Source organism: Galendromus occidentalis, unplaced genomic scaffold (assembly GCF_000255335.2).
Source record: "Galendromus occidentalis unplaced genomic scaffold, Mocc_1.1 scf7180000077404, whole genome shotgun sequence".
NCBI lineage: Eukaryota > Metazoa > Arthropoda > Arachnida > Mesostigmata > Phytoseiidae > Galendromus > Galendromus occidentalis.
The window spans coordinates 104,992-240,543 of record NW_003805392.1 but is presented as its reverse complement, the minus strand read 5'-3'; the positions used below and the strand labels follow the sequence as shown (position 1 = coordinate 240,543).

The window sequence follows — 135,552 nt, the reverse complement described above, 5'->3', positions numbered from 1 at the left end:
GTTGAGGGGGATATCGTCGCAACACCGCGGAGGAAGTATGGAGGCTGGGGGGTGCCGCGGGTGAGATATTCGGGTAGGGAGGAACGAAGAAGATCCCATCGCTCGGAGCCAGTCGTATCACAACGTTTACCCTTTTGAGTATTTCAACAGTCGAAGCGAAGAATTACCGCTCCTGGTGGGCTCGGTCTCTCCGGTAAAAATACATTTTCAGCACCACCACGCGGATACATCTGAGCTTAGATACCCAGCAATGCGGGGCGCATTCGGGAACTCCAGAGTGTATCAAGAGTTGAGCGGAACCTTTCAGAGAATTTTTCCCTACGTTCCCGCGGAAGCTGGACGCATACTCTACTAGTTTCTTGCACTTGTACCGACGCGGATCGTTTCTGCTGCCGTTCAACGAATATCGACCTGATCGTTCTCCAATCTCCTCTCTTTCCCGTCTAGCACCCAACTGTTGTCTCTTCCACGCGGCTCTGAGGTTTCCTTCATGACGAGTTTGCCCGGCGGCGTCCGAATATCGAATTTGAACAGAACAGGAAACGATTCTCCATCCTCGCACAGGCAACACAGATACAGACGAGAGACATTCGATTTTCCTCGCTAAAACAAGAAAATATCGGTCAGGAGCCGACCCAGCGAGACAGACGCTTCGTGTTCGATAGGCTCGATTCGGTTACGGATACCAGCGCAATCAAACCCCGTTTCTATTATTCGCGACTGTCCACCTCGTGCCGGCTCTCTGATCCAGGTGAGTACGAGATACGCTGCACAGTGGGGCCAAAGCGAATTTTAGGTGGACAAAAGTCCATGGAATCGATCCCGGAATTTCGATCGGTTATGGGTTTGAAAATGTTCTTAGGACTCTGAAAGTCGCGGGGGAACCATAATTATCGCATTTTCCGCATCCCCCAGCCACCCTGGCACCTGCGAGGATAAAATTGATTCTTTTATTTTTACGACGATTTTCATGAATTTCTCGCCCCAATCGGTGATGATCGGAAGTGAACATACTTCGTGCCCTCGCATTGGGGGAAAATTATTTCCTGCGCTCAGTTCCCACCCTGATCTCGCAATCCCACATGATTCCGGTCAAGTCAGCCGATTCTGGACTTGCTGGGAAAACTTTTTCGCCGAGACGAAAAAGTTCGGAAATTCGTTAAATTCTCGATGTCAGAAATGCGGTGTCCCCACGTGTACCCCCCTCTGTTTTCTTTTCTTTTGGGGAGATTCGGACCTTTACTGGCCGCAGGAAAAAAACTGAGGCGCGAAACCCAGCGGTTCTCGAATACTGTCCAGCCAAAGTTGGGAGCTGATCTCGTGGATCGGGACCATTCTCATGTAGCTTTTCGAGTCCAAATCAGCACCAAGAGATTGACGTCCATATGTCGGAGGCGATTGACGTTTTTTCCGTTCCGAAACGTAAGCGTCGCGTCTTGGCGCGGCGTTGACTCGTTCCCAGAGTTAAGTGGAGAGCGAAAAGAGAGCGACAATGTTTTCCAAAGTGTTCCTGCTGGTGCTGATTTGGATACGAAAAACTACATGAGAATGGTCCCGATCCACGAGATCAGGTCCCAACTTTGGCTGGACAGTATTCGAGAACCGCTGGGTTTCGCGCCTCAGTTTTTCTCCTGCGGCCAGTAGAGGTCCGAAACTCCCCAAAAGAGAAGAAAACAGAGGACGAATTTCCGAACTTTTTCGTCTCGGCGAAAAAGTCTTCCCAGCAAGTCCAGAATCGGCTGACTCGACCGGAATCATGCGGGATTGCGAGATCAGGATGAGAACTGAGCGCACAAAAATAATTTTCCCCCAATTCGAGGGCTTACGAACATTTTCAAACCCATAACCGATCAAAATTCCGGAATCGATTTCCGTGGACTTTTGTCCACCTAAAATCCGATTTGGCCCCGGTGTGCGCTGCTTCAAGCACAATGACGCTAATCTCATCTCCATTAAGCCAGCTGACAATAAGTTTCACTTCTATTCGTTGAAACTTTCACTCGATGTTTCTCGTCCGTCGTGTGTGTCGCATCCAGCAGTCGCACCGGGGGGAATCGTACAGTCAACGAAGCCGTCACGAGACAGTGCTGGTTCGGGGAGCAGGACAAGCTACAGATATGTCCGGCGGCATCGATGGCTAGATAAATTAAAAATGTTCAGAGAGCGTCCGTCGTTCCCCTTACGCAGGAGAATACCAATTACACGATCAGTTCACTCGTGAAATGAATCTGTTCCGCTGCTTTCTGAGTCGCCGACGGTGCTATCGGTCCGGTGGACTTTTGTAGATGTGTTAAGAGAGATCTTAGGACGAGAAGAAAATTCGGTAATTCCGAGAGGAGAAAAACTGCTCACCCTGACGAAGTTGTAAGCGGGGAGATTTGCGGCTTCCGCCGATCGAACCTTGAGGCGTTGTCGGCTACCTCGACTGGACCGTCTTAGCCGATTTCCCCGCCCTCCGGATCTCGAATCTATCCGGAACATTCGTTCAAGAAAGCTCAGTTTCATCAGTCAGGCCTAGGCGATTCGTTGAGTCTGATTCCCTCTGCGGTATACGGAATCCCCTTACGATTACGAAACCTTCAGGAATGGAAGATTTTCGTAGCAATTTGGGTCTTTGACAAAATGTTTACTTGAGCCTGAGTATCGATCGGGGACCTGAGGGCCCGAAGGCGACAGGGATTCGAAAGCAGAATAGCCCAATGTGTTCGAGAGCCTCTTCTTGAATTCCGTTTCAGTTGGAATCGCGAGATTGATATACCTAGTCTGCGGAGCTTTACCCAAAGCGACGACAGACGATCCGAAAAAAGGAGACCCGGAAGATGAGCTGGTGCGCTCCGAGGATCAAAGCAATCCACTGATAACCCGAGTCTGACATTCTATTCCTCGATGGATTATCGTAAGTTTGGACCGAATGAAGGTCATCCAGATAGGCTTACACATCTCTCAAGCGGCGAAGCCGACGGGGCTCGTCGACACCTGCAACCGCTACAGGAGGATTCGTCTATCGGGCGAATTCATTCAACAGGGATTCGAAATCAATATTTGACCTGAAGAAGAGAAATTTGCTCGATTTCGCGAAACATTATCCCCCGATCCAGCTGTATAAGGTCCTAGCACAGAGACCCAGGTCCACCCTAGGAATTCCACACGGAATATTAAGATTCATCGAGATTTCTTTCGGAAAAGCATTTTCTGCGAGAGTCACCCGAACTTCAGATCGGCAGTCCTCCGAAGTTTGAGCCTCCGGGAGCCCGGTGAGCGTTTGTCGAAACTCCAGCCCACAGTCAGTGGAAGTCCCCACTCCCGACGGCGCCCGCATTAGAAGTCGAGAAGTCTATAGACAGGCTACCAGGAATTTCTCATCAGGACGCGGAAAGGGTGAGATCATTTCCGAAAGTGAAATCCTCTCAAACACCCATTACTCAGAGCTTCGCTGAGCACTCAAGGAGCTGCATTGCCCACTATGACTTTTCCGGATCGTACGATGGGGTACGTTATCATCTGAAATTGAATCAGTCTCAAGTTCAGGTCGATTTTCTCGGTAAATGTACGCGCTGCATCTGAATTGTAAGTTCCGCCAAAACCAAGTTTCCGTCGTATTCCACCGATGGCAGCACCAGTCGGAGATTTAGCTTCCTCCGAAGCTTTTTCTCTCTCATGGTCGCTCCTGCCCACAATCCTTATTGAGAGTGTTCGCGGATGGGAATCAACGAAAGTGTTCCGAATACCGACTGAGAAAGATTCGCTAGTTTCTGGGAAAATTCGATATCGAGAGCTTCGTCCAGGTGACTCTCGCACAGGCATCGGATTCCGACGTTCATCTCCCTTCTAATCCTGGGATGGAGCTTTCAATTGTGTTGCTCGAGCACCGACCGACGATGTTTTCGATTGTTTCAAGTTCCTCTTTCGGAGAAGAATCACGTGTGCCGCTTGAAATAGATCTAGGGCTTGCAGGCTTGGGTTTTCGGTGCCGCTATCCATTGCTATGCTCCTGTGGAATCGCGCACTTCTATCCATCAGCCCCGTTTGTCGGACTCTCGAATCGTCATAGAGAATAATAATAATTTCTCGGTAACCTCGGCTCGAATTGAGGGACGAGAAGAAAGATTTTGAGACCGGACTGGACCGGAGTCATTGAACTTCCATCGACCAGCTTGCCCACGCCGCTCCGACGTAGTTCTCTTCTCTTGTAGATAAGCGAAATCGCTTGTTAGCTCTGAACTTGATCTAGAGTACCCGACGTGCAGGTGTGGAACACTCCGAGGTGGCCGGAGTTGACGCCATGCCCAAGGAGTCCTCGAGTAGGACCTTCAGTATGAGCAGGAGAGGACGAAGTTGATGAGAAAAAGAACATTCCAGTATCACATGCCTCGCACACCAAGACACACGCACCTGTTTAACCCGAACGCACTTCACCTCGAACTGTTTGTATTGGCGGCGGTTCTTCTCTTGGTCAGTCACTCGCTCGTTGTGGAACGCAGCTGAGGTATCAAAAACGATGCTCACGCAATTCCTGCTCCGAGTGAATGTAAAATCCTGGTCCTCCGATTCTCTCTTCGGGCCCGGACGATTGGGGAGCTCTCAGGCGTTTCCATGAATATTCCTTGGGAACATTATTTCCGCTTTCCCCGAGACGCCCGTCCCCTGCCTTGACCTCCCTATCGGGGTAGCGGCAATTGATTCAGCGGTGCAGCGATCGCGACCGTCTTCAATAACGCTCCCGATTGACTCGATATCATCGACCTCGACGCCCATCTCGGACCGATCGAGCCGAAGCTTCCCGGGAGAAGACATTGATATCCGCAGACGGCAAAGTACTGAAGTGTCGGAGGCAGTGTCAAAACCTGTGGGAAAAGTTACCGGATGACGCCGGTATTGAGAGGTTGTCGCTGATGATGACAACGTTGTATGGATAGTGGCCGAAAGTCGACAAGAGACTCTTGAGAATATTTTGAAGTCGCCGCCTTCTGAGGGCGTTGGTCATGAGCCGGGTGCTTTGTCTCATCTCTTCCTCGTCGTCACTTCGTTTGCGGAGACGTCTTCTGTTTTTGCCTCTGCTCTGCTTGTCGTCAGTCGGCCCGTCCGTCCATCCTGCCGTCCATCGGTGTGTCTGTATATCCACTCGTCAGACTGTTTGGTCGGCAGTTTGTCGAGGTGGATTCTGTGGTTGGTTATGGAGAGAGAGATAGGGAGCGAGAGGGAGAGAGAGAAGTGAACTACCATAAGCCAGCAGAAACGACGACTGGAGTTGAGCTGGTGAAGTGTCTTCAAACAGCGGCTGCTTGCTAGCCAGCTCTCTTCGACGATTCTTCTTCCCTTCAAACGTTGCAGGGTGGTCCACCGCCGCCGCCGCCGCCGCCACAACCACCAAGAGCATCGGTACCAGTAGCAGCGCGAAGATCAGCACTATTGCCGCCGCCGCCGCCCCATCCGCGCAGTGTTCATATTGCTCTCATCCAGAAGCAGCGGGTTGGTGTTAGAACGAAATGTTTGTCGAAGTGACGACGAATCACAAATGGCTGTCACCTGAACACTTAGCAGCGGTAGAGGAGCCGAACACAGGCAGGCTCGCCAAGATCAGAATCAGAGGCCACCGTCGAATGAGTCGATGGACGGACAAGCAGCTTTCGCAGACTCAAACCCGGCGGCTAGCCGCTTGACGACATGGAATAACAATCTCAGTCTTCGTCTTCCATGTAAACAACGATCACTCCTGGATAAGAATTTCTACCTGGCTTTTCTCTGTTTATCGTTGAGCAGGACAGAATAAGAATGAAAAGAATCACACTTGCTCGGAGTGACAACGAGTCGCGAGGCGGCTTACTGCTTCTGCCCCAATCGACTCGTCTGTATCGCAGAAACTACTTGAGTGTTCTTCCGAAGTAGATTTTCATTGACGCGGTCGTCCCCGGGAGATTCATTTCCGCAACATGATTCGATGGGTCTCCAAATCAATCATTGAGAAAATTCCAGATGGGAGGAGAGAGGGGATGGGTTCAAGCTCCCTCCCACTCGAATCGGCGCCCCGTGTGGAGCATTTCCGAATCGCGGCTGAATAAATCCGAACACTATCAATACGCTCTCGGTATCGCGCGAGACTCGGGAGTGGAGGTACACGTCGGTGGCTCCTTGCGATGTGTTCGCATGGCGTTTCACTCTTGATCGTTCAGTGATGTTTAACGGCGTGCGGTCGTCTCTCGAGTACTTCAAGTCTGGACAACGAGAGCTACAGCTGGGTTTGTGAAGCGAAGTGTCGGTCGCTCGCGTTCGCCGTCCTTCCGATCATCGACAGATCGCCCGCCCGTTCGAACGCCCGCCCGCTAGCTAGCTCGAGCGCTCGCCGGCCCGCCTGGCTCAACGACAAACTAAACGACTCAAAAGAGACAGCTAACCGAGCAATATATGGACGGTCGAATAGATAGATAGACTGAGGAAGCGACCTCGTTGATGCTCGTCACTCGATCTGAGTCAACAGTTCTTTCATTCTAGTCACTCTCCCACAGGACGCGCAGATGATGAACCGAAACTAACAAGCACCTAAAAGCTTCCTCCATTGACAAACAGCACAAGTCCCACTCTACCACGGAGGTCGATTCGACGTCTACAGCGAGCAAAAAAAAACGAAAAGAAAAACTTGAATCTACAAGAGCACTCGCACTCTTCCGTGCCGCCCTGAGCCACCGAACAATGGACCGGGAAGCGAGCCTGCCGTCGTCCGATGATTCTGAAATCATCCTCGATGAAACCTCGGAAATCGTTGCGAGAGACTGTCCGAATGAACGCAGGAGTCACCCAAGGGCTTCTGTCTCGGGCCGAGAGCGAGTCGGCGAGTGACAAGACGGCCGTTGGAGCTAGCGAGCAATGTGAGAAGATAATGCAGCTCACAGCGTAACGGCCGCGAGATGGCTTCGTACTTTCCTCTCCGCTCCTCCGGAAGCAACAAAGTGCGCGTTTAGGCTCGGAGACGCCCACGTTCGCGCCTCTGTAGGCTCCGGAGCAAGCGAAGAAAAAGAAGTGGGTATTTTCAATTCTCGCAGAAATCGGGGTAATGTCTAGCATTCGACTTTGCCCGCTCCAGGGAGAGCTCGGTCAAGCGAGGGACACTATTCTGTTCTCTCGTCACGATACGATAGGCTAAAATTTCATTCAGCTTCCCAGGCTCGATACAGCTTCTTCTGATAGCGTGGGAGGTAGCTCTCGGTTTTGCCCTCTTCCTCAGCGACGGAGGAGTCCGAGTGTCCGAAGCAAATTTCTTGAGGGAATAGGAACACTGAATAGGAGCAATGAAGCTACGCATGAGGTTGTGTCCACATATGGGAACATACTGGCGCGCTTACGAGCTATCGATGTCTCCGCTCTGTACAGGAAGGCTCCTAATTGAGGAGCCATCGACATATTACTCGCATACAGCGAAGACGAGTATGGCTCACTGCAATGGTTTCCCACCCCGATCGGAGCAAACGCTCTCTCCCATCTGCTCCATCTGCTTCTGAGGTAAACACTCGAGCTAAAAGGCTGTCCTTGTTAACATCCGTTCGACACTTGCATGAGCAGAGCTGGCTCGCCGGCGCGATGAAGAAAATGGAGAATACGAAAGTATACCACATATGCGCCACAATCAGTTGATATTGAGGTGTGTAGACATCCCCCCCTTGTGTGGCACCTTGACGTTCCACCGAGAGAAGCATGATGTTTATTTTGAGATTTTTTTCCTTCTCGCCAAGCTTCCCCTGGGGCATTGGGACCACAGCAAACAATGACTTGAGCCTGTGCGCTGAAAGAAGTTGGGGAACCACGCTCTGAGGAAATTTTGTTAGAAAAGTACACTGTGCCCGACCGCATATCTCGGTGTTCATCGAACGTGAGCTGCGTTCAGTCGCTTCGTCCGGGATGATCTCGGACGCTCGACGCTCATGTTGAATACTGCTCCTGTGTGGAGAACATCTCGAATAGAATGCGGGAATTCTAGAACGATCATCCGCGAAGCTGAGAAATCGTCCGTATTTGTAGATTCTTTGCGGCGGCGTACGATTTCTCCGGGCGCTCCGGAGCCTGAGACGGGAACCGTCTATTTCTGCATAGTCGCGAAAATTCCCTAAGACTTCGATCGATATGAATACTATTCATACATGTAGATGGAGGGGACGAAACACTTGTATCGAATATGCTTTAATTTCTCCATCTAGTCGCATCTGAGGCTTCCCGACATCCACTCTCCATCCTTCCGAGGACAAGATATATGGCGTCGTCTATCAATGTCGAATTCAGCCGTCAGTCATCGTATAATAGTGCGAGACGCTTTAACGTATCCCCGCCCGCGACTTTCATGAGTTCCAGGCGGATTCGTGCTGGTGTCCCGCACTCTAAAAGGATTCCATGGATTCGTCAATGATTATTCTCGAATCGGGAGATGCGTGTTGAGGACCCGGGTGCGGTGGGTCGTTAGTTCAGATCCATCTCAGAGCGTCCTTTCCGGGAACTTCCGCATAAATAATGAACTAGGAGAGGCCCGTGGGCACAGGAATCTTTGCTCATCCGCCGAGATCCGGGAACGCATGTTAAGATTTTCCGGCCTTGTTGCAGCAAAAATGGACTCACCTGTCTTGCGTGGATCGGCCGCGAACAATTTCACTATAGTCTTACGATCTGAGCTCTTTCCGTACGGATTATCGCAGTCGGGACCTGAACCGAGTTCGACATAGGCACCCTCGATGAGCCGGGGAACGTATAGTACGATGGAGTGTCTCTGGAATCGACAATTGTTGAGCGACTCGAGTTTTCGAGGGCACGGTGGAGAATACCTGAGTATTTTCTAGCCATTCTAGCCGATTGCAGCTGACATTTATGTAGTCAATCTCTGTCCTTATTAGCGAGCGTTGCCGGTAGGATAGGTCCTCAGCGAATGTGTACGGAATGATACGATGACGCCACGCGCCGACTGACCGACTCGAGACCTGCGCGCTGAAATAGAAAGCCGTAGCTTAGATCTTAGGCTTGAATGACACCGTGGAAGACGGGCAATGATACCCTCCGCGTGAATATCGTTACAAGGTGCACGACAATATCGCCGGCGTAGGATACGTGTGTGACTTCCTTCCATCCGAGCTCCTACTGAAAATTTACGGTCACTTCTCCTTCGCCCGGAGTTGTCTGAGGTCAACTACATACCTGGATTCCCCAACGAGAAAGGCGCTGAGGGAAATCACGAGGACGATGTCTGAGAAGAGACGTGGTCGGTTGGACATACTGCCGAACATTGTTGTCGACGAGTTTAAAATATCATAATTCGATTTTTTCTTGCGCTGCAATGAGCCCCGGCTATTTCATCATGGCTCGTCCAAGAGAACGCCAGAGAACCAACAGAAGCGAAAGTCTTTTCACTCTCGCTTCTCGATGTTAGGACGTCAGGTCAGAAGCTGTCGTCCTAACATCGCAGCTCGCGAACGCAGAAGCTCCGAATTATAATTATCTCATAAGCCTCGTATTCCCAAGGTTCACGTCATCGCGGCGGACAGGGCCCCCCCCGCTCAAGAATGGGATACGAAGAAACTTGGACAGCTCCCACGCTATCCGCCAGCTGAATTCCGCGCGGACAGCGCTAAAAGGAGACTTCAGAGCGAGCTGCGACCCACGCAGCGAATCCGCGCCCTTGAGGTGTTCGATCTCGGTGGCTCGCGAGAGCGCCATTATAGAAAACTTTTCGTCTTGGAATGAAGGGAAATTCAGCAACAGGCATTACGTCCCGGGGCTTGAACCTTATTCTCCCTCGATCCGTCCCAGGTATCATCGGTGCGGGCCTCGAAGTATGGTACACGCCCTCTGGCTATCCATGATGTGTCAGACGGGAGGCGGGGAGCACGGGGTCCGCAATATGCTCAACCGCGAGCTTTGTCATCAGCCGCATCCACATGTGCTGTCGAGCGTCAAGTCTCCCGCGGGAAGAAGTGTCAGGATAATTAGGTAAGTTCGAGTACCGACCGCTGAGTCTGAATGAGATTCTAAGGATTGTGATAGTCGAGGACTTTCGAGGGCAGTTACACCCGGGCGGTCTTCGATATGAATATGTCAATCTTTGGTCGTCTCCTGATCTGACTATCCAATAGGGTCGCTGGAATGATCCCGCCTACGTGATGCGGAATATAATCCCAACAGGAGAATCCGTCGAATCGAATGAGGATTCCAATCCGTAGGTCATGCCCAAGAGTAAAGTCTAATTCTAATCTACCATCGGAGCGGAAACTCAAAAACTCCTTAACGAAGCATTCGCAACATGGACAATGCGAAAATTACACTTATTCGTTCCCTGGCCCACAATCGTTACTCGAGAATCATCGGCCCGCGAGCATTCGAGTCCAATTTCCTGTGTAATTAGACGCTGTCGTTATCCTCGTTCACAAGCCCTCCGAAAAAATCGAAGAGGATCGGCACAGCACTTCTGTTCCGTGTGGCGAATCTGAACGAATCATTCGGACATTCTCCCAGCACTCTCAAGTAAGGGATTCTTTTATTCCGGAAAGCCGAGCGCATCCTCTTTTTCTGTAGAACTGGAGTTTCTCTTCCCGAACAGGAAGAGTCCGAGACAAATCGCTTCAGTGGACTGGACAGTGAAACGAACACTTGGAGCTCGAGTCGAATCGTGAGATGAAGATGTCAGTCAAGCGTCAAAATGGGAGCGCGTTCTTGTCTTGGAGAACCAGTTGAAATAACAAAATACTGACACCCCTTGAGCTTGTATCGAGGAGGGGTTGCTGGCTCCTCGAGATCCACTTCTTGAAGGTGTCTCAGAAAAGTGACGAGGAAGATTGTCACCGTTCCGCTTCTTTGTTTTTCGATCTGAGCCAACTCAGCTCGGAGCCCTCAATGAACTATCTATCAGTCATTCTCCCAAATACCATAAAGCACGGGGGACGGACGAGGTCTCCGATTCACTTCATTTGAATCTGTGGCGAGCCCAGCTGTACAACAAAATTCTCTCTCGTGACCTCACTCAGATTGGGGAAAGTCATTCCGAGCTCCGCGTTTCCTGCGGGAAGTTCCTCCGGTTGGGGAACTTTCTCCTCACTCGCCGCGGAAGCTCGAGAATCGGCAATCCCGCCAGAGTTGTATCGAATAAGAATTCGAGCTGTAGTCGCTTGATCCCCCCATTGTGCGAGCTCTTCGTTCCGTCAATGAGATTTCGGATGCTTGAGCACAGAACGGGCAGTCGGATGTTGTTTCCGGATGCACTCGTCCAATCTGTGTCTCCGTTCGCCAGTCCGACCGTCCGTCGATCAAACCAACCGACCGTTCGAAGCTGAGCGGATCTAGTTATCCCGATTATCAGAAAGAATCAACATCTTTTTTCTTCTCGGGTCCTCCGTCCGCGCATCGGACTGACCAAGGAAGGCTCAAATTTCGGTGCAGATTCTTATCGGAACGATGTCTGCGGGGGTGTTTGTTGTAAGCTGTAAGGGTGGCGAGCCAATCTCTCCGCGTGCTTCGTATGGCGCTAAGTCGCGCCCAATAAACAGCAGGAAACGACTTGCATATCCGACCAAACGATCGCACCGCTCGCCATCGCTGCCGCCTTAATCTAAGTTGGCTAATTGTGCCGACCTCACAATACGAGACTCTCAGTCTATCTCAATCTAGCCGGGTACAACGAGGTCGACGACAAAATGCCCGAAATGTCGACAAGCTTGATGACGGCTCGATGATGACAAAGCGAGGAATTGGGCCCGATTCTCGTCGCAGATCCCTGGCTGGGAGCAGCGAAGTATTGTGCAACAGATTAGGCCTGTAGCTGGCTGAGGTTTCTCTCAGCAGCAGAGGCGTCGCAGGGAAGAGGCTCCGCGCTCTGTCTCATTCGAGCTCAGAGTTCTATTTAGTATTGGACCCAATCTTTGAGGAATAATGCGCGGAGGGGACAGACCCGATTGACCTCTCTTGACCGAGCTCCAAAGACCTTTTGGAATCGAGCGATTGCCTGCGCGACGAATTGGGTTCACGTAACCGAAGATCAACTCCGAAACGTACTTGCTTCCAGTGATATTCCTGTCATCTTCGAAGGATGGGGTCGAACTTAAGATTAGCACGAAAGCGCTGATATTTGGAGGGCAATAATTATTATCGGGAAAATTTTGCGGCAAAGCCCCTGGGTGGGAGAGCTGAAACATCGAGCGAGTCGAAGAGGAAGATTCGACACTGGATATTGGTTTGCGGTCCCATCCGACGAACTTTTCGCTTCGACTCCGTGAAGGAGAAGCAACGCAGACCCCCAGGGGAGAATCTGGGAAGGAGCGAAGGGAGCGCCGAGGATAAGAAAAGCCTCCTCTCCCTCAGTCCCTCAGCGAAGAAGCCGAAAAGAATAATGAGATGTTGTATCCCGTGGACGGATGTAACCTCCCCTCGTTGCTACACTCGTGTCTTTCGGATTGGGGATTGGCTCGGCCGCTCGAAGCTCCGCCTGACTCGTTCAGACTCCGCCCAACCGAGAAGATGAAACACACAACATACTTTGAAACAGCCAATGCATCAGACTCACCGAACTCATCTGAACAACTGGTCAGTCCTGAGGAGCCATCGGACAGTTTGATCAGATCAGTTACTCGGCTTAGCAGTCAGTGACTCGCTCGTTGAGGTGCCGTCGAGAAGATCGACCCATCCAACTGTAGCAGAGTGTTGGAGACTGGTGCGTCCCGTTCGAAGCTACTTCGAGTCATACTTGGCGTGTCTGAGCTCTCTAAACAGAAAGGTATGATTTTCCGACTTCCCTACACGGGTTTCAGCTTCAGACGTGAACTCTTGCCGAGAGGGGTCGAAGGACTCAATATCTCCTGGAGAGAGGGATTGGGCGATCGGAATTCGGAATAGATTGCCGTGAGCTTCGTATGCATCAAGCATTCGATTCTCTATCCCTGAGGCTCGATCCGAGAATCACGCGCGCGGCTGCGTGGATCAAAAATTCAATACTAGGAGAGGACTTCTAGAGGAGCTCCCGCTGGAGCATTCGATTTCGCTGTGATTCCTCATCGATTGTCTTGGATACGATTGAGGCAGAGGATCCGAGATCTTACGCATTTAGCTCTCGGCTGCAGAGAAGCTCCATATTTCTCGTTTCTCCCGAGGGACGTCCGCATCGGGGCAAGAGACCACCTCCCCGGAACTTTGGCCGCGGTCAGACTCGACAGAGCAGGGCTGAGGCGTCAAATGATTCGAATCAGACGAGATATGAGATCCTTCCCGAAACGGTATTGGATTGGCCTCGGTGATTGCGATCAACCTCATTCAGAATCCTTACGGTCGACATTTTGGATCACTGGTGCGCGGTTTTCCATCGCTCCGAGTTACCACACCTCGGCTCCTTTGATTCCGGCGAAAGATTTCGACCCCAGAAAGCTTATTCTGTGACGTCCAAGGAATCCTCCCCATGGTTATCTCCACGATCTTCCGAGCAGCCGGCAGGTGGAAGTTCCTCCTTCGGATCTTCACCGGTCCGTCCGGGTACGGTGAATCAGCTTCCCCGATTCCATCGGGTATCTGTGCTTTGGTCTAGGGCGACCTCGTCGCAGAGTTTTCTCGGGTTCTTCCGACAAATCCTAAAATGGTCCCTCTGGGATTATCGGCTGTTCCATGTATTCCTCGCTGAAACTAAAACGGAGTTGACCCACAAGCTTCGTTCCTTGCTAGACTATCAGGCGGTCTCTCGGTGAGAGACCCGAAATTGAGAACCCGACACAGCCTCAGTTCCTTCGGGTCACGCTAATGCTGCGAATCGCTACTTGGCATAGGAAAGCAACGTCTCGAATCATCGAGGTCCAAAAGACCGAGCCATCGATAGAATTGATCATTTGACGGCTCAGAAGCTTCCGTCCGCTCCATAGTTCCCCGATGCGGGGGGATTGAACGCTCCAACCCTAGTTTCAAGCTAACTTTCGTTCATATCATACACACACATCTGGTTGATAGATCGTTTGGGATTCAGGATGAAAGATACCTTCGCGAAAATCCCTTTCGGATTTCTGTCTCCGTATCTCGATCTCTCCGAAGTCTCGGATCGGATCGGGACTCCCTTGATAGCTCCCACGTCTTACTCCGAATTCTGGATGACACCTCCTTACCAGAACGTTGGAGCGACTACGGATGTTCGCTAGCTGGAACTTGTCGTTTACGGTGCCTCGGGATTGTTTTGATGTTTCAATCGTGATTCCCCACAGAGGATGGCCGACGCAGACGCGATCCGATCTGGAGGAGCCACGACACCGCCTGGCGAGAAAGGGGTCCGACGTCCGAAGTGCGCCCGTTGCAGAAACCACGGAGTCATATCTTGGCTCAAGGGACATTCGCGGCATTGTCAATTCAGGGACTGCGCTTGTGCGAAGTGCAATCTCATAGCGGAGCGCCAGAGGATCATGGCTGCGCAAGTTGCTCTGAAAAGACAACAGGCCGCGGAAGACGCCATAGCTTTGGGTAAGAATATTGAAATGCGAAGATGCTATGCCGTAGCTTTGGGTAAGAATATTGAAATGCGAAGATGCTATGCCGTCGCGAGGCTCGAATCCAGAAGCCCAGCAGGCTGGACTCGGCCGGGATATTGCCTCGAGTTCCACAAGAGCAATTCATTCCCAGGTCTTCGTGCGGTCGCTACCGGCTCTAGCTTGGAATATCTCCCACCAGGACCCATATTCGGACTTCCGCTGGCGGCGAACGCAGTTTCTGCCAAGAAAGCTCAAATGCAGCAACAGAGAAGGAAAACGTTGGAGGGTGAAGACGGAGCGACGACGACGGCGGAATCTGTGAAGTCCGACACCGAATCAGGTAACTAATGCATGCGAAGGCTGAAAATTCCGTCGTTGTTCTCATGGGTAGTCCGGAAGCCCTCGAGCGAAGTGCCTTTGGAGGGTAAATTCACTGCGTCTGAGTCTGAACTCGAGTCGAGTGTCATTCGGTGCGACCTTGAACGCTTGTCGATGAGCAGCCGAGAGACGAAACGGATCACTCGATTCGGAATCAGGGAGCGTCAGTTCCCAGCGACATCGATTCCGGAGCTCTCGCTCACATATTTCACCCTTCGAGTTGCCATTGCGAAGGATGAGGGCTATGTGGCTTTTCTCACTCCCGGGACCGAACGCGGGTCGATTGGGCAAACATCTTGTCAGGAGCGGGGCCGGACCCGAATTCTTCCCGGCGAGGGAAGGAAAAACCGCAGCGAAAGGGCAGACGGCTCTCCGACTCTATGGGAGTATCTCCCTTCAGCTACTTGCTCTTAGCTCCTCCCCTCCATAGTTCCCGGGTGATATTCGTTGCTCCTCGCGGTCTGTCATCTCTCACTGAGCTCCCCGAACACTTGACATGAGCGTTCCTTTAAGGGAGATATCTCGGGTCTCGATTGGGAGCTCGATTCCTCCAGAATTAGTTGCGGGGAAACATTGATCGAGGATAAAACAAGGCCCGATGGCGCGACATGATGGCTCATTGCTCTTTCTCGAACTCTAGAGTGCACCGTATCCGACACCGAATCGAAGCGGGCGAGGCTGTCTGACACCCAGAGCCCACCGGTCGCCAGCTCGTCGTCGCCCCCACCTTCACTGCACGTAGATTCGACAACACCTCAGATCGGCGACCAACTAGCCATTCTGCAACGGCTGATCCCCCATCAGAAACCCACCTCCCTGCAGCTGCTCCTGCAGAGTTTCAACAACGATCTAGGGAAAGCACTGGAGTATATATGGAAATGTGAAAGTTCACTTCAAGTGCCACTGACTGAAGAAGTCCAGAACAGCACATCTTCATCACGGAGTGCTTTCCGGCCGCTGTGGAATCCTCTCCTGCCTCGACTAGAGCTCCAATCGTACCCAATTTTCCCCTCCGGACTGACGTATCTGAACTGTCCGCCCGGCTGTTCACAATGCCCCCCGCCATTTTTCCCCTTGCTAACACCCCCCGTTCCGAACATGGACGTCGATAAGTGGTCTTCGGCTGAGAACGCGGTCAAGAGAGACCCGTCGTCGGACTAATAATTGTTCTGGCAAGCAATTCTAGAGAAACGGCTTATCCTAGGTACGAGCAGTATCTTGTTTAAGTTTTCCCATGCCAGTGTTGAACAACGAGCAGTGTACATTGAATCGATAAACCAATTGCTAGCTGAACTCCTCCTTCAGAAACAAATGAAACCACAATGCTCGGTGGGCCTGCGTCATGCTGCACCTCGCACCGAGCGTGGCGGTCACAGAATAAAATAAATGGTGCCAATATTCAGACTTTTTCGGTGTCGTTTTTCGGCAACTCAAATAACAAGTGTGAATTCGTCAGCTCGATCGCTTCGATGTCTGTTTGCTCGCTCGTTGTCGCTGTCGGATCGACTAGGCGATGTGACGAGCGGAAAGAGTCAATATCGTTCATCAATGAGGTGTGAACTGATGTGAAACGTTTAGCGCTTTCGCAATGACGCAACCCGATGGCCCGAGGAAACTCTCAGTCAGGGAATTCTTTTCGCTCCTATCAAATTGGGCAGAGTCCACCGATAGGAAAGGGAGGGAAAGAATCCGAAGCATTATTCCCAGCGATAAATGAAATTCATCCGGGACTGATTTGCAGTCCAGGTTCCTCGTTCTCTGGAAGAAGACACTACAGGATCAGTTTCTTCCCATTTGCGCCGCCTATCTATCCGCAGCGTAATTTGCATTCGGAATCCTTGACGGAGGATTATTCTTCATCGAATCGATGAAGGCTGCAGAGAGTGAGACCATCGGCTTTCTGAATTCTGCATCCGTGATTCACAAAAGACCAGCGAAGATACCGTCGAAGTGGCGGGGAAATTCACGGTTTCCGCTCCCGAAGCATTTCCCCGCGCGATATCATTGATAGGTGTCGAATCGAGGGCGAATTTTATTCCTTGATTGCATTGATTCATGTGATTCTTCTCGATGCTTCATTGCACACCGATTCGAGAGCTCCGACGAGCTCTTGTCGTCCTGTGTCCAATGTTGCAGGGAACACTAATATGATTACAATGCCGATGTGGCATCTGCTCCTGTCAAGCGAACAATGCTTTTATTCGGATCGCTCTGCACCTGTCACTGAACAGGATTCGGATCAAGGACTACATAGCCAACAGCCGAAGCTCTAGGTGAGGAGTCTCTGGGGTAGCTCGGACAGGCGGGCAAGCCGGTCGGCCAGCCGAACGACCGACCGACAGAGGCATGAACGAGCGGGCGGGCGAACGGGAGTTCGGTTGGGGAGGCTAACTGGATCATGAAGAGGAGAAGAACGAACCACAGATCATTTACATCATTCCAAGGTAAACAGCCCTCGGCGACGAGAAGGCGAGCTCGAGAAGACGAAAGGGAAGGAAGCTAGGTGTCGAGTGGGCTATCCATAGCTCGCGCTCAATTGATGCCGACCCGACCGTAGACACTCACCCGGACTCACCAATCGGGCCGTTCAAGCATTGCTGTGCTCACCCATCCCGACAGTTCCCCTCCCCTTCCAGGTCTGCCCCCACTTCCGCAAACACGACGACAGCCGCACCTTGCGGCGGAGCCGACCGCGCTCTAATACAAGCTTAAAAGCCACGCTGTCCACGCTCTAGAAATTCGTAGAAGTCTCTATAAAAACTCGGCTTCCGACCTCTGTCTCGAATATGAAGCGTAAAATGCGACGCGAGTCTCGTGGAGGGCTTCGAACTCATAGAAGCGAAAGTCTATAGTTCCCGGAGCGTGACCGCCGATCTCAAATATCACGGTTGTGATCCAGGGGACGTCCTTACAGCGAATGACACTAGGAGCGTTTCCGATTTCGGAAAAACTCGTGACCACATCGAGCTGATTAGGTCGAAAAGTTCCGAGTCGGGGAAGTGGCCAGCAAGTTTGAGGAGGTAAGGCTCACAGAGGCTCAACCTGCTTATCCGCAGTGAATAACAGATGAAGAGATGATGAGCTCATTTCATATGACTGGACTTGCAGTCCCGAACGTCTTCACGTATCTTATCGTATGCCCCTGGGATATGAGCTCTGAGACACGGGAATCCTGTATGATTCCACCAGGCGTCGTGCGACTATACCCATGCAGACCATCTTTGGTATTGGTCCCTTCCTCGGTAAGCGGTGAGACTGAACAAATCGGACGCGAACGCGGAGAATCACTGAGTGCTGTGAACGTAGAGCTGATTCATTGCCAAATACCTGCGAAGCTGGGGGTACACATCAAAGCAGGAACCTGACTACCCAGAAGAACGTTGCGAATCGATAGCCTGGTATGGGCCTTATGTCGAACTCCAAAATGTACACGAAAAATTGATGACATCGGTGATTTTCTCGGAATCGCTTCCAAAGTGATCATTGTCAATACGTCCGGGTGAACATCTATTTCCATCTCGAACGCGACTCTCGCGCTAGTTTCGGTTCCTCTGACATCTCGGGAACTCTGGTAAAAAAACGCGCTTATGCAGTCGATTTCGCGTCTTTCTCTGCGGAGCCACCGAGATGCTGCGGAGGAAGCTCTTCGCTGCGATAGAGAAGTGAATGCTTTCACAGTATTCGACACGACGCCAACTCAACAAAGCCCGTCGTGAACTTCACGGCCCGGTTTCCCGACTTCCAGGAATCCGTGGACAGGGCAAGAGGATTAGTTGAAACACTCCAGGGATGGAAATTAGCTGAGTAACGACGGCACAGGCACTGGCAGGATTCGACTGACCGGTGGATTGCGATTCGGGCATGCTTCAATGTAGTCCGCAACATGACGGCTTCAGCATACAGGCCCGGATGCGCGTCAGGAACCGACGCGTCCCGTGGAGAGCGAGTCAGATGAGCGTGTATGCAAAATCTGGAAGCTTATCATCAATGTGAGGAACTTCCCCCAAGCTTGTGATGCTCCAGTTCTGTATAGAGAGATATACCACATCGATCGCAAGATCTTGGTCTATTCGGATGGCTCAGACATGTTTACTTCTTCCGAAGCTGAATTCCTGATTCGTTCAGGATATCGGCTGCTCGAACTCCCTTGTAGGTAAGATTCCCCGCTGAAGTTCTGAAATCGTTTCTCCTGAAGCGGCGCAGCCTTCTCTCCACAGCTACGAATTACGAAGAAGAATCTCTTGACTGACAAACCCCAACGCACATCCATAGGGGGCAAGACTGAGCAGAACCTCGCTTCTCGAAACGATCAAACACGGATGCACGTTCGAGATCGTTATGGCGTCATCGAGACGAAAGCGACGGACGAATAACCCAATGTGGCATCGACAATTGCGAGAACCCCGTCGAAGAAATACCCAAAGAGACTGTCTCAGATTAGGATGCGGCTTGTCGAGGGATTACGCGTCATGGATGCCTCGGCATCTATATTCCTCGATAGCTAGAGAAACGTCGACAGCTGAGCTGTTGTTTTCGTCCTACTAGGAGAATAATCAAGGACTCAGAGCTGCCGCGTAAGGTAGCTTTTTATTCCCGAGATTTCAGGGAGCTGAATGTGCGAAGTTGATGCTTTCCTGTCATCGCACCGAGGCTCCAAGAACAGAATACGATTCAGTAGGAAGTACTAAGAAGGTTAGAGTTCTGACCTCTACCGATTATTTACAAGGCCAGGGTGATTTTGAATATGAATCCCGTGACGTATTCTTCGTCGTACATCCCAACTTGGCTGCCTACATTCGTAGCGTGACGGAGCTGCTTCCTGCAAGGATGAAATCCGCAGCCAATGTCGTCGGCTGAAGAAGAGGGTCACTCTGTTTCGGATCTTCCGAGCCGGCGCTCAGTAAGATTGGGGTTATGATGCAAGGGTGAGTATATTTCCATTGGAAGCGATAATGTCAGGCGTTCGCGGAATCATTGGGATCCTAGGGTCCGAGGAGTTCCAATCAATGCAATGCTCAGGGATCAGATCCGTCCTCATTCCTGGGGCGTATCCATGGCAATTCCCCTGTATCAGCCATTGTCTCATCCCGACATGATCGGGGATGATATTGTGAACGCAAAAGACCTGAGAAGCAGCTCGGGCCCGGGAGGCACCAGTGATGAAGGAGTGAATAGACGGAGCGATGGGGAAAGATGAAGGCAATGATCACTATGCGCGTGAGTATCTAGGATGAAAGCGCGAAACCAAAGGGTTATTCCCGATGATGATGCAAATGCAGTTATCGATGCACTCAGGACGTCTCCACAAAATGCTCTGCCGCTATGCATGGGGATAAATCAGCATGTGGTTCTCGACCGATTCCTGGCTCCCGAGACTCAGCGAAGGTAGAAGCTTCTGACGGCTATAGCTTCGTCGTGGGATGTAGCCGTTCTGGTTCTTCTTGTGGACTTTCAAATGTTTTGTGAGGTGATCTGAGCGCGAGAATCGCTTCTCACAAATTGAGCATTCATACGGCTTGATTCCAGAATGAGACCTCCTGTGTCTCGCCAATTCGTCGGATCGGCTGAACCGCCAGCAGCAGCCGGGCCATTGACAAGCGAAGGGTTTTTCCCCCGTGTGTCGTCTAAGGTGTGCTTTGAGATGTGAACTCTTCGAATAGACTTTCATGCAACCTTCGTATGAGCAATAGAAAATCTTGTCCGCATCGTTGGGTTTCGGATGCCGCACGTACTTCCGCGGAACACGTGTGACCGGGGGCACTCGCTCTTCTCGGAGGAACTTCGTCTGCTGGATATAGATTGCTGTCTGGTCATCCACGACATTGGGCACCTCTTGTTTGACTTCCTGCGATAAACTTTGATCCAGATCCCCTCTAAAGCCGGACAACGTGTCCAGCCCTACACCGAGGACCACAAACCCTTCGCTGTCCATGTGTTGCTGTTGATCGAGCGGCTGGCAATAGTTTTGGTGTCCGATGGAATCTTCATTGAAAAACCCCGGCGATGTATCACTGAACGTTTCGGCGGTCGGTTCGCTTTTGACAAAGAACGTCGGGAACTCCGGCAGCGGGCCATTCTGTTGAATGCCCTGGTTCGGAAAGATGAAACCGAGGTACGAATCCGCGTCGAGGTCGTCCAGAGACACGCCACTGTCATGCGAAGGCTCCTCGTGTTCGCCTACACCGAAGACCTCGTTTCCGTTTTGCTCGGGCACCATCACGTTGGTAATGATGATCTTGTAACTGTGTACAGCTTAAAGGCTCATTATCGACTGCCAAAGCCGCCGACGACGACGGGAGAGAAAGCTACGTCTGGTCCACGGGCGCTCGTGCTAGGGAGTAATCCCCTCAGAAATTCGATCTCGATTCTCGAATCATCATCGATTAGCAACGTCGATGCCGGCTCAAATCAATGGCCGTGCTTGTTGCTGAAAAATCGACAGCCTGGTGTCTGAAGAGGTGGAACAGCTCACAGGCTCCGGGACTCCAACAAGTTCGGCGACATGGATTAAGAAACGATACGGCGCGGCGCTTCCTGTAGAGGGCAGCGGATCCGGTTACAGATCCTGTCTGGTCTCCTTAGGGATCAGTGTTCACCAAACTTCCCTCGGGTAGTCCCGCAGAACTGCCGCCCTCGTGCAATTGCCGAGCGAGGCTCCCCAAAAGTCGTAGCATTTGCCATGTCGATTTAGAATCGTCGAATAGAACTTGACCCAATTATACTTGAAGTACTCGAGGCCTCGAGACAACCCTTCAAAGCTTACTCGCGGGTGTTGAGACGCCAGCTCGAAAGCTGTTCGGCGACATGCTCTTTTACTTCTGCTTCCCGCAGAGGCCAGTCGTGCAGCATCTCGACTTGCAAGAGGGTATCTGCCGATATCCACCTACCAAAAGTCCCGGATGACCTCGTAGAGGTGCGTCGGGAATCAGCATGAGTATGAAGATCTTCACGTAGAGCAAGGCGGAAGTGAGAACGAGAGTTCTGTTGATGTTTGCCGTGACAAGTCGTAAGGCTCTTTTCCTCCTACCGATTTTGGGACGCGTCAGTATTTCAAGCGACGAGCCAAGACGGATGAGTTCCCTCCCCCCAGGACCGATTGACTGGTCAGGAAAATATTGACTCTCAGGTATACTGCCCCTGCTTGCGCTGAATACGGATACCTGTCCATGAAGAAATCGTCTGGATGGAATAGATGCTAGATTCGGGCTTCCTCGTACCCTCGCGAGCGTATTGAACATCCTTGGCTGTATAGAAAGGAGATGTGCGACCATTTTTTTCGAAACTTACACATTCCTTGCTCATAGGATCGCTTAGAAGCTCGCTCAAAGAGTCCTGATTTTTCCACGGACTCATCGATTGCAGGATCGTCATCGGATATACAAAGCCGAAGATGGTCCCAATCAGACCCGCAGAGCTTTCTATAAGGGCGATTTCCGCGCCCCGCCCGAAGAGGCAGACTCGGGTGGAATATCAGCATTTGGACGCAATAATATTCGGATTGCGAGAACGCCATATTTCCTCAAGGTGGTTAGGCAGCGGTTAGATAGAGTGGGGAACTCCTGGGGCCGAGGTTGATTTCTGGGAACAGAGAGACAAGTCTCGTAAGTGTCTGGATGAATCTGTCCACGAAGCCTGATGAGGGACCGTCCATCGCCTTGAGGAGCTCCGAGTCACGTCAGAAACTTCTTCAACTCTGCTCGACCTCTTGGGGGACCCTTGGAGCTCCGCAGTGAACACGAGGATCGATCAGGAGAGGCTTTGCCTGTGCGCTTCTTACGGTGGCAATCGATTGGAACTATTGTAGGTAGGAAGTAACTGTAGACAATATCCGAGAGGAGCTGAGAATTCCAAACACTGTCTGCGTGAATCGGATAGCCCGAAGAATAGCGTAAACACCGCTGCGATTGTGACCAAGGACATTGTGAGCAAGTTTTTTTGCGGCCGCCAGTGTGTTCGACCAAGGGTCAGACAATCGAGGACTTCGCAATCGATCTCAGATGAGCCGGCCGCCCACTTCTCGGATATCAAGTGAATTTAGCTGACCGCGATCTGTGCAGACTTTTATCGTCATCGATTTTCGCCAGGATCCGATAGTCGAATTGGAGAACAACGGCGATGCATGTAATGACTATGCCCATATAAGAGAAGAGTGTCTGCTTAGATACCGTGAAGCAATCCAAGACTTTGAGGGAGTCTTGAAGCTCGTCATACGTGAGCGTCGGGATCAGTCGGTTCCACGACGGATTTTCTGTGACGAGTCGGGAATTGAGCAGGAGGACTTTCGCGGCAGTCCGTCGACAGGTATGAATGATTTCGCCTCCCCAAGAAGCTAAGTCGTACAACATCAGCACTTGAGCGATGGGACCGATGGCGACGAAGAAGCTGACGCTCTCGAATCCCCGATTGAGGAGTATTTTCGTCAAGAAAAAGTACAGGAGCAAGATCACCTTCACATGAAGCAGGGCGAGAATCGTGGAAAATGTCCCATTTATATTCGCCGTGATGTGCCTGATTTTCTGTTTCATGTTGAGAGCCTCCGAATAAGTCAGCTCCAGGACCGTCGAGTGCAGTAGGTCAAGATATTCTCTGAGGACAGCTTGACTCTCGGAGAATATGATTAAAACAATGTATTGACACTGTTTGCAGTGGATCCCACTCCACTCTGGCAGGAGAAACCCGAAGTGATCGGAACCGGATTTTCCAAGTGCGTCCTCCTTGGAAGCGATTATCAAATCGAACGAAGTGTACATCGCCCACCCGAGGAGGTACCCGAGCTCTCGTCTGCAGTTCAGCTCTCTCTTGGGGGCATTTTCAAAAAGCTCTCTCAGAAACTTCTCATTTCTCCAAAGACATCGCATTGACTGGGCGTGGACCATCGGGTAGATGAAGGCGAAAACAACACGAATGAGATCCGACGAGCTCAAACTCTCATCGATTCTCGAGAGTTGTATCACAATGTCTTTGAGACTGTAAACGAATAATTGAATGCTCAGCAGTATCCGGATGAGCAAGACGCCGTACTTCTTCAATCTGATACAAGGCACCGAGCGCTGAACTGGGCGCTGACCGTGTGCGGCACCGATTTCGATCCCTGAAAGCAGACAAAGGCTCGCAGTGAACCTCCGGATCAATCGCTGCAGGAAGTTCAGGAGGAAGGTCTCGAACATGATTGTTCAAATCACTACAAGACCACAGACAAAGGGCGGAACGATAGTTCAGCGATACCGAGCTTTCTCGGCGAGACACATATGTGGGTATTGCTCGAACTCCTTCAGCACTCTGCTGACTCGAGCCTGACGACGTCAAAATTGATGAAAGTCACATAAACCGATCGAATGAAAGAGCCGATCGATGAGAGCGTTTTGCCCTATCGACCTTGCTCCGCGCGGCTCTGTTGAGATATCAAGCGCGAATCTGAGCGAGTGAAAGCCTCCATCTATTTATTTTGACTTTGCGATGAGAACAATGGCTAAAGCTCGCCGAGCCGGGACATCGCTCTGGAGACATTGGAAGTTGGGAGCGGAGAGATCAGCCGAGGAGTGAACCTGACGCGTCATGGATCCGCGGTCGCAGTTGGATGCACTGAAGTAAGCAGTGGGGAAAACTGTTCTGAGAAACATGTACACGCGAACGGTCGATCGAACCTCGCCCGTTTGGAAAGGCCCGCTGTCTCATGAAACTTGGCATTGAATCAGATCTCTCTACGCTCCCGAGGCTGACCTCGGGATGCGCGGAACGAACGATCCTCCTCGCGACGGAGAGAGTGAACGTAGTCCACCGAGTGAGTATTGTGAGCGTGAAAGTTTTGGCAATACGCATCGCTTCGGCAACCCGACCAGCGACATGGCGCTCGGGGCTTTCGCCGAGTTGATTTGGTCTTACGTGGATCTCAACACGATCGTAGTGTCATTCTCTGTTTATTGGTTCACGAAGTTTTTCGTATGGCAGGGCTATGTTTTTTCGAAGAAAAACAGCCCACCGGGTTTTTTCGGCTTCCCATTCGTTGACGTTATGCCCTACTTCATTTTCGGGCGGGAAACCACCCTCGAGAGATTCGAGAGCAACAGCAAAAAATATGGACCGGTCATCAGGTACGTTAGGCGATTTGCTTATCCCGCGGCCGTAAGTTCCAGGATGCTCGATTAGATCTGTCAATTTTTTCGGGCCAATATCGGCGGGGAATCATTCAGGACATGCTTCTCGGGAGCTGGGCGAGCTCGAATGGGCTTCTCTCGTGGTTGAGATCCACAGCCGGAAGAAGAACGCGAAGAGAGACCAAAAATTGTATTGTCGGTATTAATCAATGAATCATAACCCACGCAGATATCGACGAGGTGCAGAGACAATGGTTGTTGTCACTGGAGTGAACGCTGTTCGAGAGGGCTTCTTGAACGATGACTTACTCGGCAGACCAAGACACCCAATGCAAGATTTAGATGAAGACAACATCTTCGCCAAGAAATGTATGTCTTTGGATTGGGAGTCTCTCAGCGAGAGTTCGCGCGCTGCCGAATGATTCTGACTCAATATGTCGTGTGCTTCGAGAATGAGTGAATCGCAAATGAATCCGCGTCGACATTTGATCTTCTTCAATCGACAGCCATATTGAACATCGAGGGAGACCTGTGGAGGAAACAACGGAGGTTTTCCCTGATCGCTCTGAGAGATCTCGGTTTCGGAAAGACTGCGATCATGGAGGACCGGATTCAGGTTCGGTTTCCGCATTCCGCTCCGCCCTTGTCCAATAATTCCGTGTCATAGCCCAAGTTTCCACAGAGAATTCCAGAGAAACTTCTATGGAACAGGCCATTGTTCATGGCAGATATTGTCCCGCGCTGATTTTGAGACTTTGCAGGAAGAAATTAGAGAACTCGTCGAGAGAATCGAAACCAGCGAAGCTGCACCGTATAACATTCACTCGGATCTCATTGAATCCACGGGGAACAACATGAACTCACTTGTGTTTGGAGGAAAATTCCATGAGGGAGATGACAAGAAAAAGCAAGTGTATCGGATCATGACGGACATCATCGGCGCATCGGAGAGCCTCATCAAAATCCTCTTCATACCGTTCGCAGCGAAGGTAATCTCGATCCGCCCGACCATGGATCATATGGTCCTTGTTCAGTCTCCGAGATCTCCGGACTGAAATGTTTTCGGTCCCATACTCACGAGGGATGAAGCTTGTTGCTAAGGTTTCCGTCTGGAATCCGAGCAGCTCATGAAGAAATTGGGCATCGGCGGCATAAAGGTGATCCAGGAGCTTTCGGCGAAACTCGAGAATTTCATGACGGAGGACATTCGGAGCCATGCAGAGGATCTGGACCACAAGAGCCCGAGGGACATCGTCGACCACTTCCTGATAGAACAAGAGAAAGACAAGGATTTCACGAGTATGGAAGACTTCGCAGAGAATCGATCGCGTTTCCGATCCCTACCCTCCGCCGCGGGGTTCGTCCGCAGTGCCCGAGCGGATAACGGATTGTGATGAGCGTTGACATCATTCGAATTTGTTTCAGTGGAGCTTGTGCTCGGCAATGCCGTCGCATTCTTCTTCGCCGGAAGCTCAACCGTTCGCGTCACAGTCGAGTACTTGTTGCACCTGATGGCGCAATACCCTGAAGTCCAACGCAAGGTGCAAGCGGAGATAGATGAAGAGGTTGGACAGAGTCGTGTGACCTGGGCTGACAGCCCAAGACTGCCTTACACGATGGCTGTGATTGCCGAAAGGCATCGTTATTTCACCGTGGCTCCCACAGGTGTACCAAGAAAGTGAGTGCTCGTTTGCGTCACGGGATGGGGGCCTCGCACTTATCCCATCCACCACTGTAAGTAATTCAAGACCTTTGTTCTTCAGGGTTCTGCGACCTACGAAACTCTGTGGATACGATCTGGAGGCTAACGATCAGGTCATCTTCAACCTTGATTCGGTTCACTTCGACCCTGAGCTCTTCGAAAGCCCATACGACTTCAAACCCGAAAGATTCATCGACCAGAATGGCGCGCTCACTAACACTGAAAAAGTTTGGGCGTTCTCGATCGGCAAACGAGCTTGCCCCGGCGAATCTCTGGCGGTCCTTGAGGTGTTCCTTTACTTCGCCACAATTCTGCAAAACTTCACGATCGAGGCTGACGGTCCCGTGAAATTCAGACCCCTCAGAGGGATTATAGCGGAAACGCTCCCTCAAGAGCTACGCTTCGTCCGGAGAGTCTGAGCGGTCGGCCCGGATCCTGCGTGTTTTCTATTCCCAAGACTCCACTCCCTCACAGCGAGTGGAGCCTGAGCTCCGCATATACCCTATATCTGAGCTTTTTCATGGGGCTTGTTCCAGCCAGAGCGCTCGAAGACAGAGTCGGAGCACGGCTCACCACGGATGAGATTGAAGTTCCGTGGTTATTCTCGCTGTTTACAGGCCACGATATCAAGAACTTTTGTCGCGGGCGAACGCGACGATGAATAATGGCTATTGCAGAAATGATGTTCCTTGGGTGACCCGCGACGTTGATCGTCGACGCACTCTGTCGAATTCAGAGGCTCTATTACGGAAGGAATCCCAACGACCGCCGAAAACTCGATGTGTAATATACCTTCCAACATAAATGCGTAGAGCAGTGGTTTCCGAAATTGTGTTCTCTTGGAACCCGCCTATGTCCTCCCTCCGGACGAGGAGCCTTCATAGCTCACTGATATCTTTATAATTTGTTCAGAGCTTCGGAAATATCTATCGCGGGACGGGGATCAGTCTTCTAACACACGGGTCTACCGGCGCAAAGATGTGATGACTGAAAAATGACGGAAGGTCAAGTCTCGATGTATAATTGTTATCAAGATGAAGTTGTGCAACTTACAAAGCTCCGAGGAATCCGAACGTGGAACCCCGCAAAACCATGGATGCAACCCTTTCCAGGGACCTTGTGGCGCAGAGAATCCCCTCATAAACAAATCCTCAGAGGCGCAGTTCCTGCTTAAGGTGAACAGAACGCGTAGACAGAACTCGGAGCTTGCATCCGCAGCGCAAAATAGCCCCGGAGAGCTACCCTCAATGAAATCGATCAGGTCAATCTCCCACTGCCGCTTTGATAATCTTCGGTCTCCATGGTCGCTCATGCGGTCATCCGGCTATCCATCAGGCTTATCAAGTCTCGCGCGCAGTATTCATACTACACCCGTTCGCAGAAAAGGATGTTTCAATATTTTCGGGAACATCGTGTAAGACGAGTGACAAGGGAGTGATGAAACGGAGCGTAGCGCGAAGAGTCTCCGAGCTCCTGTACTCGTCGATCAAGTTCTTCCCACGATAGATCATGATCATCAGCATCCGGTGAGCAGCTCATGAATGTGTTCCCGACCGGCCCCTGATCCATCCGCCCATCCTCTTCCCCCTTTCCCCTCGGGAAGAGCCTGCTCCCGGTTCGGCGCCCGTCTGTCACGCTAATTCTGACAATTCTCCAGTGAGATACTCCAGCCTCCAGCCCGCGCTCGAATGTTATGATTCGCGCGAAGCAGACGACAAAAGGATTCGCGAAGAAAGAATAGATTATGCACAGAAGTACAGATTGAGTCTAGGGAAACTTGGGACGAGGGGTCCAGCTATCGAGCCCATTCTGCTCGATGAAGTCCGACATGGGAAGACAGAAGCGAAACCTGCTCGTGAGCCACAGTAAAAGTCGCTTAAGCAGTGCAATGAGCGAGGGTTGGCCTTGCGCCGCCTCATCATAAGCAACAAAGCGAGTTCCGAAGATTATCGTCCGTAGTTTATGAGGCGAGCGTTCACAGCCCAGGACGGCAGTGCGAAGCTTCTGCGAAGCGAATCCTCGCTGATATCCTGCGAGTGTCTTGAGAAGACTCTTGGAATCGTTATAATCGTTGCTATCACGTTCATTCGGGAAGATCCCGCTATCGTTCACTTCTACGCGCGTGTCATCGATTTCGAGGGTAGGTTCCCTGCGAAAGTCTAACGTAGTCAGGACCTGGGGTTGCTGGAGGTACGTTCACCGACGAATGAGATTCACAAGCTCACCTTGATCCTCACTGCGCGAGCCCGGCGCATTCGAGGCAGCCGTCTTGATCTGAACATCAGCGTGCGGGTCGCTATTTCTAGAGCTGGGTCTTCGTACGTAAGCAACCTTGGAAGCGAGACGAAGAAGAAATCGAATGCATTTGCCCATCCCTCGATGCCTGACTCATTTCTTCCGACGAGAGTTTCGGAGATCGTCTCGGGTATCGAGGATCAAGTCTGGCATCGAGGGAATTATGTCTTCGAGCTCAGGCTCACATGAGTTCGGGCGAATTGCCATTGATCCATTCCTCTAAAGCGGCGTCAACTCGCGAGAGTCCACAACTGACGATTTCGCTCGATCCGGAGCAGATGTAGGAGACTGTCCCGGAATTCGGAGCGGTCTGCTGGAGTCCCCCTCAGCTTTGGGAATCGGCCCTCGATAGTGACACCCACGCCGGGTGTTCTGGGCGGAGCATTAGTCGGTCCGTGAGCCGTTCCCTCCTTGTCTCGGAAGGCTCGACACGAAAGCCCTGGCTGCCCAAGTAGGAACTAGAAATGAGGATCAGAACTACCGTAGAACCTTCGATAGGACCCTCTACTGAGGTTATTCTTCTGGTAATTCCCGAGTGATCCAGGCTCGGTGAAGGATAATCGCCCGGAGGACATTGCTTGCAGTGGGTTGCGATTCAAATCTAGATCGATTGACACAGAAAACCTATTCCGATTTTTCCTCTCACTAATTGGCTGTTTTCCTCCATCCTCAGGTCTCTGGGAACGAAGCATCATTGGTCTTGCATTGACCCAATGCAAGCAAGTTGAAGATTTGAGGAGCGTTCTTCCCCGAGAAATCCTATTCCGACATCCTCGAGATGTTCGGTCAAATCAGACTCCGATCCGCTCAACGGGAGAAGGTTCGTTCATTTATCACTTGTACGCAGACCCAGGAGAAAACTGCCATCTACTGTCTCCAAGTCAACGAGTGGAAGCTGGAGCAGGCCACTGATTCATATTTTGCCAATCCTGATTTCTATCACCGGCAAGACCCAAACTTCAATAAGCAGGCGAACGCTGATAGGAAGAAATTGGACCAGTTATATCTACGTTATCGTGGTATGTTCTGAGTGTGCTACCCGGCTCTATCATGGGCTCGGAATACCGGAAATCCCGAAGAGCGCTACAAGATCGAGCGTTAATCTCGTTTCTCGTTTGTTTGCAGATTCGGGGGAAGACAAGATTGCGGTCGAGGGTGTGAGGAAGTTGCTCGAGGATCTGCGACTAGAACCAGATAATAAGCAGGTCCTCCTACTGGCGTGGAAGTGGAAGGCCGCGGTCCAGTGCGAGTTCTCGAGAGAAGAATTCTATGGAGGTGAGTTCGAGCGATTATGGATCGAAACCTTCTGATTGCGTCCGCGGAATCGGCGTCATTGAGATTAACTTCGGGCTCAGTTCATAACACTGACCGCTGAAAATACTGATGCTCACACTCATCCTCGCAGGCATGGCGGAGATGGGATGCGATAGCATCGAAAAGTTAAGTCGAAGTTGATCCTATCGGAGATGGAGATCAACGACGGTCGAAAGTTTAGGGATTTTTACAACTTCACCTTCAACTACGCAAAGAACCCGAACCAAAAAGTCTCGGTAAGTACCTCCAAGTTCTATTGGGATAGATCTCCTGAGGTTCGGAGTGTCGTTGGCGAATATCGGGGGGCCAAATTACTTATTTGCATAAGAGCCAAAATAGAAATGCTTGTCAATCTTTCACAGAACTGGACATGGCGCTAGCGTACTGGAACATCGTCCTGGCGGGTCGTTTCCGACTCCTACCGCAGTGGTGTGAATTTTTGGAGGGCAATCACAGCCGCTCTATACCTCGAGACACATGGAACCTACTATTGGATTTCTCCGCCACCATAAAAGATGATCTGACAAATTATGATCAGGAAGGTGCGTGGCCCGTTCTCATAGACGAGTTCGTCGATTGGCAACGAGCAAAACTCGCTAAAAATAGCTGAGCTTTTTTAGGCGGAAATAGATCTTCAAAGAAAGATGTGAATGTTTTTAAAATAAGATCTACTCAGTATCGAGCCTATAATGATGCAGAGGGGAAACATCGTTCAGATGCAGTCGGATTACCGAGAACGGCTCGGTGATGCACCCCCATGGCTGTAAGGGTGCAAGTGTATATTTCGATGTCCGACGTTGTGAATAATGATAATAAATTGACCAGCCGACCCGATGGAGAGTTTTCCTCGTTCAAAGTCGCGGGAGCTCCGAGAGAATCCTTCTCCCAAGCTTGTTTCCATCTTGAGGCGAGAACTTTCGATCAATCGATCAATTTGCGAAGAGGACAGAGAGTTTAATAAAAAGCGTTGCAGAATACGCCAGGTAAAACAACTATAGAGGAATCCACGATCAACCCTCCTACCGCCCCTTCCGTACAGCGTCGGCTATCAATCTTCCTCATCCGAGGCCGGAACTAAAACTTCTGGCTCATCTTGAGTCTTCAGGAGGCCTCGCTTCGCTTTCACCTGGTTTTGTAGGAGAATTTGCGCCATTGTACTGACTTTCGGCGGTGCGTTGCTCGACGACGAGAGAGTTTCATTCAATCGTTCCCTGTGGGTTGAAGAGCGCCATCGTTTAGAATACAGAATCCATGAAGATACCGTAGAGACGAGAGACATCGCAGCGATTGACGAATGCACAGTTCCGAACCTTGTCTCGCACTCCTTCTGAGTTATGATCTGATGGATCTCTTCATTGGATTCCAAGAGATTCTCGAACTCATCGTCTGATTCAGCTGCTCGGAAACGTTTAGGCTCACAAACCGTATCTTCTTCGAATGCGGAAACCATCTGGGAGACAAGGAATCATTCATACGAATCGCATGTTATACCAGACTCGCTCAGTTCTTTTCTACGGGTAGATGAGATTTTTGGGAGCGAACTTACCCTCTGCAAATGAGACTGCGTGGTTCTACCGACTGTGCGGATGCTTAACTCGTTTCCCCTAGGTGCTCTCTGTGTCTGATTTTCCTTGGGGCACAGCAAGGGTGGAAAGTTCGATTAATTAGCAGTTATTTACGAGCCTGGCACTCGCATCCATCAAGGACTCCCTCGTGTCTCTCGGACCTCCATTCCCCAAGAAAATGATCGAATTTTCCCGCGGTCCCGTAGGCAAGCCAGTCCATCACGGAGTCGACGACTCATTCTGCCAATGATGGTCATTCGGAATCGGAGTCATCGAACTAGCTTGTATGTACCTGCACAACATCCGGCGTATTCTCGTCGAGAGTAGCGAAAACGAATACTATCTTGACCCCCGAAAGCGTCCCAGATGAAAGAGTGACGATAACGTGAGCTCCGGGTCTGGAAGAATTGAGCAATGGCATCAGTGTCGGTAGCACCGGTAATAAGTTCAACGGATTTTTCGCTCGTTCGCCTCGCACGACGATCGAAAGTATTCAGAAGAATGATCCCACCGAATGTCTCAGCTCACCGATCGTAACGGATGTTCACATCGAGTTGCTGGCCCTCACTGAAGTTGAGGATGGTTTTGAAAGTTTTCAATGAAAAAGTTATGTCCATGGCCTGCGAGGGACGATCCAATATGGTACTCATTAGTCAGAAGGTATCCCTAGTGAAGATTTCGAGGGCGACCACCACGCTGTTCAACAATGAAAGCTGCAAACCTCCTGATAAACTTCGAAAGCGTCGAACTCGCGCCGTTCGAAAGTCACATGAGATTGGACGGCGTTCCCTTTGGTGTCGGCGGTATCCACAAAATTCCTTAAAGTGAGCTTGTCGGTTGTCACCGCCAGAGTTACCTGAAAAATGTTCAGAAATCAGAGGCAGCTTGAGCGTGGTTGTAAAGCTCCGTCCCTCAATTGGATCAAGGACGAATCACCGAAGCGAAGGAACGGAATGCTCTAGTGGGAAAACTCCCGAGTGCAAAGGGATTGTTTCAGTTTTTTTTTCCGCCTCTGATTCCAGTGGAATTGCATTAAAACGCATGAGAGGTACCCATGACTCACCTCGGTGACTTTTGATTGGAATTGGGAGACCACATCTAAGAATATCCGGGCTGGACCTGTAAGGAGGTTGCTCAATCTGCGGATTCTGAAGTTTGGTTGCTCCCTCCCTTCATCGAGGGAATAATTCCGCTTCCACCTAGGGTATCATCACCTTTTATATAATTCGGATACTTGTCGAGGTCTACGTTATAAACGAAATTCTTCCCATTGATGAGATCTACTCGATAAATCTGTGGATGAGAGGCTCTCGATTAGGAGCGCTCGCTGGTATGAATATGAATCTGCGAGAGATTCTCTGCCGAAGGATACGGGAAGGATCGTTCGGATCGATTCAGAGTCTTACTTTTTCGATTTGGAGTTTACATCGGAAGCGGACGGTGAGGAAGTCCGCTCTGAAAACGAGTTCGCATACTTCGACTGTCTTCTCGAAGCTTGTGGAGTTGCGGAACGCAAGAAGGATTCCACCTTTCGTATTGACGATTCCTGAATTTTATGTATTTTCTGTCAGCTGCGTATCGAGTGCCCTCACGTCCAGGAAAGCACTGGCCGAGGAATAATCTCAAGCTATGATGATGCCTGCTCATCATTCGTTTTGGTACCCGTGAACTTTTTGACGTCGTCTCCACTTTGGAAGAAATCACGTTCGAATTCGTAGCAACCGAAAGCACTTTTGGCGGTATTCGCTGCTTGTAATATGAGAGCCTCTCCAGTCGAGGTTATCACAATTTCTTCGCCAATCTGTATAGAAGATGAATAGTGTGAAATACTAGGAGAACGATCCATACTGAACAATGCTTGGCTAAATACCGACACCAATGAGTTTGAGCGGGCCTCCTGGGGCAAGGATAGTCCTGGAGACACTCACCCTGGCCAAAGTCTGCACGGAGCGGCCGAAGAGTCTCGCCCCGGAACTCGATAGAGTCAGTTTCATCCTGTCCTGCGATGAGGGATCGTGCAGTACCCCGTTTCGGAAGAATGGCGATCGTCCTCACTGCATCTTCATCTGGAGGTAATCTAGAATCAACGAACCGTCCCTCTGCAATGATTCTCCGCTTAGAGAGAATTCTTCGCGTCGAGGTTGAAGTTTCCGAGTTCAATCGAACAATCTCAAGACTATGGAACTGGTCCGAGATTCTCACTTGATCCGAGTGAGAGCTCACACATGAGAGCTTGTGTATGCAGCGTGTCGCGCGGAATCGAGCTGCTTCCTCACTCCATCCTCAACATCCTCGTCCGTTGCCCCTCCCAGTTGTCATCTGACGCGTCGCAGAAATTTTCAGCACAGGATCGATGTGATCGAACACTGATTTCCTGACTGTCGAATGATTGCAGGCATGAACACAACTTCGAATTTACAGATGATCATGGTTGTCGCATAGAACGAAGGCGCCATATCTGACCACTACAGTGATGTCTTCTGCTGTGACCGGGGAGAAGAACGGAATCAACAGAGAGACCGCTCACTGCTTTTGAAAAGCCCGCCACCGATCAGCTGTTCCTTCCTAACGCCCAGCCGCGATTTGGGCGCGTTTCTCTGTCTAGAGCTCAGCAGCAAGCGAGATGACAGGGGGAAGAGTCTAGGACTCGAGGCTCATGTCGTGTGATGCGACAATCGGCTCGAATAAGAGTCCCCAAGCGCCGTCGAAACTCTCGCGTTCCAAGTTCCAGGCCGCTGGGAGTATTCCGCGGCCAGCTATCAACGGTTTGAACCTTTGCAAGTCGTAAGATAAAATGACCTCTCAGGCGAAGAGTACGTCGGACGATTGTAATTTTTTCGGCGTGTACCTCCTCTCCTGCACGACCCCTCAATACATGGGAGACACCTATATAGGATTCACCGTCGACCCGGTAAGACGCATCAAACAACATAACAAAGGAGTCGTAGCTGGCGGAGCGTACACGACGAACCGGAAAGGCACTTGGTACGTATACTGTCGGCTATTTTCGCATGCGGTAGAGACGTCGGTGAACGGGAACCGATGAGCTGCTGATTCATAAACGATCTAACCCACGTCTAGGGATATGACTCTAGTAGTACACGGTTTCCCGAACGACAAGAGCGCCTTACGATTCGAATGGTCCTGGCAGCATCCGAAGAAATCAAGACGGCTGGCCCATGTCCCTGCAAGGAGGTGAGCCTTGTCTCCTGACTTTTCTCCATCTTCGCCTTCGTGACCGAAGGAAGAGCACGGAGAAGTGCTTCCAGAGATATGATGTTTCGCATGGAGTAATTTCTTCTCCTTGAGCTGCTGGCTACATCGATCGTCATCTCTCAGATACAGGAAAGAGAGCAAATTCGAATACGCTCTTCGAGTTTTATCGGTGATGCTCACCACTGCACCGTGGAAACGCTTGTCGTTGACACTCCAGTGGCTGATACCCAAGTATATCAAGGTTGGTGAGAGGTTCAATGATGATTCCTAGATCGAGGAGTCATCCTCTCACTCTCATGAGCAATTGAAACCCCTTCATTCAGGAGCTGCCAACTGCCCCTCCAAGTCACATGGCCATCGTGCGCGAAGAAGTGGATTTGCCAACCTATCCGAAGTGAGAATGCTCTCAATCAAGCGTAGGGGGATTTCCACATGCGGGAATTCCCCGGTCCTGATATAAATCATCATCCGAATTGTTCGAGCTGCATCTATGAATATACAGACGGAATGATAGATTCGACTGGAATATCTCATTCGCAGGAAATGTCTCCCACCTCTATCCCCGGGGAAGTGCCACATCTGCGCACAGGCTCTCAGCGGATCGCTCTGCTGCGTCTGTGAATGCGGAGGCGTTCCGGCATCGCACGTGCGCTGTTTCGCCGAACAGTGCCTCACATTAGCTCACGAGCCCGAAATGCTGATACCGATATGGGCTGTATGTTCTTCGTGTGGCGTCCGGAAGCTCTGGAATTATTGGATGAGAGAAAATATTTGCCAAGTGGTGGTGATAACTGAAGATGCCTGAGCCGAATAGCGTATCTAGAATTGACAAGGAGACATGCGTCCCAAGAACCTACCTGCTCGTTCATTCTTCGCAAGATATGTATGGTCGAAAGTTGATGGGAAGAAAGGACTGACCACCTCGATAGCAACGTGTATGCGTTCATGTAAATATATATGTACATATATACACACGCGCTCGATAAAGGGGCTTGAAAGTTCCAGAAATCGATGATCCACTGATATTAAAGGGAACGACGTACGATTCTCGAGGCGGCTGGTTTTCCCTCACGATGTCAAAAATGATAGAAATTCTGAGTCCTATGAAGGATCAAAATTGGGGAGCAGCGATTCCTCGAGACATCGATTCTCGATCTCAGCGGGCCGTCGCAAGGTGAGGTCTCGACGTTATGACTCTTGACCCTTCAGCGACCGGGCAGAAAATTCTTACTCTATAGGTCGCGTCTCTCGTCGATCGCTCCTGCTTCATAACATGACGGACAACGGATCTACGAAGCACAATAATTCTCCCGTAGATGTCAGTCGATAGGAACATGTAAACCAGGATTAGAAGGAGGAGCAGACAAGGCGAATGCCCGCGTTGAGTACTTCCAGATGGATTAGGAAAAGTTTGAGAAGGGCGTGAGCACATTCTAAAGCCGTGCCGACGGATACCGCGACAAAGTTCCGTGGAAGGTGGTCGAGACTGCTGTGGAATCATGTTCAGAATTCTTTTGCTCGTCTTCTTCACTTGCAGGACGAGCTCAGGTCAGTGGGAAGAACCGGGAAATGATCCAAGGGATCACCGTGTCTATGCCCTCATCGGACAGGGCTTATCCTCTTCCGATAAGCGAGCTAGAGCTACCCAAGGCTATCGAATTTGATTTGATTCGCAGAGCAGACGGGCGAATGGGAGAGAGGACAAGCGAGCGTGGTCGGGCTCAAGTCCCTTGGAACTCTGCCGTCTTCAGTGGCCGATAGCGGACTCGCGGAGAATGTAAACGATTCCCGTTTGAGGAATTTGGTGTCTGACTATGATTACGACGAGGAATCAGAGACAGAACCTGATTCGCAAGAAAATCACACCGATTCGAAGCGCGCCAAAGTGACAACAGGCTTGACGGACCCTGAAGCGTCAGAGACCGAAGAGGCGGAGACCGGAAAGAAGGAGATCGAAGGGATGGAGACTGGAGATGTGGAGACCGGAACGAGGGAGATTGAACAGAAGGAGACCGAAGACAAGGAGAGCAAAGAGAAGGAGAGCGGCGAGAAGGAGAACGGAGAGAAGGAGACTGAAGGGATGGAGACTGAAGATGTGGAGACCGGAGAGAAGGAGACCGAAGCGACGGAGACCGAAGCGACGGAGACTGAACCGACGGAGACCGAAGCGACGGAGACCGAAGCGACGGAGACCGAAGCGACGGAGACCGAAGCGACGGAGACCGAAGCGACGGAGACCGAAGCGACGGAGACCGAAGCGAGGGAGACCGAAGCGACGGAGAACGAAGCGACGGAGACTGGGACGGTGGAGACCGCTCAGACAGGCTCCGAAGCAACGGAGTCCGAACCGGGAGAGACCAGTGCCACAAAAGCCGATCCGACGGAGAGCGAAGCAACGGAGCTCGAGCCAACAGAATCCAATACGACGGACTCTGAACCGATGACGACCGAGAACGGAGAGACGGACGACAGGAACGGAACGACTTCCTCGATTTGGTCTAGGACCCGCTCGGCGACTATGATATTCGCCCCGCTCAACGGTATCATTCTAGGGATCTGCCTTTGGGCATTCTGCTGCAACGAGTAAGCATCCTTTGAGTTTGTCGGCTCGGGCCGGACTTTCGTCGCGGGTGCATTTCAGAACCGTGGAAGATCATGATACGTGATTCGCATCGATATAATACACGTAATTCGATTCAATACAATACACGTAATTCGACTGAATACAATACACGTAATTCGATTCAATACAATACACGTAATTCGATTCAGTACAATACACGTAATTCAATTCAATCTAATACACTTAGTTCGATCCAATACAGTACACGTATTTCGATTCAATACAATACACTTACCTAGTTCGATCCAATACAGCACATGTATTTCGATTCAATACAATACACGGGAGTCGAGAATCCTTGTGGAAAGCCGGCAGACGTGACGTGACTTCAGTCCAGCCCTTCCACTGAATTAGTATCTCCTTGGTCCTGTCGAGATACACAGGCATTCAATGGAGCGTCATCCTATTCCTGCACTGTTTCGGGTTCCAGGTTCCTGAAGAACGTTCGTTCCACTCTGCACGTACATCAATGTGCCCTACTCTGCTTAGGCCAGCTCTCTCTTGTCATTTCCTCGGTGAGAACGAGAGGAGAGTTGAATCTCTCAAAGAAACTCCTCATGCGGAGGATGTTGTTCAGAAATGTCCGGAGACGATGCGAAAAATAGAGCTGCAGTCCGCTCGATGCAACAGGATTCCCGTTTCTCATGGAGCTTCCTTAAACTTCATACAGAGCCAATGCAATAAGATGATCGGAGCTCAACTCCAGTTCGTGTTCCTGGGCGTGGTGGCCTTCATCGCTCTCGAAGGAATCCTCCTCATTCACGCGTCATTTTCACGAGCAGCCCCATCGATGTCTTCATTCTATGTGGTCTCAGGATATGCATTCACATTCCTGCTCGCAGCAGCAGGGTTCGCGAAAGTCGGCGATCATTACGTACAAGCTGAGCAGCTGTGCATTCTGGATTTCGACATAGGCTCGGGTTGGCTGTTGCTCGGCCCCGTGATCGTGAGTGATGATTTTCGTGAGATGATTTCGATGAGACTCGTGTCATTCGCCACGACGGCTATCAACCTCCTTCGATCAGAACTCTCGTAGATACCGAGAGTAGCGCAATGAGCCTCATTACTCATTAGGAACAGAATTCGGCATTTTACTACCGATCCGAGATTTTGATAAGTATAAAATGATCGTCTGACTCGAAATCAGGCATCGTTCGAATTCTGCAGCTCATGGTCGCCGTCAATATCGGAGCCGTTCTCGTCAGTGAGCTGCGTATCTCATACCTCTACGAGAATACTGCTCACTTCCCACCGCATCTGAAGCGAAGGGCTCGTATGATACGATCGCTCTGCGTAACAACATCCCTCGTCGGTCTCCAGTGGACTTCTGCATCTCTTATCCAGAAGGCAGAAAGCGTCTTCTCGGTGCTCTTCTTGCTACTGAATTTCATCACGGTAAAAACTGGGACACCTCTTTTCGATCTAGTAAAAGAATGATTCCATATCACCATTCGTGGTTATGACCAATCGTATTCTTCACAGAGCATTGCCATACTAATCAACCACGTCGCTTGCGACCGAGAAGTCCGCGCGAATATCGCCCGAGTTCTCGGGAGCCGCGGAAAAACTGCTCGGAAATTGGCGGTAAGGCCCGGAGAGTTTTCAGTACCGAGTGTGGCCTGGGAATCAGCCGAGAGGTTTTTGCGATGGCCGTTGAAATTTATGCAGCATTCCCGCATCGGTCGGTTTCGCTTTCACAATGTCTTTTTCGTGTTCGAAATTCTTCTTGTGTTCTCTGTAGAATATCGTGCGGCCGCCACCCCTGGAGATCGAAGGTTTGAGCCAAAGAGTCAGCTACCACGCACCGCCGAAGATCAGCGATACTCTACGGTCGACCCTTGATCGCGGTATCCGACCCTCTATCCATCTGATCACACCACTTGACCACATCTCCGTCACCAAATAGCGAACTGTTGAATTAGAGGCTCCAGCGAAAATTTCCCCCTGTGAATACACACCCCAATAAAACTATTCGGTCGCATCGGAGCGATGGATTGGATCACCAGAGTCTCCATGTCTCTATGACCTCCAGTCGGGACCGGGGGCGGGATTTTGGGCCGAGAATATGATTGGTGCTCCTCACTGGAAGCATTGCACATTTGTTCGCCATTTCTTTGCGATGCTGTCCCATGGGGAGACTGAGCTAAGAAATCTCATCAGAAGCGATCCGTAGCAAAGGGGGACTCATACTCTCAGATCGCCCCTATGTGACGATTCCCGTGCTTTGTTACAAGTCGCGACGGGATCGTATCGTGCGGAAGGTCGTCGTGGCCGGCAACCAGCTTCTCCGCGGGAGATTTCCGACGTTCCTCCAAGCCGAGCCAGAAGTACTCCTCGCGGGCAACGGCCGTCCGACCTGCTGTACTCTGATTTCGCTCCCCCTTGCATCCTCTGACGGTCTCAAGAGTAACCCTCCACCGACGGAGAACGCTTTCTTATGCTTCTTACCACAACTCGATTCGGGGGTATCGGGAAGCTGAGCCACCGCAGCTATGGCAAGCGGGAACGCGGCTCAAGTCGTCGCTTGAAACTCCCCTCCCCTTGAGAGCTCCAGAGCTGGAGAGCCTATCATGCGATACGTTCGCGGAAACTGTTTCTCCCCCAATATTTTTGATGATCGGATCTCATCCGGTGAATATTCTGACGGCAGCCTCCGTTCGACGTAGACGCTGAGCTCTGAAACTGGTCAGACAAGGTCTAGCGAAATCGTGAGCATGTCATTCTGCAGCCAGACATGGGAGCTTTTCCGTGGTATGCACGAAATTCTGGAAGACGGCTCGGACGAGTTTCTGTAGGAGAGAGGAGACAGGCTCTGCGGGGGGCTTCCGTTGGGACTCTGACGAAAGTGTTTTCGGAGAATCCAAGAAGTAATGTTCCGTCGCTTGCTCACGTATTCCCCCCTGCCGATGAGATTTATTCCAAGCACAGCGGCCGCGAAGGACCGGGGAAGCCAGCCTGACGTTTCGTCTCCACCACTTCGCTCCCGTGGTCGGTATCCAATATTTAGGCTGTCGTCTGGCATTCCAACGCGGAGTGTTCTTTTGGAAGTAAAAAAGGTCCAGCGACAGGTTGCGGATCACGAAAAGATATCATCTAGTATGCTTCCGCAGAGGATGCAGGCAACATCCACTGATCGGCGTGATTTCATCCCGATACCCAAGGTGCTCGCGGAATTTCAGCGCAAGTTTCCCGTCTGGGAGCCAACGCTCGTCATGCTCGCCATTGCGTGGATGAACTTGGGGGGATTCTTGGGGGCTTGAACGCCTAATTCTCTCAAGCCCCTTAGGTGTCTCGCCCATGGAGCTCGTCGGTTGGTTAGCGAGCGATCGAGCGAGCTAGGGCTGGTCGCCCTGTCGCCTCGCATTTATGATAGTCAATCGTAACGATCCCCCGGACTGATTCTCCGACACGCTCCGCAGATGATCCGGGCCGTTGACTTGGGCTTGAATGGATCACGACCCTCCGGAGGCTTCTAGGGGGACTCCATCGAGATCGTCGGCAAGAACTCCGTTGAGGCAACCGTACCGCGTGGCAGAAATTTTCCGACTTTCAGTCGGCGTTAGCGCCAACCCAACTCTCCCGCATTCGACGATCTCCATTGGAGTGATAGGGGATACTTCGGATTGCCTCGAGGACCATGCAAACAATGGTCACATCTCGGGGAAGCCGGTGGTCATTCCTGTCTTTTTTTTCGGCGCGAGAGCTAGGCTGACACGATCAAATGGCTTTTATGACAGCTCGTAAATACTGAGAGTGAAGGACGCTATGACTCCTGGCAACCGAGAGTGTTCGAGGGTCGGGCGCTTCGTCAAAATTCAAGGTCCCTCCTGGTCCTAGACTCACGGAACAAACAAAGCGCCAAAGCGGCAGCCTTTGAAACAGTAAGTGGGAGTTCTCCCGCATAGCGAACTCCATCTTCTGAACTAACCCTGTGGCGAGATTATGCTGGGGACAGCTAGTTGCTCGCATTCATACGTTGCCAGAGTGCCGTCCAGATCATTCATCGCCGGACAAAACTCCCTTTCCCAGAGAGAAATTCACTCCGTACTGGTGTTCACTTGCTTGTGAATTACCAGTTCGTCCAAGAAATCGTCCACACTTCCGCCGGTCGGTCCTGCTGGAGAGCAGAAGTCACTTGTAGCTTTGTTACCATGTGGTTTCAGGTCACGTTCGTCTTAGCCGCCGCAAGTTGCGCGGCATCAGCGGAGAGGAAAACTCCAGTATGTCTGAACGCGGACAAGGGCTCAAGGTACGATCAGTAGAGTAAGATGTTCTCACAAGATACCGCAGGTCAGCATTTAGCAGAAGTAGGCGGTCCATTCTCCTAAATCAATTGGATTTCGACGGAAGGTTGGGGCGACGACCGTCGGCCTAAGCAGTCGAGGAAGCGAGTCGTAACTCTCAAAGATGTGTTCGGAGACCTTGGCCGGCTACGCTGACGGCTCGCGTATTAGAGAATCCGACGACGCGCAAGAGCTCCCCAAGTGATCACGTAGGGAGCATGTTGCATGACTCTTCGGAGCTCAAGCGGCGTTTCCCATCGCAGGATCTGTTCGTCCGAAGATATAGCCAATGGAGCGACAATCTCGGAACTTCTGCAGTCAATCATGTCGATCAACGTGGATCGCGAGGGGCTCAGACAAGTGACGTCAAAGAGATTCGTGTACGTATTTAATATCGCAATCTCACAACGAAGTCTACGTTGTAAAATTGTAAACCCCTTCATTATCACATTGACCGTGTTCCGAGTTAAAGTAGCTTTCGATTACGCTTACTCTTGAAGCGAACTCGGGCCTGCGGCTGAAGGTCCCTTTAGCCCCAACGAGAAGATTACGGAGAATGCTGAGCTCGTTTTTGACTTCCTTTCTGGACCTGAATCGATCTCCAAGGTCGGCAACTCATTCTTCGGATCGGCTGTAGACGCCGTGTACAAGGTGAATATATTGAATGATGTATTCTGTTTTTTGTGCGGTAAAATATTGGGAGGAGGATGCTGCAACGCACGACCCACAAGAATAGGATTAGAGACTCCTTTAAGGGGTGAAGAAGATCAAGTCCTAGATAAAACGGAGCCTGAGGAGTGGAGTTCCGAAAGTGGAGCCTCAGGATAAGAAAGAGTGAGAGCGTGTAATCCGCGGGATCTTCACGGTAGGAGAGCATTCGAGGAGTTGCGCGTCGCGGTTCCGAGGGTATATTCACGGAAATATTCAATAAACTCCCGTTCGGTCCCCAGATTGATCTTGAGAATCAGAATCACTCAAAAATTTACAACGCGAACGCCAATTGTCCTTCGGACGAGCCATGCAGTCGTCCCTTAGGAATGCGAATCAAGGAAAATCGACTCCTGTTAGCCGATGCGAAGCGAGGGCTGGTCGAAATTGACCTAAGTTCAGGTTCGATCTTAGAAGACGAAAGAGGGCTCGGCCTCTGCAGAACACGAATATGTCAAGAGTCAAGAGAGACCATATATCGTCCGGAAGGGATCGCTCTACTCGGCCTAGATGGGATCGCGGTTGCTTTCAGGTGGATCAAGGGTCCTCCTTGCCATAGGAACCCAAATAAACGGTACCGCACTCACCTTTCCTAATGATCTCGACGTCGACTGGGATAAAGAAATCGTTTACATGAGCGATGGTAGCACGAAATGGTCCACGGACTACTCGACCTTGGATATCCTCGAGGCGGATCCTAATTCAAGGTGAGAAGCTCAACTTGGAACACGACCTCTCGGAGTCCGCACTAATCTTTCCAATCGATTCGAATCTTTTCTTCACCGTGCTCGATCCGACCTCTCCTCGTATCTATCTACTTCAAATGCGCTACAGACCTCCGGCATTTCAGAGTTATTCGCTTCGACATCAAGAGCGCGACGGCGCAAGTTTTTGCTCACAACCTCCGTTTCGCAAACGGCATCCAAATCTCACTCGATAAGAAGTTCCTGCTGGTGTCTGAGTTCTCTGCCAGACAGATTCTCAAGTATCCTCTGGACGGCCCCCTGCCAGGTGAGTGCCCGTCCCCGTCTCAACATTGGTTGACCTCATCCACTCGGATAGTCCTGATCGACTCTGAACGATGCACTCGATCTCGACAGCTACTGCGGAACCTTTCACGGGACTGTTGCCCGGGAACCCCGACAACATCCGACCCTCACTCAATGGGGGATATTGGGTAGCTCTAGGGTTCGGTCGTCCGAATGGGAGCCGTAACCTGATGGATGAGCTTCAAGCCCGACCTGATCTGACCGATAAACTCGGAAACGCTGTTCTTACCGTCGGCGGTCTTGTACGCAGTATGGGCACCCTGCTCAAGAACAGCCAGATCAGAGACTTGGGATCAAAGGTGAGGAGCTCTGCTGATGGCCGTTTGTATCTTGCCACTTGCCTCGACAAGTCATGTAAACTGGTTGTCGCTATTTCCAGGTCCAAACAGGGCACATAATCCTGGAAGGCATCCCTGACTACGCATTCGTCGTGGAATTCGATGTCAATGGGAACATCCTTCAAACTCTTCAGTCCACAAAATATCAATACGCCTCCGAAGTGCTCGAGCATGAGGACGGCTTATACATCAGCAGCCCCAGGAACAAGTACGTCTTGAAAGTCCCCAGGTCAGCCTTCAGACATGCAAGCTAGAGTCCTCCGCATTGGAGCATCCCTGTAGCGCCTGTTGAGAACTCTCCCGGGGGGAGGAAGAGGCTACGCAAGCTCTACCGATCTGTATCGGGAATGATGATAGAGAATCGAATAAGGGCAAAAATAACTCGTTCCTCGCGAAATTCTTCAATAAACCTCGCCATTTCAAAAAGTACTCCTGAGTCTTGGAGCCGCAACCACAGGAGCTCCCGACACGCGGTGAATCCTCTTCACTGGGCTGGTTTCGAGAGATACAATATGCCGGATCTTCCGTCCGGATAAGCGGCGTTCCATCTCCCTTTCATGTTTCTTCATCTCGAGTCAAAATAATTTCTCGGTTCTCGATAAATACCGCCGCTTGTCATTTTCTGATCATTCTTGTTCCTCGACACTACCACAGTAACGGTGGGGAAGGAAATCAGTGTCGGCGCTATTGCTTCCCCTCAAGTGCAATCCCGACTCACCTTCCCTTTCAATTGGGGACCTCGATTTTCCATTAAGGAATATCGACCGGCCTCGGCGTTTGAACCCGGTACCTTCCCCGAAGACGATGGCGGCGTCAAATTCGTCGCCTCCCTGGCGACCCTCTTCTGACGAGTCTCGGATTAGCCTACGTGGGTCCTGGCAGACAGGAGACCGCCACTCAAGTCTCGCGTCTAAGACCCTCCATCTTCGGCTCAAGCTACCTGCGGTTGGCACAGGGGAGGGCGTGGGGAGCAGAGAAAATCTTCAGAAGCCGTCTGAGTATCATTTGGAGGATGAGTGCACGGCTCACCATCGAGGAGCGTCTCTTGCTCAGGTAAAATTAATCAACTTTATTCCGTTAAGGGGGATCGCCGGCGTTTCCCAGGTCACGCGAGGATCACTTGCACAATTGCGAGACTGAACAGAAAAACATTCAAATATATCCGCGGTACGGCCCGGGGCACTTGTCTTCGCACCACTCGTTCTCTCGACGAATTCTTTCCATTTCCTCCGGAGACAAGTCGTTTGGTAAATTGAAGAGAGCCCGAATTTCTTCCGGTTCTCTACGCCTCACCATATTGGCGAGCTTTCTGAGAACCAGCTCGAGTAATCCTTTGATGTCGAGGTAGTTCGCTGCAGAGAGAATTTCGAACAGCATTTGCTGATCGACTTTGAGAAACTCTTCGTCCCAGGGCGAAATGTACTCGCTGTACGGATTCTCTTCGTCAGTATCGGACGAGTCGTCTAGGTGATGCGTCGTCCATTCGATGACTTTCTGCAGAGTGGCCGTTCTAACTTTCGGTAGTGGAATCGGCTCATCGTCGGTCATGCCTAGGTCCTCTAGCATTTTCTTGATCATGGACGACTTTTTGGCGACCCGGACATCAACTTGGAAAGTTTTTCCCTCGCTGCTGACGAGTCCTACGGTACTCATTTCAGGAGGGTTCCTAAAGTTCCTGGGGGCCGACCCCCAGGAAAAGCGCACTGATCGATGTAGGTGATTTGGATGTATTTATTATGGTTCCGCAATCGGATAAGCTCGAATGGATCTTCTCGCGCAGCCTGGACTCTTCTCATGAACCTGAAGATGGAACGGAAAATTATTTCCCGTAGCCGAGGCAGACCCAATACTCGGGCCGATACGTCCATTCTGAATACTTCTAGTTTCGAAGAGATTGCTCCCGCGCCGCTGACGGCCGTGCTCGGGCTCCGGGCGGCAATCTTTTCTGAACTCTATAACCCTGAGAGCGATGATAGCGCATGAGCGGGTAGCCTCACTCGTCAGGACGGGCATTCCTCCCGCGCGAGCGCGTTGACACAGAAATTCATGCAACTCATCTGTCTACCGCTCTTTTCGCCTCAAGTCGGCGCAGCGAAGAGCGTCTCCGAGAGGGAGCCTGGATAGACTCTATAAAGGCTTATCTCCGCCAAGGAGAAGCTCTCCCGACCAGAACGTATCTCGGGAACATACCACTCCTGGAACGGAATTCTCACCTCTGGCGAATGCTCTCTATCCCGTTCCCTCTACGCGCACCTCAGAGCGTTCAAGACTTCGGACTCGAAACGATGTAAACATGGCGCCAAATTCAAAATTGGTCTCTCAGGGGTCGTCATACCCCAAACAAGTCGGCCTACAGCTGGTAGGGACCGAGAGGATCAAGAGGAGAGAGAGGGTGAGAAACTGGCGGCTGGGCGAGTCCTCTCTACTCTGTTGTGGGATCGGCCCTGAGAATCAGCTCCGTCCGCGCCGGATCGAGGGGCACGGAGTGCGATCCTCGCCTTGCTGTTCGCATCGATGGGATCGGAAGGCTCAGAACACATTTCAGGCGTTCCCCTGACGTATCCCCGGAGGCCTATGGCTGCTTCCAGTACCGTCGGAAGCCCTCGGAGCTAAACAGCGCTCGTGAGATAGAGACAACCACGCACAGCTCGAAACTCGATGACTATGCCACCTCGCAGAATACATATCGGAGCGTTCTGGTATTCTCCTACCATTTTGGTGCAATCCGGAATGTCGGGTGAGATCCCCGACTCTTCTCACTGCTGCGGCAATAATCACAGAGCTGACCTCGACCCGAAATCCTGCGCGGAACTTCGCAGTCCCCTAAGTCGGCCGTTTCAGTGAGTGCAGGGTCAGAAACCGGGAAGCCATGTTCGAAATTCCTATCAGTCCTCCCTGAGCCCCATGGTTTCCCGAACGGTTCAGCACCATGGGGAGTAGTGATAGTCTCAGATGTGTGCTAGACTCAGAATCAGGTTGGATACTCTCGTCGCGGGGACGTCGACCTTTCTGACTCCCGGATTCCTGCTGGGACCCTCGACCAGACTGGAAACTCTTGACGTGGGAACGGCGACCTTTCTGATTTGTGAGCTGATCGAGGGAGAGGATCATGTTGAGGATGGGTTCACCGTTTAAGAGTGCTTCATATTTGTGGAGGTCTCGCTCCTGATTGTCATTCTTCTCGTTTCGCTGTAATAGTCGGAGTATGACAGCGAAACTTGAAGATGCTCCAACCAGAGCTCAACTCGACTCTCTGGGGGAATGAGGGTTTGTCTGATCGAGTTCGACCGGAAGTAGACGCGGCGCCGTCTGTCTATCTTTCTGTGATTCCTCTGCGCCGCTAGCGGGGCATTGGTAGAATATATTATGTACATATGAAATCATACAGCCATTCCGTCAATCCTATCATCGGAAAAGATCCCGGTACTAATTCGCTGCACCAGTCACGGTCCCGCGGCAGCGCGAAGCGCCGCTAGTGTATATTTCCAAAATCGTGACCCTGACATTGATGAGAGCGATCGTCTGATGGGATTTTTTGTTCCCCGCTCGCGTATTCCAGGAAGAACTCAATGAATCACCCCGCTAGTCAGATGCGCGGACAGGTTGCTCAACGTGTCATTAGCTAAGCAGCGGATGAAGATCCTCGTTGGAGGGGAAGAAGTGGTCCGCATTGGATTGAGACCGGACTCCCTCTCATCTTAAAATCGCACGCATCCGAGCGGAGTCCCTCTATCGATCAACACGAAATCCGGCTTCGATTCAGTGTCGGGGTTCAGGACTTCCTTAATGTGCCCTAGGCACCAGGGTCGATTCGACACTGCCTCAGGACAGCGAGATTCTTTGAAATAGACTCGAACGCTTTGCAGTCTTCTGGGAGGCTGACGTCATGGGATGTTCGCTCATCCCTGAACAAACTCGCCCGAGTACTCGGGTTGAATATCCGTGCACCCAGGGAGGTCTCAACAATAATTTATACTCTTCTCGGCTTCTCGGTTGTCGAGACCACCTCCCTTATTAGGTAACGGGTATTTCATACAGATACGCATATTCGTTCTACATGTCGAAGTCAAGGGTCTCTACGCGCAATAATTCCGGATTCCTGCCATCTGGAATATCCCCTCATGATGCTGGAAACTATTCCATGCTGGAAATCGTGCCCGTCAACATCTGAGGAACTCAGGGAAAAGTTCCCTCGCGCTCTTTCTAGTCAACTAGTCTCTTCTGGTATATCTGGATGGTAATTTATTACCGTCTCCACTCGTTCCCTCGACATATTTTTCACCCCTCCAATATTATCATTAGAAGTCGAAGGAAGTATCGGATGAGGAGGACGACTACGACTCTGCTCAAACGTGCGAGCTTCCCTTAGGACCAGCGTTTGGCATGATTTTTCACGGCAATCCATTGAGTTATCCGAGAGCTTTCAGGGTACAAACGAAAGACTGGCTGGAAGAGTTCAGCTGCCAGCCATGAGTTTTTATATACATCGAACTTACGATCGTCTCGCAATCCGATATCTTTACACTTTATAGAGTCCCCCGTTGAAGCATCGGAAGCCATGTAATTATCGCATACGGAGCGAGGCCGTCGGGGCAGATGATAAACCGTACACCGCCCTTGACTCTTAACGTAACGGCCCATAAAATCCGGGAAGCATGGATGTGTATCCTTATCTCCCGCTCTTCCGAATCGTTCGTAGAAGAAGAGCCTGGGAGAGGCTCTCGTGCACGAGACGGGATCGCCCGAAGGATCGCGGAGTCATGAATGCCGACTATTCTCGACCGTTTCTCCGCGCCTTATGTGGACGCGTCTGTCCGTAATAATGGCTTCTGATTTTCTGCGAGGTGTGCACGCCCGAGCCCTCCTTCAGTTCCCTTCGAGATGGATCCCCTAACCCCAGACTGAAAGCTTCGGAACGCTCGAGCTGACTTTGCAGAGTAGGATAACTCGCACCGAATCGAGGGCTCGAGGTTGATCGCAACCCAATGGCTCCCCTGACGAGACCGCCATCTGAGCGAGAACACTCGGGAATGGAATAACTCCAAGAAGTTATACCCCTGTCCCTGGATGAGACGCACGTTGAGAAGAATCCAGGAGCTTCCTTACAAATTGGTGGTCGAAGCGCAATGAATGCTCAGGAAAATCAGGATCGAGTCGCGATACGCTGCGGTGACGACTATTTTTGCTCACATCAGGACAATTAATCGAAGCCGTAACGACTCGCCGACGAAACGAAATTCAAATCTCTGATATCCGGATAACAACGGCCGTCGAACGCTTTCAAAACATTTATTATAAACGAAAATCATGACCCTACGCGGTCTGAGCGTGATCCAAAGGTTATCTTCCTGTGTGTTGTACAACAGATCGGCAGCCCGAAAATGCGAGCGATCGTCTAGTCAGCCGATCGAGCGCTGCATCGATGAGACGCTGCTTCGAGCTACATTGTAATCGCAGAGAATCACGAGCCGCTCGCCCGTATGAATTCCCGAAAAGACGGCCTTGACTTTCACTTGAACAGGTGAAGAACGTGATCATTTGGTTCACTTTCGGTCATCAACGTGGAGTCGATGTATCAATTGTGTCGCTAAAAATAATTTCATCTAAAATGAGAGCTGGAGAGAACCTGCTTTAGCCGCCCCCGAGTAGCATCTCTCCAGGGACAGAAGACGACGTGAACATGTACAGAAGACTCCTCAGATCTCGGCCGGCTCTGGAGAATTACTAAACGATGCACTCAGCCTTGTGGGAGACTTCGCGTGCCGATTCGCGCAGGAGCCAGACACGTTTATCTCCAAAAATCAATCAGGCACCGAAAGTGAGCGCGGTTATGTAAGAGCTCACTGAATGAAACCGCGCAGAAGATCGCACGCTTTTCGGTGCTATCTTCAGATGCAGAAGCTTTCTCATCACCGTACAGTATTGCGTCGTAGCTGATTTCTTCTATTTTGGCGTAGAGAGATAAATGTGTCTGCCGCTGTATCCGCTGTGAGCCGCCGAATACTACCCTCCGTCCTGAAAGGCGTGTGGTCCGTTTCTTCTCTACGATTCGCGCTTCTTTAAAAGCATCGACTGCGGTTGCTTTGTCCACAGTGAGCTGCGAGCTTCCAACGTCAGATCAAAGCATGATTCACGTGAGTTGCCTCTGTGAGCTTCGGATTTATTTGTTTCGTCATGTGAACTCCAACGCCTCTCTGACCGCACTCTGGAAAAAGCAACCCATGCTTGGGTTCATCTCGAGCTCTTCTTCTGAATGAGCAGTTCAGCAAAGCTCTGATGATTTCAGAAACTACTCGCTTCCTGCGTCGTGCTGGTCGCAGTTTTCGCAGTCGGTGTCCTGTCGTCGGACGAGTGGGACCACGATGCTAAGTGGGTTCCTCCTACAACCTACAGAATCGGTCACTACGAGAAACCTCTTTTGAAGCTCTCCCACAACGGATTGAAGTGGTCATCCTCACTGGGTACACGACTTTGGGAATTTTCATTCGGATGGAGAAAAGATTGGAAATTTCATGATCGACATGAGTCCAACGGTATCGCACGGATTTCTCGACGACAGTTTCTCACGAACTCTTCATTCTCAGCTCATCTCTTCAACAAAGGCCACAAACACCATGGACACACGAAACATGTCGTGAAGGTTCACCACCACCACGTCGAAGACGCCGGATGGCACCCTCATCATCATGGCGGATGGCACTCGCATCATCATGGCGGATGGCACTCACACGATCCCTGGTGGTAGAGCTCGCATCGATTCCAATGGATCTTCAACTTGTACAAATCCGAGTAGATAATGTTAGCCTGGTCGAGCTGGGCTCATGGTGCACATCTCATTCTTCATCCATTCATCTAGATGTTTTAGCTTCCACTGAATAAAATCATCCTCACAAGTCTCAGAATATGACTTCGGTTCATTTGCTGCCATGGTGAAGACGAGCCTCCGACGGCCTGAAGTCATCGAACTGATTCACGCGACATGCGACATCGTTTATTCATCGGACGTAAAAAGGCACTCTCCATCGGACATTCTTGGAGGAAGATGCTCTCAAGCTCCTATGTTCGAAGCACCTAGCGGACAGGCAATTTGCATCAGGAGGCCCTTTGAAGGCCCATTTTGAACAGACTGGGGCACCATTGGAAAACGGACGACATGTTTTGGGGGAGGAATTTTCGGCACACAGTTCTCTGGGGAAAATCAAATCCGAAATTTACACTACACTTCTGACGTGCTATGTCTACATGATACTACCGATGGTTGGGTATCCATTCCCAAAGCTCTATCATCGAACAATGACGTCTGATGACTCACAGCTAGGTGCAACTCACGTCACGCGACAGCGCTAACTCTATCCGATGGCTGTCCAACTTTTGACGCATCGATTGATAATGCCGTTGATCCGACCACGGAATTTCGATTCAATAACGCGCTTTGGTGGCGAGGCTTTACTCGTTTTCGTTCCCCTGCTGAGGGCGGCCACCGAGAGCTCGGGTGAAGTAGAGTCTCAAATTTCGAGTCATTTCATCCAAAATGATCCTGGTCGTTGCACCCAAGCGCGTTCTCTGCTCCACCGAAACTATCGAATCAAGACCTCCTTTTGTCCATGTGTATTCATTTCATTCGACCACCCCTATTGAGGAATTGGGGCAGAGAAATTATTGCATCAATGTTGATCATTATGGGGAGAAGATCTAATCGAGAGCTCGCAACTGACAGCAATATTGCCTATTCTAGGCGATCAGGTGAACTGAAGAGGTTTCAGCAATTATGGTCGCTCCACGGGGAATTCGAGCCAAGACGGTTGGACTAGCATCGGGGGAGCATGAAGAGCACAGCGAGGAGTTGCCCCTCCAATCATTCCAAGCCCCCAGACCCCTCCACTGAGGTTCCTTCTCTGAAGTCCGGGACGTCGGAATCTATTCCTAGGCTCGCGACGAGTAGCTCGAGTAGGTGGATCGAGGCCGGAATGGCAGGAATGTAAGCAAGCAGAGATTTCGAAGCTGAACCGACAAGGACTCTCACTTGACGACTGCCACCACAATGATGATGATAGTTATGACGATCACAACGATGGCGAGACAGTATAACTTTTTTCTGCGAGCCGCTTTCTGGTGAGACTCTGCTTTCTCGAGATCTTGTTGTCCTTTACCGACGAAGTCCACGGCGGTTGTGACGTAGTCTTCTATCCGAGACACGACCTGGAATATGAGGGATCAGCCATCGCGATCGAAAGGGCGCGAAATCCGAGCGGCGACATCGTCTGGTCCCCTAATTTTAATATTTAGTCGGTATCGACTGACCTGCCCTTGCTCCTCGATCATGAAGGCGATATCTTCGAAAAGTTTCTTCATCTGTCGGATAGACTCTTCTAGCTTCAATATGTCCCTGTGGCGCGCTTTGACCTCGTTGACAACCGCTCTAGCTTCTTCGATCGCCATCGCGGACGAATTATCGACGAAAACATTTCCCTGCGTACGAGTCAGCTGAGAGAACGATTTCCAATAACGAAAAGCGCAATATTCCGCGCCGATCAGCTCAATGAAGTTCTTCGAGGACTTCTGGATGAGTCATGGCGATTGTAGTCGTGGCTAACCTGTTCGAGCATATCTTCGAGATCTTGATCGGAAACTGGCCTGCCAGAAACCTCCATTTGTCTTCGTATCTGCTTTTTACATTTGTCTCTATACCTCAGCTGCTCCTCGTTGAACTCGAAAATCGCGTCGGAGAATGCCTTGGTCAGTGCCGTATACTGTGAGTATTTCATGCGACCTTTGGCGGATTTGTCATCCGCGTCAACAGATCCTGGAACGAAGCAAGCCTATTATATTATTTCAGGGACGCGAAATCGTGCTTCCTCATTCTTGACTCGCCCCTAGTTCCCTAACTTGCCTTTGAGTTTCATCAAATAACTTTTGACACCTGTCGCCGTCTGATGAATCTCTTCGACGATGGAATCGATTCGAGCTGTAGTCCTCGACGGTATGGATGAGAGAACTTCATTGTGAGCGTTGAAGAGTTGTTGGACGCAGCCCTGTTGACGGAGTCAGATTACTCGTGGATAGGATTCAGATCCCGCGACCGGCGGGGGAGCCGAATACTCTCCTGAGTTTACGACGTTCAACAGTGACCATACCTCAATTTTCGCAATGTCCTCATAGACTTGGTCCATGGACTTCTGTAGATTAACTGGCTCACGTACTGAGCTCCTCGCTCCGGACTGGTCACCTATCATAATCTTCATTTCTTGCAGCCTGTCGCGCACCATGTCGCTGTTTTTGTTCCGCGCGTATCAACTCCCACTCAATGAATCCGCAGCAGAGGGCTAAACAGAAAGTTGAGCTCAATTCAATATATTCACCAGCAAGAATTCGACCGCAGCTCACAGCCAACCTTGTCATGCACTAACGAGGCGATTGTCATTCACCACAATCTAACTGCAGGCGCTCCCACAAGGCCCTGCTACCAGTGACTAACTTGCTGGCACAGTCGTAGTGGTCTTGGAGATAGCAGCGCCCTCTACGAGAATATTTCAGAATCGTTCGGAGACGTAAGTCGTAGCTCAGGAAAGTGGTTCTTCTAGGGTGCTCCAGCGTTATACTGGAATGCTCTCCCGAGAGAATCGCGTCTTGAACATCAAGCGCATTCTCCGAGAAGGGCAATCCTGCCGGAAACAATGCGCATAATAACTCGACTCGGTCATCGTTCAACGGTCCGTGGGGTTCAGAACCTAATTCCCGGTCGCGGAAGGCGGGGGTCAGGCGTGACAGGTTCTTAGATGAACAAACATCCAATAAAGGATCATAGATTACTGAGACTTGGTCGAATGAGCATGATTGGAAAATTATGATTCTCCTCTGAATCGGCCACCGGCAGACACTGACGGCTTTCTAGCTTGGTTTTTCTAGCCCGTTGAAGGTCCAGAGCTTCGAATTCCGAATTCCATGAGCTGATCGGAGACCTGTCCGTTGAAATTTTCCCAAGTCTTTCCTTGTGGATGGACCTCACGACCGGATCCGCGCAACTCTCGAGACGAAATGGTCCTTTGTCAACGCCGCAGGTCAACAGGACACATCGCCGATCGGGATTGCACCCAGAGAGCTCCGTTGACAGAAGCTCGATTGGTGGAAGATCTATTCTTCTCGAGGTATCACATGAATTCCGCTCCAAGTATCCAGCCGCTCGCATGTAGCCGATGAACACATGTATCTGAACTTCATTCCGGGAACCCCAACGTCGACTCTCGATTATTATCGACGGAGGACGGGGTCAATTCATGGGCGGCTCCATACTTTTGCAGGTAAAGTCGGAACATCATCAAATGTCATTTGAAGCAAGGAGAAGAGGGGGAAAGGGAGGACGGATCCAGTCCTGGCGATACTGTGAGAGTTTAAAACCGCGCTCATCACTGCCCAGTTTTGCTCATCGTTTCAGGTCTCCCGTGCCTGTCTTAGGTATCCCGTGTAAGGTATTCTTGAGCGAAGTCAGCTCTCTCGCCATCGAGACTCGGCGCAGGAGGCCATACGGGCCCGTAGCACGGAGCTCGGACACTCGGTAATTTGACTGTCGCCCTTGGTTTCTTCGAACAGCCTACAAGGGAAGAAATGATAGCGGACGTACTCGAGCAATGCGAATGGACCTTTCGACTATGCGACGGTCTCCTCATCGATAGATGATGTACCTTCTCTGACCGTTCTCGGTATTAGTCGCGACCCCCTGTGCATGCGCGGTTCGCTCCCTGTACCCTGTACCTTCTGGAGAATAGCTGATTTCGGTGTCCCATCTCCATCTTTGACGGCTGTCGAAGCCTGCCGAGGAATACTCCTCGAGGCATGCCTCCGCATAGATTCTACGGACGCGTCCTTCGAAGCTCTGGCTAATCAGTAGAAGCATTCGAATGCTCCGGATCGGATTTGATAAGAAAGTTGGACGATCAAGAATTTCCACAGGATTCGGCTCCTAGGATTGGGAGAGTCATCCGCTAAGCATGGCCCGGGGATGAACAGCTCGCCTCCTCACGAGAATTCGTTGTTACGAGTGCCGAGAATCGCTACAGAAAAATTCGTGTTCGCGCCAGCGTATACGGCGAGCTGACGTCAGCCCTGAGTCAATTCACGACTCTTGAACAGCATCCCTCGGCTCCACTGAATCTCCGTCGTCAAAGGAGATTCCTGCGTCTCGACCCTCGCAAGTCATTCGGAGTTCTGCTGACCAAGCAGTGAAGCGCCCACCCCAAGATTAATCCAGCATCAGCATCAGGTGGTCGCTGCTGCAGCACCAAAGCGCTCCCACCAAAACCAAGAGCAGCACCACTACTAGAGCGGACCCTCACGTCAGCAGCGGCATCCACACACACAACCACATCGTCTCGTCGAAGAGTCGTCAGCAGGCAGCAGACAGAGGCGTTCTGTCGTCTGCAGCTGCACCGCCGTCTTTCTAGATTGGGTGAAAACAGTGTAGCTGGAGTGATCATCTTCCACGATTTCGATATAGATCCAAGTGCGAGACATTTCGCATCGACAGAGCCTGGATCTTGACAGGGGACGGAAGTCCGAACCGTCAAGACCTCCGACGAACGCGAGCGTGCGGAGCAGCATTCACTCGGCTCGGAAGATTTCTCAATCTCCGAACTTGGACGACGGTCCCGCTGACCAGAAGAGGGGCGAGGTCCCTGTGGATTGTGAGCCCACGGATTAAGCGAGAGTCCCACTTCGAGTGCTAGTCTCGGCTGTTTACTTTGCCGCTGCTGAAGCCGATGCTCGCTGTGGTGGCATTGGCGGCGGTCAGGTCCACGGCGAAGGAGGTAGAGTTGACAACTAAGCCCGGTCGCTGTCGCAAATCCCAAGAATTAGCGATTATTTTAATCGGTGTCTGCTCTACTCCCCGCCTAAATCCACCGACATCGAATCCACAGTAACGAACGAGTTCGACAGACGGAACGCTCGCCGCCCAAGGTATCGAAATGACGAAAGATCTCATCCTTCGTTTTCAAACCGAGCGACAGCAAAATGAAGACTCGCCCGAAGCGCAAGAGGAGACGGAGATGGTCACAATCGAAATCGAGAACAACAACACCGCCATGGATTCCTTCAAACTGAAAACGCAACAGGTGGAGTACCTCAGCGCTATTTTCTGGAATGCCTTCTCCAGGAAGAAAATCAATGTTACTGGTGATTGTGGTCGGAACTCTCGTGAGCCTGCTCTGTGCTATCCGACGTGGGAAGCTACAAGAAGATGGTATACGTATACGGCGGTACAACATGAATCGATCAGTTACCCTCATCACCTTGGGCCCGGCGTGGCTTCTAAGCATGGAATCTTGAACTCCGCCCGCGGAAATAATCAGAGCAATCCCCAAAGAATTTTTCTGCCCATAGAAACTTACTTAGAAACTTTTGAAGGTAGCCCTGCCTACATTGATCGCTTTCTGTCCCAAAACATATCCGGTAGAGACTCGAGACCTTGAGAATTCGTTCCGCTGTGACTCTGTAGGCATCCGAGGCGTCTTAGTCACCGAATCAGGCTCCGTGGTGAGCTTGCTGTATGCAACAATATTCTAGAGGATTCAATGTGATGGCTCTCTTCCAGGTACAAGAATGCATAGAGCAACTCCGCGAAGATACTCAACAAGTCAGGGATATCCACGCTCGGATCCTCTCCAGTGTCGACTCCCACGACAAGAATCAAGAGCTCGATCGAAGTATGGCGGACGTGAAGAAACTTGCGTCCAGAATTCGGTATACCCTTAAGGAAATACAGAGCGAGGCCGATAAGGACGTCAAGGAGAATCCCACTTCTGCCACATCTCGTATGAAGCGGATTCAGCAACAAACTCTGAGCAAGGTTCGTCGTCTAGAAGAAATGTGGAGGAATTTCCCGCTCTTTGAATGTCTGGTTCTTCGATGCGGATTGATTCATTTCCTCTCCGTCTATACGGATTAAAGCATGACGAACGATTTCGCAGTTATTCGTGGACACGATGACTTCTTACAATGAAGCTCAAATGGAATACAGAGAAAAGTGCAAATATCGAATCAAGCGACAACTCAACATCACCGGCAAAACGCCTTCAGATGAGGAACTCGAGGATCTGTTGGAGTCTGGGAACTTCGATGTGTTCACTCAGGTGACTTGATCACGATGGCGTATGATTCGTATGAGTTTTTCCGGGGCTGGTCTCACATGGCTGGTTTCACAGGGTGTCATCATGGAAAGTGAGAAGAACAAGCAGGCTCTCGCAGATGTTCAAGCTCGTCACCAGGACATCATGAAATTGGAGGAGTCCGTCAGAGAGCTTCGAGACCTTTTCATCGAAATGGCTGTCTTGGTTGAAAGCCAAGGAACCATGATCGACCGGATCGAATACAACGTCGCGAACGCCGCCGAATTCGTTGATAAGGTAAATCATGCCGCCGCGATCTCGAACTCAGGCGCACATTCCGATTGGGCAGCAGACAGTACACCTGTAGCTCTTCGGAGGAGCTCTCGCGTGATGGTGGGACTGAAAGTCTGAATCCGATATTCTCTCTCCAGGCGAAGGTAGAAACGAAGACGGCTCTCGACTACAAGCATGCTGCCACCAAGAAGAAGTTCTGGCTCATCGGTATCCTCATCATTGTAATTCTAATAATTTTCCTATCGATCCAATTCGGATGACTTCCCTAGGTCTCATGCTCGGATCCAATCGCGCGTTGATTCCTTCATCGGACAGCCGAGGGATGCCGGACCATTTTGTAGCAGAAACTATTTATGATAACATGGAGTCCGTTACCCGGAGTTCCAGTTTCCTTTTTACCTGTGACTTGACTGAAGGCTGAAACCAGTGGTGCATGAGATTGTGTGGGCGATACTGAGAACCATTGCCTCACTGCCCAATTAGCTGGACTCGCTCCTTAGTTCGGACCACATCAATTAGCGCTTTCAAGCGATATCTCCGATGCATTTTGTGAAAGTCGGTGGGCTGCCAGAATCATGATTACTCTCATTTCGGGATCTCGTGTTCACACCACGATGGAGCGGTTTCCAAGAAGCGTCGATCCTGTCTCGGTCAATCCAAGTCGGATGGTGTAGATTAAGTCACGAGAGCGAGCACGCGCCACGAAATCATTACTGTAAGCCGAGTAAATCGGCGCACAAGGGAATCAGGAAGTCTGCTCATATTTCCCGTCCATACTATGATGGAATTCTGGCATCCGACGTATCGATGGTCCTACTCGACCCGCCCGGTGTACGTGTCGGGCCTGAACGAGGGCAGGGCAATTCTGAAGCCGTTCGCCTCCGACCGCCCATCACATAATTTTAAATATGAAATAAATCAATGAAGCCCCCGTAGGACCCAGATTCACTCCTGGAATTTTGAAACACTCGAACTTATGTATCCGAAAACAAGAGTCCCGTCTGGTTCAATCTTGGCCGCGGGGATGTCGAAGGAACCGAGTTGTGATTCGAGGAAGGAGAAGCCGCTGCAGACCTCGAATCTCGGGAATACGCTTCAATGACGATTGCAGATATTCGTCAACGACCGAAACGGTGTAGCTTACAACATATAGATGAACAATGCAAAGTCATTGTTCCGAGGAAGATATTTGAAATCGATTATCGAGACCACCCGTCGAACGACTCCGCAATGGACTCCAGTCAATGTCACACTTGATCTAGTCGGGATTTATGCGGAAAGAATGCATACAGCAGGACAGGGGTTCTCAGGTGGAGACTTTGGCGGGCCGGATGCTTCAGTCCGCAAGAGATGGCGGGCCACAGACTCAGGAATTCGCGAACACGGCCGTCCGATTTTAGCGGAGGCTAGCCACGACAAGAGTGAAATATCCAAACAGATAGAGAGCTCTTGCGATTATTATCTCACCATTGAGTCTTTCTGTTTGTCTATCTATATTTCCCCGATGATTCTGCGCGCGAGCCGAATTCTGTAAATATATGGAGATCTGTCGGCGGGCCAGATCGGATCTCCTTCCGGGCCGGATTTGGCCCGCGGGCCGCCTTTTGAGCATCCCTGCTCAGGACCTCATATGAAGGACCCAGATACAATGCATTGCTCGGTTCCGGACAAGTCTGCGGCATCTTTCACGCTGAGTGACTCGGCTGTAGCGGACCCAACAGCGGACTTCCAGATCTAAGAGACGAATTCCCGGATCCAGTTCCCATTCCCCCAGAGTCGTCTACTCCCCAGAATTCCGGTGCGGTGAAAAGAGCGTCATTAGGCGCAGTCAGCAATGGGGATTCAGGAGGCTTATCGGGAATCATATCCTACTCAGGTGGCTCAACGATCGAGCCGGTCCAATCCGTTCCCCTCAGTCGAGATTCGATACACACCTAGCATTTATACACTTTCTCGAGATCACCATTCGAGAACAGTATGGGCCTGCGGCCTGCCACCCACGGTATCCCTCGGAGGGTGCATCGAACTTTCGATTGAAGAACCGGAAGAACCTTTGCACTAACAATAAGTCTATCCGACATACTTTGATCCAAAGAGAAACCGAGTTGAAGATCCACGGTATTCGTCGTTGACAGCGGAGGCACCTCGGCGGTTAAAGTGTGGTGGAGCACTGTAAATCTCTGGGTCCAGCGTTCCCAAACCGATGATTGTTCGCCGCCATCGTAGCGCATAGGATGCAGGCGAGAACGTTGAAACGAACAGCTGGAATTTGAGAAAGGACTCCTGGTCGCGTAACCTGCAGTCGAAACAACAGCTAGAGCCGTCTCTCTTACCGAGTGTTACGAACGAACATTCTCGATGCTTACAACAATCGGTGAGTAACACCGCAATCACGAGGGTCAGCGACGAGGATAATTTCAAGAGACGTCTATCACTTCCTCCTCTACTTCGTCAGATATAAGACAAAAGACGGCCCGGTAGAATGATGAATTCATTTATTGATTGTATCTACTTAAAGATTTGAGAGCCACTTCTGGGATCGTGACCTCCGCATACGAATGTTTGCGTCCTAGATCTAAGCGGACTTCTCCGTCATATTATGGTAGTTTAAGAAAGTCACTCCTGAGAGGTATTTTGAGCACTTTTCAGCGCAAGGTCTTGTTCAAGAATTGCTCTTGGAGCAAGCCCCAGATGACATCTTATTAAAATTCGGGGCTCCAGTGAAGTTAAAATGAAAAGACGATGACAAGACATCCCAGCTGCATCATATGACACTGGTCTCGATGCTGACGAGTCTCTAGCAGGGTCGCTGATCGATCGGCAATGTCTAAATTTCAACGTGAGCAGTCCATGGATAGTAAACACAGGACTATAATCGATCGATAGCGGCAAACTATCAATTCTTTGTTTCTCTTGCATGATAAATGAATGTCTTTCGTGCTCTGCGTCGTTTTCTTGAAAGGATGCTTCCTGGCGTCTGCTCATCAGCATCTGGCGGACGATCCCTTCGATGGGTAACTCATGACTTCGTAAGGAGCTCTGGATGTCGACTCTTTCAAGGAATAGTAATAATGCCTAGGCATCGCGTCGCTTATTGCCAGCTCGTTTGTGATACTCTACGATTTCAGTGACGTCCGACGGAAGAGTTTCCGGGGCCGTAAACAACTTAACTAGGTCCTGAATCGACCCGAAACCCTTAAAGTTGCTCCATGATTTTGAATTTCTGCATGAGGTCCATGTTCTGCACTCGCGGGTCCTTCTTCTTCCTTTGTCGCAGCATCTCTCGCACGTCGGATGCTTTCATCGAGAATATCGGGGAAGCTGCACCACCTGGTACGTCAACATATGGTTATTTCTGACTCTCTCACTCGAGCTTGTGACTCGCAACGGTATAACCGTTACTGGATATGAGTGCTTTGGAATCCAGGTCTTCATTCCAACGCTCACCGCTTTCGTCGCTGTTCGTCGAGTTGTTCATTTTGCCGTTTTCTCTGCCGTGGACCGTCATGTTGGAAACTTCCGCACTGAGCTCTTTCTCGTCCATCATGGGTGAATCTGCCGATCCACGTCCGTTGCGAGCTTCAGAGTAGGCTGGTGGCTCAACGTTCATTGCGGGAGACGGTGAGTTGATCTGAGCGAAGGTTGTGGGGAGTTATTCTCATGAGAACTTCTAGAGTCGACCGTCTGATTGAGCCTTGGACTCATGCCAGATTCCCCGATATCGAATTCCAATCAAAACAATCTCAAGCGTCTAAAACAAATAAGATTCCCAAAATCGAAAGAACACAGTCAAGCTGTATCCAATCCTCACAGGTCTTCTCCCGGAATAGTCAAGCCTCAAAGAACTCACCCCATTGACGTCGTATTCGTCCACAGTTGTGGACGGCGTCGGTGGCGGGATTTCCTCGGAACGATTGGATGAAGGAGTCGAAGGCAGCATCTTCGGCGAAGACGACTTCGAAGAAGTGTTGTCCTGTGGATTGGATTCCCGGGCTCGATTTAGATTTTATGCAGGTCCCGGCATCGAAAGCGGACTAGAGGGGCCTGACCGGTTCGATCCCATGAGATTGTCCAGCGGAGCACACATAGTTCACGTAGATCGTGGTCGAAGATATATCTCCCGCACGACCTTATATCAAGAAAGCACCGTTTGCGAGTGGCGGCTCGCCTGAATTTTCACTCGACCGAAGTCAATGTCTCCGATTCGGGCAGTAGCGATCGTGAAGAAGACGCCCTCCGGCTGTTTCCTTCGTTCCTTTCACGATCTCCAGACACACCTGAACTTTGTCTTTCTCCAATGGAGGATTTCAGATAAAACGCCTCATATTCTTTTCTGCCATCATTTTCGACCCATACGGGCGCGCTCACAGCGAGCCATTCCGCATCTCATATCGCGAAATTTTCTCACGATCTTGCGGGGCGGAACTCACAAAGAGAAATAAAGACGGCGAATTCCGAGGAGAAGAGTCCGAACGGAATCATCGGTCGCGTCAAACGGAACAGAATAGAAATTCAGACAACTCGATTCCGTCCCTTCCCAACTCTACCTTCGGATCAGGCACGCGAATCCCGCCTTCTTCGGAGTCTGAAGCATCGGAGCAGCAGACATCCATGGGTCCGAGTCCACAGTCACAGAATCGAGTGGTTTGGTCGAGTCGTATTCGTAGAGCCACCTCTTTCGGAAAGGTGGTAACACTCTTTTTTTTAACGGGCGCTTGCTGTCGGAGGATCCCTACTGGCGGAGGCGTTAAGGTGATCTGCGAGATTTTCGCGGCGGTGTCAACGCTTCTCAACACCTCAAGGAAGTTGGTCACACTTCCCGTGTGAATCTCAATATCAACCCTTGCCGTCATCAGGATCGGGACGCGGTGTCAGATACCGCACTAATGTCGGGGTCTAGGTCACCCGGACGCATTCCGTCTCAGCATGCATGGTCATGCTCGGAGACCCAAGGTCCCTCGCGTTGCATGCCCTCCATGGCAGCCGAGAGTGTGGCTCCGCATAGCTTCATGCCTGCAAGTACCGCCGCTGCGTGTGGCCGCCGAAAACGACTTCATATCGAACTGTAGTATTCAGTCGAGCAGCCAGGCATCTCAAGAAGCCATCGTTGCGAGTTGCGAATGATAAGCCCAGGCAAGAAAGCCCCACCGGCGAAACCCGACAATGACCGCCCGCTCGCCCGTTTGCTTGCCTGCCTGCCTTCAGTCAGCCGGGGTGCTTCGCGCTCCCACGGAAGACGAACGGAAGGAGACGTGAACAGTCCGTCGCGTTCCTTGATCAATACGGAAGCAGATTTCCCCTTCTTGCAACGCCCCGAATTCGGAATATCATGCTTCAAAGCACATTTCTCCCGCAAGTATTCTGCTCATTTGTTGGAGCGGACAAAGAGCCGGAAAAAATGAACGGAATATACATTGACGGACCCGGTAATTCGAGCGAGGCTCGAACACGCAAGCAGACGCAGATTCAATTATAGGCAATGAATCAGAGAAAAATCCTCGTTCCATATTTCGTTCGGGTCGTCCGAGCCGCATCGTAACAAACCCCGCGAGATGAATGACCGTGCCGGGAAGAGAATGTCATAATGGAGTCTCCCACGACGAAGGTCATGTCAAATCGTCAAAAGGCTCATTTTGTTCTTTGGCGATGATGTCAGGGAGCGAGGAGGCGCTCAGATGCCGAGTCATTTTATGAACAAATGGACGGACAGGCGCACTTATCTTTCTATACGAGACGCGAGTCGAGAATTCCCGCGCGTCGGATACGTTTCTCACTCTCGCGAGTCAGAGTTTTCGATAATTTCGACGGCTCCACTCAAGGGAGCAAAGGAGTTGCTCATATCAGCTGAGCGGGAGCAAGTTTCGCATAGCCCGCCTCAGTTTGGACGTTTTTACAGCGAGCCAGCTGAGGACTCTACTCCGTTGCATGACTTTCTCGAAATCAATGCCTCTTGTCAAACACGATGAAGGTTAGGCCGACAAGCTCGGCGGCTTACAAGCATTCCAGATGCATTCGCTTGATCTCTGAGCGAGATCTGCTCCCGTCTGCTTGTACAGCTCTCGCGGGATATTTTTTCCGCTCATTTTAGAGCACAGGAAGCTCAGTTCACCTGGCCAAATGTTGCTCAGATATACGCAAGGACTCGACTCCGCACTCAAATGGGGTCAGCCAGGGATCATCAATAGAAAACGAGTTTCCGAATGAATATTGTCTGAGCTCGGCGTCTACGACTGTGGTAAGATCTGATTTCACGTCGATTCACGTGCCAGTTCCGCCGAGATACGATACCAGGAAGGAAGAATTATAGCGGTTTTAAAGGATTTGAAGAAAATATATTGAATCACTTCGCTCACCATGTGATCGACTTCTCTGGCTGGGGTACTGATAACTCGTACTTCCTTCATTGTACCCTTGGCAACGATGCCCTTGTCGCGATAGAGCTGGTCCGTCTCTTTGCAAACCACGAGCAGCTCGGTTTCTTGAGGGTTGGATTTTATTCTTTCGATGATATCTTTGTGAGTGATCTGGAATGGATTTTCAGAATTTTCAGCTCGTTCCGTCCACACGGGCTCTTGAATGACTAGGAAGAAATATCCTGCTCGAGCGGCGCGAGTGTCTGAGTCATCTCGTGATTTAGAAGACTCATTGCTCGAGAACGACTCCCGCATAATTGCAGCTCGGAGACGATTGTGCTCGTGAAACTGAGAAGGAGCGAATACTTTTTCCGTCGAATCGAAGACGAGAAAACATTCAACGGAACGATCCACCCGATGGAAAACCCAAGAATGAAAGAAACAATACTATTCGTGCTCGATCGGGCGCGAGAGAGAATAGAACTCGACCGAGGGGCCCTCGGTCAGTTCAATGAAATTGAAAGAATTCTGACGTACGTCATCGATGTTGACTCCATTGACTTCGACTAGCCGATCGCCTGGTCTGAGGCCTCCGAGCTTGGCGGGAGATCCCTCATCAACCTCTCCGATGAAGTGCAAGTTGTTCGCTTTGTCGGCATGCAGATTGAATCCGTAGCCTTCGTAATCCGCCCATTTCCGCAAATGGCACTTGCGAGGAACGAGGCTAGGGTTATCGGACAGCGCGCCGGTATCGCTCATCATGGGAGGGTTGTTCTTCGAGCTCGCCGAATCGGCTTTGTTTTCCTGCGCTGGAGGTGGTGTCGAGGGCAGGGTGGGCATTTTATCACTGGAGTTGTTGTTCCTTGGGTTTACCGATGGAGTTTCCAGTCGTTGCAGGTTCTTCATAGAGGAACTTATCTACTCGACCGATGGGGGAATACACGTCAGAAGTTTGAAAACACATGGCCGAATTATTATCGGCCGAATATCTGAGCATCGATGTCTGATCGGGACCGATCAGCCTCGAGTCTCGAAATCGGTGTTTGCTCACCTGGATACCCTTGTCGCGGAAATATTTGTTCGCGGCTTCGTCGACGACAAGCAACGTGGTCTCGTTCGGAACAGTCTTGATACGCTCAACGATCTCCCGATGCGGAAGTTTCTCTACGTTCTCACCGTTCACCTGCGGAATCGAGACAATAAGGTGGAGGAATTACGCGAAGAGCCAATATTCCGCTCTTTCAGTATTTCGACTCTCACGAATTTTGACGGGGCTCAACGAGGGACCGACCTGACGCGAAATAGCCAGTCGAAAGCCATGCCGCGGAAATACCTCCTTCGATGTCCTTAATGCGTAGAAGCTCAACCCTTGTTCTTTAAACTCTAAATGCACTCGGCGGAATCTCATGGAGATTTACGGTTGCTACTATCGCGAATCTTAACGACGCTAGCGAATTCTTGCGATAAATTGCACCTATGTCGAGTAAGGTTTTCGGAAGAAGGCCAGCTCTGCTACACCCACGGAACTCCCTCCAAGTGATATGAGGCCCTTGATCTAGACGGGAACGTGAACCTAACCTCGGATAAATTCTTCTACCCAGGTACTTTGAGAATCGAGACGATACTCGTCACACGTTAATTGCGGAGTGCTTAAGCTGAGTGGGGGAGAATCCTTTTTCTCGGATCAGGAGATCTCACCTCGATAATTTTGTCGTTCTGCCTTATTCCAGCAGTCTCGGCGGGACTGTGAGGATCAATGATCCCGATGAACTGGGTTCCTTTGGCTTTATCCGCGTGAAGGTTGAAGCCATATCCATCGAAATCCCGCCATTTGCGCAGATGACAAAGACGCGCGGTTGGTTCGGCCATAGAATCCCCGTTGGCCATCTGTGGAGTCAAAAATAAACCTCATATCAATCGGGCTTCACAGCGTCTCGGATTTCGACTCGATTCGATCTTCCCCGCTTCTACCTTTAAGTGAGAGTGTATCGGTAGATGACTCATAGCCGATAGCGTTTTATAAAAAAACTTGTACTGACTCCGCGAGAGCGATCACAGAAAATCGAGCAAGTACGCTTTTACCAGGCTCTCCGACAAAATTGACTCTCCGATATGCGACTGAGCCAGCGAATCACATCGAGGGATTATTAGTATCACTCATGTGGCAACCCTTAGGTGCGGCAACATTTCGAGTTGGGACAGCGAACAAGAGTCTAATGGGTGAGCGAAACTCCTCTCGTGTTGAGAACTGGATAAACAGCCCCAATTACTGCATACGATAACAGCTACATCGATGCTGCAGAGCCATCAAATCACATCCAATACAGGAGGGTATCTGGAGTCTACGCGGTTAGAAGATTGTCAGCGATAAGTCTGAACGGCGACAGAGTTTCTCATCAAGGTACCGAAATGTATGATACACTCGCCGCAAGTACGAACGCGGCGACGGAGCAAATAAGATCCATCCCGAGCCACATCCGGCGGCTGCAGATCTTCTGGCCAGACAGCTGAGATGCTCGATCGAGGCGAGGAATTCAGCGAAGATGGCGTTCCTGCTGAGACAAGCGACCGCAATGTTCCCAGCCGTTCTGGGAGTCGTCAGACATCTCATCGGTGGCCGTGATTCTTGCTAATTCTATGAAGAAAACGCTCGCAGGGCTGACGCTTGGCTACCGTCGAATGCGGTCATTCTCCGGAAAACTGACGAAAAATGACTCAACGTCGATCACGGGAGCGGGATATGATATCGGAACTAAAAACTTCTGAGAAGATATTCTTGCATCCGTGACGACTACGAATAACCACCGGAAGATTTCAGATCAGAGGGATGTCGATTTGCCTTTTGTGCGAGGATTTCAAAGCAAGATAGGAAGGAACAAACAATCATATACTTCTCACGCCATCAACGCTTCCGAGTGGATTTCTCGGACGGGTCGGAGCCTCGTCGCGGCTGTATCCCTAATACGCAGGATCCCAGGACAATGGCAGCAACGACCTCATCGAAAGTTGAATCGTCTGAGCTGTCAATTCCGACTCCGATACAACAGATACAAGGTCTGAGACTGGCAAGTTGTGATGCGAACTCCCTCACTAACACACGGCAGTCTGCTTCAACATTCAGACACGACCAAACACAAAGAGACAAAACACCATACGAGAGAGAATTATGAGATTATTGAACGTCTATACGAGGAAAGACTCCGGCGACCGACCGGCTACACCAAGCGTGAAAACAGGAGCTATCAAAAGACGGTAACTCATCATGAAATTATGGCTGTACGTAGTTTGGTTAGTTCAGACGGAGCGATAGACGGATAAACTCCCTGGCTGCCGGACAGATCTTCCTCCTCCTCACCTATCGAAGCGTCTTAAGCATCGACGCGACTCATGAGAAAGGCTTTGAAGCTCTTCGAGAAAATGTGGGACTTTTTCCTGAGTAGGAACTAGAATATCATACTGAATCAGCTGTCCCCCCGGAATGGTGATCTCGCTCACGGACGGCAAGAGCGCACTTCATAAAGTAGTCGAGCATCGGATTCCCGAGGGAAGGATCGAAGTGTCTGATTGGAAGACCTTTCTGCCAAGTATCGGGTGGAGATAAATCTTTTGAAGATAACGTCAAAACTTCGGTTACTCGGATTTTTCTCGTGCCGGGGCGGGCGTTTCCGTACTCGGAAATTTTAGGAACTTCTTCTGGGAGTTGATTGCGGGGGACACGCGCAAAAGAGTGATCTTGCCCCATTCCCCTTCATCCCCTAACTCCCTCGAACTCAGGTTTCGCCTCCGCGGGAGCCTTATGTCCGTATCCTAATCGTACGACCAAATATTGTTATCCTGAGACAGCAATATCTGGTCGGTAACAAGCTCCTCGAGACTCGTCGAGTGATTCACAAAAATTATATTTGCTGAAAGATCCGATGGGATGGAGATGGCTTCGAAGAAATCATCGGCGCACACGCTCTATGTCAGGGATGCGACGGACGTACTCGGGGAAAAATAGACGATGTGTTTATTCTCTTCAGACTGCTACCAGGAAAGTGAATCCCCTACACAAGGATGTAAATTAAGGTATCACCCATACTCTCCGTGGAGAAAAACGAGATTGGAAAATCTATACAATATTTCCAGCTGTCCCTCATGTGGAAGTCAGTCTCCTGAATGATGGGAGCAGCATTCATGATAGTACCTGTATCTACATTTTTTTCAAGCGCTTGAGTATATTCACTTGCTCAAGCGCAGCTTTTCGCTTTCGATTCGGCGTCAGGTCCACTTCGAAAGTGTCTGCAATCGAATTTCTCGGTGGACTTCCCATCACATCGACATCGCCCCCAGCATCCGAATCCGCTGCTTCGGTCTTCACTTCCTGGTATTGCAACCGGAGCGCATTCAAGTCATATTCTGTTGTGGTGAGGATCTGTTTGAGTTCATAGAGAACCATCATATCGTTGCGGAGCTCATTGAACTGCTGAACAACGTCCGCGAACGCCGGCGGATTCGAGTCGACGTTGAGTTCCTTGAGCATCTGTTCCAGAGCTTTGATCTTCTTCAAGCCAATATTCTGAGGGAGTTTCATCCGAGAACTTCTCAGCGAAGCTGCCGATGTCTTGAACTCGGGATACTTGATAGCTGCAGTGCTCTCGATCTGGCTGATGTCGACCAAGCTCGGAGCGACGGACACGGAATTCCTTTCCTTCTTCTTCTTCACGCCGGAAACGACGGGGGCGTTCGATTTCTTCTGCTGTTGTTGCGACGCGCGCTGCTCGTTGTCTTGAATGAGTTTCTGAAGGTCCTGAGCCTTTTTCTCGCGCTCTTTCTTACGCAATTCGATCTTGCGTAGGTCCTGGATTAGATTTTGTTCTTCTTCGACTTCCTCGGGTGTCCGCGACAACAGTTTATGCAATTGTTCCTTGCGGCGTCTTTCGTGATCGGCGTCGAACGCTTGGATTTTCACCTCGGTACCGGGCGGTGCGCGGATTTTTTTGAGGCCGTTGCAGACCGAATAGTAGCGGTCTTTAATGTCTTCAACGTCACGGTCTTGGTAAGTCTGTCGATCCCAGCGGTCTTTCATGATTATGAAACGCAAATCGAACCTGTTCGCCATCTCGAATAAATAGTCGGTTTCAGCCTTAGTCCACGTATTGCACATCAAGTGCTGCGTGTACTCGGCATCCGTGTACGTGGGGATCGAGACTTGCTTGTTGAATTTGCAGAAGGCGTACTCTCGGGCCTCATCGTTCGATCTCACCCAATGATTGAGTTTGAAACCGTCTTTCCGGGCGGGGTTGGTGAACGGCATCCACTTCCACTGACGGACCTTCTTGATGCCGAGTTTTGCCTTCACGTTTTTGTAGCCACCGCCTGCCGACGGCTTGAAGTCTGTCATGAAAAGGGGCGGCGGATCGCTCCGGTCGAAGAGGTTGTATACCTCCCGAGCCATCCCTTCGGGCTTCCGGGGGCCGACGAGCGACTTCTTTTTCGGCTTGGAGTTTTGGCCGAGGATCGCATCTTTCGAGATCTCTTGTTCTTGGCCCCGCTCTATGTCGAGAATGTCCAGTACGTCGGCGCTCATTCTGCTCGACTCGGTGAAGTCGGAGACTGCAACGAGGATCCCTTGACGATAGCCCTTAAGCTTCTTCCTGATCAAGGATACGATGTGACTCAACGCACGGCTTCATGCGGGGAAATCACAGAATCATTCCCGCAGAATCATTCGACGCCACATCACACCACCACCAGCAATCCGCTTCCAGCGAAAACAACACAGAGCGTAAACACACGAGCTCGCTCTGACGACGGGTCGCCGCCATCTTGTGAATGCAGCGCCATCGCTCGGCAGGCGCCAAATTCAAATCGAGCCATTCAGTTCTCACCAGAGCTTCATGATTGAAGCTGAAATCGTTGATTGTTCTATCTTTGAATCCATTTCTGCTCGAAGAGTGAACAGGAACACTCCGCGTACGGCTGAGCCTTCCAATGAGTCGCGATCAGGGACGGAGAGCGTCCAGAGCGTTCTCGAAGCCTTGAGATTGATCGCTCGCTTGAACTGCTAGTCATCGCTCCTATGACACAGCAGCGCGGATCATACCGATCGAGCTATCATTGGATCATGTTTTACGAAATCTTCGAAGTTATCTTGAGGATATCTCCTGATAAGTTTTTGAGCCGAAGATCGAAGCATAGCGTTGCGTTTCAAGGACGGGATTCTTGGAGCGGGTTCCTTGGAGAGGCCCAGGAATCCTCACATTTTTTTACAACAGGCTCTGCAGAGTTCCGCCGGCGCCGACGAGTCATCACCGTCCATGGTGAACGGTCGTCTTTACAAGGGGTCGTACGGTGTGCGATGAGAATTTCAATGAGCGGCAGGACACCGACTAGTTTTAGGGTTCTCTCTTGAGAATAGCACGCGGCTCGCCATCCTGGAAATCTGTGTGCTCGGACGAAGCGACGACAAGGAGGCGTCTTTCGTTTCTGGGTAGGCGTTCATAAATGCCGGGGCCATCGTCTCGGAAAGATTCGGTAATATTCTATCCTTCGTGAGCGTTGGAAACATTTTGAAACCCCAATGGTCCTCCGCCTGTAGATTGGAGTTCTTCCCGTCGCTCCGAACGCGTAGAGGAAATAGATTCGGATAGAATTTGATTATAGCTTGAGAATTCGCGAGATTTCGAAACTTCTTTTTCCATGAAGAGCGCGAGGGAAATTTCTGACGGAGCTGGTCTTATGTAATCAACACTGAAGGCTCGCGCAGGGGCATTTCATAAATACAAAAAATAAATCCCCAAAAATTTCCCGAACGGAATTTCCTCCGAAGCGGCATGTGGTTTCGGTGACAGCTTTTTCCCCATCGATGCCGGAGCGGTACCCGAAATATCGTCCCCACAACGAGTGATTCGTTATGAAACCCAAGCGCTTGGGAATTCGAGCTGAATGTCGAAATAACGAGCAGCACAAAGCACGAAGGACATCCGTCGGGTCGCTTCTGCGGGTGAAGGTAGTGACATCAGAAAAAAGAGTCACGGTGGGGTTTTCTCCATGGCGGCCGTCGTCTTGACTCATCCCGCTTGTGATCAGATTCGGGAGCGAATATTCCAGCGAGAATCCAAAACATTGCTGTCAGACAGGCTACTTGGACCGCTGGTCCACACGCGAAAGTCCGCTCTGCTGGTACGTCAGGTCGCCAGGCTTTGCACGGAAAACTTTGGGCTGAATCCGGAATTCCGGGGCTTCGAGATTGGAAATAAAATTGGGATCATCCGACAACTGAACCGCTTTCATGTTAGATTTTATAAAGACCGCTGCCCAATGAGCTGTCGGAGCAGCCAAGTGGCGCCAGTGCTAGCTGAAACGAATCCTTGGCGGCCATGGCAATGCACTTGGATATGTTGGCGCTTATTTTCATCCGGAATTTCTTGCGGCGACCCTGGAATACGGGAAGAAACAACGCCAGCGGAACCACCGTCGGCGGCGGCACAGCTACCATCGCCGGAACATCTGATGCGGACAAACCGCTCGCAGCAAGGATCTGTTCGAAGTCTCCTGCTGGACGATGATTTTCGGAAGTCTCAGGCTTGCTCACTTTCCTCCATCATCAATAAGAGATGGGATCGACGAGGATATTCGTTCCCGGTGAAGATCCGCTCTCCTCTCAGATTTTGATCGCATGCCTCTTCGCGATTCAAGTGATCATTGTGAAAAATATACCCCGAAAGTACAGAATCGCCGTACGAGATCAGAATCGTTTCCGCTCGTATAGATTCACGCGATCCGAGTCGCAACGCGTAATCCGGGGCTCTTGAAGGAGCGCTGTCCGGGAACTTCCGTGAAAATCTTGTGGCGTATTTACTCCTCAGAATTTTGAAATTATTCCGGAATTCTGTACTTTTCCAGTGCTCTGCTCTACGAATGCGTTCGGAGAAGTCTCAATGCGAAAGCCTTCGATTCCATTTCCCGTCTCACAGCTTTCGATCGAGGACCTTTCTTGATGACTTGATTTAATGACGATAAGGATTGTGACAACATGTTTGAGCGAAGAGCTCTTTCGAGCTGGGGAAGGCTCGATGCGTTACCAAGATCCTTCGAGGATACCAGTTCGGAGAGCGATATGGATCCCTCTCGGAAGATTTCCCTATTCTCTTGGAGGCTAATCCCCATCCACGATGCTAATCCTAGAGAAATAACTCCCGAGTCATACTCTCGAGATTAGCTAAGCTCTATCCCATCGGCCTTATTCCAGGCAGAATTCCTGCCTGGCTCAAGAGCCGAGGTATCGCGAGACAAACAACCAAGACATATCGATACAGCCTTCTCGAGCTCCATCGGTTTGATGAAGTGTAGCATTCCCCTTCTCGGAACCTGTGTCCTATGTGCATCCGATCTTGAGCCGAGCGGCGAGCCCTCTCGTGGCGAGACCGGAAATTCGGTGCAAGGATCTCAGGGGAGGGTAAAAACCTATCTACTCTGCAAGCGGGGCGGGAACTAACCTTATTATTATTTCGCTTGCTGCTGTTATTATTGTTCTGCGATGCCGTGTTGTCTTGGTTGGAGACATCTCTTGAGCTGCTTAGCATCTTGACTGAGGGTAACGTTCCTTTGATGACGATGTTCCGTTCACGATACCATTGGTCGCTCACGGGATCGACCACAAGCAATCGTGTCTCATTCGGTACGGCTTTGATCCGCTCGACCACCTCGAAAAAAAGAAGGAAGACGTTGAGCTTGAGGCTTTTCAAAAAATCAGAATCAGTATGCTATTCGGAATGTTTTTGTTTGTCTAAGAGTCGAGCCTTTGTGCATTCGGGTTTTGCTTGATGCGCTACACTGGATGGTCGCGAGAAAGCCCCTTTCTCCCTGGAAGTTCTTGGAGCGTTTCTACGCAAAATATCTATTTTTGTCGAATCGGAACCACGACGCGTTTCTTTCTCCATCCCGACATGATCCGAAAGCCGGTGAAACCAAAACCAATGAAATATTTTACGACACTTGTCACGTGATGTAAGTGCATTGGGAAATTCTCGTTCAGATATCGCGTGTAAAGAGAGACCAATCCATATCTGAACGCAACTCCGGGCAACCGACTCTTCTGGCATCCGCCTCGACTGATTGAGCTTCTGATCATGTGAATCGATCTTCGAAGGGAAGAAAGGACGCAAGGAAATGCTTCCTGCTCCTCTCCAGGCGCACTAATTCTGCGCGACATTCTCCTCCGTCCCTAGTGGTACGCCCGATCTATGGTAACTGATTCATAACATAGGATTTCAAATTACGGAGCTTGTTTGTTGATGGGATGAATGAAGAAAATCCGAAAGAGAGATCTCCCTATGGAGATGCCGCAATAATCGACTCACCTGTCTGTGGTTCTCGTTGAATACATTCTGTCCATTGACCTCAACGATGCGGTCGCCCTTCATGAGACCTGCAGCTTCAGCGGGGGATCCTGAAATCGAAGGGCACCACGTGAAAAACTCAGTCAAGCATGATGAAAATACAGCAGGGCGCAAGCTCCCACTGCTCATTCATTCAGTCAGTCGTCATCGGCTTTCCCCGACAGAGTCAGTGCACGCAACTCCGGTTCAGAGCAAGCTCCGAGGTGAGATTCTTCCCAACGCAGACTGTATTCAAGATGAAAAGCGTGACCAGTACCCACTCTGCCATCACGCTCGCATCGGGTTCCCTCGTCCACACGAGTGTTCTACGGAGCCGATAAGGGTATCGAATACCGGAAGACTCGCAAGCACTACGGATGGAAACAAGGAAGCTAAGCTCGAAGTGTTGCGAGCTCTCGCTCCAGAAAAATATCTCATCCACTGCCTCGGCCGCTTCGGCCTCTCTCCCAGCGAAGATCTACAATGCGGTTCACTTGCGGGAGTCGTGGAGCGAATTGACGCGTCCGTCGACATGGTCGGACTGTCATCATCGACAGTGCGCACTGTGAACGTTTCAAGTGCAACAACAGAAGCGCATGGCTGTCTCAACATCTGTCAGAAGAGCAGGCGTCCCAACAAAACCTCGACCTTGCCCGTCGTGGCACAACAAAGGGTTTCGCGCCGTTGAATTCATCCCGTAATCGTTCTTCAGACGCGGAAAAATAAAGCGAAGAGTGAAAGCTGAAAAGTGAAATGGAAAGGATTCGGGAAACATTCGTTTTCTGCTAATTGTGAGCAGCAAACATTCTCTTGCGGACTTCATCATCGTTCCCACATCCATATGTAGCGATAATGGCAAGAGACACTCGAAAAGGGACGTCTTCCTCCGAAGACTGTTTAACGGACTTTTCTTTCCCGACATTGAAAGCAGCGTACCGAACACCGATCAGTGCAAGCGATTGAGAACTACCGGAGTTCCCGTTTCGAACGACTGGGACTCCGGGGAACTTCCCGCTGGGCAAGTAGATCCACTTGAGCCCCTCCGTCGACGGAAAGAAGAACGAAAAAATACCATGATGGGATGCAGGATAATGAGTGTTCTTCCGTTATCGCAGTTCATTCACCAATTCGCCAACGGGGCGACAACAGCACTAGCAGTCGTGGGGCCGAGCGCACACCGCTCAAGGTTCGCTGTGTTCCTGCTGCTTCCTTCACGGGCGATGACCGCATACGGGGTTCCAGCTCCGATTCAAAAGGCCCGCTTTTCCAACGGCAGCAATTGGAGTGTTTTGCCTAACTGGTCGACATGGTCGCTGTGAGACCGGCGTGATTGATGGACCTAGCCCCTTTCGGATATGTGAACGATCGATCTCGATCGTTCACATATCATCAAGTTCACCCGTCGGAATTATTCAATCTGGATTCATCGATTGGGGCCGCCCCGCCGTCAATCTTCGGATCGAGACCTCATCCATTCGAAAACATATCAATTTCCAATTGCGAATGGGTCATTCGCTCCTCGGGTACGCCGACGGATGTCGTAAGCCTGGAGGTTTGTGACACATAAATCAATGATCGCGCGTCGGTTCGGTTCATTTATTGATGAACTCAGTCACCGTACCGTTGCTTGCTGACACACAGAACGCAACGGTAGCACCGCATTCGCCGTAGGAGAGAGGCAGCAGCAATGGCAACTCAGTCAGGCAGACTGGAGCCGTTATTCGGCTCCGTCGGCGGATTCAAATGTTAGCATTCCGGCTACACAACGGGTTCGCGTTTCGTAATGAACTTATCGTAATAGAGATTATAAGCAGAACGCCGGTTGGCTTCATCGGCCGCCACAGACACTTGTACGCACGCGAGCAAGTGAATGACCGACTACCAGACGCGTCTAATGACAGTCCGTTAGCGGCACTGAGTCGCTCGGGATAGCTCACCAGCTAAACCAATTTGTTCTCTATGCTGGCTTTTGCCTCTTACGAGCCGACGGCGTCGGCAGGACACAATCGACCCGGTGACCAGCGGCCGACCTGAAGGACGCCTGGAATGTCATAGGGAGACTACAGGGGATGGTTGACTCATAGAGTTCTTCTGTGGAGAATTTTCCGACGGGCGCTTCCATACCGAGAGGCGGCTTCCGGCCTGGCAACGACGGAGAGCAAGCGAGGAACGGCGAAGCGCCGATAATCCTCGTTTCCTAGTATTATTTTCTTGATGAGAAACAGTATGTCCAGTCTGGGCGAAAATGTAAGCCGGCTTCAATGCCCTCGGCAGTGTCGTTCAATTCCGCCGTGAATGGTCCGGGAATAGCTCTGGCGGAACACCACTGCTCGAAATGTTCGTGGCTAGTTCCACGATGCAGATGAAGTAGGATTGTGATTCCGGATTTCCATCCCCGACCTTCGATATACTGTCAGAACTCACTTCGTCGCAGCCGCGGGAAATCCTTTCCGCAGCCCGGGAGGAGCCCGTCGGATTCATACGACTTTGATTTTATTGAGCGGGATCGGGGAAAAACAAAACCGCGTGAATTTCTGACGGGCAAGTACGTGTCTAATTGGACTTCAACGACGCAGATCCGCGTTAGTTTCGGACGTCTCCGTCTCGGAATGATCATGCTCAAGGGTCCGTAACAAGACGCTCGGGAGCGTCGGCATCGTAGGTGAGAGCGAATTGGAAGGTAAAAGTTGTATCCGAACAGAAGAGCGATGTAAGAGACTATAAGGCCTGACCCTCATAGAAAAGGCGATTCTCTCACTCGTCGGAGGGTCCTAATCCTCGAATCCGTTCTACGCGTTCCAGAGAATCCCTCCGCTGGAGAATCATCATCACCGATTTTCCGTTGGAATGCTGCGCAAAAAGGTCGGCGTTAGGCCTGAAATTCGCTTGCCTACGACGAAGGTCGCAACAATGTGAGCCAAGGCCGTAGGGTGCTGCTGCACGCTCTCTGTCGCTAGTCGCTGCTAGTAGGAGTCCGATCGTCATAATCAGCTGCAACAATCATCCAGCAAAAGCGAACAAGTCATTTAGGGATTCGCTCTAATCCGAGTTTAGAGTTGCGGAGACGACGATTGAAAAACAATCTAGACCCAGTCAATTAATTCCAACCGACCACTCGGAATCGAATTCCGCAAATTGCAGCGACAGCAGCAGATAAGTTGGAGCGGAGCATCAGTCCATGTGATTCGCTTCGGAAACAAAGTCGGAAACGAAGACGGAAAGGAGGTCCCGCGAAGCTCGACGTCATGGGTGCAATGAGTAAAATTCTTTCGAATGCGGTGATTTTTAGATTTTCCCCTGTCGACGTCTGCTCCAGGGTTGTCTGTGCCAACATCACCACAGACAACAAACCAGGCACGGACGTCGCCGTGGCTGCTGCCACCGTCGAGCATCGCGACAAAAACGAAACCACGAGAGTGAGCACAAAATTCTCGCTCCGTGGAGGCGGAGCTCGAGGTTTCCCATTGCGCAGATCCTCGTGGATTTCGTCAAACTCAACCGTTATGGTGGAGTGAATAAAAATCGTTCATGGCTGCTTTCACAATTTTTTTTCATTCGACACAAGGTGACATCAATGATTCGGAAGGCAGCGATTAGCTCTCAGTTCAGGAAACGGATCGCTCCTTTACCGAGTCCCCAGTGGGGCGATAATATTTGCAACAATTCCCTGCGCCCCCTTGGATTGTATGCTGCGTGAGAGGCTACAATTTCGGATGCCCCGCGGAAAAATTCTAGTCCTCAATCTAGGCTCATTTATCTATGCTCATCTAGGCCCATGAGGCCTTGCAACGCTCAGTGGCGAATCACGAGTTCCAACTTTCACGTGGTGTCGGATACGCTCAATCGACCGAAGTTTCCTGTCGCGAAGCACTGGCTTAACCGCGCCAGCGAGAAAATACCTTTTCGCTCGGTACGAGACAGGTATTCCATGCCAAGACTCTTCTGGCGACAGTGACGGACATCACTCGGCTCAAACAACAAAGACAGCAATGACGGACGCAGTTCTAATCCGGAACATCCTGCGCGAAGCAGAAATTTCCTTGTCCTCCCGAGCTGGGAAGTACCGGTGAGACCCGTCTCTGGAACTCGACGAATGTTTTTTCCGAGCATATGTGAGTGTGCTTCAGACGATGCTGGTTCGCGACTCTGTCGCGCGTCCGTCCGACCATCGGTTGACCAGCTGGTTGGCTCCCTGGATGGCAGGCCGCATGAGCGGACGGGCGAATGAGCGCACGGATGGATAGATGGATGGACAGATAGAAGAATGTCTTTCGGATGGATAGGAAGTGAATTTCCCTTTTCACCTGTCAGCCAGCCGAGGGCTTCTGACTGATTGGTGAGGCGAGCGAAGCAAATGAAAAGGAGAAATCGAGTCCGAGAAGCTCGGAAACTCTGCGTCTCTGAATGCGGACCTGTTTGAGGTAGCTACTACTGGTCGGACTGAAACCCGGACCGCGCTTTCCGAGGATTCCACAGTAGATCCGTAACGGGAAAGCTGCTGCCGAAAAGACCTGAAGTGACCGGAAATTCGGAAGGATACAAGTTCGAGGAAATTTCCGAGATAAAAAGTGGAGAAGCAGGAAGAAGGATGGACGGGAAACGATTATTCGCCCGAGGAAGCAGCGCTTGAAGAAAAGGAAACTCGCTTGCGACATCTGAGGACACGCCAATGTTCTCAATGCCACCGAAAACTCTCATCTGGATAAGACCAAAACAGACTCCTGTGATGATCGCTGTCTTGCCAATAACTCGATCGTCACTTTGACCCGCTCCAAGTTCATCAAATCGACAATTGGACGCAGCATCTACATGGTCCGAGCAAATGAGCTCCGCGATCCGGCGGGCTAGATCAGCGAAAGCGGTGACTTTCACCAATTCCAAGGGAATTCTCCCGAAGAGTATTTCCGTATTTTCCTCGGCTCTGTTCGAACATTGTCGAAACTACTGGTATGTGAATAAATTCTCCTAAAATTCGCAGATAACATTAGAATCCGATGCCGCTACCGCCAAGCTCCGAATATTGTCAGCGAAACGGAAAAGCCACACAACGCGAGTTCCTCAAGACTCGCTGATCGCACAAAACATCGAGCGTCGAACGCGCAATCTTTCGCGGACGCAGCAGCAGCGGTGTCTTCAGCCTTCGATACTCCGGCGCCGATGAGCACGTACCCGTTGCGTTCAACTTTCGATAGTCAGCACTCCCGAAGTCGCGAACGAGATTCGGGAAGAAATGGTTCTGCTCACCTTTATCGATGTCTCCGAGAGTTTGGATGTTTTTAGTTTTGTCGGTGTGCAGGTTGAACCCGTATCCATTGAAGTCTGACCACTTGGTGAGCTGACACAATCTGACAGTGGGAGCATCCGGAGGCAGCTCCATTGTGGACCCAAGCGAATTCTGGTGAATAATCAGCGATCAACTTTTACAAGTGTCCATGATAGACGGTCGCTCTAACCGACCGAGGGCCGACTAACTGAGTGACAGTCAATCAGCCTGCGTGACAGCTTGACTGAGTGACCGACTGATTAACTACCCAGTCTCTAACGCTGAAATCGCTGTTTATTCCCTCGCTTATACAAGAACGCACTTATCTCACTTTTAACTGCACCTGTTAAATCACTGCGGGAAAAATCCACGGAGATCCTCTCACGACTCGCAACGCAACGAAACTACCCGATTGTATTAGAAGGGCAATTGTTAGCGACCAACCAGACGGAGGCGAGGACTGAAAACGTCGGCGGCGGCCGTATCGGTGAATGCTGCGTCGTCGAAACCTGACGCGCCCTCTGGCGTAAAACACCCGGCGCACCATTTGGCGGGGGATTTCGAAAATCGAGCTTTCGTTTCGGAGCTCCTCGACGGGACTCGCGAACCATCGGTGAGAGACTCGAGCACCATGTAGAGCAGAGCGAATAGGTCGCGGCTCACATGATGGTCTCGACTCGCGCTGCGGTGGAAATCAATCGAAGATATGATGACCTCCTCACCCCAAAATTATCGTGGGCGAAATATGCGACAAGACTTAGTCATTTAATGGATTCAACGAAGAAACCCCGTGTATTCACTGGATATACTCTGTTCACATTTCCCGAGGGGTGCCAGAGGAAATCCCCGTCGCCCCTCAAGGACGGGCCGAGAATCGTCAGCTGCGAGTCTTGGCTCCAAACCCAGGAATCTCGCGTATCACGAACTGAGCGTATCACGAACTGAGCGTATCACAATGAGAATGTTTCCGCCGGCGCTCTGATCCTTCAATTTGGAAGGCTCCCGCGAGATTCGTTCGATCCAGATCGGATGTCCGTAATCCACGCATACATATATGTCGAGTTCCGTCGCTCGAAGTCTTCCGCGGCGATTCGTGCTCTACCTTCATTGTGCATGGAATCTCCGACACGGTGGCGTACCCAAAGGGGGGGGAGGGTGCGATCGGGCGATCGGGCGACCCCGAAGTCTCGGGGAACCTGCGCCCGGCTTGGGGACTGAGTTCCGCAGACGGCTCGATGAGAATAGGCTGTTTGCGATATCAACGAAACTCTACGAGCAGGTTCGGAGCCCCATAGGAGGAACACTGGCGCTTGATAGGAACTTTGAATATCCGAATCCCGAAGCTTGGCATCGCTCTCTAGGTGCGAGGAATGAGCGAACGAATCGCCACTCGTGAGAGCTCCCATATACCCGCACAGATCCTTGCCCGTCTCTATGCCCGCATGCAAAAGATCTCCGATTCAGGAGGGGCTTCTGTTGAACAATCTGAACGGTGAACTCAGGCTGCTGCTCCGTAAGAGGCTGGCGACCAATTTTTCGTCCGACTCCGGCTCCGATGTCCATCCGGGGAGTGTCCGGTGTCTCCGGAAACAGGTTGTGTTATATGGGAACTCAGACAATGATTGATTGATTGATTGGCTTGACGACGCTACGCATCTTTGATCTAAATCTGAGCTAATACTTGCTCAAAATGCATCCAGCTCGGTGACACGGGGCGACTACGGGATGAATTAGAAAAAGATCCGAAGGCTGCCGTCCTACCGGAATAAATATCAACGGCCTTTCGTCAGCCCTCGAACACCAGCGTCGACAAGCTCCTCGAGGAGATGCTAAGGAATTCGGGAAATACTGAATGTCATCATCCGACGGCAGCGCAACTTGCAACAGGTTTACGGAAGGAGTTCCCGGATACGGGTCCTAGAACCCTCGGCGGGTCCCCACTCCCGTTTCCGGGGGTCTCGACGGTCGGTGTCAATAATTTGAGTCCTTTGGAAAAATCTATTCGACATAGTTACAGCCCATATAGCTTTCAGGAATATCGACTAAGCATAAACCGTCAGAATCTCTTGCTTCACGTTGAGGGCTTGCTCAATGAAGAAGTGGATAATATTCTCGGTCTTGCGAAGCCACAGATCAGCGCTCTTCGAATGACATCGCGGAGGAATCCCGAGTACAGTCGAGGAACTCAGAGGGGGACCCGCGCTTAATAGAATTCGGGACCACTGGTACAAGGCATTTCGTTCGAGCTCACATACGTTTATAGTACTCCCTGATCGGGAGAAATTGCACTTGTTCGAGAAATCCAGGAGAGTCGATCATCATCATGATGATAATATGCCCCCCTCGGACACATTCCGGATCCGCGACTGCTCGGCGCCCGGATTGAGCAGGGTTGTGACACTTGGAGAGCGAAAAGATGTGGAAGCTAGAGGTAGCCCGTGCGATCGAAGGAGAGGCTGGAGGATGAAACGCACGACATCTCAGAGAATTCATTGACCAGATGTCGTTCACCCCTATTGTCATTTGCTCCTTCCTTAATTTGACACTCGACTTTTGAGTGGAACACGGTGGACTTTTCTATCTGAGATCGGTGACGCTTACCGCGAAGCACATGGTCGCGTCGCATATTGCTCCCTCATATTGAACGGATTCCCGAAGGTGCTCGTCCTTCTCGGTAGGGTGCAGAGAATCTGGTTCTCGCTCAATTTCCCTCAAGGCTCGCCAGGCCAAGCTTGAGTTCTGTACGGAGGTCGTCGATGAGAGTTTCCTCGATGGATCCCTCAAGTTCGAAGATACCTATGCGCTTTATCGGAATGGCGAGCGCACGGATTTGATTCCGTGCCACTCGCGAGTGCAGATAATTGGTGGTCTGTGACCCCCTGCTAGAGTGGTCTCGACGAGCTGCTTCGGAATGGGAACTTCAATCAATGCATCGGCTCGAAACGATATACGATCTCCTCAGGAGCAGTCGTGAATAAAATAAATCACTTGCTTTATCCCTACTTAATGGTCGTCTGGAGAATGCGGAGCGCTTCTCGAGCAGAGAAAATTACCTGCGCCCAAGATGAGACCTCCAGCCATCAAAGAAGTAAATAGATTGTACAGGCACACGAATAGGTACATCCGAAATCAATAATGTCGTTCGGCCTCTTTCGAATTGCCCCGATCCTCACTTCTGATCCCCACATTCTCCTCGCGGAGGTACATACAAATCGAACAGAGCAACGGAATCTCTTGATGAGATCTCGTTACGCCTCGTTGAAATGTATTGCGGTGGCCGGCTCTCGATTTAGTCAATCAGATAATTCCACGGAACTTATTAATTCCCCGTGACTTCACGTCTGTCGAGTGTATTGCGGTATCGATTCAAAATATCTAGGAGATGATCACGAACTCGGTATGACTGAGATGAATCTACCTCTCCACCGAGTGCATGAGCCCGCTTACGAACAGGAACTGCAGCACGCAGTTAATCTCATTCCGTTGCTGTGGTATCACAACGTCGCGCGTCGCATCCTTTCGTTGGTCACCGGATCTGCAGCCTTGGCTCGAGCTTAAAAACCTCCCCCGTTCGAGCCCGCTGTGGAGCCGGTTATCGAGGAGAGAGGGCCGCAGCCGAATCGGGGTGAATGTGGTGGTGCTAGCAGTGGAATGAATATTCACTAAAAACAAATGCCAATCAGAGGGTGGTAGCGCCGAGCCATCTGGCGAAGACCGATAGCGATTACACGCGCATGCGCTTGTAGGCGAAGCGCCCTTCAGTGCCCAGTCGGGGGAGGTCGACGAAGAGTGTATAGCTAAAAAATCATCGAAGTCCCTCTTAGGGGGTGTAGCGATTCTCGTCGAATTCCCGGCTGAATCACACGGCGCGCCTGGGTCGGCGGAGAGCTTCGAATTCAGTCGGGATTCGGGACCATTGCTGGAATCTTAGAGATACCATCTTTCCCCTCGGAATTCCAATATCCTCATTCCCGAAAACAGGCGTCGTGGAGCACTCCGAAAAAGATCTGAATTACACGGAAATCGTGAGCAGAACCTCCTATCCAGAAAGGACCACCATGAGTTGTGTCAAGCGAGTCTCTGATCGACTGCGAACAAGAGGGATGTTGCGCCCTCTCAGCAATTCTCAAGTTCCGTTGGAGGCACTCATCTCTGGGGAGAGTGCCATCCGCGGGGTCGCGTGGATGTTGCGACATCTGGGCTCTCTGGTCTCCAGAAATAGCGATGCAAAGCGAAGCACATAGCAGCACATGGATCCCTCTGATCGCAACAAGTCAAGTCAAAGTAGAACAATCGGGAATTCTCCGCTGACACGGGATAGGAGCTTCGACACAAATTCCTGTATGAAACTCAGATCCTAGAGTTCCTCTCGGCACGCTCGACGAGCTCCGAGCTGTCAGTACGATGGCACGCGTTATCTAAGGTTTCGGTATAACTGTCCCGGGGGTTTGTGTTCGAACGATTAAAAGATTTCGATTAATCAATCAATCCGTCCGTCTGCGTTGTTGTACAGGGAGAGCCGTGTGCACAGTGTGTGTATGGCGTGCCTGAAAGCAGACAAGCATCACTCGCATGTATCATTCCATTAGGCCGAGTTCGAAGTACGCCAGGCCGGTGAGCTTGTAATGTGATGTTGCTTGATCGCTCGGATGGTCGGTCGGTCGTACGTCCGTACATCCACTCGTCCGTTCGTTTGTTCGACCACTTCGAAGACCGACCGCTACGTCGAGATAGTCTCTAGAACGATCCCTTGAGATTAGTCTCTTCGGATAAGTTCGGACTTGGCCGCGGATTTCACATATGCATAGCATGGTTCAGACGTCGGGGAAACCCCTTTATTTGTCCCAGGCTCAGTTCCAGAGGAAATTCCGTGCCGAATATTGGAAATGATCTCAAGGAGCTGATGCGTCCGAGGGTGATTGGTTTTTCACAGGATCAGACCGTCTCCGTCGAACTGATTGGTGATAGAATAATCCAGAGAGAATCGAAATCTACGGAGGCCTTGTTTCTACAGCCTCTGCCTATCATATGACCCTTGTATCAGTGGTCCGAATTAGAGACTCAAGGGAACAGCTCCATCCCTGCCCCGTATTATATACATTGGGGTATCGCTGAGCCATTCTGAAGATACACATTCCTCCATATATCGCCCGGCACTTCCAAAGGCATGTGACACAAAAACTCTCGTAACGGTCCCGATCACCTCACTCTGCTCGGTGGCCGGTTAGCCCATTCGAACATGCTGAACATTGATCCCGCTCTTGTAGGTTTCATGCGGACTTTTCGACGCTTCTATCTGCAAATGGTGTCAAGTTTGCCAGGGAAACGCTCTGCGATCTCAGAATATTCATGACGCATTTGGGTCGATGTTGCTTCCTGGAATTCGCGGGAGACCGTAGCGTCGGCATCATAAGTTAAGAGAATGGTCAGCGGGAACGTCAGGTTCCGCATTCGAGGAACATCAGGTCAGCCAGGGAGGAAAGTGCATACATCGATTCTCAACAGCGATAGGGAGTCATAGGTGAGAGATGTGAGGGTAGCCTGCCCATGCCTTCCAATCCTTGTGTCGCGATGTGAGTCTCGAAGTATTGTGGATTTTCACAAGTTCATTTCAATGGGAAATGACACAAGGAGTCCACGGGCAACCTTTCCGAAACGCTTCTAGCCTTTGTGTGAGCCCTCACAGCTCTGACTTGACCACGAAATTCCCGTCTCGCTCATCTCGCCCCAGTCTCTATGTTTAACTTTGGATTAAGAGCCTCAGTGTGCATGCGCGTAGTAAATGCATGTAGCGAAGGCACGAATGGACGAAGCTCGCGTGCCGTTCGCGGCTACAAGATAATTGAAATCTGAAATGGTTCCGTGCAGGGAGTATTTGCTTTCGAGGTTTTTTGGGCGCGTGTTTTGTGTCCCGCTCCGCTAGCGGTAGCGACTCGGTTTTCAGGTTTCGTTTTCGAATTCTGCCAGCTGGATGCTATCCTTCATCCTAGGAAGTCGCTCTTAGGGGGGTCAGACTATCTATGGTCGCACCCACTGTTTAATATTGCGTATGGTCGACTTTTCGAGAGTCATAATCGGCGAGGACCCGGATTCTGGAGGAACCCTCCGAGTCGTGGACAGCTCTTCCGATCAGCTACGGCGAAACAATCGTAGGACTCCCCAGGCGATTACACCATTGGAAACTTGGAACTGAGCTCGCATGAATATCCCGCATTCTGGGGATCGGGATGCTCGGACTGTCTCGGTGTAGGTACTCCTTCCTAGTCAAGTATTCCGTCTGAAAGACGTATATACGTACATAGTTTATGTTCAAGATACATTATATGTTGGATTTCCGAGCTCTTATGTGTGCCATCTCGGAGATGCGAGGCAAGCGGCAATCTTCCGTTGATAGGCGCTCAACACACGGTCTCGAGAGACCGTTTGGTCCGAACGAGGGAAAGAACGAAAACTCGGAAGTAGAAAAAAAGAATATGCTCCTCATTCCTGTTTCAGGAAGGCACGAAGCTGTCCCCTGGCTCGTCGACTTTTCTCGCGAAGTTTTTTTTGGAACATTTTTGTAGCTACTACAGCCAGAATATGCGACCGCTCCCCCATTGGTGGCGATGATCGTCAGCCGGCCGCCATGCGACACCACCGCCGAGTTAGACTGCAACGACGGAGCGGTCAATTGAATTTCACTCCCGGGACTCTGTCGTCAGATACAGCTCGCGAAAACAATATATTCCCGTTCCGGCGTTCCCGCTTCGATCCAGCGCCGCCTCGTAGCTGGGCCCGAGAAATTTAATCTCGGATTTATCCGAGAGCTCCACCGGAAATATTCAGGAGAAATATTCCTCTTATCTAACGCGTGCACTCTCGCATGGATGAGATGCCCGTGATCGTTGGTTCAGCGTTTTGCCATATGGGCTCGTTTGTCCCAGGAGATTTCGAATCGGCAAGACATCAACGAGTCGTCGATAAAGTCGTCGTCCTGATATCGACCTGAGCGAACCGCATCTCGAGCTTGGCCTTTGGTCATATCGTGCTGGCATGTATTCGCGGGCCGGGGCTCTGTTCAGCGGTAAGTTCACGTGCGAGGAGTCGATGAGTGAGGGAGTGAGTGTCAGAACTCCAGGAGTTTGAGCGGATCACTCCTCAGTCGGAGCGATTCGAGTTCCCTCACCCCACGATTCTCCTCTCCAGCCTAACTGTACCTCACTCATTCAACGAAACTCCAACAGTTGGCTAATCGATCTTGCACAGTCTCGTCCGGGAGACAACGACTGCCTCTGGTCACGTAAGCGCGTATCGTGACATCGGACTAGTGCTGTAATTTGGTTCGAACTCAACTTAGAGTCGATGACATCTCGTGCGGCCGTGTGATTCGGCTTTTCCGGTCGAAGGGACACGGAGCTTCTGGGTCCCCAAACCCAAAATGCCAAACGGATTCCTTCCGAATTCCACGTTGACTCTCAGCATGAGTACGCCGCCCAACCCGAGAAAACGTCTTTTGCGTTGTGCCCTGCTGGATTTCGCCAACGTCGTGGCACTGGAGGCTCCTCTACCACCGTCACCCGTGTCTCCGGGTTCGCCGGTCGAAAGTCCGGTCAACCTTACCATTCCCGCTCCCCCTATCCGTGTCGATCTTCCTTTGACACCGGACTACTACCACGATATGTCTCTACAGAATCCTATCGGGTACAATCCAATTCCGGATTCGTTCTCGATCGCGGGTTCACCGCCGAAGAAACTATGCACCACGAAATTCACTTGCAAACTGTGTAGTCTGAACTTCAGTGATCCATTCTCATTGGCAAGACACGTGTGCGCGGCAATCAGACCCGTCGAATACCGATGCCCCGAATGTGACAAGGTGAGTGTTCATGCTTTCGTCGGCGGAGAGATCCCGCCGACCCGATTCGATATTGTTGTCTTCAGCGAATCTGACATTGCGCTCTCCGATAGGTCTTCAACAACCCTGCCAACTTGGCTTCGCATCGACGGTGGCACAAACCTTCGGCACAACAGCAGTTGAATTGCCCTCACTGCAGCATGGTCTTCCGGAGGAATTCCTTACTTAAGAAGCACGTAGATTCGGAACACACTCACTTGCAGCACCTCCGACACGATCTGCGTGCCACCGCCGGGAGCCAGAGTTCGGGACGACTTCACAGCAATCTCATCCCGCATATAGCGGGTCTGACTCATCATCCAGAATCCCCCTTCATCCCCGTCCCCAGCCTACATTAGCGCTGAGGATCCCTACGGAACATTAGGTTTGGGGGATACGTTGGAGCTCCAGAGGCTGATGAAGAGATTCTTATCAGCGCCTGAATTTCCCCCAATTCAAAGGTTGTATTTCGAAACACAAAGCACCAGATTCTAGTCTTCCAGTATCCGTGACTGTGAAATATGAATGGAATAATTGAATCATTCTATCAAGTGGAGGGCTCTTATGAATCGGCGGAGGTCGAAACACCAAGGATTAATGTTGCGTGTTTCGATGAAGTGTTGAGGGTTCCGCCAAGTTTGCACTCAAGTTAGTCTCGGCTCGAAAATAATCCATAAGTATAATTGTATTAATTAGAAGCGCTCTTTGGGGTTCTGCTTCGCGTTGCGTGAGTTCATCTAGTCTGATTGTGGAAGTACTGTACAAAGCTCGCTCGGAGGAAATGAAGTTACACATCTCGCATACCAGCACCGAAAGTCCCTGAGCATTTTCCGAATCCTCTCTCTGCTTACATCACGGCTCGAAGAGGAAAGAGATTATTTATGGAACCGGGAGCCGAACGATGACCGTGCTTCCGGAGGTTCTTGGCCGAGAGGGAGCTCGAGACGCGGACCGACACGCCTGCATGGGTATCACAAACGATCATCCGGAAAGAGGTGGAATGACGCGCGCCCGTCGGGAGCGCCACCTCTGCGATAGGGAATTAAGAGTTTGAAGCAGAGAAGGGAACGGGACAAAGACACCAATGTGAATAAACTAAGAGTCTTTTCGAACTTGTCAGGAGTGGTATCCATTAAACGAATCTTCATCGACCGCGGAACTCTCTTGTTGTTATTGTTCACGTAAAGGAGCTTCTAATGATCTCGAGCTCGGTCGCATTGGAGCACACATTCATTAGGACTCCATTTACATGCCTTCTGTCAGGGTGACCGACCCAGTTTATAGTTGTTCCGAGCGGACGAATCCTCTCTCCTTCAATCGCTTGAACTTATGATTGTTTCCGAGTACTCTCACGAAACCGCCGTACGGAGCGATTCAGCCAATCGAATTCATCCAGCTGGAGATTCTATACTCGAGGAGCATCCCTCACAACTCACAAGCTCCGGAATCCGGAAACCGGGCCCTAACAAGGGGGACTCGCATCCTCGGATTCCAAGGGAAGTCGATTGAAGCAGGGGGTGCTCGTGAATGTACATCATCACCATTGATGGCTATTTTATCCTATGAGCCCTCAAAAACCTACCTAGATGTTCTTGCTGGGGAAAAAATCGGGAACCAGCGGCTATTCCCATCCCCCCCGCCTCGTGTTGACGGACCCTGGCATATTCAAGACAGAGGGCAGGCATTTTATTCGCATTCGCGAGAGAACGCGGATCGTCGCTGCTCAATTCAGCTCCTTTATTTCTGAGAAAAATAACAATGCAGATGTATTGAAATTATAATTCATCCGACCTGCTATCGGATTTTGGAAACATTCTCAACCTTCTTGAACATCTCATCGAGTTTAGATAATAGCGTATCTCTGAGCTGTGGGGCTCTCTTGCCCTCCGCCTGGTGGAGCTTGTACTGGAGGCCGTCAATGATGTGCATCGGTAACCAGACCGGTTTACCGGTCGCGACAGTGTCTGAGATATTGAACAGTTCCGGGTTCTTACCCAGGTTGGCGTCGATCATCTGACAAGCCAGCTCTGTCGCCTCGATGAGTCTTTCGAACGTTATGTACACTTTAAGCAGCTCCGTGGCGTTGCGTCGTTGGTACTCGACAACGAACCACGCCGGCAGACTGCAGGCCGAAAGCAAGAATACCCTGGCGCACACACGGAAGTATTTCGTTCCTTTACTTTTCAGCAGGAGGTGACGCAGGAAGAACCACGCTGCCTTCGGGATGGAATTGACGAACTCGGTGTTCTCGAGGATCCACTCAGGATTCCTCGGACCGATATCGTTCACGTTTTCGTGCTCCATCGGGGCTCTGCAGCAAGCCAGGGCAACGTGTTCGAGCAGCGAGGCTCTCTCCACGTCAAAGAGCTCGCATAGCTGCACAGCCGTGTCGTACATGGAATGACGGATCAGCAGAGCGACCGTTTCTTCCGGACTGATCGGTGTTGCTAAGTTCTTATCCGCTTCCATGAGTTTCATCCAACTTTGTACCAAGGCGAGCTCTTTCTCGAACGCTGGCAGCTCCAAAACTTCCATGGTGCTCTCGATATCTTCGGTGTCCTCCACTTCCATCGATATGTCCCTCTTCGTCTTCGGTCGGACTATGCCTCTGTAATACGTAAGACCACGCGTCAGATAATCTGACTCAAACGATAAGCATATCAACTCCATTCCCTGGTCTGGGGCGAGTCTAGAGAATTTACCTGTCGTCTAGAAGTTGCAAGCAACTGATCGCGGTGAGGAAGCAGAGTTCTTGTTTCGCCAAGCTTCCGAGTCCTTGAAGTTCCCGACTGAGCCGCAAGCCCTGCTCGAACATGATCGAAGCGGCTTCTCTGAAATCCCGATCCCGGATGTGGCAGCAATACAACAGATCGTAGAGCGACGTTTCAGCGTTCAAGTCGCTGGAACGAGCCCGATGGGTCATGATGTGTAAGAGCTCCGGTCGAAGGTTCCTCTCCGCGAACTCGACGAGGACAGAGTGTTGTTTTGTCTCCAACGAGGAGCTCACTAACTCTCGTAAGCAGCCTCGCTGCATTTCCTGATCGGCAACGCAGGACAGGGCTTGGCATGCCTTCTGTATCCTCCCTTGCAGCAGCTCGTGGCGGAACATGAGGCAGTGCAGTTCGATGGTATAGGGGCATGGAGGGTCAGTTGCCAGGGCGGCCTCGGCGACTCGGATAATCTGGTCGGTGCAGCCCATGCTTTCGAGCACACTGATGATCTTCTGGTAATAGGTTATGCTCACTAGTTCCGAGTCTTTCTGCCCGATTTCCTCGACGACGAAAGGATCCACTATAGCTTCGTCGTGGAATTCGATGAACACATCGCAGGCTCGGTCGATTTCTCCGCATTTGAGCAGAGCGTGCGCCAGAATGAAATTCTTCAACCCTCTCCGAGCGGTGTCCCACTCGAGGAGTCGAAGCAGCTCTTGCAGTTGGCTGTATTGTTGCTTCTGCATGAGCACCTGGAATAAGCGGGGGAAAAACACGCTCATGAGAACCGACGGCGCATCCGCCCCAAATCTGCACCATTTGAGCAGTCGATTCGTCAGCCGAAAGGGAAAAGTCTCTTCGCGCACAAACCTGCAGCAGTTGATAGCTGCTTTCCGGGGACGGACTGAGGAGACAGCAGTTGTATCGAGTGATTTCGAACAGCAGCGAAAAGAAGTCCCTGTGAGGTCCCAGCTTCTTCTGAGCCAGCAGCGACGCCGTATTATCATTGGCGAGGAAAAGCTCCATGACGGTTTGCGCTGACGCTCTGAGCGATCCTCCGATCGAAAGGCTATTGAGTCGGCCGCTGAAGCTATCGGAATTATCTGTCTCCATCTCGCAGGCCCACAGTATGAGGAAATAACATCGCAGAGTGTAGATCGTGGAGTTGAGGAGCTCCGTTTTGATGCTATGTGAACTGCTCGGGGGAATGCCGATTTTGTCGTGGTTGAGAACCAGGAGTGCTTCAAAAACAACTAGTCGCCGACAGAGATCGTACATCAGGCTGGCTCTCTGGTAGATGTTCTGCGCTAAGAGCGTGATACCGAGCGGTCCAGAGAAAGTGTCGGCCTGGACGTCGCTTGGACTGTCCGGTGGATAGCTGACCTCGCTGTCGATCAGTACAATCAAGCGGGACAAACTTTCTGACCAAGCTTTACCGATCGTTTTAGCAATCTGGAATTGGAATGAAATCAGTCATGACTCGGAGTAATGATTCATGGAAAGAAATTTTAGATGGGAAACAGGATCGCAACTCACATTTATGAAGGGGCCGCTGAATTCGGGCTTGGCGTTGATCACGGCGGCTAATTGCCAAACGGTGCTATCCAGCGAGTTATTATTAAAAACGTCTATAGACAAACTATCTAAGGCCTCATCGTCGAGGTGATTATTTACAAGTCGGAGACAATCTACAAATTGTTCGATGCCCCCGTTCTGAAAAGAACTTTCGAGGCTGTTCGACAATAAAACTCGTTCGGCTTCGTCACACTCCTGGATGATACCGATCTGAGGGGAAGGGTATTCTCGAGTTACAGACCGCGGGAGCAGTGAAGGATCAGAATCGTAAGTAGTGTTCGATTCTGGATGAGAACGCGGAACATGAGCGAACTACGAACCTGTTCAGCTTTGATGACCGCAACCAAGTAGTCACTGAGAATGAAACCCAACGGTTTGATTCCATCCGTGTGGTATTGGATGCAGTACGAGACGAATTTTTCGTAGGCGTCCACTTGAGCTTCCTCTTCGTCCATGCCCAAGTCAAGACGTTTTTCGATGGCAAGACGAATAAGTTCCAAAATTTCCTCTCGTAGGGATCCTGCATCAAAATCTTATTTAGCCGAGGTCGAGCGAGCTCATAGCGTCAGAATCTATCTGATGAGCGATCGGGTGACGCGGAACAAATTCAAGTGGAGGAGTCGAATGATTCGACTCCTGAATGCGAATTTCTTAGAGGTGCTTTTCTCACCACGGTGAGCTGGTAGTTTATCCGCGAACTCCGTCCTACGGAAAATAGTCACAGTCTTGGCAAGAGCATTCGGCGTGAAACAGTCCCCTCGGAAGATTCTGTCTAAATACGTTTCACTCAGAGTCCCGTCCATCAGATGAGTCTTCCGCTCCTGCAAGGAAAAGACGATGGGAAACTCCGGACGAAAACTCGAAGCATCAGCGAAATGAGCGAAGGACGCGGCGGTAATTACTCACGGAATTTATAGGATCAGCCCAATGCACGGCATTCCACTGTAGGGTGTCGGACTCCGAGAAATCGGTAGAAGCCATCACGGGTTCCCCTTGAGTATTCAGGTACAGGACCCACAAATGCGACGAATCGGCAGCGAAATCCACTACGTTAGCCTCCGGGAACGGCGCGGACATCAGCTTCGGGGACGGGAAGAGAAATTAGAGGGGCTCGTTCCAATCCTCTGATTATTCTGCTTCCAGCCTTCTCCCACGTTCACTCGGAAGAGTCCGTGCAAAACCCACCGATTTGAAAGTGCATCCGACGCCAATTTGAGGTTTGAGGATCGCGAAGCATCCATGAGAATGCACCAGGAGGAGATTCATGTTGATGACTCGTTTCATTTGAGGCGCTCCACCGCCTTCCACGAAACCGGCTTCCGGCCCCATGAGATCCGCGAGGCTCTCGTTGGCTACCAGTTCGTCGCGGATCACGGACCAGACGCAGAGCCTGTGAGCGGGGAAAATAAATATCAACGACAAGCTCGAGGAGAGATAGCGTCGTAGTCGTAGAGACGAGTCTCTCTAAAGACGTCACCTCTGGTCGTTGCATATGGCGACCACGAAGAAATCGTTGTCGTGTTCGAGGCATGCGACCGCAGCGGGCGTCTCGTCGCAACCTTCCCGCGGCCTGATCACGTTTGGCAACATGCCCGTCAGGCGTTTCTTGATCGTTCGAGTTCTCTGCAGTTCTTTAGTCTGCACCTCTCCTGCATGAGCAAAATACATTTTTGAGAAGAAGCAAATACATATTTACGAAGACGAAAGCGAATGCACGAGAGGAAGAGCGGAAGAATGTACGGAATGAGGGGAAACGAAGACGCAGTACCTGAAGCGTAGAACGTGATAAGTTGGAGAGACGTTGCCGTACCAAGCACAAACATCGCATCATTGGATGCTGTGAGGTAGTTACTGCACATTGTGATCTGAAAAGACGTAGCGCTTCACCTTAACGAGCTTTCCTGTCTCCCGAATCGCGACAGAAATTCCCTCCGTCAAAGACGCGACAAGAGTTGAACACCAGACTGAGATATCTCCAGAATAATGTCCGATCGCTCGGTCGGAACTTATATGTCGTAGAAACGATCCTTGTCGACTCACCTGCCCGGAGATGGACGGTCGATGGAAATCCTGCAGCATGGAGGCCGTGAAGTCTGCGAAAATACTTCGATTCTTGTCTAGGAGCGACGGATGGGGGAACGCGATCCGGTGGATCGAACCCACCGAGCAGAGCAACAGAACCACGCATCGTCCGGATTCGAACAGGGAGACCGAGTCCCCCAATATAGGTGTACTGACAAAGCGTATCCGTATCCTTGCGAGGAAACGAAACTCGTTTACAACGTGTATTTTTTTCTGTCCCGAAAAAATCGATTATCACCCTATCAATCCCAGACATCGCTCCGGCTTGCTCGGGAACAATCGCATGAGGGTTGGAGGACGTCGGGAGCTCGAGACTTCTACCCGATGAATGTACCGAGGAACACCGCAAGTACATACCGGTAGCCCTGGAGTTTTGAGTCGAGGCTCTCCTCGACTAGCTCGATGGCGCCTTGCTGTGTCCTCCAATGGATGAATCTCGACGAGAAGGGGGCTTGGAAAACGAGTCCACCTGCTTTCTCGGGAACCGACACGACCTCCAAACTGGCTTGGCCGATGCCCGTGTCTGCAATTTGATTGAACGGATTTTGCCGGGACTGATGAATCTAACGAACGGGGGAATGTACACATGACGTGTCGCAGCGCAGGGAATTAGTTCGTTTGAAAAATCGAGCTCCAACGTTTCTCAGCTGCGTAGTCCGTAATCCGCTCGAAGCTCTCGAGTCATCGAACGCCCCTCAGAGAGAAAGTCGGGTGAGCCATATCGAACCTCGAGTATCCTTCTAAAGTTTCCCAGGCTATCAAAACCCAAAAGAAAAGCAGGGCCAACTTACGAATTTTAAATTCCCGACATTTGGAGGAATGCTTTTGAATCACAGGCAGTTCGCGATAACCGACTAATCCACAGGGCTCCATTCTTCCCGTGGAACGCGAACTCTTTTATTTATTTCGGACGCTTCAGACTAATGTTTTTCCTCCGAGCGAGTCACTCTGATGAAGAAATTCTAACTTGCGCTCACACTACCGGCGACAGGCATGAGCGGCGGCGCGGTGTTTTAGATGTGTTTTCGTTCGCAGCATGGGTCAAAATGGCGCCAAAACACGACATTGGGGCGGCGATTTCGAATATCCTACCAACAAGTGTCTGGAAGTTCGGAGTTCTGGAAGTCGGTGCCCGGCAGTCGCGTTTCGGAAGAGAACCGCCCGGCCCCGTAGCAGGACGCCGTTATGTGGCTCTTCTTATCGATGAACTTCATTCATATGTCGAATCAAGCGTCCAGTCGAGGTAAACGATTCAGAATTCATTGATGGAGCTCTGGAATCGACATCTGAAACTATTATCATGTCTGCGAGAATTGGGCGGGATGAATTTTCATCCGGTGTGAAGGCAATTATCTGGCTGAGCTGGCCGAAAGATCTGCGAAGTCCACCCAAACACCGATTCTCGGCGCGGATGGGAGTGGTGAGTTCTGCTCCTGTCGAGTAGTCGGCGGAGAATGGGGTCTCATCGAAAAATCTGGAGACTAGAAAGACCCGATCTAGGAGCCAAATTGGTTAAAATCTCGGGGGTCGACTCGAGTGTAGAGGCGGCGGGGTTCGATCACCCCCTCCCCCCGCGATCCCCGCCAGATAATAATAATTTTCATTAGGAGGCAAAATCATCGCCCCCAGCTCGCTTGTTCTGTCTTCGCCATCTACTCCAGCGAAGCTCAGGAGACAATCCCCGGATTCAATCAGAACTCAGAGATATTGAAGATTGATCTGACCGGTGCATCCGTCGACGGTAGCCGACAGTGGTTTGGCTGAGTGCAGAGATGGGGAAGGTGGCTCCGCGGGCTTTCAAGCCGACTCTCTCATCAGCTCCGGCTGCTCACCCGTCAGCTCTGACGGGCATATAGACCCAAGCCACATCATTTCATCTTGTCAGTGCGTGTTGCTGGTGTGCTGTGTTGTTACACTTCGGCTGCTTGGTGATTACTTGACGGTGGTGCTAGTGCTGTTCTCGCGGAGTGAAGAACGACTGAAGCATCCCGCTTGTCGCGGCTGCTTTTTCGCTGGGAATTGATCTCTTACATCGTAGCTTCCGCCTAATACCGTCGACCTGGTGAGTGCGATCTCGGGAAATTGTTTGTTGAGAGCGAATTACGTCGAGACGAGCCTCCTGGTGTTACACATATGTCTTCGTTCGCCATGGAGGCCCGTCAGATTCCGGACCTCAATCGGAATGAGGTCATGAAGTTCCTGCTCGGATGAGGAAATCGCGGCCAACAGGATCCATTCGTCGCGTCATAGTCTGTTCATTACGCTGGAAGAGTGCGTATCGAGAAGCGATTCGGGTCCGGATACTGCGTAAATTTCGAGTGATCGGCTGAGCGACGTCTCTCACAGCAGCTGTTCGCGTGGAAGTGGTTCTCCGGTGGTAGAAACCAAACTGTCATCGCCCGGCTTAATGATGATTGCGGAAATAGGAATATTTCGGTGGAAAAGTTTCTTATGGCCTCGATGAGCCTTGAATGTTGGGATATCGAATTACGAGATCCGAACCGCTTACGTACAGACGTTTCAAATCAGAAATCTCCCGGGTCTGCGAGCTATTGTGGAGAGTGGGGGAGATATTGGTGAATTCCCTCGATCGGAGCTGCGTCCATCCGTTCGCAGGTACGAGTGGTCGAGAGAGATCGATCGTACGAGCGGACGTCCAGCCGAGCGACTACTCCGAAAAATTTCGTGCCTTTCCTGAGTACGACTGATCAGCAGAGAGGAGTGACAGACAATTCTCTTCGTCTACTTTCTCCGAGTGTCATCCAAGTTTTGATTGTGATTTGTCCAGAAATAATATTAAGATGGGCAAATGCTTAAGTAGAGATAATCGAACCCATTCTCATGTTAGAACACTCATCCAATCATGATCGAATTAGTTTTCAGTGAGATATGGCGAAGAAAAGAGATGTGGCGGAACCTCCCGCAAAGCCCGAGGTCCCCAAAAAGCTCTATGACGTGGCGAAGTTCCTGAAAAGCAAGCTCCCGGAAAAGAGCACGTCGCTCTTGGGTCATAAGGTTGGTACGGAGGACACGAAATACACCTATATATGTACTCATGTGAAGAAGCATCCCGAAAACGAGGCTACATGACGACCGTTAACGATTGTTCCTTCCAGGTTAATTACTTTATCGGTCGGAAAGCGATCGACGCGCTTATGGAGTCGAACTTGAAAGAAAAGCTGGAGATTTCGACTAGAAATCAGGCCGCTTACCTCATGGAAGAGCTTTTGGCATACAAGTTCTTCCACCGTGCACGGAAAATCGCGATGGAAGTCAAGTCTAAGAAGAAGGTACGCGGTTTCTCTTGATGAATAAATAATTTCGTACAGATTTTATGAGATGAACTTCGATTCTCCCGTAAATGTATCTGCGAAATATTGGGAAGTCCGCGAGGATTATACCTTTCGGAGACTCATCTGCTGATCGAGCCTTGATTTCGGTGAATGCGGCCCCGGGATTTCTCTTGTCTCGTGCAAGTACCAGCCGAAAGCAGATTGAGAAACGAAATCAAGTGTCTTGGGGCAAGCACTTCGGTCTGACCGTGGTCTGAGCCTCTCACTCATTCTCGCTTCTCTTCCATAGGATCAAGAGATCGCTGAACAAGAGGACACCGAGTCGAATGTCACCCCCAAGGCTACGCCTCGTGCAGAGAAAGGGAAGAAGAAGTTCAAGTTGGACATGCATCACGAACAGATTTTCGTTGACGCTAATGAGCCTTACGTCTGGTTGTACGACCCGATCCCGTTGAAAACGTGGGTGCTCGGCAGCTTGTTCGTGGTTGCCGCCATCGCCATCTGCATGTTCCCCTTGTGGCCACGTCGCATGCGTGACGGTGTCTACTATCTCAGCGTTGCCGCGGCGGGCTTCTTGGGCGTGATTCTCTCGCTAGCAGTCGTCCGACAGATCCTGTTCATCTTGATATTCGTGGTATCCCTCGGCAAGCACAGACTATGGATTCTGCCGAATCTGACGGAGGATTGTGGTTTCTTCGAGAGTTTCGTACCTTTATACAGTTACGAGTTCTGTGGCGACGGCATTCAGGCATCGAAGAGCGATGCCAAAAATTCAGGCTCAAAGAAAAAATCCAAGGATCAAAGTACAAAACCCAAAGCCTCGGCATCCTCGTCGAAAGAGGAAAAAACCGGATCCGAAGAGAGTGAGTTCGAAATACTGGATGCAGGTGAAGTGAAGAAGGATCAATGAGGCGCCGCGCGACGCACCCAGGTGGTGAAGTTCGTTGTTCTCGAATCTCGCTGTGAATCGTCTCTCCGACGTTTGCAGCAGTCAGAAAGTTCTCGAGAGTATTTTTCTAAGGATAACATGATTAACGGCGATTCTAAAGCTTCTAGAGAAATTCCATCTTCTCAGGTGGGGGATTGATGGATCGAGGGATTGTTTCATCGATCCATCCTACCACGGAGGGATCGACCGTCCGATCGCGTTCCTATCCATGATCCTTGTTACTTTCGCCGTTGAATAAAGTTCACGAACCATGCGATGTCAATGCATTGGTCTCTGTCATTTGTACGAGTCGACCATCGACTCATCAACAGCGATCAGCTACTGTACGACAACACCGGTAGAAAGGCTTATACCCTCATGTCGAAGTATCGCCCTTGATATCAGCCGACCACGGTGGACAGGGAATTCGACAAGAAAAACAGCAGAGTCGTCGGGAAAGCATCATGTGGATATCTGTTATCGTCTTGTGGGGTGGAGCCCTTCAGTTAGGAACTTGTATCATAATGTCCGCGAGCACCGGCCTACGATCTTTCGACTAAGGGAACGATTCCATCATGCGAAGTCCACGAGCTTTGGATCCGAACACAAGGGTGGGAGACGTTGTGAATTTAGTGCGAATCATGAGCATTATATACATCATGTTGCTAAAAAGAGAATAAACTCACATATAAAACGAGGGAATCAGGAATTTCATTTCCGTGAAGTGGAACGTGTGCGCTTTATCGCTGTCTAACGACAACCCTCTAGCTCTAGTCTACCTCACGATGAATCCCCCTGTCGCCGACACTAGCGGACCATGTGCCGTTTCAATTCGTTTATCGACTCCTCTGCGTTGCTTCGAATGGACTCCGGGCCAAGCCCAGCCGAATGATCACGTTTTTCGCCGATTTTCGGGAAAACTCTCGAAAAGGACCTCGAAGCGAAGCAGAAGAAAGGGATATGCGCCTCGCCAGAGAGATGAAGCTCTCACGAGCATTGGGGAGGGAATGCTTACGGGGCCCCCCACAATCAGGCTCTAGGGAACTGGGTAAAATCGATCCAGCGAGATTCTCGCCATTCCTCGATCACCGTTTATATATCCTTGATTGGAGCAATATGAATAAAATCTTCCTGGATCGCGTCGAGCGTCCGTACGATACTCGTTGTCAGTCTCCTTGTGATAGATTCCCGGCGTCAAGGAACAGCGGAATATCCTCCGCATCGGGACATCCATTCGATCCTACGAACGAAAAGGTGACAATGCATGACTGCTGCTTTATTTGCTGAGCTGAGCATCGGAGTTCTCTCAAAAGTCGTAATTTTCCTGGGACAAGAGAGTCAATCCAATGGGATGGTTTCGGAGACCATCAGACGCGCAGCTGATCCCACCTCCGAGACGGATTAGAACAGTCATCCTCGTATATATGTGTCTCTTGTCCGACACGCCAGAGGCTCCACTATCGAACGCGATCTCAAACCACCCCTTGAACACGAGAGAAGGAAGTTTCTGCCAAGGGTTGTTGCGCTCAGTCTGGTAATTCGGGGTGAAGCTCCTCGGACAAGTACTCGTGGACTATACGTCGGAAGAGAAGGTAGGTTGTCCCTCTAGGCGTCGACCCGCGACTTCCTCCGGTCGGCCAATCTGAGTGGACTGAGATGAGGAGGGCTAGGCAAACTCATAACGAGAGAGAGCTGCACGGAAATCGGGATAGGAACATAACGGGCACTGACGGTGTGCTCGGGAGGCAGAATTCAAGCCTGTGTGCGGACATCTCCTGATTCTCAAGCCGACGCGATCGCTTGGGGCCGAAGCCATGCTACTTCTGCAGACACGCTCCTCCTTCCTGGTCAATATCTGTCCGCCTCAAGTCGGAAGTCACGTCATCATCTCATCACTAACCACCTATTAAAGACTCAGTCGCGCCTGCTGGACTCATGAGATCCGTCGCGCCCGTGATCCGTCGAGAGGATTGAGGAAAATATTAGATCCATGAGAAAAATGTCGGTATAAACCGCTCTGAATAAGACTTGCCGAGTATTTCCTGATGGAGAGATCATTCTTCGACGAGCTGTATGTTCATACGAATAGACTGAGGGGCGCAGTCTTCCCCGGTCCGAGCCCCGTCGTTAAGACACTCATCGGCCTCATATGCTAGGTCCTTGGGCCGCTCGATATCCCGCTGTGATCGTTGTCATCATTCATGGCAAGGTCACGAAGTCTGCATTACGCGTATCCCCGATAATGAGGATCCTCATGGAAGCTGCGTCGCGCATCAGAAAATGATGACCCAACGCCACCTATCGAAGTGGAATCCGATTCGCTCGAGTTTCTGAATCGGGCAATCATTGTTCCGGACCCAGGTGATAATTTCGAGAATGAGTTTTGTACTTTTTCTTGCACACATTCCGCTCGATGAGCTAACATAATCGGGGTGAATCGGGCAATTTATTAGCTCCTTTTCAGATCTTTGCTTTCATTTTAGTAGGTGGTACGAGCATTTTAGAATCGCCTCATCTAAATATACAGTCTCATCGTTTGCGAAGGATCAGTTGATCTCTCGATCCCTTGCCGGGTCTCAAAATCCAATTCGGAGGGAATCCGCTCTTTGCGCATCTTGATCTGAGAGGAAGTACTCCTCTTCCCGTCCGATCCTGTCATTCAAATCGAAGAACATCGCTGCTAGGGAGCAAGGCACCGCTTGCTCTGGATGGGCGCAGGTTAGAGTTGATTGGTCGAAAACAGTCTGGTTCCCACAGAAGAACATGAAATGCTGGATGTCTTGTTGTCCTGGGGAAATGCGAGTACGAATCTCAGTCCCTACGTCGATGAGTCTGTGTATTGAAATCTTCCGAAAATCTGAGCCGAGATATCCATGAGCTCGAAATCAAGTTTGGGGTTCCCCACCTTTAGATGATTCGACCGGGTGGCAAACATGGAATACTTTGCAATCGTTATCCACATCCGCGAAATATCCAGCTCGAGGCGGGCATTTGAATGTTGATCTCACTTCACCCACAACGTCTTCAACTCCGGCGGGGAAACCCGCGACCGAGTCAACCTAGAAGAACAGTGCCGCATTGGAAGAGGGTCTGAGGCATCTCTCTGGCGAGGCCATAGACGATTCTCGTGTTGAAGGGGAGCGCGCTTCTCCAAGAGACCTTCTTCTTCTCGACCTCAGCGAACTTCTCGGAAGCACCGACGAGAATCCTGACTGGACATCGAGGCGTCGGTGCCTTCCCTCAGTTAATATTTCTGAACTCTCACCTTCCTCACGATCGACAAGACCAACACTATGAGCACTGAAATCCCAGCGTACATGATCTCAGACAGTTGCTACCACAAGATGCACACAAAATGTAGATCTAAACGTGATAATTGCCGTTCGTGTGGAGCCACTTTATATCAGTGAGAGAGGTTCTTTGCTCCATTGCAGATCTGAAGCAGCGGTGGGTGTACTGGGGAAGAGTCAGTGTTTCATTCTTGTGGACTTTCACCTTGTGGCCTGAGAATACGACCGTTTCCTGTGACGAAGAATCAACATGCTCGCTCTCCTTATATCCTGCATGTTTGCTTTGAACGACGGAATTTTAGCCCATGATGTCCACGATGCCAATGGCCACCGGGCGGCTCAGATAATAAAAATTTATCATGCTGTTGGCTGTGAATTTTGCGCAGCTCCTTTGGGCCGTATCATCGGCGCTTCGCGGCCTCAATTTCCTTGGAGGATCGAGAGAGGGTACCGCGTGATTTCGCGGGAAAATCGCAAGCTCTGAATGATTTCCAGCCCCTGTTGCTCTATTGTCGTTCTCTGCATTCGAAGTAGTGTCCCCGCGCGAGCACTTGATGGCATCACAATCATTGGATATCTGATGAGAGGTTTGTGATGTTCCGATCTCATGAGAGCAAGGAGAACATCGCGAGCTCGGAGAGGGAAAAAACTGTCAAGGCATGCCGACGGCCCAGGTCGGGAACCAAGGAAGCCGATCTCTTCTGGGGCAGTGGGTGTATCTCTCGGGAGGCCATAGAGCCAGAGGCGTCAGAGTCGAAAGCCCGGCGGGCCACGAACAAGCTCTGGAGGAGCCTGGGGGTTACATCTGGACTCCAGTCGAAAAGTTGAACGAGAATACATCAGCCATCCTCCTTCCGCAGTATTTAGTCGAGTCACACAGGTATTCCTTAACACCTTCAACTGTCTCGCCCTATCGGCATTGTGAGAAGATATACAGATATGGTGCCATGAAATCGCTCAGGAACAGTCACGAGGAACGTCTTTGACACCCCGGCCTCGGATTATTCCTCTATGAATTCAAGAGAATCGAAAATGTTGTCCATTCAAATACAAACCATTTCCATCTCCTTAGCTCATTTCTACTTTTTCCCGCTTAGTCAAGAAGAAAGAGCAGAATAAATCTCCAACGAAAAATCAAATATTTGCATCTTCACAGAAGGCAGATAGACGACGCTAAAAATACTGAAGAATCGATGAGCGAATCACGAATCCGTCGGTTGCCCGATTCCCGATAATGAAGCCATCGACTTACCTAGTTTCTGATCAATGTCTACAAGCAAAGTCATGAGTCATTCGCCGTAAAGGAATCGGCATGCTTTGCAAAAGAAGCTGCGCGAAAATTGATGCTCCCCAAACTAGATCGCAAGGACAAACGACTCACGACTCCCAAGGCTTCCCTGAAATATGAGAGGGGTTTTGACAAAAGATTGGTCCGCGGGGCATTCGTCCATCCGGGCCTCGCAGTCGGAGGTTTCGGAATTCAGCAGCTTCCTGATGGATTTACGGTATCAATGGAGCCTGAGACAGAGAGAATCGTTTTCGGGGCTTTCAATTGGAAAGCAACAGGCCACCCACAGTTTTCTAAGCTGGTCCCTTGCAAACCTCCTCCATGGCACAGCTTCACCTTCAACCCGTGTATCACACAATAAGTGATGTTCCAGTCCAGATGCCGTTTTTCTGACGAAGCCACTATAGGAAGGAGCGGCAAGTGATCGACGCCTTAACCCCGCTAAAGGCTTCGACTTATTTACAGGTTCGCTTGGAAGCTCATCTCGGTGGATATGTGCAGGTGGAGCAATACCTCGACGTTGATTGAAGGCTCGCGCCTTCTGCGGGCTGTGGACTTGAATGGATCACTTCGAACTTTATTCGACCCCGTGATCGCATTCTGACGGAGCTTGCGGGGCTACTCACCATCATTCAGCGCATGCCTGCCGAAAAAATCTTGATAGTTGTTTTAATTCCACAGCGTAGCCCGCTGAATGGTCGGCCCACGATTTGCCGTATTCTATTCTACGAGTTCTGCGACGGCCCCATACATAGCGAGAGCCGATAGAATTTAATCAGTAGAGGTCAGTACACTAATTCCATGTCTGGAGAGCGATGGCTCGTAAATTCCCTAACGAAGATGTGGGAATCGGGAGCTCTTCGTTTACGGCATTTCTCAGAGGTTCGCCTGCGGGATAATTATTGTTTCAATCCGTCTTTTGGGGTCGAAACTCGGTGCTCGTTCGCTACCAACATATGAACAGATCGCTTCGCGACGAAGTACCCGGATGAGAGGACGGAAATGGGACATGCAGTGCCTCCCTTTTTTTCTTCGAAATATTCGATTTTTATTTCCGATGTCAATCGTTCTCGATAAATAGTAAGTGGTTTGTATCAGATCGGATTTATTAGTGCACAAATTTTCCGCCTGCCTCTCCTTATTCAGCCTCAAAATCTCCGACCTCATTGTTTTACACTCATCAGTTGTATTGGACACATCTGCTTCACTGAGTATATATTATCGTCGACCTCAATTGTCGAAGCAATTACGGCATTTCTATCTCGACTCCATCAATAGTGATAATAATCGTCATAATCCTGACAATAGTATCAATAGCAATATCATTACTATCGTCGTCATCAAAACCAATGATCGAGAGAATCATAATCTTCAGAATGACCACCGAACTCGAGCAAGACTAAGGAATAAATAGTCGAGACATTTTTCTCAGTCCTCAAAGATCGTTGAATACGAAAGAAAGCCATGAGACATCTTCAACCCATGTATATGAACTCTGGAAAGCTACGGCAATTGTCGGAAGTAGCTTTGAAAGGCACCTCAGGTTGTCGAATACGTACGATTGTTAGTTGAACGGATTGATTCCAACATCACGATCACCGTTCTAGCAAATTCGCTGATTTTTCTCGTGAAGTCGTTCCCGTCCAGGTTTCCCAAATTGAGATTCGATGCTGATTTCCTCGCAGATTTACTGCTCATGAGTGTGGCATGTGACCAATTCCCCATCCGCTATCCGTGAAATTTCATGAACCGATTACGGAGCCAATCGAAATGTCAGAGAGGATCTGAACAATTACGAGGGGATTAGGGGATGTCGAGAGAGCGCTTCTTTCCAGGGAGTACCCATCCCAACCTAAGGTGCGCTGAACGCGAGCGAGGCTTCGGAACGGATTTACAATTTTCGGCTCGGACACAAGCGTCCGATGCCGAAAATATTCGCGCCACTCGTTCATTTGCTCAATCAATCAATTGGCCCTTCGAGCAGCGATCAATCATCAATCGTGACTGCTTCCCGTAGCATCGAGGTTGCAGCTCTTTCCGCCCTCTGCACTCTGTGTGACTCGAGAATGTCACACGCTTATCCGGCAGTGTTCAAGGTCGAATGTGGGAAGTCAGACTTCCAGATAATCGTGATTTCTCTCATGCTCGATAGGAAGTAACTCGTTCAGGTCATTTTCGCTTATGTTACATGAGGCTAGCGGAGGGAAGGAAAAATGAAAGAGCTCAACGCACCGCAGAAAGTCTGATTCAAGCCTAGATCTCAGATGAATGTTCCATAGCTCGAATTTTCGGTGGAGAGCAGAGTCTGCGGGTGGATTCATTCGTGAAAATGGGTAGATATCGGTAAGTCTCCAAGTGAAAGGAATAGCTTCTGAGAGTTTATCCCAGGGAAATCTCATACAGTCTGATAACTCTAGGTGGGATGAAAAGATATAGATGGATTGCGTCGTGAATTTGCGGAAAAATAAAGGGGCAGGCGCTCTGTTAGTGCTCAAGCAAACCTCAGAAGACCGCTCCGGCAGCAAACAGGACTCACGCACTCGATTGTGATGAAGACGACGGCTCTCGCCATCGCCTTTCTTCCATTATGTACTCGTCCTATACTATCGCGGTTGCTGCATTCATCGAACAAAGAAAAAATCAATCAACTCGAACCTAACTAACTCAACTGGAATGAAAGCGCGAGATTGCGGAGACATCGGGCTTTCTGAGTGCCGACACGTGAGCGACGCTCCTCCCGATGTCCGCGCCGCGAGTTCTGCAATCTGACGGAGACAAGCGAGGACGCTGTCCAAAATTATCTTCCTGTAATTTCATCGGGTTCAAAAATGCTCCGCCAGCATGGCTCCTTCGACAAGACCGCGTGCTCGACAAAACACATATCGACAGAGGAAAAATTCTACAAAATAAATAACATCGCGCTCGTATCGTTCATTCTACACCTGGTGCGATGATAGGTAGGCTCAGTGTCCGTCTCGCGTAGCGCTCGTATTCTGGTAATCCGCTCGATGGCTTACGATGGAGAGTCCGGTAGCTCCCGACGAGCTGTCGGCGACGTTTACAAATCATTGAGATGTGATGAGTGTTCATAAACTGATCAATCAAAGAATTAACTGGCCAGCCAGTCAACCGAGCGGAACGGATGCATGATTGGTCCACTCATTCGGTGAGTGGCTCCTTGAATTTATGCAAAGGGCAGCCGAACAGATTCGATAGTATGGTGCACGCACGTAAACTTCGAGCCAATGACGGTGGGCGACAGCTTCCACCATCCCAACATTCGTTCTTCCGACTGGGTCAACGTTTTCCTTCGCGTTGACGCGTTTTCTCTCTCGATAGCAACCGTCTGGCTACGAAACTCATTCAGTATTGGTGCGATCCACTTTGATTCTCTTTTAGTCGCTGTGGATTGGCGCGCTTAACTCTTTCTTAAGTTTATGGCTTGCGATTGCTATTCCGAATTTTAGGTAGATAAAATGATATCCTCTCATCGCAGGTCGCCGCATCGGCCGAAGGTATTGTTTCATAGACAGAACTTTCAGCTTCATTCAGGAACCATCTAGAGGCGGCAAACGCCTCATTTTGCCGTCGTGTAGTGTGCTTCAAGTTTGGCTGGAGAGGATTGGGTTTTCGCTTCGTTTGTGAACCTGATTTGAAGTTTGGCAATTTCTTCCTCAACGTTCCGTGAGACGTCCCCGGAATCGGATCAGATAGAGGCTGTTGGTAATCATTCTCCAGGAGCAGTTTCTTTTCATTTTTCAGTCTCTATCCTCATACCGCTGCCGACCGTGGTTGGGAAATAGCGTCCTCCTCGTCGAATTCTCTGTTAGATGGCTAGATTTTCTTCCTCCCAAGCTATCGAACGCTATAAGGATATTCTTTGGATATCTGGCGCAAGCTTCTCAGACGAGGCCTCAGTGTCTCCCGATGAAGAAAATTGCGGCAACAACCCCGGCCAAGACGACGCTGATGGACGAAGATACCGCTCGCGCCGTCGAGACCAAATCATCGCTCTCCATGAGAACGCAGTCGATGATGTGGATCACACCGTTCGTTGCGTGGATGTCGCTGTTCAGGACGGAGCATTGTCGACTCCCCCATGCGAGCTTAATCTGGGGATGGGCGAGGAAAGCATGTTAGACCGCTCAGCGAGTTAGCTGCTTTTCCAATTCTATTCGACGGATTTGATTTCTCACCTGATCATTATCGTGAGATAGTCTGATTGTGTCTCCACGAACAGTTCGAAGCTCAGAGAGCTTGAGAAGTTCGTCGCGACTCAATTGCGAGTTCACGAGATGGCGGTTCATGATGCCAGCAGCCTGATCATGAAGTTCGCTCGGTTGACGAACAAGTCGATTGTAGTCACTCTTTGAAATTTGGCGCCAGGCATAGTTGTTGGGGGCGAACAGGGTGAAATGGCTGTTCGGATTATCCAGCTTCTTGTTCCAGTGCCCTTTGGTGGCAACAGCTTGGGTCGTTCTGAGAACATTGAGACATTCGATGAGACTTCCACGAGCGGAATCGATGTCCCGAGGGATTCTTTCTAGTGAACCACGACTTCGAATGGCGATAGATATAAATTCGATATTTAAATGAGAGGTGCGATATTTCCTCTCATGCTTACGCGAGGGGCTCTTCGTTCTGTAGTTTCCATCCAAGGGAATGCGACGGGGCTCCCAAAACTCGATCAATGATGTGGATGACGCCGTCCGAGACACCGATGTCAGAACTCAACACAGTGGCGTTAACTCCGGCGCACTCGACGAGTATACTCCTATTGGCACCTGTACGGGGGGAATATTAGTATTTGCTACTCCTCTCACGGGGAATCAGGGCGAACTTGTTGCTCGGTGCCATGCAAGCATTGACCTAGCGGCAGCGTCTTCAATAAGACACACAATCGCATCGTATGTCTTCATTATTAGTAAGGGGATATTAGTTTCATGAGCGGTAAGTTCGAAAATCATTCAACATATCAGCATTCCGCATGACAGATCGCTTCGTACATGCCGACAGATCGGAGATATTCTTCGAGAACTAGCGGAACTCCAGAAAACGAACTAATTGCGATCATGGTGGAAACCTTGTCTGCTTATTTCAGAGATCTTTTCGCTTTCGGTCAATAGTGTCGTTGCTACTAGGTCTGGTACTTGGTTTCGGCTTCCGCTATCCCTGGCTCCTGCCCGACATGCTAAGGATCGAGTCTACTCCTCGAGGAAATAATTCCTCAGGGTCAGGAGTCAGGAAAGCTCAAATTGAGAATTGAAGTCGGCTTAGTTCGACCGACGAGATGAGAGACGAAATGTCTCGTCGAAAGTCGACAATGAGGTGAATTCGGACTCTCGCAGTCTTCTCTAAAGGTACCTTACCCCGTGATGCAGATTCCTTGCAAATTAACACCAAAGACCAGTTATACCATCATCGCAAAGCGAATAATAGCTGCTGGCGCTGCGTGAGTCTACTACGCAAGACGCTTGCGGCGTAGGTGAACAGGGGTGTACAACAAGGGTGAACAACAGGGAAATACCTAGAGAACCTTCATCGATATGTACCAGAGTTAAACGTACAGCCGGATGTGCACTGAATCTCTCGAACAACTATCGGAACATTCGCGGCGGTAAAGGTTGGGGAATAACTTGAAGAACTTCTCAGCGAATCCTCGGTGATGGTTTGGCCTTGCACTAAATGGTACTTCAGTAGCTGAAATATGCGAGGAAGGAGACGTCTTATCGGTTTGCTCTTGTAGTTGGTCCGGAGATATCTCGGAAACTTGGTGGTTGGAATATTAGAACAGATCATCAGTATCTATACATATATATATATCAATGGGAGTTTCCTATCATTTGTAACTTTGTACGTCGCTTACTTTCGTTAGTTCGCTCTGATTCGATTTGTACTGACTCCAAACGTCTGCTGGCAGAACGCTGATAGCGTGGTTGCTCGGAATGAAGAGCGTCTTCCTATCGGCTCTGCGGAGCTCGTTCTTGAATTCTACCGAGTTTCTGACGATATCGACGAAGTTGTTGAACCGGTTCAGACTCTCCTTTTCGTTCTGCGGGCGAGCAAATTTTCATATTCAAATTGGTGAGGAGTCCGTGGCCGGAGATTTCGGGCTCCAAAACCGGAGCTTGTCTCGGTTTTCTATATCGAACTCCCCCAATCGTTTTCCTATTCCCACACTATCGTCATGTACGAGCTCGGACGAACCTGGAGATAATCCCATACGGATTTCGTGGGGAAACCCAATGGTGCTCCGATGAAGTGTACGACTCCGTTCTCAACGGGCACGTTCGCGAGATGCAGTCGGGAAACGATCGATGTCTTCTCTCCCGGCTTGTTGCCGACACTCGTGCTCTTGACCAAAACTGGAATGAATGATCGATCGTTCAGCTCTCTTTAAGACTGATAGCACCTAACGAGTCGTCATCACCCTGAATCGAATCAATGTCACACTGCTTCGGAACGAAAATAGCTGCGTTGACGGCTAACTTACGGTTCGAGATATGGTTGTCAGTTTCGTTGACAAGGCTGATCTGGAAGCGTCTTCCACCCTCGCCTCGGGTGGCTGTGAAGAATCGTTCGTGTTGGAAGTGCGGTGTAAAGAGAACTTTCCCAGGAATGACGTGAGCCTGGACGATTTCTTCTGTGAGTCGAGAATCTGGTGATTCAATCATTGGGAAGAAGAAAGTTCCTCGTTGCCTGTAAAAGCACAGAGTGACGTTCGGGCTGGACTTCCGATATCGAAATAATAATCCCATGCTTATTTTCTGATGGAAATACGTCTGCTCTAAGACCTCTCGTCTCACGGTTCAAAAATCATCTCCAGGTATCAACCAAAATGCTCTCTCTTCTTTCCGCGTTCTTCAATCCGAGACTCGCTTCGGAGTCGTTTTACCAACAATCACTCACGTTGCGAAGAGATCCCATAGTTTCAACTTCTCTACTCGACTCCTGAATCCGTCAACTGAGAGGCCCTTGAGCTGGAATAGAGGCATTGGCCATGTGATTTATTGGGACCCTATCTGACTCGAGAACTTCGGTGGTTATCAGATCGTGCAATATATTAACCCGTACGCCGAATAGCTTGTCCAGGTCCTTCAGCAAGTCCTTGGCGCTTGGCGGGACGTTCTCGAATTGCTTGAAGTTCGGAACCCTGTCGATGAGGTAGATTGTGATATCCTCGGTCCCCGCAGCCTGTCTGATGATTTGGGCTTCGTTGACGTAAACTTTCTGTAAGGTGAGGAATATCGACGTGAGCTTCAAATGCATCTGTGCATGTGTATCGTTCCGAGCTCGGGAGTGTAAGAGCCGGAAAGGCGAATCTGCGGAGCCACTCAAACTAATATGGGGAATCCCTTGCTCCGGCCTTCTTTTTCTCGGATGCGGATGACGGTAAAGGCGATTCCGACGTCGGATCTTCAGTCGTGATTTTCGTGGCCGACATGGAGATAGAAGATGTGGTTGGCCGCCCAACCACACGCAAACACAGACTAACAAAAGTCCATTGGAATGACGAAAGGAGAGTTTCTCATAGAAGATGATTCCCATTCCGATGATTACAGAGCTCAGAGAGTGGAGTCTGCTGGCTCATAATCAAGTGTGCGGACGGTACGTCCGATTCGGGAAATGACAATCCACCGCCGGAATATCAATCTTCTGATCTCTGTAGGCGACATGGATTGAATTCTCATTATCATTGAAGGAGCGATCATCGATATCCGACTTCTACCAAATGCCTGGGAACGGGAGGAGGGAAAATTTTCGACGGACAAACAGCACAAGCAATGAGTTGAACTCAATCACAAGGGTGATCGCGCGTCGACGCGCTGAGGCGAATTCAATTCCACCGCGTAGACGTGTGCCTTTGCTTTCTCTGTATTCAACAGAGATCGATATCGAAGAGCTGTCAGTAGTATCTAGGACGAATCTTCTAATTGAGAGCGAGTGACCACCGATCGACGAGGAAGGATGCCGATTCCCTTGGTTTTGGCGAGAGAATGCAAAACACTCTGATAATGATGCTCAATGTTTACGAAGCGAAGAAAGGCGAGATCGGCGCTCTTTCTGAACGTGGAACGATCTCAACACAGGGACTCTGAAAAGGCGGCAATGGTTACGAATACGACCGCGATGTGGTCCTCACCTCTTGTCCGTCTTCCCATTTTTTCGTGTAGAACAATGGACTGGCTTTCTGGAAGGATCCAGAGCGATCAGGCAGCTCTTCGGTTCTTATTCGGGCTTGCACTGAGAGGAAAGATTCAGCGTTATCAGAGGAATTCCGAGAGGTGATCTCTCGGTGGAGCGCCGCTTTCAGGGAAAGCATAGCCATCCGATTGAGGGAATCAATTATTATCTGCAGCTTACCGAAAAAGTTTCTCAAGAACGACTTCTTGTGGGCTTCCGCCTGACGCTCGAATTCGAGACGATCGAAAAGCTCGATGGCGTGGTTGGTCGGCGCGAAGACCGTGATTTTTCCATCATCCTGGACAAATGAGAGCCACGTGGCGCCGTACAGGCTCTCCTTGAACTGTGAAACAAGAGAGAATGCTTCGTTAGAGGGGGGTTGACGTAATCTGCGGGTCGGAAAATCATCGATAAGGAGTTTCTGGGTTGTAGTTTCGCGGGTCGCGGCGCCCATCACGAGCATTTCTCGAGGCGCTCTTCTCGGATATGGGTGAAACGTGGGTGGGACGGGATATATTCGAAGAAAGAAGAGTCGGTGGATCGAATCAGATGAGATAAACTAGAATTATCATCTAACGGTGCGGTTTCGTGTATTCGGTGCATCGCGTGTGGCTCTGACAGCGTCTCCCATTGCGAAGTATGAACTTGCGGTGGCCAGGCCGGTTCGGACTACGAGCTCGTCTGCTCGGTCCGCTCTACAATCGCGGAAAGTGCACTAGAGCACGGAGATCTCGCGTGACTTTTGCCTGCAGATGACGAGGGACCTCACGCTCAAGACTCAACGCCCCGCCCTCGCTCGCAGCCAGCAGCGCTCAGAATGGCTTTTCATATCGCTGTCCGGGAGCAAAGGATTTTTTGTTCCCAAAAACTCAAGCGAACCGCTCAGCGGCGAAAACGCTACATATGCCGGTCTATCATTTCTCTGACGGAGTGCCAGCATTCTACGCATATCCTCCTTGCAGCGAAAGTCAGACATGCGTTAACTTGTGGAGCCTGAATCTATCCCATGAGCGAAGGCCCGAAACGTCGTATCGCGGGGTAAATTAAGGAACGGAAAGTATGATGGGCAGACTGATACCGAATCGTTCTCGAGTTTGAAGCGCCGCTCATTCGAGGTCCCAGTTTGATCATCAAATCGCGTATCCCGTCCCCTACCCCCGGAGCCGCAGGCTCTTCGACCGGCCATATGCTCCCACAGACTTTGGACTGATATCGGACCGGGACAGAATGGATACCCAGTACATAGTATGACAGTCTCTCCGACGCTCGACCAGGATCAATGTTGTTCTCCTGAGTCACGAGCTCAACCATGTATGAGGCAGGGCAGCGGGTGGGGAAAGGGAGGGCCTCAGCGGCGTCGTCCCTACGCTCACTAACTGACTGACTGATCGTCTGGCTGGCTCACTCCTCCAACATAAGGACCCCGGGCGAGACGATATTCGAGCCTTATCATACCTCGCTCTCTCTGATGCATCGTAACAAGGTCCAACTCGAATCGAGCGCGATTCTCTCATCGGCGTCCTCAGCAAGAACGATGAGACATAGCGCTCAATTCATCTCCATCGGTTTCCGATGGAACTCGCCGCTGTCGAACATCTTCTGGGGAATTGCTTCAGTGTGCTAAAAAGTTCTCTTGGGAATCTAGATACAGAATTCTGGTTTCCGGTCGCGTGAAGAACGCATCGCTGCCCGATAAAGTCAGGAATTTCCTGATAGCTCCCTCCTTGCGAGGAAGAGCTTCCGATCTCGTAGTGCGCTGGATGTTACGCAAGTTCAATCGAACCATTCGGTGATAGATCGTAGAAGGCTTATGTGAAGCGCTGGTAGACGAATTGCCCCGAGGTTCGAGAACGATTTTTATTTCAGTTTCTAAGGGGTCAACATAGACCGAGGAGTGTTTGGCTCCAGCCTTCGAGTTTTACAACCGCACACCTCACGGATGCATATCATGGGAGCGTTCTTTTTTGAGTTTAAGGAATTCGTGTGATAAAGTCGTCGGATCACCGGAGGGCCCCTGATCAATATAGCTGATCCGCGAAGTTGAGAAAGAGACCTCAAGGAACATTCAGCTTCCGCAAGGGGACGGCAGAGGTTGAATCTTGGCCAGAATAAGATCGCGCACATCGGGTGGACCATCGTCCGCACCATAAATCACCCTTCACGTCGGTAGTTTCCCGTAGATTGCTAACAAAGAATTTCGAGATTTCCTCAAAAACGCTCATCCATTTCGTCCTTCTTCGCGGACTGAGTCGGAACCTATTCCTCGCCCGAGCTCTCGGGAATTAGCCCTCGATTCGGATCGCAGGGTACTCTCTGAACTCTAAGGCATCTCTCCGTGTGTCGACAACAAACGCCTAAAACATCGCGCGTATCGCCAGAAAATCAACAGCTCCGAGGAAGAGTGACCGAGAGAAGAATTTCGACAAATCAATGGAAACCTTGGCGATCATTTCGAGCATCGGGAGCTGAAACCGATGTGGACATTCTGTGGAACGAATCTTCTCTGCGTTCACGGGAGCTATAAGGGCATCGTGCAACGGAAATTATATTCGACAATTTCCTCCTGGTTTCGTAGATTGAGGATCCAAAATATGCTGGAAAGTCTAATCTGGTGTTTACTGCTGGACCGAATCACCATGCATGAGGCATCAACCGGAAACTGCAAAACTGTCCCGGCATGAGTACTTTCGACGCGGTTCTCACCGCGCGTCCTCATGGCACTGGCCATGCTATCATTGCCATCGTTGTCGTTTTGCTTCCCTGTCTCCGTTCCCATTGACATTGGCTCATCTCGGTGGCTCACTGAGGCTTCGCTTCGCCTTTAAGTGCGCTAGCTCCAGAGCTAGCTGACTGGCTGATCCCGTGAAGAGACAATTCTTGCTTTTGGGTCTTCACACTTGACGGCCCGCGACGGCCAAACGTTCCGTTCGGTGGGGAGATCTGACTGAATACGCGGCAGTGCCACTGCAAACGAGCACGGAACCGCGCATAGAGAGGAGTGTCGGGTGCTCGCATTGAGAACTTCGTGTCTATGTGTGTGCCTCTAAGGGCGGAAGCGGCCACCCGCTCGCCCGCGTCGCCGCTCGCTCGTCGACCGGCCGCTTGACCAGTTAGACAGTCGTCGCACAGAATCACGACGGGCGAAAAAAGGCCCCAGGTGGACAAAAGTCACAATACACAACGAGCCTCTGGACATACTGAGCTTGCTCTGGGTGCCACAACCACTGTCATCATCGTGGTCGTATCCGCCGCCGCCGCCGCCGCCGCCGCCGCCGCCGCAGCAGAAGCAGCGATGATCGGAATCGCCGCTTCCATCGCGGGCCACCGATGGACGGTCCCCTCCGTCGACTGAGCAAAGAAAGAATCAACTGTTCAAACTTCGCTGAGCAAATATGAAATACTTTCCTTTTTCATCGTCTTTCCCCAATCAGGCGGATCGGATCGGAATCGTTATCAGTAGGCCTCTTTGAGCTGCCCTTCTCACTCTTCTGGCTTATTTGGGTCCGAGAACTTGCTCCGCGTGATGAGCGAAATGAAATGATGCATCGACACGGCTTCCACCATCATCAGAAGCACATTCGATTTTCACCGGTTCCCCCTGGTATCAGATGGTGGCATCAGAAGCTTTCGAGCGTCACTAAATCAACAATCAAGGTGTGATGAACGTCTGAAGCGAATCGGAGATAACAAAATCATTTTGATTGAAGGCGAACCTGGGGGTCTCTAAATGGGCGGAGCGCTATTACACGTCACGTCAATCACAACTCTGCTCTGTATTGATAAACCACCTTAACTTTCGAGCACGAGAGAAAACGCCAATCCCTCTCCGAGCGTCAGGGCGACTCTGGCTGCGACACTTGACAAAGCGCTCGGGAATACCTCTGCCGTAAGTTCCTTGCGCGATGCAGCATCTCCCGAACTTGATTTGAAGAATTAAGCGCGAAGAACGATAGATTATTCTCTATTCCAGGGTACCTCTCTGAATTGCATGACATGTTGGAATACTGCGAGTTTCCGCTGGAATACGTTTTTCCCACGGAACCAGACGCCCTTTCTTGGATGAGGACACCGAGGTCCGACGGTCCTCGTTCTTGTTCTTCATGCTAACATCGGATCAGTCATTCGAGTGATCCGTCCGCCAGATGAGACAGGAAAAACACATCGGCTGATTTATCTGCTGTACGAATTCAGGGCAGCTCCATTCAATGACAACAGCTGTCTTTCAGCCAATCGAGCAGATGCAGCAGATGGTGAGCTTTCAGAGCCGTTGGAAAATCAGAAACACTGCCCGATGTTGCCAAGGCGATTAGCCGTTCTGAAAGCAAGATTTGGCGCGCGAATCCAAACGGCTGTCGCTGAAGCCATCTGGAATCTCAGCCAATACCAATCCAGGACCTCCCGGAATCCGCCGAGCTCCTCATGGGATGCATATTGGAGGTATCTCGGGTTATGAATCTTTTCTCCTTTTTCAATCTTCCGACTTTCACATATACCGGATGAGATTTCTCGGTCTCCCTCACTTTCTTGTCCGAACAAAATCCCTCGCAGAACTTCTTCATCGTAGGAAGGGATCGACGTTTCTGACAACTCTGTGATCATCGCCCCGCTCGGATTTTACCACCGAAGACTCGGTTCCCACAGATAGGCACACCTTCCATTGCCAGCTCTAGCAGTGTCCGTGAAGCTCCTCGACGAAGGACTCGTTTTGGCTGGCGCCACGAAGTTGACTTAAAAACGAAGAAAATAGCTGCTCTGAAAGCTGTTCGAAAAATCAAAGTGCGACACTTTTCGACGTGGTGCTCGCTACCGAAGCGCAAACTATCCGAGCCTTGATCGATTGGGGGGACGGACGCAGGGACTTTTGGGGTCGGACCGACCGACGCAGGTAAATAATCGAGCTTTGACGGACTGCGATGGTGGAACGAAGAAAAAAACTCTATCGCAAAACTGTATCCATAGGACAACCCGATCCTTGTTTTGGTTTCAAGCGAACATGTGTATCAACCCGTCCACATTTTTCTATTGCCGAGAATTTGGCAGAGCGGAGCGGAACTGACTCCACCAATGATAAGCGACCGAAAAAAGACATTCCCGAAAGCAATAACAGTGGTGACTCACACCTTCATCGCGATGAAGGACTCTAGGGATCCTTATTCGGTTCGCCTCTTGCGTAATAACATGCCACGTACCCGATCACGTCCTCAACATCCCGACGATCCGTGGAGCTCTCCCTCGACGAACCAGAAGGAGTCGGCTCCCTGCTGGAGCGTTCCGCGCTGTCATAGGAAAATCATTGCTCTCGACTTCTTCAGGTCTTGAGTTTTACGATTTCACGATCGAATAATTACCGCACCCGCGGGGATTCCCGATGCTTTAGGAATCAATACTTCTAGCGAGACGCTCCGTGAATGACTCGGCAGCCGTGGTGGGCGAGCGTCAGCGTCGCCTCCGTGGGCAGGTGTTGTCACAGGGAAAAAGACAGGAGAGACGAAACGGATGGCAAAGTGACCGGACGGTCATCGGAGCCGCTGATGTCAATTGTCTCTGAGTATTTTTTCCTTGCCTCCTCGTTCACAGAATCTCCTCGCTCGTTCCGTCACCGTACCGGTGAGTCGTCGACCCTCGGAATAAACCGTCAGAGCAAGACCGCTGGGTGACGTTCACACACGACCACATTCACACGGTCGGCGAGCAAACACCCAATTTCCAAGTACATACATATATTCGAGAAGAGACGAAAATGACAACTCTTCGTTGTCATGCATACGATGGTGTAATCCCAGCGAAGACGCCGCGTCGCCGAAATGTGCCGAACGATGACTGCCTTCACTGTCAGCGCGAAACAGATTGAGTTTTCCAACGGTTTCGAGATGACCGTTCCGAGGCTTCGGGAGAAAGCGAGTGCCGAAGCTCACCAAGGCGGTACCCTGCCCGATCCCGAGATCAAACCGAAGAGATAATCGTTGAGCTGTCCCGACGAATGACTCTATTCGGATATTTTACTCCCCTCGGACCGCTCGCGCGGGATCGATCGAGGCGAAAACGCCCAGGATATTGATCGGTTCTCGACGAACTAGAACTCCGCTCCGAGAGTGGGAAAGTTCCATGTACAATTTTTTCTTTTTCTCGGCATTCATCGATTTCCCAACACATGTCCCCAGTCATCGATCCACCCGATGTATTGATTTGGAGCTGCACGGAGCCGTGAGGCCTTTTCACAGCTCGATTATCGGCACTGTGACTGTATCACTCGGAAGATCAGACAGTGCCCACCATTGTCCGCTTGGGAAGAAGCGGAAGACTCTCATTCAAGTGATTCCAACGTTGCTTTTCTTTTCCGTTACAATCGAACGTACATTTCTCTCGACAGCTTCTTGCTGCAGCGAGCCAACTGACTGGGAGTTCCGTGGATCTGCTGCGTCATTTGCCGCTCATTAGGTTCGCGGATGCTCTATTGAGCTAGGCGACGAGCGTCACTTCTCTCTCCTTTCGAATAAATTGCCGAAAATCATCTTTGATCGGTTACGACATTCCATCTCAACGAGCGACTCCCTCTCTCTTCACCGAGCCATGACGAGGAGACTGATCAGCTTCTTTCCAGAAAGTTCCCCGAGCGCAACCCTTTGCGGAACGCGTGCGACTCCGAAAAAAATAAAGTGGTCACTGGCCAGCTGCTTAAGTGAATGCTGATCGAGAGAATACGACAGAACGATGAGCAGGAACGATTACCGACGCAATGAACAGGAGAGCTAAGGCGAGCGAACGCGCGGCCGAGCAAGCGACTAGAGACTGTAGAGCAAGTCCGTGGTCGCGAGTTGGCAAGGGTGGGGAGATATTAGAGAACGACTCGAGCGAATGTTCAAAAGGCCCGAGTCGCCGCACATTCCGTTGTGTTTTCCTAATGACCTCTCAATCGGCGTGACGACACTCGGAGTCCGCAAACGAAGATACCTGCTTCCACATGCCAAGAGGGAGGCCATTGACGACCTCTTTTCTATGTGTAGCAGATGAAAGGAACGAGGAAAACCGCTTCGCTTTCCAACGCTCTGAAAGTGGTCACAAAATCTGAGCCGGGTCGGCCGAGATGGGAGGGTGGGTGACGTTTTGTCTTCCCGCCCAAGTGTTGAAGAGGCGACAAGTCGGTGGACGTCGCCATCGTCCAACAGAACAGGCTTCGGATCGGGAGTTTCGATTTGGAATGTTGTTCCGATACGACGTCGACGAGCGACCGACAAGGAGGTCGAAAACGGTTTCGACGTCGAGCGGAGACATGACCAATCGAAGACGACGGCGCTAACATATGGACCGAAAGATAGGTGGACCCATAGATAGACGAATAGATTGATACGATGCGAGAATCGGCGGTGGACAACGCGAAAGACGGCAGCGTGAAGCGTGAAGCGACAACCGCAACCGAACAACAACCCTTCAGAATTCGGGCTGTTCGTCGAACGAATACGGAACAATTGTCATTTCTACCGCCGCCGTCGCCACTTGCTCCCTTCAGCGCAATCCGTCATGGACAGAAGGTGTACGGGCATACGGAATGACTTCTGTTTCGTCGCGCTTCGATTTGGGAATAAAAGCCGTTTTGCTCGAAACGTGACGGAAGTTCGCTCGCCGCCGGTTCTGGTGACGCCGTGACGATGACGTAGCCCCTCAACTCGGTCCAAATAGAAACAGATGGTCCAAGTTGAATACTCGTCGTTCTTTGTCATCGCGAACTCGTCTTGCCAAGAGCCTGTTCACGATGTTGCCGAAGCTGCTGCCAGCCACCCGGTGGAACAGCAGCTTCCGTCCCCGGATCTGATCCGCACCGGTGCTTGTGAACTCCTCTCAGCGTTGTCCTCTCCGAGTTACATAGCCCCCACCGTCACGTGAGGGAGCGACGAGTATGACGACATCGAGTCCACGGAGGGAAAATTCGTTGAATCGCCCACCATGTCATTCATGCTTGTCCTGTTGTCAGCGCATTGACAGCTGCCAACGGGGCCGGTAGGGCAGTCATCCAGCCAGCCGACCGAGGCCGACCGACCGACCGGCCAGCCGCCGCGCGTTGGCTTACAGCATAACCCCCGAACGCCCCACCGTCCCACCCACTCGAGGAACTTCATCCCAATTTCCCGAGTCTACCGCCCGCTACCGATGAACGGTCTCGTGAACTCAAAGACGCGCAGTCAGACAAAAAGATACCCCACCCAAGAGAAAAACACAATGGGCTCGAAAGCTGAAACCGACAAGCGTTCCCATCGACAAAGGAAAAGCCTCCAAATTACAACGAGTTCGAGCCTGTCCCAGATCGCTGGGAGTCGAGTTCTGCAATCAGTCAGTCAGTCCGTTTCATCGTTGTGAACTCACTCGATAGCACGCTCGCTCACTCGTTGGTCGTTGGGAGCTTCAACGGCGTGGAACGAAGTTCTACGGTGGAAACGGCCGCCCTACTACTGTGTTGTGGTCGCTCGCGACCGTCGTTCGCTCCCCTGGACTAGTCGTTGTACTGGCGACGCATTGAGAGGGAGACGCGTCGGTTGCTCGAAGCACCGAGGATACGAGGCGGCGGCGGCGGCCGCCAAAGCTAAACGTACTGTGGATATCTGTCGTGAGCGCGGGTCGGAGGGCCGTTGGCAGATTTCGTCTCGCGGCGTTCTCGCGCTTCAGCTGGCCCTCGTCACGAAAGCTTCGACTGGACACCCAATTCTCAATGCGACTGCTGGTGCTGCTCTGGCTGCCACTAAATTTTTTCGCTTCCCTACAGGACTAACGAGGCTCCATCAGGCGATTTGATGAAGCGCTTCGTTGATTCGTTTGATCCAGTTCGTCATCATTCGGTCTCGCCGCTCCGAACTATCTACGGCCTGAAACAATCGCCATTTCTACCTCGAGCATCATCATCGACAACTTCGTTCAAACGCCGCGCCGCCGCCACCGACGTCGCCATCATCATCATCACCGTAAATGAGATCGGGGATGTTTCGATTCTAGTTTTCCGTACAACAACCCTTCTATCTGATGAATCCGACGTGTCGTCAGGATCTCTTCGTGTTCGTGGGAACGGCTGTTTTCACGGAAAGACGCTCGACGGGAAACGATCGCAAATTCACGTTTCTTCAATCCATAAACGACGGTGGATGTTTTTTCTTTCGCATTTTGATTTCTTTAGTGTTTCCCTGAAGTTTCTCAAATAGCAGAATTCGATCCGCGGGGCGATCGTCCATGGTGTAGTCACCGTGCCGGGGAGCACCCCGAGGCACCGACACTGCCGAGAGCTTCTGGGTTTCGCCCATCTACGCTACATGTCCTACGACTCCCTTCGCTATGGGACGCCGCGCCGGAACCTTCATCCGAATGAGACCGAGCGATTTTCGGACGCGATGGCGGCGATGACGAAGATGCTGCTGGTGGACGCTTCTCTGAGTCCATCCGGTACGACTGAAATTGAATTAAGCTCGAACCCAGCGGTCGGACAGGCGGAGGACCGAATCCATTAAATTATTTCGCTCGCTTCCTTTCTCTTACTCAAAAGCCGCTTCTTGAAACAAGTTCAAGCCCCACAACGTATCAACAGCAGATGTGGGCTCTGTCCGACAGATTGTGCTGCCGTCTACCGTGGACAGTGACGGCGTAGGAGGAAATGTTAAGCAAACAGGCGCCCGAGTCTATAATAATTCAGCCGGACTCCGAATGTTATGAGCTCTCGCCTGCGTGCTGTTTCAAGCGTCGGGTCGGCCTCTGCCCGAAAGTTTTCGATTCTCTAGCTTCCCCTCTGACGTTGGGCTTGGAATCTTCTCTCGGTTTGGTCTCCGTAGGAAGCAGAAATCGAAAACTACTCAAGAATGAACCGTCGAGTTTCGGGGGCGTAATTTTTGAAAATGACCGAAACTCCCCCGGCGCCGCGGCGCCACGAGGAGCTCCCCCGCTCCGCGCCCATTGAATGCCGGAGCCGATCGGATAGAGGTCTCAAGGGGTGTCGCTCGCTGAATACTTCCCCGCGAATATAGTGGAATTCCGGAGAGCGAGTCACAAATAACGGTCCATGAGAAATCGTACTTCGTCAGGAGAGCGATTCTGTGGTCGTGATCGTACTCGATGCTTTCCCCAATTAGGAGTGTAATAATACAGGGTGTGCTGGATGCCGAATTTCTTCCTCTGGCTCCGGTACTGTGTAGAGGACAGCTGCGTTCAATGCTTAGTCAGCAGCGGGTCCTAACATCCAACGGGTGACTCCACCCTAGACTAGAGCTATTGAAGCCAGAGCCACCCGAGGCGGACATTTGAAAACTCTCGAACATTCACTTCCATTTGGTTCTAGTCGCTCGTGATACATACACTGGGAAAGCTATTAGTCGATGAGAAAAATCAATGTTTCCCAACGGAACAATGAAGATAGGCCTTCGTGTCGAACGAGAGCAAACGGCAGTCTTACGTACTGCGAGGGAAGCATAGAGATGAGTGTCCGGTGGTATTTGAACTGACCCACAAAAGTTTGTTGTCTTTCGTGTCGGTCGTGGACCGCGTGTAGCGTAATGAGTGGAGCAAAGTTTGATTGAGGACCTGGGAAGCGATTGGCATAATTTCGAAGTTTCGGTGGAAAACAACGGGAAAAAGCAAATCGTGACGGGATACAATTGTCCACTTAGTAATGACGACGAGTGGTGAACGATCAAGCCCGGGCCGCATCTGTTTGTACATCGCGGCCCGTCCCTTCCTCCATGTGAGCGCCATGCCATCAGAAACGGTGGCCCCCTTAGGTACTCCCTAAAAGTGCTCGTCGTCGCCAATGCCGCTTGTCGTCCCGGCCACAGGAGCTGCGGCGTCAACAATGAGAGCAGCACGGCCGCTGTACCGTGGATATGGAAGGAAAAAGTAGTAGTGGTCGCCGCCGTAGTGTCGGTCGTCGTGATGCTGCTGCTAGGAGACTGGTTACGAGCAAGGCTCCTGCTTTCCCGGCTGCCCGACTTGGGATAGGTGGGTGCCCCGTAATTGGCCAAAGGCTCGGTCCGTCGATCGTAGCTCGGGCCTTCCGCCATGTGCGGTGCTGTGCTGTTACGCGAGTCGTGCGCTCTTACACATTTTCACATCAATGAAAGGGACAACTCCACTCCATTTCAGAGATGAGTGAACTTGGTTTGACTAAAAAAAACAGTCGCCAGCCTCGTTCAGACGTTCTACAGGGCATCGTCTTCCTATTCGCTTGAAGCTATCTAGCTATCGCGTCGTCGTCGTCGTTTGAACCGAAAATTCGAACCGAATCGCTGATATATCATGGCGCCGGACGCTTCTAGATCCTAGAACTTCTGAATGATGGGAAATAGTGAATTATGTCACGACTTCAAGAGACGCGACGCATATTCAAATGCGAGAGAAGGCAGTCGAACTGACCTATCTCAGCGGGCGGCCGGCCGGCCTGCGCAATAGAATTGCAGTGGCTTGGCGTTCGGAAGGATCTATGCATCTAGGGATTCCGAGGGTTCAGCGTCTAGTTGCGTTAGATATGTGTCTCGGAAGTTCAAAACAGCGGCCAATAAAGATTGTAGTCATTGACCTCCCAGATACGGCTATGGAATCAGTGGGACGAATGCGGGATTCGAAATCTCCGATATTTTATGTTCGAAACGAAGGCACCTGTTCAGGAGACGGGCCGATCGAGCAACAGGGGTGACTTTACCGCAACGGTATGATATTCGTGAATCCACCGAAGTCAAGTCCGAGAATCAGAAGATTCGCGTTTGTTCCCCTGCGCATCCTTCCCCTTGTCGCTCATGCGACCAGATCCGGATTTTGGTCATGGTTCCACTGGTTGAATTCGGCGGACGAAAATGACTAGAGGAGAATAAGTAACGACGCACGGCCACTATCCCGTGAGCATTCCATGGTAATGAAATGTAAGCGTTCCTGAGAACGCTCGAAAACCAGATCCATGTAAAGCTCGCGTGGGTGACTCCGCGCTCCGTGGTTAGCAGATTTGTGAAATACGTCTTTATATGCGAAGTCAAACAGACGGACCCACGAACGGAGACCCCCTCCGTTCTCCGACTCACGCAGACAATCACGAAGACTCGTCGGCTGCCGAACTTTCATCAGCGGCAGCCGCTGCCCGAAATCGTGGAGGGCCTGACCTCTTTGTTTTGGGTGACATATGAAAGTCGAGCCGGAATATCATCTCGGATCGACGACTTCCTCTTCTGACCAATTTCGTTTTCCGTCCATTCGCTCGGATCTTAGGGAATACGGCTGGGAACGGGGGAGCCGGAGCATTCCGCCCGAGCCGAACGCTCGCGTCCATACGGAAGGGATATCCGTATGAAGCTGAGGATAAGCAGCAGAAGCAACACGAGCATCGGAAACCGTTCGGCGAGGTTTGTTTCGTAGCTCAAGTGTTTACGGCAGCTCGTGCGCACCGCCGCCAGTACAGAGGTCAACGGTAAGCAACTCTTTTTCTCGATGGCGGCGATTGTTCGCTGGTTTCGTGGTCGGTTTCAATTTCGGTTCCTATTGAGGGTGAAGGCAGAGAAAAAGATTCAAATCGGCAACTTCTTCAGCGCTTCGACCGGTGTTGCTACAGGTTAGCCTCAGCTCGTCCATCCGCTCGTCAGCCGACGACGTCGCGTTGGTCGGTCGTCCGAACGCTCACTTCACCACTCGCCTTAGTAGGGATCTTGGTTTCAGGTCAGCTAGGCAAAGAAATGATCCCGACCGGCGGAAGATTACCACCGAGAGCCGCCACCAGCGACATGAGGGGGGAAAGCATTTTTCGGTGAAAAAAAGCCGAAGAGCGAAAAGTATTGAAAATTGAAAACTGCGGAAGGAGAAATGAATAAGAAGAAGCAGCCGCCTGGACGAGTGACAACGTTCTCAAAAAAGAACTTCGAAGCCGGACCTCTGCTTCGGATTCGGCGCAAAAATCTGATTGACGTGCGGTGGTCAGAAGACGACGACGGGTCTGCGTGAACGAGTGAGTGACTGACTGACTGACTGACTGACTGACTGACTGACGAATGAGCGATCGACCGATGCGTCGGCCGATCGACAAACCGACAGACCGAATGAACGATGTCGACAGCGACGCATAACTCAATCTGACGCGATTTGTCTGAAATCGAGATAACACCTTTCGACTCGAGCGTCCGCAACCGTGTTCGAACGAAGACGTTTTCTCATGGATACTCGAACTCGTTCCCTCCGTCCCGTTCCCGCGTCCCGGTTCAACGTCGACGGTGTATGAAAATGGCTCTAGAATGAGGAGAGCTCGGGTCTCGCTCGATATTCTGAAGGCAGCTGGGGATCTCACTCGGTTCCGTGCCCTTGGGAGTCGATCCTCACAAAACCGGGACCGAACTCAGCAAATAGGAGGAGGGAAGGCAGCGGCGAGTCGGACATTCCGTCGGATCCGCGAGCTCGTAATCTATCCGGACGATGCAACCGGCCGAAGATATGGGCTCAAAGACCGGCGCACTGGAAGGACACATGGCATCTAGCGATGGGAACCGGTTCGATTGCAGCCGATTAAAGAGTCGCGACCACGGTACGGCTTTATCTGCATCCAGCGCCAACGCTTTTTCTCCAGACGGTCTTCTAAGAATCAATAGTCTCGAGCTTCCCCGAAGATTCATTGAATTATTCATTCCTAATGACTCCGTTTACTGCCAGCTTTCTGCTCTTGAGAGCTGTGCGATTTGCTTCCACATCAGCCGTCATCGTCTCTTTCGGATGAACCAGAGTAGAGAACGTCTAACGCTCGATATAACGGCCCCAGACAAACGGGCAATCAGCTTAGATCGCTATCCCTGGCCCGAATCCCGTCCGGTGCGCGAAAGAATTCCTTGGCTGACCGGAGTAAAGATGCCCTGTTGATCATCATAACCTCCCAGTAAACTCAAGCGCTTCTGTCGCTATCTATCAGCTGTGCAACGCGCGTCAGCTCGTTTTCCGTCGCTCTTCTCGATGCTCAGACAAAAACGGGCAAATACGAAATTGCGTGCTCTAACAGCTGCCCAAATCCGCTTCTGGGTGCCGTAATTTGACGGAATGAAGGAATGCTTCGAGATATAAAACAAGAGCTGGCCAAGGGACGTCGACAGAAAGCGTCGCTCTCCAGACGAGCGGATCGCGCGGGCTGCTCCAACGTAACGTCTCCCGCTCACGTCGGTGACTGGCGTTCCGAGTGCGCCGAGAACGGACTCGGTTCTTTCCTTCAGTCAGGCAGTCAGTCATGTCGGAGAGCGGCGGCGTCCCGAGCTGAGGAATCGCGTAGGCATCCACGCTTCGCTTGAAAAGAACGAACAATCTATGCCCCGTTCTCGGAACAACGAGCGGAGCAATTGAGAGTACTCACTGATTGATTGAACGAATGGAAATGAGAGTCAAGAACGAGTGACGACGGTACACGCCGACAGCGAGCAGATCGGCTGACTCACAGGTCCCTTCGCCGAGCGTAGCTTTTGAAAAACAAAATCACCTCCGCCAATCCACGTCGTAGCGTAGCTGATCCATTTGTTTCCCTCCATCTCTCCCTCTACGGCTCGGATGCCTCATCGTCCCGCTCGACTCGGGAATCAAGTTCAATGCCGAATGGAATCGGTTTAGGATCCAATGTCCAAATCGGCTGAAGGTGATACAATATTCAACTTTTGAGTGCAGCGCGACCGGGGACTCATGTGCCGGAGGCAGACTCTTGTACCCGCTTACTCAGACTTGAACTCGGCACGCAGCTAATCCGAGAAAGATCCGCTTCGTCTTCCAGAGCTCGCCGAGTTGTTGAATTCTTTTGTTTCGGGGCTCACCAAGTGCGTGGCGGGAAGGCTATGGTAAACGTTGTGTGATTCCATGGTGATTGACGAATGGCCTTGCGGCCACAATAATTCGTGTTCAGAACCCGGTGGACGTTCGCCTAGATTCGTGGGAGGTATCGCCCGGGCAGCGCAGTCAAGGGAGCGTCATGAGCATGGGAAACCGGCACCGCTGCCAGTTGACCTGCTCGGCAGCCACTCTGAAGCATTCAGCCTATTCGGTGAATTTGAATCTATGTACCCGGCTGTACAGAAGCACAGTTTCCGGCATCGATCAAGTTGTCCACGGCGTACAGCGACGGAAATTCTGAGGTTCCCCCGGTGATTCGAGCTGGATTCGCCGCGGCGTCCCCTGTTTGAACAATTCTCTCTTCTCCTGGAAGTATCTGCCTAATCGGAGGTACATAATTCGGCGCGCTCTCTCCCAGCAAAGTCCGATGAGCGGTTGCAATGAAGCAACCCCGAAAGCGGCGTCTGCTACATGCCCGGCAAACAGATGACGTTTCACAGCCCAATCGCTTCGTATGTGGTTTAGCCATGACAAAGCAGATGCTACTGAAGATGAGAAGCTTGATGACGACGAGCTTCGTGGATGTGAGGCTCAAGGTGGACCTGAGCCATTTTTAGGCATTCCCCTCTGTTTGATCCACCTCTCCCGCGCATGCGTGGTGTGAGGATGATCAATGGATCCTGCTGTTCCTCCTTACAACATGAATTATTAAACTGATCCATGAGAGTGAGCCCGCTTCGTCTCACCCCCGGAGTCGCTCTCGGATACACTGACTCGCAGCCACCATCACCGGCTCACTAGCATACACACACTCACTCAGATCCCGCGACGACTGTTTCCGCCAAAACTCGGCGCTTCTGTACATAATTGTCAATTCTTCCACTCCCGCTGCGGTGTCGGAATACTCTGACGAACCTCAGTCGGTGTGATGACTGTTCAAAGCGAAACTCCACAGTTCATAGAAAACCCATGAAGTTCAAAATTATTCACTTCGAGACCGCATTGATCCATGGTCGCTCAATCACTCAAGGTTTTCCTCTTCGATACGCGAGAGCGAAGTCACAACCATGCCGAATAATCGCAGAGGGCATCGAGAGGGGAGAACGACCTTGAGAGAGAAGAGCTCCACAGGTTACGGCTATCTCAGTGCGGCGAACCGTTTTGGACCACAAACATCGATCTCCCGATTCCACAAAAGTGGATGGGCCTGTGAGCCGCACTCAAAATCTGCGAAACAAGCGTAGCGTGAAAGCATTGCGGGTGTTCACGGAGCGAATGTCAGTGTGGAGCTAATCGGATTACTCGTAGAACGGAAAGCGATCTCCACCACATCGAGCTCCCCAACGCCTGTACTTGACGGTGACATCATCGTTTCTCGACGTTCCGTTGAATTTGTCGTTCAGAACAAACTGCCCAGCCTCTCCCGCATTTATCCCCCTGGCTATATCCATTGGACGCGGACCCAAGAACCCCTGTCCGCCCTGTCCTTTCCCCGTTCTCCGACAGGAAGCACGCAAATTGCTTCGTTTCCTGTGGGCGCAGTCGTCCCGTGGCAGCGTCCGACGACGACGACGATGACCACCACCACCGACACTGGGCCTCAGACATGAAGACAAAGACCACAATCCACTCTGAGTCCACATGGACGGGCTCTCCCACATACAGCTCAATATCACATATATTTCTCGCCGAAATTGTCGAATGGGGAGACCGACTTCGCCGCCGAGGTTTTTCAAACGACGATCCGACTCACTTCCCGGAGCTCTATCTCGAACCCCGAGGAGCAGGCTGCCGCCCGATGTTGCCGATAAGAAGAGATCCACTCTACCAGGCGGAAACCGGAGGGATGGGCGCAGTCCAGGCCGAACGGTCCAAGTGCTCCACTGCATGATTTTCTTCTCGATATTTCCCCCTGTCAGCACATATAGCCAGTGTCGAGCATATTCTTATCATTGGATCCTACCGCGCAGACTTTGCCTCTCCCATTTCGCTGCTCACCGAAGGCACTCAATAATAATAAAATAACCATTAGAAGAAAGATGAGAGCGGCGCCTCACGCGCAGAACAGCCTCTCGGAGACGAGTGAAATCGAACAATCATTCAGTTCCCCTCTTGATTTTGCGCGGAGGCAAAAACTATTTGACACGACCGAGATTGGTTTCACCCCAGGGTAGCCGGCAGAAGGCGAATGTTACAGCACCAGACTCCATTCGCCGAACTCCATCCGGGTTCGGGAATTCCGAGTCGTTCTCCGCACTTAGACAAATTGAGGCTTTGGTCCAAAAGAGAGCCACGAGCTATCAAATTTATTTGACCGGAAAAAATCTTTCCCCCTGCCCGGACTCGATGATTGGAGCCATCCTGTTGGCTATAAATCCTCGAATTGATAAATCTCAGATCGATGGCTTATACTCACAATGCTAAGTTCGGCCTCCTTTCCTAGAAGTTGAATGAGATCGCCTCGTGCCAAGCCGACTAGTCCCAACAGGACTATTAGCGCTATGGATTTCATCTGGAAGACGAAGAAAGGATGTTAGACATATCGTGTTTCGGGAAGGCGAAGTCCGCCCGAGGTTTGAGATCCAAGCCTCATTCTCATTGATCTTCTCTGACGACAATAATTCTGGGCGTGCCAACGTCCGGAAGGCTACGCTTTCACTGAGTGGGCTCCTCGAATCACTGGGACCGGAAACGAACGAACCGAAACGAAATCGTCGATGGGCAGACCCGGGTGGAAGCAAGGTCTCCGAAGAGAGTATCCGTAAATATTTATCTCGTCGAACACGTTCGTAGCATTCTAACACCAGCTTAGCTCTTTCTCCCTTGCGTCGATCTTGGCCTCCTCGAGGATACCTACCCGGGAAGCGGCGATCTCGCTCACTTGACATTTTCAGCACCGAGCCGACCCCATACGCGGGGAGCGAGCTGTCAGAATTGATAAACATGCGAAATCCACTTCGGACTCAGCCCGTGCCTCGCGGCTTAGAGGATATTGGGGAGTTATTTTCGGTTTCGTCCAGCATCTTCCCTCTTCGAGGCGAAGCTCTTCGATGGACTCTGCCGCCGAATCCCCCATCATGGTTGAACCAACTCTTGGCATCGTCGATCGCAGCGCGCAGTCGAATCAAATTCTTCACTTTCGACATGATGAATGATCGGAAGTGGAGTTACCCCGACATATCGAGAAATTATTTCGGGTCCCTGAGTACAACCGATAAGAAACTATTTGGAAAGTGATCAGTCGCGTCCTCAAAGAGTTCAGTCGGCCGACTCTCCGAATGGTATTGAAGGCCTCCATCACGTATTCCATGACTTCCTCCACAGGACACACGAGGTGCTCATCCCAGGATAGTAAGTGTAACGGCGGCCTTGTGCCGTTGCCCTGGTAACCAGGAGCCAAGCAATGCTGGCAGCGGACCGGAGACTCTGACTCATTTATGACCCTGAACTGAAGCACGTTATCTGTACTAACAAACAACACCTCTGAGCTCATGAGTAAGAATATCGCCTACTTACATACGAGAATAGAAATTATTTCGTCGAGCAGCTGCTCCAAGCGAGCATGGCCGTAAGCAAAATACATAGTGCGAGCAGAGACGTGACAGAGATGGTTTTGAATTTCAATGGCTCCGATGTCGCTCGACAGCTCTGCCGGGTTCGGGACCGGCTACGAGGGCGGCACGACCAGCGTGATCGAATCGGAGCGGATGGGAATGTTTTTCAACGAGCCGAGAGATGAATCGACAGACAGTTCGAAAATTCTTCGTCTGATTTAGATCAGAGGCCTTCTACAGCGGAAATTCGTGCGTTTGTACAACTCGTCATGTCTCTGCTGTTGTTCTTGAATCGCATACCGCTGGAGCCACGTCAAACTTGTGAGGAAATCGGCCGAGTCCCGACCGACCGACAGAGGAGCTGACGAGCAAGAGAAAGCTAACAATGCCTCAACAATCACATACATACGAAAACAAAATCGAATCGGTCGTTGAACTTGTTCCTGTCGCTCAAGAAAAGGTCTGCGGCTAAAATGCCTCCTCTTTGGGAGATGTCGGAAAACGAAACGTCCGCTAAATCCTCAAGTGCACGGCGGATCTGTTCCCCCGGACCCGAACATTCCTTGCCCGACCCGACCCATTCGCGCACTTTTGGATCGACTCGGTCGTCGAGAGCGAATGAAGTCCGAGACCTCACTGTCCACTCCTCGGGGCCACGGGGTGGTCTCAGACAGCGGACGGCCGTCCTCATTGCACTGAACGGGTGAAGTTTCGTTCTCGGGGAGGCAGACTACGTGAATAGGTGACTCTCATAATAATTGTCAATAAGAAAACGAGACTCTCTAACCGGCCGCGTCTGGTACAGGCGGTCGACAAGCGACACTGAGAGGAGGGATCCCGGCAGACTCGCCAAGATTCCCGCAATACATCGCAGGGACCATTCCTCGCGTGCTTTGCCGATTTATTCATCATTGTTGCCGACAAGCACCGGGAGATTGAGTAATGAGCGGAAGACAGACGAGTAGATGCCCGGAGACGATCATGCACCGGCTGGCAGAGTCGGAGGCGAGAAAAAAACCTTGACCTTGGTCTCAATGAGGAAATATTGCTCGGAGAATGTCGCGCAGCATCTTGTCGCATCGGCGAATCTGACTCGTCTTCTCTCGTTCTAACCGAGTCCTTACTCACTTGTCCTTACTCGTTTACTCGTGACAAGTGTCCGACTGCAGCGGACTGACCGTCGTCGGGCGGTCAGACGGTGTTTTCTCAACGTTTCGGGCGCGTTTTCTCTTGCCCAGGAGGTCTGTTGTTCTTCTTGTGGAAATAGATTCTTCATTGGAATCTCCGACATGGACGCCATATTTGGTTAAATGACCAAGACTACGACGTTGATCATGACACCGATGATGGAGTAGGAGTCGGCGACGAGGTCGACGTTGATCATGTTGGCGTCGAGTCGAAGCAGTTTTTTCGCTTGAATCATCAGAACGTCGCCGTTCTCAGACAAATTCGCGCGGTATCAATGATGGTGACGCGGAGGAAAAAATCGGGCTGACTCCACCATGTCAAACTAATGCAAATTCAATGCGCACATAAAACACGCATGAGCGAACTGACTGTGAATTCGACGGAACGACCGACCGACTGACGGAAAGGTGGGAAGATGAGCGAACGACCGCACTGTCAGAACTACTGGGTACCAATAACGCGGGTGACTGTGGCTTCTCGAGCATTGACTTATGCATGATGTCAACAACGAAGTCTAAGCCCTTGGAATATTCTCGAAGTCTGACCAGGTGAGCCGTGCGGGACTCGGGAATTCAAGTCAACAAGCGGAGAAATACTTTCCTCCAGCCAAGTCCTGGCATTCCGGATGGCGACCTCGCGAGGACACGGTAGACTCACAGTGTCCGTTTCCTCCTCCGACCGATTGCTGGATTGATCCATCAACTTCTTTAAGCATTATTTATTTATGGAAAGCGAATGAGCCGTAGGCTCGCGGCCGATTGATCGGCCATCACAGAGCTTTGCTTCCCCACCGAGGTGACTTTCAGATGATTCGGCACCAGTGGTCTGGGGAGGATTTCTTCCCTAGAGCAAGCATCGAGGCTGTCGTCATTTTCGATTACCTGCGTTTTCCCTCACAATCCCCGGGCAGGATTCTTCAGGCTCTTTGGAACCGAACAATTCCAGAGCAGTCGATATTATTTTGATTTTCGTTCGGTGGTTCGCAGGCGCGAGTGTCGGAATTTTTTGATAATACCACTTTCGCTCCTTCGGCGCATCTTATAATTCCAGGAATATCTACGGGAGGGATCTGAAGATGGTACCAGAGGGCTATTTGCTCGATTGTACGGACGTTCGTTGTTCTGTTGTTCTGACCTGATTCGCTTAGCCGGAATGAGAATACTCCTCGCAGGATAGCAATTTCGTCTCGATAAACAGATCTTTCATCTCGATTTCCTGTCATCAGATTCCGCCAGCGCCAGCGTCGCAGAAGTCTTCGACAGTAGAGAAGGATTTTTCTTCACGATGGTGTTCTACTCCAATGTCAGGTCGCTGTAGCACGACGAGCCGCATCTGACACGAGATAGGGACGTTTTCGATAAATCGGACCCAGTGGGTGTCGAAGGAGCTAAATCGTTATCGCTACAGAAAGAGCGTCGCACTTGATACGTTGTTCCAACAGACCGACATCTTCTTCTTCCATCCGGTCTGCCTCATTCCTCGACCGTCCGCGATCCGTGCTTCCAAGTACTATTTTAGCGTTCGACGGGATAATTGCAGAGATCGGCCGTCACCCCGCTCTGACAGAAGAAGATGCCGGAGCCTAATTATTATCATGGCGAAGCCACAAACTCAGTGACAATTAAACCTTCCCCTCAGCACTGCAGCCAAGCTTTGTGATATAGTAATTCCGGTGTTTAGAAGCCGCGGACGAGATAACCTTGAGTTCGATTCCGCTCGATGACGACCGTTGGATTGGAAAGGGGTGGAGCCGGTGCTCGCATCTTTCGAAGGAACCTAAGAGATTCCAGCGGGGTATGAGAGTTCTCCAGCACCAGGCATAACGTTTAAACTCCGGAAGTCCGTAAGGCGTATCAAGACACTCACTCTATCGAGCATATCGAATCGGATGAATTAGAATTACTCTTCTGGCGAACTTGATTGGATTGAATGTCGACCCGTCGGGACGGCAATTAGGAGCTTTTATAATCATGAATCATCTGCCGACTCGGCCCGGTGACGAGAAGCCAGGCTCACTTTCTGGCGGCAGCCGACGACGGTGGTGGTACCAATGATGGCGACGACCTGCATCCAATGCTGCATGAAACTCTGATCCGCTTTGTGAGCGGTGACGCAGAAAATATCGCACAAGAGCTAGCCGATTGGACCGAGCGATGATTTCGACGGCGAAGTCCATGGAGGCGGGAGGAGTCATTGCGGCGGTAACAACAACAAAGGCTTCGAGGCTTTTCACTATTTTAGTGCCGCCTGTTATTGGAGGTCAAGCATTAAGTGTGCAGGTCGTTCTCTCAACCGGTACGCGCCACCGGATATCGAACTCTTGACTAAAATATTTAGACCCGCTATCTATCTGATTGATGAACCGACGCGCGGAAGATTCGGGATACCATTTTTCTCTCTCCTCTCTTCTGCTGATAGATCCACAACAGATATAAAAATATATCCAAATAACACGCCTCTGGTCGGATCGACGCGCCCCCTTCAACCCCGATCCAGACAGACAAGCCAACTTCCTCTGACATCGCTGCAGCTCCCCCCTATTGAGAGCAGCCTCGGACAAAGCATTCTCTATCGGAGTTCATCTATGTATTCTGGTCGTGGGCTCGTGGCTCACTCACTCCATCCATCCGAACGGCTCCCGTCGAACTGGATGCACAGATAGATGGATGGATGCTTGTATGCATGTTGTAAAGCGCCCTAACAGTAGGTTCAACCTCAACCCCGCACAATAATGTGGAGGGAGGGTGAGGGGGAGGGGGTACGTTATATTGAAATCTGTCGACCTGGGAGACCAAAGGTCTCGGAGACCACCGCGCGAGGGAGCGAGTCACGAGTAGAGCGAGTGATCGAGCAAACGGGTCTAAAATTGGAATGGCGGGGGACAAAAAATGAGGACTCCGACTTGCCATGTCATCCTCGTCGCACGAAATGTTCGAGGCTGTCATTTCCCCATGCACAGGATACGACATCCCTCTATCGGATTTTGCAACACATGCAGAAAATCTGTGAGTCATGTACAGAACATCTTCTTTCTCGCCTCGTTCGACTGAAAGCTGAACCGACAGTCGATTTTCTTCGCTTCCAACAATCGTATCACGCATGTTCTCGGCTGGTCTCGTTTCCGAACCATTCTATCCACCTTTTTCGCGGAATGCTCCAATGTTTCAAAGTTTCTATCGTGCTCCTTCTAGATGGAGCATTTTCATTTCGTCGACGAGTGTCATCTAACACGAAGGAGCTTCATTATGTGACCATCGCCGTATCGGTCCTTCCAAGAGTTGTCACGGAACCGGCGGATATAAGAATTGACCGATGTTTTGGAAAGTCTGTGGTGTGCCGATTGCTCGGCGAAGCCGGCTCGATCGATTTATGGAGTCAAAATCCGTCGGACATGCTCGCTCAATCTGTTCCGATGATCCTCTCACTCCGATCGGTCGGGAACTCGCTCGCGAGGTCTGTCGTTCAAGCAACTCTGACTGCTTTATGCGACATATACCTAGGTACAAGAAATTCATTCTCAAGCACCTGGACCGCTGTGATGGACGTACTGATGCTCAACTGCCCGAGTGTACAGACTGGCCGAGCTCAGATGTCGCTTGTAAAACACTACAAGAAAAAACATGGAACGACATAATTCACACGTGTTCATTCGGAATCGAATCAAATCAGGGATTCGGCGGCAGCAGCGCGATACGGAAGACCGTGCTCGGAGACAAATCCGCTTACGATCAGGGAATTCTTTCTGCCGCGAGTCCCGTCCCGACATCGCTAGCTCCGTCAGCTCAAATCGAAGGAGAATTTCTCGAAAATGGTTCGAAAATGAACTGATGATCGCGTGTGTGTTTGAAACGCGCAGCTCGCGTCCGACAAATTGTTCGCCGGTCATAATGATTGGCGTATTGTTATTTTCGTTGTTGCTGTCGTTATTGTTGCTCCGCTGCCGCTGTTAAGGGAGGCACCCAAGTCACTTGTACAGGCGGCCAATAGACACGCGGCTGGTGTTGAAACACTAAAGAACTCATCCTTACGATCATATTCCTTTATTTCTGTTGCCCGATCGTTGCTTCCTCGTCTCGAAAGCTGATTGAGCGCGCCGAAAGAATCCAGCTTGAGCCTTCACAGACTCAATTCTCGGCTCCGGCTCGACGGCGCGGACGGAAATGACGAAGTTCCTGGGGTTCTTGCCGCCCACATGTGGGACCACCACAAGTTCTCGATGAGCCTTCCGTATTGCAATCCCGGAAATCCGAGGGACGGAGAATTCCCGATTTTTTACTTACTCCAAAGTCCCTGATCGGGAAAATCGCGGAGAATGTTAACAGGAAACGGCTCATTCTCAGTGTTGGCGCTTCTCCACTCGCTGGCATTGATTGCACCGGCCAGAAGAACTCGGGAAATATGAGACAGAAGACAAATTACCCACTCACTTACCCGCCAAGGCTTGTCACTCGTCTCTATTTGTCGACATTTGAGGCAGCGGACTTGGCTGGACCGCCGCACCGGATTCAGGCATCCGATCTATACCTCGAGAGTCGACATTTTCCGAGTGATTAAGAGCTTAATTGCCGCGACGTCAGCGGTGGCGGCGGCGATGGCATCGTCAACGGCACGATGCGGCGTCTTCTCGTGGACGTTGTCAAAGATTGCTCGTTGACGATGTCGAAGACGTTTGTTCACTCGATGCGCAGCGTCTGCCGAATACTGAGCACTACTAGGTGATATCGCAATGAATGAAAACAATGTCCGCCATCCTCCAGCCGGAGAGAACGCTCGGAGCGGCGAGCCCTCGAGTTCAGGTCAGAGACGAGTTCCTATTGATCCGTCGTCGTCGAGACCGATTCGCAATTCCTGCGACTTCGCGGGAGCAAAACAAGCTAAGAATGTGCTGAGCATCTTGAGCGAATGGACATTAGACGGCGCGACATGAGACTTGTTACAAAAAAGTGTTGCCGTCTTCCGGATCAGAGCTCTGGATAGCCGTCGGCCTCGCGTCGTTGGTTTCTACGGACGACTCGAGCCAGCGTTCTGAATGTTCCATTCATACCTGGAAGTCTGAACATGGTGTTCCTCGGAACACGACTGCTCTGTTCATTGAGCGCTTTCTGATTGATCGGAGTCTCTTCAGATATTTCAGAGTTTCCATCGAAGTTTCGCAATGGGCAGGATCCGTCTTCAGCGACTTCCAGCCCTGCCCTAGTTTGAGTTGAGCAGTCAAAATCGTTCCAGCGTCGCGTCGTGCTTTGCAACCCAAGCCAATCGAATGCAGAACTTATCGTTTCGATTTCACCGACGGATCTTTCGCTCGACGATGTCAAACTCAAACATGCCCTTAAGGAGAGTACGATCGCCACGCGTTGAAGCTGTTGGTCTCTTTCCAGATTGGATCCGCTCGGAAAAACTGTTCTCTGCGCAGTCTATTCGCCAAGTCCCGTCGCGAGCGACGAATATCGCCCGAGGAAGTAAATCATGCTACTGCTGCCGATGCCCGAGCCGCGAGCTGTATGTGCGGGCATCATCGTCCCCTCATATCTCGAGCCGACTCAGGATTTGCGCTCCAGATCCACGGGAGCTCTCTCTTTTTTTCGTTTCCGATCGAAAACAACGGACAGAGTTCTTCTTTGAATAACCACCTGCACGATCAGAAATCATTGTGAGGGTGGACCGGAAGACGGTAGCTGCGAAGAGCCTAATTATTCAACGATATCTCAGAGTTCGATAGGTTCAAAATACTATGGAACCGAACATCATCGGCAGCAGGTCCTCTCGTTACGCTGTCCGACCGGTCAGATGGTCGTCGGTCCGATGCTCTTGCACTCAAAATTGGGGCGTGGTGGTTAGAGCATTCGCTCACTTTGTCGACATGATGTCTTATTTGAACAGGCCGACCAGGCAAGAACAAGGGGAACCTTCACCAGACCAGCGGCGGCGCCGGCAACCTCTCCAACAACATCCACGACGCTCACATGGTCAACAGCGACAAGTCGAACAACGAAAGAGCCCATTCCCAATCTTCCGGCGGAGCGACATCAGAAACAACATTTGAAGGTGTGGTCAGCTGCCTACGGGCAGAGTCCTGGCGTGAAGCTTCACCGTCTATGTTTATCGAAGAGACCGATGAAGCGAAGGGAAACCTCAAATCAAACAAGGTGTTCCAATCGGGAGGCAAACGCGTAAGCCGAATGAAACAAATGGAATAGGTACACCCCACCGTTCCTCTAATGACGATCGATGAATGCCCACTCTATCGTCGGTCGATGAGGACGGCGGCGGATCTCTCAAGATATAGTGCGATAATTTCTCAGGAAGATCAAAGTAGAACATCGGAAAAGAAGTGCATGAGGGTTGAGAAAAATGAGAGCGGAATGAGGCTTTGACATATGTTTGACACACTCTCGGG

At 50.9% G+C, this 135,552-nt stretch overlaps 17 protein-coding genes and 1 pseudogene across 17 annotated transcripts; 9 read left to right on the top strand and 9 right to left on the bottom strand.

The window, feature by feature from the left end:
• The first annotated feature begins 14,198 nt into the window (after positions 1-14,198).
• LOC114828183 (doublesex- and mab-3-related transcription factor 3a-like) lies at positions 14,199-15,995 on the top strand. Its single transcript, XM_029111218.1, has 3 exons — positions 14,199-14,448; positions 14,608-14,796; positions 15,475-15,995. Exons 1-3 carry the CDS (start codon positions 14,199-14,201, stop codon positions 15,993-15,995), a joined length of 960 nt encoding a protein of 319 aa, XP_028967051.1.
• A 3,418-nt stretch (positions 15,996-19,413) lies between these two features.
• On the bottom strand, positions 19,414-21,683 carry LOC100900490 (early growth response protein 4). Its single transcript, XM_003742474.3, has 2 exons — positions 21,598-21,683; positions 19,414-21,076 (listed from the first exon to the last, which is right to left on the bottom strand). Exons 1-2 carry the CDS (start codon positions 21,681-21,683, stop codon positions 20,155-20,157), a joined length of 1,008 nt encoding a protein of 335 aa, XP_003742522.2. The 3' UTR covers positions 19,414-20,154.
• Positions 21,684-24,652: 2,969 nt separating this feature from the next.
• Positions 24,653-27,446, top strand: LOC100900347 (cytochrome P450 2J6). Its single transcript, XM_018639198.1, has 7 exons — positions 24,653-24,925; positions 25,158-25,297; positions 25,435-25,544; positions 25,690-25,917; positions 26,053-26,257; positions 26,354-26,606; positions 26,692-27,446. The coding sequence occupies exons 1-7, from the start codon at positions 24,678-24,680 to the stop codon at positions 27,047-27,049; spliced, it is 1,542 nt and encodes a 513-aa protein (XP_018494714.1). The 5' UTR covers positions 24,653-24,677; the 3' UTR covers positions 27,050-27,446.
• A 1,146-nt stretch (positions 27,447-28,592) lies between these two features.
• On the top strand, positions 28,593-31,068 carry LOC100898503 (DCN1-like protein 1). Its single transcript, XM_018639200.1, is given in 7 exon segments — positions 28,593-28,770; positions 29,599-29,745; positions 29,896-29,944; positions 30,051-30,200; positions 30,331-30,363; positions 30,366-30,479; positions 30,602-31,068. Coding segments are annotated over 6 exon segments (636 nt in total). The 5' UTR covers positions 28,593-28,770; positions 29,599-29,703; the 3' UTR covers positions 30,850-31,068.
• Positions 31,069-31,287: 219 nt separating this feature from the next.
• On the bottom strand, positions 31,288-34,069 carry Rad9 (cell cycle checkpoint control protein Rad9). The gene is made up of 12 exons (XM_029111221.1): positions 34,007-34,069; positions 33,897-33,903; positions 33,733-33,804; positions 33,467-33,605; positions 33,211-33,350; positions 33,019-33,097; positions 32,868-32,923; positions 32,526-32,660; positions 32,333-32,424; positions 32,097-32,202; positions 31,786-31,869; positions 31,288-31,689 (listed from the first exon to the last, which is right to left on the bottom strand). Exons 3-12 carry the CDS (start codon positions 33,796-33,798, stop codon positions 31,288-31,290), a joined length of 1,299 nt encoding a protein of 432 aa, XP_028967054.1. The 5' UTR covers positions 33,799-33,804; positions 33,897-33,903; positions 34,007-34,069.
• A 319-nt stretch (positions 34,070-34,388) lies between these two features.
• slx1 (structure-specific endonuclease subunit SLX1) lies at positions 34,389-36,033 on the top strand. The gene is made up of 5 exons (XM_018639201.1): positions 34,389-34,789; positions 34,886-34,999; positions 35,144-35,261; positions 35,344-35,414; positions 35,561-36,033. The coding sequence occupies exons 1-5, from the start codon at positions 34,599-34,601 to the stop codon at positions 35,823-35,825; spliced, it is 759 nt and encodes a 252-aa protein (XP_018494717.1). The 5' UTR covers positions 34,389-34,598; the 3' UTR covers positions 35,826-36,033.
• A 5,589-nt stretch (positions 36,034-41,622) lies between these two features.
• Positions 41,623-44,441, top strand: LOC100897828 (adipocyte plasma membrane-associated protein). Its single transcript, XM_003742457.2, has 8 exons — positions 41,623-41,892; positions 42,190-42,306; positions 42,427-42,577; positions 42,877-43,036; positions 43,167-43,341; positions 43,485-43,645; positions 43,735-43,982; positions 44,063-44,441. Exons 1-8 carry the CDS (start codon positions 41,795-41,797, stop codon positions 44,273-44,275), a joined length of 1,323 nt encoding a protein of 440 aa, XP_003742505.1. The 5' UTR covers positions 41,623-41,794; the 3' UTR covers positions 44,276-44,441.
• A 625-nt stretch (positions 44,442-45,066) lies between these two features.
• On the bottom strand, positions 45,067-46,305 carry LOC100898119 (S-phase kinase-associated protein 1 pseudogene; annotated as a pseudogene).
• Positions 46,306-50,116: 3,811 nt separating this feature from the next.
• LOC100897973 (uncharacterized histidine-rich protein DDB_G0274557) lies at positions 50,117-50,918 on the top strand. Its single transcript, XM_018639202.1, has 3 exons — positions 50,117-50,155; positions 50,308-50,482; positions 50,606-50,918. The coding sequence occupies exons 1-3, from the start codon at positions 50,147-50,149 to the stop codon at positions 50,764-50,766; spliced, it is 345 nt and encodes a 114-aa protein (XP_018494718.1). The 5' UTR covers positions 50,117-50,146; the 3' UTR covers positions 50,767-50,918.
• Positions 50,919-50,998: 80 nt separating this feature from the next.
• On the bottom strand, positions 50,999-53,435 carry LOC100897535 (syntaxin-1B). The gene is made up of 5 exons (XM_029111214.1): positions 53,156-53,435; positions 52,912-53,053; positions 52,616-52,824; positions 52,323-52,490; positions 50,999-52,220 (listed from the first exon to the last, which is right to left on the bottom strand). Exons 1-5 carry the CDS (start codon positions 53,285-53,287, stop codon positions 52,041-52,043), a joined length of 831 nt encoding a protein of 276 aa, XP_028967047.1. The 5' UTR covers positions 53,288-53,435; the 3' UTR covers positions 50,999-52,040.
• Positions 53,436-55,449: 2,014 nt separating this feature from the next.
• LOC100897389 (syntaxin-1A) lies at positions 55,450-58,338 on the top strand. The gene is made up of 6 exons (XM_003742454.2): positions 55,450-55,822; positions 55,934-56,128; positions 56,608-56,862; positions 56,984-57,145; positions 57,218-57,418; positions 57,553-58,338. The coding sequence occupies exons 2-6, from the start codon at positions 55,982-55,984 to the stop codon at positions 57,673-57,675; spliced, it is 888 nt and encodes a 295-aa protein (XP_003742502.1). The 5' UTR covers positions 55,450-55,822; positions 55,934-55,981; the 3' UTR covers positions 57,676-58,338.
• A 1,550-nt stretch (positions 58,339-59,888) lies between these two features.
• On the bottom strand, positions 59,889-78,877 carry LOC100909355 (Na(+)/H(+) exchange regulatory cofactor NHE-RF1). The gene is made up of 11 exons (XM_003742452.2): positions 78,737-78,877; positions 78,375-78,525; positions 73,113-73,201; positions 72,249-72,455; positions 65,467-65,655; positions 64,820-64,951; positions 64,306-64,686; positions 63,769-63,939; positions 61,266-61,388; positions 60,863-61,046; positions 59,889-60,745 (listed from the first exon to the last, which is right to left on the bottom strand). Exons 2-11 carry the CDS (start codon positions 78,505-78,507, stop codon positions 60,612-60,614), a joined length of 1,743 nt encoding a protein of 580 aa, XP_003742500.1. The 5' UTR covers positions 78,508-78,525; positions 78,737-78,877; the 3' UTR covers positions 59,889-60,611.
• Positions 67,822-69,541, bottom strand: DMAP1 (DNA methyltransferase 1 associated protein 1). Its single transcript, XM_003742453.2, has one exon. It carries the CDS (start codon positions 69,335-69,337, stop codon positions 67,961-67,963), a length of 1,377 nt encoding a protein of 458 aa, XP_003742501.1. The 5' UTR covers positions 69,338-69,541; the 3' UTR covers positions 67,822-67,960.
• Positions 78,878-85,810: 6,933 nt separating the features above from the next.
• On the top strand, positions 85,811-86,625 carry LOC108864155 (insulinoma-associated protein 1-like). Its single transcript, XM_018639197.1, has 2 exons — positions 85,811-86,248; positions 86,341-86,625. The coding sequence occupies exons 1-2, from the start codon at positions 85,811-85,813 to the stop codon at positions 86,623-86,625; spliced, it is 723 nt and encodes a 240-aa protein (XP_018494713.1).
• Positions 86,626-87,942: 1,317 nt separating this feature from the next.
• On the bottom strand, positions 87,943-93,507 carry Nup160 (nuclear pore complex protein Nup160). Its single transcript, XM_003742470.2, has 13 exons — positions 93,426-93,507; positions 92,992-93,157; positions 92,593-92,806; positions 92,321-92,417; positions 92,030-92,201; positions 91,738-91,942; positions 91,459-91,632; positions 91,223-91,373; positions 90,873-91,072; positions 90,514-90,762; positions 89,848-90,429; positions 88,969-89,729; positions 87,943-88,874 (listed from the first exon to the last, which is right to left on the bottom strand). Exons 1-13 carry the CDS (start codon positions 93,505-93,507, stop codon positions 88,061-88,063), a joined length of 3,867 nt encoding a protein of 1,288 aa, XP_003742518.1. The 3' UTR covers positions 87,943-88,060.
• Positions 93,508-94,528: 1,021 nt separating this feature from the next.
• Positions 94,529-97,554, top strand: Trp1 (translocation protein 1). Its single transcript, XM_003742450.2, has 4 exons — positions 94,529-94,696; positions 95,511-95,649; positions 95,751-95,924; positions 96,217-97,554. Exons 2-4 carry the CDS (start codon positions 95,524-95,526, stop codon positions 96,835-96,837), a joined length of 921 nt encoding a protein of 306 aa, XP_003742498.1. The 5' UTR covers positions 94,529-94,696; positions 95,511-95,523; the 3' UTR covers positions 96,838-97,554.
• A 1,877-nt stretch (positions 97,555-99,431) lies between these two features.
• LOC100899790 (uncharacterized) lies at positions 99,432-100,174 on the bottom strand. Its single transcript, XM_003742469.1, has 3 exons — positions 100,121-100,174; positions 99,761-99,914; positions 99,432-99,643 (listed from the first exon to the last, which is right to left on the bottom strand). Exons 1-3 carry the CDS (start codon positions 100,172-100,174, stop codon positions 99,432-99,434), a joined length of 420 nt encoding a protein of 139 aa, XP_003742517.1.
• Positions 100,175-105,347: 5,173 nt separating this feature from the next.
• Fas1 (fasciclin 1 Fas1 domain-containing) lies at positions 105,348-129,351 on the bottom strand. Its single transcript, XM_029111217.1, has 13 exons — positions 129,283-129,351; positions 126,830-126,925; positions 109,798-109,960; positions 109,577-109,677; positions 108,508-108,663; positions 108,343-108,413; positions 107,927-108,132; positions 107,641-107,825; positions 107,300-107,485; positions 106,986-107,133; positions 106,058-106,217; positions 105,630-105,912; positions 105,348-105,545 (listed from the first exon to the last, which is right to left on the bottom strand). The coding sequence occupies exons 1-13, from the start codon at positions 129,349-129,351 to the stop codon at positions 105,348-105,350; spliced, it is 2,022 nt and encodes a 673-aa protein (XP_028967050.1).
• Between the last annotated feature and the right edge of the window lie 6,201 nt (positions 129,352-135,552).

What these genes read in the sequence shown, in the direction of transcription:
- LOC100897828 (XM_003742457.2), top strand. Translation starts at nt 41,795, where the DNA reads ATGTGGTTTCAGGTCACGTTCGTCTTAGCCGCCGCAAGTTGCGCGGCA. An exon ending in AACGCGGACAAGGGCTCAAG is followed by an intron (nt 41,893 to 42,189) that starts GTACGATCAGTA and finishes TTCCCATCGCAG; the next exon opens with GATCTGTTCGTCCGAAGATA. An exon ending in CGAAATTGACCTAAGTTCAG is followed by an intron (nt 43,037 to 43,166) that starts GTTCGATCTTAG and finishes GGTTGCTTTCAG; the next exon opens with GTGGATCAAGGGTCCTCCTT.
- Fas1 (XM_029111217.1), bottom strand. Translation starts at nt 129,351, where the DNA reads ATGATCAACGTCGACCTCGTCGCCGACTCCTACTCCATCATCGGTGTC. An exon ending in ACCTGGACAAGCTATTCGGC is followed by an intron (nt 108,414 to 108,507) that starts GTACGGGTTAAT and finishes CCTCTATTCCAG; the next exon opens with CTCAAGGGCCTCTCAGTTGA. An exon ending in ATCAGAGCGAACTAACGAAA is followed by an intron (nt 107,134 to 107,299) that starts GTAAGCGACGTA and finishes CGCATATTTCAG; the next exon opens with CTACTGAAGTACCATTTAGT.
- LOC100897535 (XM_029111214.1), bottom strand. Translation starts at nt 53,287, where the DNA reads ATGGTGCGCGACAGGCTGCAAGAAATGAAGATTATGATAGGTGACCAG. An exon ending in AGGACATTGCGAAAATTGAG is followed by an intron (nt 53,054 to 53,155) that starts GTATGGTCACTG and finishes CTCCGTCAACAG; the next exon opens with GGCTGCGTCCAACAACTCTT. An exon ending in TGATCGAGGAGCAAGGGCAG is followed by an intron (nt 52,221 to 52,322) that starts GTCAGTCGATAC and finishes CTCATATTCCAG; the next exon opens with GTCGTGTCTCGGATAGAAGA.
- LOC114828183 (XM_029111218.1), top strand. Translation starts at nt 14,199, where the DNA reads ATGGCCGACGCAGACGCGATCCGATCTGGAGGAGCCACGACACCGCCT. An exon ending in GGAAGACGCCATAGCTTTGG is followed by an intron (nt 14,449 to 14,607) that starts GTAAGAATATTG and finishes ATTCATTCCCAG; the next exon opens with GTCTTCGTGCGGTCGCTACC. An exon ending in GAAGTCCGACACCGAATCAG is followed by an intron (nt 14,797 to 15,474) that starts GTAACTAATGCA and finishes CTCGAACTCTAG; the next exon opens with AGTGCACCGTATCCGACACC.
- LOC108864155 (XM_018639197.1), top strand. Translation starts at nt 85,811, where the DNA reads ATGCCAAACGGATTCCTTCCGAATTCCACGTTGACTCTCAGCATGAGT. An exon ending in GATGCCCCGAATGTGACAAG is followed by an intron (nt 86,249 to 86,340) that starts GTGAGTGTTCAT and finishes GCTCTCCGATAG; the next exon opens with GTCTTCAACAACCCTGCCAA.
- LOC100897973 (XM_018639202.1), top strand. An exon ending in GAAGTGGTCATCCTCACTGG is followed by an intron (nt 50,483 to 50,605) that starts GTACACGACTTT and finishes CTTCATTCTCAG; the next exon opens with CTCATCTCTTCAACAAAGGC.
- LOC100909355 (XM_003742452.2), bottom strand. Translation starts at nt 78,507, where the DNA reads ATGGAGCTGCCTCCGGATGCTCCCACTGTCAGATTGTGTCAGCTCACC. An exon ending in TCTCGGAGACATCGATAAAG is followed by an intron (nt 73,202 to 78,374) that starts GTGAGCAGAACC and finishes CTTCGATTTCAG; the next exon opens with GATCCCCCGCTGAAGCTGCA. An exon ending in GCAAGCGAAATAATAATAAG is followed by an intron (nt 65,656 to 72,248) that starts GTTAGTTCCCGC and finishes TTGACTCCACAG; the next exon opens with ATGGCCAACGGGGATTCTAT.
- LOC100900347 (XM_018639198.1), top strand. Translation starts at nt 24,678, where the DNA reads ATGGCGCTCGGGGCTTTCGCCGAGTTGATTTGGTCTTACGTGGATCTC. An exon ending in CAACATCTTCGCCAAGAAAT is followed by an intron (nt 25,298 to 25,434) that starts GTATGTCTTTGG and finishes TTCAATCGACAG; the next exon opens with CCATATTGAACATCGAGGGA. An exon ending in TCATGGAGGACCGGATTCAG is followed by an intron (nt 25,545 to 25,689) that starts GTTCGGTTTCCG and finishes GAGACTTTGCAG; the next exon opens with GAAGAAATTAGAGAACTCGT.
- Nup160 (XM_003742470.2), bottom strand. Translation starts at nt 93,507, where the DNA reads ATGGAGCCCTGTGGATTAGTCGGTTATCGCGAACTGCCTGTGATTCAA. An exon ending in TAAACTACCAGCTCACCGTG is followed by an intron (nt 91,073 to 91,222) that starts GTGAGAAAAGCA and finishes ATTTTGATGCAG; the next exon opens with GATCCCTACGAGAGGAAATT. An exon ending in CGGTCATCAAAGCTGAACAG is followed by an intron (nt 90,763 to 90,872) that starts GTTCGTAGTTCG and finishes CCTTCCCCTCAG; the next exon opens with ATCGGTATCATCCAGGAGTG.
- DMAP1 (XM_003742453.2), bottom strand. Translation starts at nt 69,337, where the DNA reads ATGAGCGCCGACGTACTGGACATTCTCGACATAGAGCGGGGCCAAGAA.
- Trp1 (XM_003742450.2), top strand. Translation starts at nt 95,524, where the DNA reads ATGGCGAAGAAAAGAGATGTGGCGGAACCTCCCGCAAAGCCCGAGGTC. An exon ending in CGTCGCTCTTGGGTCATAAG is followed by an intron (nt 95,650 to 95,750) that starts GTTGGTACGGAG and finishes TGTTCCTTCCAG; the next exon opens with GTTAATTACTTTATCGGTCG. An exon ending in AAGTCAAGTCTAAGAAGAAG is followed by an intron (nt 95,925 to 96,216) that starts GTACGCGGTTTC and finishes TCTCTTCCATAG; the next exon opens with GATCAAGAGATCGCTGAACA.
- LOC100900490 (XM_003742474.3), bottom strand. Translation starts at nt 21,683, where the DNA reads ATGCTGCACGACTGGCCTCTGCGGGAAGCAGAAGTAAAAGAGCATGTC. An exon ending in TGGCGTCTCAACACCCGCGA is followed by an intron (nt 21,077 to 21,597) that starts GTAAGCTTTGAA and finishes AGCTGTACACAG; the next exon opens with TTACAAGATCATCATTACCA.
- slx1 (XM_018639201.1), top strand. Translation starts at nt 34,599, where the DNA reads ATGACCTCTCAGGCGAAGAGTACGTCGGACGATTGTAATTTTTTCGGC. An exon ending in TGATACCCAAGTATATCAAG is followed by an intron (nt 35,262 to 35,343) that starts GTTGGTGAGAGG and finishes CCCTTCATTCAG; the next exon opens with GAGCTGCCAACTGCCCCTCC. An exon ending in GATTTGCCAACCTATCCGAA is followed by an intron (nt 35,415 to 35,560) that starts GTGAGAATGCTC and finishes TCTCATTCGCAG; the next exon opens with GAAATGTCTCCCACCTCTAT.
- Rad9 (XM_029111221.1), bottom strand. Translation starts at nt 33,798, where the DNA reads ATGAAACTGACTCTATCGAGTTCCGGGGCGAGACTCTTCGGCCGCTCC. An exon ending in CGACGTCAAAAAGTTCACGG is followed by an intron (nt 33,351 to 33,466) that starts GTACCAAAACGA and finishes CATAAAATTCAG; the next exon opens with GAATCGTCAATACGAAAGGT. An exon ending in TCCAATCAAAAGTCACCGAG is followed by an intron (nt 32,661 to 32,867) that starts GTGAGTCATGGG and finishes AACATTTTTCAG; the next exon opens with GTAACTCTGGCGGTGACAAC.
- LOC100899790 (XM_003742469.1), bottom strand. Translation starts at nt 100,174, where the DNA reads ATGTACGCTGGGATTTCAGTGCTCATAGTGTTGGTCTTGTCGATCGTG. An exon ending in TCTTGTCGATCGTGAGGAAG is followed by an intron (nt 99,915 to 100,120) that starts GTGAGAGTTCAG and finishes CTGTTCTTCTAG; the next exon opens with GTTGACTCGGTCGCGGGTTT. An exon ending in CCCGGTCGAATCATCTAAAG is followed by an intron (nt 99,644 to 99,760) that starts GTGGGGAACCCC and finishes GCATTTCCCCAG; the next exon opens with GACAACAAGACATCCAGCAT.
- LOC100897389 (XM_003742454.2), top strand. Translation starts at nt 55,982, where the DNA reads ATGACGAAAGATCTCATCCTTCGTTTTCAAACCGAGCGACAGCAAAAT. An exon ending in TCAAACTGAAAACGCAACAG is followed by an intron (nt 56,129 to 56,607) that starts GTGGAGTACCTC and finishes GCTCTCTTCCAG; the next exon opens with GTACAAGAATGCATAGAGCA. An exon ending in ACTTCGATGTGTTCACTCAG is followed by an intron (nt 57,146 to 57,217) that starts GTGACTTGATCA and finishes CTGGTTTCACAG; the next exon opens with GGTGTCATCATGGAAAGTGA.